The sequence below is a fragment of the Echiichthys vipera genome (genome assembly GCF_963691815.1).
Source record: "Echiichthys vipera genome assembly, chromosome: 19".
Taxonomy (NCBI): domain Eukaryota; kingdom Metazoa; phylum Chordata; class Actinopteri; order Perciformes; family Trachinidae; genus Echiichthys; species Echiichthys vipera.
In genome coordinates, this window is record NC_139844.1 from 5,086,980 (window position 1) to 5,231,158 (window position 144,179).

Sequence of the window (144,179 nt, forward strand, 5' to 3'; positions counted from 1 at the left end):
TGGAAGATGTTTGGGACGACCAGAACTTCCTAGAGTTGGATGTTGAACTGAGCAATCAGGGAGAAGAGACTTAGTGAGAGAGGTAAAGAAGAACCCAAAGATCACTGTGGATGAGCTCCAGAGATGCAGTGGGAATGGAAGAAAAGTTCTACAAAGTTAACCATCATTTCAGCCCTCCACAATCAGGGCTTTATGACATGGCCATAAGTGGCCCGACGGAAGCCTCTGCTCAGTGCACAATACATAAAAACACATGAAGGACTCCAGACTGTGAGAAACAAGATTCTCTGGCCCCTTTGTTTGGGGCAGGTGGTGTTTAGTTTTGTTGGCATCCAATCGGTGCTATCTGTATTTTCTTGGTTTATTCGGGGCATTAGATATTTTGTTTTGGTTTAATCATAATTTGCCCAGTGTCCACTTTTATCCTAGTTTTGTCCCACTATGTGATTATTCTTTTGTTGTTTTCTTTGCAGAGGCCGGTGGTGGTGGTGGTGGTGGTGCTGGTGACCGGGGTGGTGATGTCCTTTCCTTCCCTGTGTGCTGTGCTTCCCTTGGTTTTTTTCGTTATTCACAAAATGTGTGTGTGAGTGTTATTGTCACTTCCCCAGGTGACTTATGTTTTGTTTGGACCCCTTCCCTCACTAGTTTCCCCACACCAGCGAGCCTCAGGCTGAATAATTTTTTACTTGTAGGCACTGCCTTGTTTTTAACATGTAATAATAAAATTGTATTTGATTGTGAACCACGTCTCATGCCTAATGAGTGACCTTACTTGCGTGTCCTGAGATCAATTGACGGAGTTAAATCTTTGGGTGGAAGTCCCATGGTGGCGTTGTCGCAGTCCTACCCTTTGAACAAAGGCAATTTGGTATTACTGTGTCTTGTGTCCTCCCTCCGCTCGCCACAGTAAGAAAAGACATTAATTCTCTTACAGCTTTGTATTTATATCCTGTCGTAATTAACAGTGGTGGAATAAATACTTCTATTTCAAAATCTTAATCATGTAAAAGTAGCATCAAAATAAATTGAAAGTGTCAAAAGTACGCAAATTAATATATACAGTATGATATTGTATTATAATTATTGATGCATTAATGTAATGCATAATGTGTAACTTTATTTTCTGCTGGGTAGGTAAATGTTTTTTGTAAATATTTTACATTGGCTGTATTTTAAACCAGGTAAGCCCAAACGGGTAGTGTGGGTGAACTGGGAGCATCTGATGGAGGCCTCTGTTCTAGAGACCTTCGACTCACACCTCTGGCGGCGCTTTTCTGGCATCCCTTCGGAGGTTGGGAGCTTTGAACCCGAGTGGGCAATGTTCAAAGCTTCTGTTCCTGAAGCTGTGGCAGTGAGCTGTGGCCTCAAGGTCTTTGTTGCCTCAAGGGGCGGTAACCCTCAAACACAGTGGTTGATCGAACAGGGAAGCTGAGCAACTGAAAGAGTCATTCCAGGATATGTTATCCCAGAAGACTCTGGGTACCGACCAGCCCCGACGGACTGCAGCCTCTACCGTGTCAGAGGCAAAGCAGCAGGTGTGGGAGAATTTCAGAGAAGTCCAGGAGAAGGACTTTTGGGTGGCATCAAGGCGCTTCTGGAAAACCATTTGGCATCTCAGGAGGGGGAAACAGGCAACCGTCCAAGCTGTTTACGGTAAGGACAGGATGCCGGTGACCTCAGTTGATGAGGTAATCGGGCGGTGGAAGGAGCACTTTGAGGCAGAGCTGGAGGCTGATGGGGGAACAACGTTAATATCTCTGGGGAAGTCAGGGGCGGGGCTGTCTTAGTTGACACTTCTCTTCAACATTGCTTGAAAGTCTGGGACAGTGCCAAGGTAGTGGCAGAAGGGGGGGGGGTTCCCCTGTTCCGTCCTGGACGTGGAACAACGGACCAGCTCTTCACTCTCGCAAGGATCCTGGAGGGGGCCTTGGAATATGTCCATCCAGTCTACATGTGCTATGTGGATATGTAGAAGGCATATGACTCGGTGCCCTGGGAGGTGCTGCAGGAGTGTTGGGTTAGGGGGGTCACTTCTGAGGGCAATTCGATCTCTGTACACTGGTAGGGGTTGGCCTCCGCCGGGGTTTTGCTTTGTCACAAATCCTGTTTATTTTTTGGACAGGATATCGAGGGGTAGTCATGGTTGGGAGGGGTTTCAGTCCGGTACGCTGAGGATCTCATCTGCGCTTTTTGCAGATGACGTGGTCCGGATGGCATCTTTGGTCAGGGACCTTAAGCACTCACTGGATCGGCTCACACCCGAGTGTGAAACGGCTGGGATGAGGATCAGCACCTCTAAATCTCAGACCATGGCTCTCAGAAGGAAACCGGTGGCTTGCCCACTCCAGGTAGGGAATGAGTCCTTACCTCACGTGAATGAGTTCAAGTACCTCTGGATCTTGTCTGCTAGTGAGGGGAAAATGGAGCGTGAGATTGGCCAGAGAATCGGAGCTGCGGGTGGTATTGCAGTCGCTCTACCACACTGTTGTGATGAAAAGAGAGCTGAGCCGGAAGGCAAAGCGGCCGAAATGGGTTTTCTCAGGAGGGTGGCTTGAGTCTCCCTTAGAGATAGGGGGAGAAGTTCAGCCATCCGCGAGGAACTCAGAGTAGAGCCTTTGCGTTGAAGGAGCCAGTTACGGTGATTAGGGCATCTAGTAAGGATAGTCTCTGGGCGCCTCTCTAGGGAGGTGTTCCAGGCACATCCAGCTGGGAGTCAGCCTCAGGGAAGACCGAAGTTTGGGGTCCCTTGCTAGAGGTGCTTCCCCCACGACCTGACCCCGGATAAGCGGTTGACGATGAGTGAGTGAGGATTTACCAAAGTTTCTGTATCTTTTTCAACACCTCCCAATTTGTCTTAATAAATTATTTTTTACTAATCTAGACCAAAAAACGTAATCCTTTGATTTGGCAGAATGAGTCCGTATCAAAAAACTTCAACTCCCTAAACCTGAAGGGGGACTAGCACTCCCTAATTTCCACCACTACTTCTGGGATTGCAACATTAATAAACTTTTATATTGGCTCCGCCAATAAAGTCTCCGCCAAACGTCTCTGCCCACCCCGGGCTCATACTGAGATGATTCTACGATTTGCTCACAGCTCCCCATAACTGCCTATAAGGTCTCACCTAATCTGGTTATCCTCAATACCATTAAAATCTGGATCCAGTTCTGGAAGCAGTGCACCTTCCAAAGTGCGTCCGATCCTTGCCCAGTTTTAAATAATTATTTTCAAAACGCTTAATGACCTGTTCTGGACGTGCCCGAAGCTTGCTGAATTTTGGTCCGATATATTTCAAACCCTCAAACAGGCTCTTAACCCAAATTTGGAAGCAAATCCCCTGACTGCTCTTTTTGGGCTCCCTTCATCTAAAAATCTGCCCATCACTACACAACGTGTCGTGGCCTTTACCACCCTGCTCACCAGACGTACCATTGTCCTTAAATGGGAACATGTTTCTTGCTTTGGGGATAACGATGACCTGGACAAATGACAACATGTTTCTCCACCGACTCACAATAGTTGAATATGTGAAATTTTACAATGTCTAGGTTAGAGAAGTTAAGTTTTTCACAGAGGAGATCATTGACAGCATTCCACAAAACTTGGGACTCACTGCTGACTCTTATTATTAATAGTCTAATCAAGTATACCTGATGATGCTGAGGACACTTCTTAGTACTTCGAAGGAGAACCCCCCCCCCCCTTTTTTTTTAATTAGCATTTTTTTTTCTTTTCTCCTTTTTTTTTACCTGAATTACCTTATTTATTTTTGCTTTTGCTATAGTTTTTACTCTATTGGTTTCATTGTACCCTATTCATCTACTTATGTTTTATGTTATGCAATTATTTAGTTGGTTTCTGTGACCACATCCAACATGGGTTATAGGGATGGTGGGATTCATGTTTTTTTTTTGTTTTTGTTCCTGTTTCGTCACTTTAAGGCAGATGCTTTAAAACACTTCACAATTGTTGTATTTTTTCTTGTCTGATATCTGTAAAATTCAATTAAAAAAATGTGGAGAAAAAAAGCTAACAAAAGGTGACGCTTAAGTTTAGATGACAAAAAAAGACAAACAAATCAGCAATTTCAGACCAAACTCAGACCATTCTATAGAACTGTCAATAATAATTAACTCAAAATTAGCAGAGAAGATCATGGAAAATAGCCAGGTTAAAGATTAGTCATGAATTGCGTGTCCTTAAAGATCAGTTTAATACGTTATTTGATTGTTTGTCACCCGATAATTTAATAGTAATTTGCAGGAACAATAACTTGTATCTGGAGTAAATAAAAAAAGTCCAGAGAACCTATGCTCAGATAATGTCTGATCCACTTTGACCTGCCTAGTCCTGTTGTAGGTCAGAAATGATCAACAGCCGCTGATGATAAGCTCTAATAAGGATGTTTGCCGTATGCGTTCATAAAATAAAGTGCACTCAATTCAAAAGTGCGTCATCAGATCTTTATGAACCTCTGAGGATTCATGCGATTAATGTTTGACTTCAGTTCCAAAGTTCAGAGCTGCTCTGTGATCACATTTCCTTAAAGAAGTCTTCACGTTGAGGATGAACACACAGTTGACACTGTGTGAATCTACAGACCTTTGGAGACATCATGAGTTACATGTGCATTCTTTTTCTTACTGGTTTCCTGGTTGAAGCTGCTGATTGATTTCACCGTCAGGCTTTGACTTCATGCAGACAGGTAAGCTGACCAAGTGTCCTTTTAAGACTGATCTCATAACAGTAGAGCTGGATGTAGCAGTGATTAGTTCATTTGAACATTAATGCAGGGTTGTGGTAGACTGCATTAATATTAAATGAATGCAGTCCATTACAAAACATTTATAATGTTATCCACTGTTTAAACTGGTGTTGCACTGCCAGACCACATCCCAGCGCTGCAGTACGGTCTGCCTGTGTGAGTTAACACTGTTTGTGTTTCTTTAAACCAATCATTTTGTGTGACATTAAGCCCCAGATGCATGCAGGGGCCCTCAGGCTTTCTACCGACTCTGTATATCCAGTAGATCAGACTATGTTAGGGTCCAACCTGGTCACTCTTCATGGACACACCACTGACTTAAAGGGGAGTTTCAGTTTTGTTTAATTTGGTCTAGTGTTGAGTGTGAACGCTGCAGCCTGGTCTCTGTGAAACTGGCTGCAATGCTTTAGCTCATAAGATGGTTAGTTAGCATCATCTAGTGGACAGAATTTAGAACTACACCATCTGATCAGTGACTGGGGAGTCGATGATTTGGTGTTACAGAGAAGAAGTGTAACACTGTCTGAAGATACAGTGAAATACAGGTGAGTAACATAAACATTATTTAGTAAATCACCTCAGGCAGGTAAGGGACAGGAATCAGGTAATAAAGCCCTTCTGATTGGCTTACATCTACCACTTGTTGGACTGGTTCTGACATGGATGGGGTTTTTTTAAACTGGTGTGACAGCTTCCTCACATCAGATGCACACAGACACCAGGACTGACATGTAGAAACGAGCAGCTTCTTCTCTCCCAGTGTTTCCTCGACACATGAACGTGGAAAGTGTCTGTAAGTGGACCTGATGTGAGTTCAGCAGGTGAGAATCTGACCAGAGGAATCTGTAAATGTTGGATCATCAGGATCACTTTGATCACATTGTGCTGTTTCACTGTTTTACTGGACACTACAGGTGTTTCTTGGTGCTGATGTGTTTGATGTTTCTGAGCAAAATAACAGTGATCTGAAAATGTTTGCAGTATAATCTAATGAGAATTTCTCTGGGAGTTAAATAACCGTGACTTTAAACATTTACATGTGATGTTGTCTGTGATTCCCAAGTAGAATCAAAAGCAGTTTGATTGTAATCTGAGTTCATGTCAGTTAAAAATGTGTCTGAACTGGTCTGTCAGCTTGGGTCATCTTGGCTGAGGTGCTTCTGTTTTTTAACTTTTAATACTCTGAATCTAAGTGATCAGTGATCAAAAACAACCATCTTCCAACACTGAGCTGGTTTCAGTGATGACATTTTAGCACAGTGAATGCATTCTGATCTACAGGATTACACAAGAGTTCAATGTTTTAAATTATAACTGACTTCAGGGAGTTTAGGATACTAAATATAGGGAAGTTACTCCGAAAAGGTTGAATTCTGAAAGTAAATAGAGGAACTAGAGCAATTTTTTTATTGTAAAAAGTACATTTTGCATGCTAACAACACAGATCAGATGCACTGACATGTACACCAGGACTGACATGTAGAAACGAGCAGCTTCTTCTCTCCCAGTGTTTCCTCGACACATGAACGTGGAAAGTGTCTGTAAGTGGACCTGATGTGAGTTCAGCAGGTGAGAATCTGACCAGAGGAATCTGTAAATGTTGGATCATCAGGATCACTTTGATGACATTGTGCTGTTTCACTGTTTTACTGGACACTACAGGTGTTTCTTGGTGCTGAAATGTCTATTTGAAATATTGTCTGATCTGAATTTGTCTCTGAGTTAAAGAGCAGTGATTTGTTTCATGTTTCACAAAAATAATCAACATTAGTTTGATTGTAATCAAGTATGCAGGTTTCATTTCAATGGTCCTGACCAGGCTGTCCTCACTAATCCACTTACTGATTACTGTAAGAATTACATATGGAGCAAAGAAGGACAGCACGTGACGTAGTATAAGAGACAAGAGTTGAACAAAAAAGTTCAACTTCCTGGTCTGAAAACTTCCTCACTGTGTGACCCATAGAGCAGGAGGACAGGAGACTTCCGGCTACTTCCTGTTTAGCGCTTTGCTAACTTAAATGTGGATTGAATGATATAAGCTCTTTTAGATTTTTGAAATGTTATCTGACCAAATGGCTCAAATCTGATACAAACACGAGTCATTTCCCTCAAAATGTCTCCACTGATTTACAGACGTGGCTTTCTCCATGTGAGTCATTGAAGTATAGTCTGTGGTGTTCTTTCTTCTTAAGAAAAGTCAAACTACTTTTTAATGTAGAAAACATTTATTATAAAAATTGGCTTGTTAAAAAAACCTTTTTTCTGCCCTTTTTTCCTTTTTCTTAAAAAAAATTTGAATTTGCTGGATGCAATCAGGACCCACTTTATGACACTCTGGGGTGGTTTTATGGCCAACATAATGCTACAATTGCTAAAAAAAAAAAAAAAAAAAGAAGTTGCATCTTGTTTATTTTTTGTTTTTTTGACTTTCAGTAACAGTAACACTTTGACAGTAACTGTGAGTGGAGGAGAAAACCTGTAGCATCTACATCAAAAATACCTAATGCCATTGAATATGAAAGCAACCCAGAATTATGAGTCAGGATGGACAAGAAATGCTAAGAAAAATGCATTTTCTAAAGGAATCACCAGCTTTCTTCAACCTGTGACTTTTACTTATTCTGGAATTGATAGAATTTGGTTTGGGGGTGAGCAGCTTGTTTTACTGCCTTAGGGTCTTGCATGCAAGACGGGGGTTGCTTAGACATTCCACAGTGACATTTTGTTTTATGAGAGAGAAAACAGTATAGTCTTCAACAGCTAGCACTTTTCCCTCTAACTTAAAGTAGATTTGCTCTTAGCAATAACAAGAATTTAACTTTCTGTATCTCTAAAATCAAATTCACTACAACCTAATAATGTGTTAGGTTCTTATCGAGTACTTCTTCTTCAGTTTTAAATAAGATTAAAAAAAAGTGTATGTGCGCGTATGAGTTGAACTTTAACATCTTTGCATTCTAAGTAAGTCTAAGTATCAGTTTATTTCATAGTATAAATTGTGTATCATCATTCATTTCTAATTTGTGTCTATTGTGCTTCTCAAATGCTCTGACCATCCTCTGCTTTCTTTTTATGCCCTGGTTCACTGGAATTATGTTAGCCTCAGGCAGAATATGTTGCCAGAACCACCAAGAAATGAAATGTTGTTTTTACTTAACCAAGTTATGTCAACCGGTCCCACCAAACTGTGTTGTTTAAACAGGAAGAGCAGATCACCATTAATGTGAACAACACATATTAAGTAAATATAACTTAATATTCTTACTTTAAAGCTACATGACATTTTTATATTGCATAAACACAACAATATTAGGTTGGATTTACTGAAACCACATTAAATTAACTTAATATAATTGAGTTCAATTAACTCAACACAAATGAAAATTATTAATGTGGTAGGACTGCGTTAATGCAACACCCTAGTTGTACTGGCTAAATAAATACAATTTAAGATGCTTAATTTCACTTGAGCCTTTATTATGCTCAAACATTTGGTACAGTGGGACTATCTAACATTTGTGTATACTGTACCTATACATTTATGTGTATAGGTACAGTATACACATTCACAAAAACTGTAAATAGAATTGTGTAATGAAAATAAAGAGTTTATATAATCATCTTTACTCTTATCCCCACACCCCCGTCCACATTTCTTGAACATTAGGTTAACTACAAACTGATCATGTTTACTGAAAATGTCAAAAGCTGTGCTGTGTGATATAGGCAGCTCTGCTGAGGTCAAAATTAAATGTAACTCCTCAAGCAAGCCATCAGTTCCTGGACATGGCACATGTGGAAAAGACTATTTGTAATCTCAGGTGTAAGATTTACTGCAGCCCATCTCATGTTTACCTTCATGAACTCAATCACTTTGGTAAAAATGTACCAAAAAGCGAGAATGTCAAATAACACAATTACAGATTTTAAAAAAAACAATATCTTGAAAGTTGACAGATGAGTCCAACATCAGTCCACAGTCCCAAAGCGCTTCCTTTTTCTCTTGAGTCAGAATCAACAGAGATCCAATCCAAGTCCAGTTCTTATCTGCAGTCTTGATGGCAATTTTACTCATGAGGTTTGTTTTTGAGGACTTGCACCTTGGTGGAGAGCTTGTTCCCATCCAATCCCATCAGCACTTTCTGAAGAAACTCAAAAGTATACCGCTGGTCCTTGGGATAGCTCAAGTTTAAACAGTAGATCAAGCCAAACAGGGCTGCGCAGCCATTTGCCACATCTCTCAGGTCTTGCAGCACCGTACATCCTTCAACAAGGATGCCAACATCCTCGGGTGGATCTGTTCCCTCTGCTCCATCTCGTTGCACAGCGTAGATGCCCAAAACCACTTTCTCCATTTCTCTCTCTGCACCTACATCAACATCCTCAAAATGGCAGAAACAAACCATGTTGATCAAACATATGCATTATTAATGTTTATTTCTGTTTCTTCAAAGAATACGACTGGTAATTGTGTTTGTTAAACAATTAATCTACCATATCCTATTAGGAAGTACTCGTTTGGGCCACAGAGCTCTGTTGCAAAAACAGCTTAAAAAATGAATAATTAAGGAATATATACGAGTTTCATGGTTGTTTTTTACAAGAGTGATTCTTATTATTAGCCTGCAGTGTCTTTTCCAAAGAGAAAATAGCCCTAGACCTCAAAGCTATGAAGAGTGTCAAAACTCACCATGTACTTCTTGACAAGGTTGTCAGGTCTCGTGGGAGACCAAAAACAGAACTTAAAACAACCCTATTTAAAATAACTAATGGTTTTAGATTTGTAACTTCTAATATTAAAGTGACATAAACAGAGGATATTGAATAATGAAATACAATTAGAACTTGTGTTAATGATGCTCATGAGGTAATTCTTTTATAATACTATACTTGATTATGATATGGCTCTAAAGCATAGCTGAACTTGATTGAAAGTGAAAGACCTAATAAGAGGTAAAGAGGTTGAACAATAACACAAAACAGCTTTTTATGTTAAGAGTTCAACTCAGTCAGGATTTAAGTGAAAAACACACACCTGGTACATGGCGACCATGATCAGGTTCATTCTGCATCCAGCTGCCCCTCCCTTCTTTTTGAAAACCTTCATCAGTTGGCTGATGGAGTAATGATCCAGTTGAGCCATAGAGGTTGACAGCAAGGGGATGGGGGTAATGCGACTGAACTCTGAATTTACCTGAAACAGATAGAGTCAGAATCTAAGATGAAGCTTAAAATGATCTCCCGTCACTTTCAACTGGTCACATATTATGGAAATGAAATCATAGGTCTGCTACTGGCTCTAACTTCTGAGGTGGTGGTGAGATGGTTTTCATGTATGCTCATATACTGTGCATTGTAACATTGACATACTTGAGTCCATTTTTTTTTACCAAAATGAAGAGCTTATTGTTTAATAAAAGTAAAGCCATTAAAATAACTTGAACATTACCTGATTCTCAGAAAACAGGGCTGGCCATCTGTTTTTAAACTCCGCTATGAAGAGCATATCTTCAATTACTTCTCGTCTCCTATGGGCAAAGGTTTTCTCCATTTTACTGTTGATTAGCTGATGGTTGTTCTTCTTCTTCACCTCTAATGTAAGTGCTTTCCTTTCCTTTTCAAGGCTTTCTTTGGTCTCGCCTGCTGGGTAATCAGGACAGAAGTTCACCTCTGCTTTCTTTGGCTTCTTCACCTGGTTTGGACTTTGACCCACTGCACCACGCTTTTCTTTGGCGGCATTTATGCTCAACTCTGTGCAGATAATGTTCCTCAGTCTTGTGCGGTAGTTTGCCATTTTATACTTTAAGCTTATTTTCCATCCATAGAAGCCAGTTACTGATCCCTGCTCCTTTAAACAAGGATACTTTGTTATCAGGGCCTGGGCGACATCATCAAACAAAATACTTATTATTCTTAGATAAATATCATCAGCCTTTGCATAATGAATTTCAACATTGCAACGCTTTATTTAGGAGTAACTGAGTTTAGATAACTGACAAACCATGTTACCATATTTAATTTAAAGGAATTACCAGTAACATGTGCAAATCTTTTTAAAGTAACCATTCGTAAGGTCAGCCAGAGGATACTGGTCACAGAGCTCCTTCAGCTGAACCATTGCAAGCTGTGCTGTTGGATGCAACTCAAAAGCTTGATAGTGGTCTCTGTACCATGAGGTCAGTTTTTTAATGATGAGACTCAAATCATTTCTTATAATGCACAGCTGAATTATTTCTGAAAATTCAGGCAGACCACCACATGATCCATGCACAACTATCATACCTTTTTTGCACTTTATGCCATTTACCGTGACACTTTGAGCAAGGTTTACAGTAGTGATTTCAGGGTATTTCAGGGCTATTGTGTTCACAACATCATTAAGGACATCAATGGGGACCTTTGAGATTTGAACAACATCCAAGGAGAAGTTTTCATTGTCAGGACAAAGCTTATGATGGGCAATCATTAACTGATGTTTTGTGCCAATGACAAAGTTACATTCCTAAAATTATTTATATGCCTAAAAAAAGCTATGTTTGGCTTCGAAGCGCATGGTCCATAATGACACAAGGGGACCAAAGCATTTTATCATTTCTGGATTTGTGTTCTAGAAAATGATGTTTGGGCAGCAGCCTTTGATCAGGAAACAGTTCCTGATAACATTTTCGGTGATCTGATATTTTGCACTCCAAGTATGCAATTGATTCTAGACTATGAACAGGTGCAACGACCAATTCTGCAATGTCCTTTAATTCCAAAATTACCTGCCAAGCAGGTTCCTCATCCGGAACAAGTTCTCCTACAATTAAAGGGAGTAACCTAAGAAGACACCAATTTGGGGGCGTTGCTACCTACTGTGTGTTTCTTCTTTAAAGTTTTTGGTAACAAATGAGGCCGGTTAGTTTTATCTCCCTCTTTGTAAGGAAAAGAATGGATAAGATTATTGAGGTGTTCAAGAGTGATCAGCTTTTTAGATACAAGCACCTAAATGCACCATGCCAACTCGACAGGAACTATGCCCTCAAATAGGTCGTGGACAATATCTGGGGGATAACCTGTTGTCCCATTGAAGTGAGAAAGGCTGTAAGTTAAAATGCAAGACTTCCTTACCCCAAAGCAGCTTATCCCCTTTTCTTGAGCTGTTTGGATGTGAAGCGGGTGAACTTCCTTGGTTCTGCACTCAAAAACTCCTGTTTTTACTTCCTGCATCTGGATGTCAGAAAGCTGAGCTGTACAAAATCGACAAAAATATTTTGCTGAAAAACTCTCTACAAATCCAGCTAGCCAATGAGCTCCTAGATTATCAGCAACAACACACTGTATTGTGCCCTTGATAAAAACTCCAAGATGTGGAATATATAGGCCTTGCTGTTCCAGAATCACTATATCATGCAACAGAGGTTCAAATATCTTTTCATAGCCAAAGGTATTAACATAATCACTTTTGCATAACAGTGCCAAGGAGATTGAGGAGAGGGTTGAACTGCAACCAGAAGGTAAATCACCTAAAATCCAGTACACTGCACAAAGTTTGTGTTTCTTGCGTGACGTTCCCAATGGATTGCAAACCTCAAAGTCGTCAATATAAATACATAGAGAAATCATTAAACCCTCACCAAAAAAAGGATTTTTTTATGATTGTCGCCATTCTGAAAGGACAAATACTGGTTTATATTTGAAATTAAAGTTGTATGATTATCAACAAGCTTAACAACTATATCTTTACGATCAAGTAACTGCTGTAGAGACTTTAGTAAGGGAACGTACTGAAATGTTTTGTTGGACTTTGCCTTCAGTACATACTCGACGGGTTCCCCAACCTTAAATTTTTCCTTGTAGTATTGTTTGCGTTTGAAGGAAGTTGCCAGTGGACCGCCCTTAGCAATAGCTTTTACCAAAGGATTATTAGTAGAAATGGCAACACTGAGTTCATTAATTATGTGCTGGTCAACCTGGAGGTTATGTTTATTGAAAATGTCAAAAGCTGTGCTGTGTGATATTTGGGCAGCCCTGCTGAGGTCAAAATGAAATGTAACTCCTCAAGCAAGCCATCAAATGCTGAACATGGCACATGTGAAAAAAAACCTCTAATTTCAAAAGAACAGTTGCTAATTTTTGAATGATCGTTTCTTGCAAGTTCTCATTTGTTGGTTCAGTTTCAATGAAATTATGACTATCTAAGTCTGAAGCAGTTTCTCCAAGATCCCCTGAATGGTCTTCAAATGCATAGTCAGAACCATTTACAATACCACCTTTCACTACTTCAAGTTTAAAGTCTTTAACCGTGCAGTGTGGATGCCTCCTATTCTTATGTGACTTGTAAGTAGCATATATATTAGTCTGAAACGTACAATTCTGAAACACACAAGTTAATGTTTCATAACGCTTCAGATGATTGTTGATGTGAGAAAAATACTCTCTACTAGATGGTATTTCACTTCCAGGGCACAAAAGGCATGTAAAAACTCCTAGTTCTGCACTTCTAGTACCTGACACATCAACATGACATCGACTCAAATTACTTTTAAGAGCATTCCATGTTTTGAATGAGGATGGACATTCATAGTATGTGCATGGATATGAGTGTCACTGACCGTAATGATAATGCTTCAATTTGTAGTGTTTTAGTAACTGGTATCTCGTAGATACAGTCTCAGAGCACTGTTTGCACCTCCACATTCAAAGCCTACAAATAAGAGAGACAGTGATTAGTAATTTCTTCACTGTTATAATTAGTACTTCTTATGAAGCAGATATGGAACATAGTAAATAGCAGTTACACATTGTTATATTGAGCCTCTCTAAGACAACTACACCGGACCTTTCTATATTTTTACCAAAAGCAATTAACTGATTCAAATTACTGGTATGATTTTTTTTTTGCAACATTTGAGCCTCAGGTGAAACACACAAACCACAACAAACAAAAACATATTTCACCGAAAACGGGATTATTATTATTTATTTATTAAGATTTTAAAATGTGATATGAAATTTCACATATGAATTTTTAAAAGGTGCACTGTTCAATATTTAGGGATTCCGTGTAAACTGGCACAAAAGAAAATAATCTGGCTATTTAAGTATTCACGAAATAACAGCTATGTTATTTCTTGAATACTATTTTTTATCCCCAATATTGCAACCCCCTGGTAGAGAAGCGGGTCGAGGCACCTTAGGAGGTTTATTATTTAGGGTACAAAGTAATGATAACAGGTACAGACCTCTAACCTCTCACAGCGCGATAAACTCGTCTGGTACGTCTCGGAAAATACACGGCGGGTGTGTGTGTGTATGCGTTTGTGTTTCAGGCTGGCAATGACCGTTTTCCAAACTCTTTCAAAATGTATGACCGAGGAAGACGGCCTCCAACTGGGCACATTGCGCACGAATATCCCCAATATTGCAACATTACAAAGTATTGATAACAGGTACACCACTAATATGCGTTTGCCCCACGACTGTTGCTGTGCGCGATAAACTCGTCTGGTACGTCTCGGGAAATACACGGTGTGTGTATGTGTGAGTGTGTGTGTGATTTAAGCTAGCAATGACCGTTTTCCAAACTCTTTCAAAATGTATGACCGGGGTCAATAAAAACTGAAAACACTCAAGGTCGGTTGACACAACGTACATTTTCACACTGTATTACCAAGGAAAAGTTTGTACTTACCAATTTTTTCAAAGAAGACGACCTCCAACTGAGCACATGCGAATGCCGTCGGTTGCTTTACTCAGCGGTTACCTTGCTCCGCGGTTACCACCTTGCTCCGCGGCTACCACCTTGCTCCGCGGTAACCTTGCATGTCTGAGAATGCGTCGTAGAGTTTTTTTGCGTGCGTGTCTGATTTAAGTGAGCTGGTTATGTTCGTTTGAATCTTCTGTGTTTTGTAGCCTTGAAATCTCTTACTATTAAGTTGGCCTGTGAATGTTCTCATTCGTCCAGGTCATCGTTATCCTCAAAGCAATTTCAGTCAAAAACAACTGGACTGGTTGTTTGTCTAGGAAGACGTTTCACCTCTCATCCAAGGGGCTTCATCAGTTCATGTACGCATCTGACCAGGCTGGGACTGGTCCAACTAACTGGTGTGGAGATCCAGGTATTTAACCTCTCACAAGGCCGATGATGTCACTGACACCCTTTGTGCTCCAAGTGCCCACGCCCGTCGTTAGAGTGACAGTCGTTGGTGGGCAGTTGGTTTCGACTTCGTTAGTGCTCTATTGAGTCTGAACGACAGTCGTTGGGGTCACCCGGGCCATGTGTGAACAGTTGTCCTTTGAGGTTAGATTGTTGAATCTCCTGGGAAGGGATGAAAGGGCGGCATTGTAAATTGGAGATAAGTGGTGTCTCAGACCCCCTCCTCTGTTTAGCGATGGTTTCTCCACTTTTACATAGATGGCTTCTTTTACTCCTCTTTCAAACCACTATTAAGTTATTCCAATGAGACATTGTTAATTTTTCTCTAAAAACTCAATAGTCATAGTAATTTTAACACAACAAAGTTACACAATATGAGAACATCACTATTTCATTTCTTAGAGTGTAGGACAAACAAGTGATATTTGTCCATATCAATGTCAACTGTAGCACCTTAGTTGGAGTCTCCTTCCCTTCACCTCTTGCTTCTGCTGATGTTCTGGTGAGACTGTTATCTTTGTCCATGGTTCTGTGCTTCTGCTGATCACTTTGCTGACAAACTGCCTTATCCAACTGCTAGGTTGGATCACACATGGAGAATTAGCTTGTGCATTTCTAACCGACACCTTTTGTCGTCTAAACTTAACTGTCGCCTTTTGCCGTCTAAACTTTACTGTCTCCTTTAACTTAACTCCTTGAACTTAACATCACCGTCACCAAAATTCATCGGAGGAACAAAACCAAAACTATGGCAGAAAATGACTGGGAATTAAGTACATCATCATTTCAGTAGCTGTCTTCAAATTGCCTCACAGCTTTCTGTCTTTCCAACTATAATCTGGTATTCTTTATATTAAAGTTTTGGGAACATTTATTCAGTAGGACAGACAGGAAATGGGGTCAGAGGGAGAGGGGAGACATGCAAGTCAGAGTCAAACCCGCGGCTGCTGCCCCAAGGACCTTCAGCCTCTTTACATGGGGCAACGGCCCTAACCACTGTACCACTGACCACCCTTTACATTGACTATTTTTAAACATTTATCCAAACCTTTAAGCTAAACATTTAAACAGTTTATCCAATCCTTGCTTTTTATTCTTACGATTTGTCTATTCAATTTTCTACATGCTATCTGTCTGTAATCGCTGGCTAAGTAGTTTTCGCACACTCTTACATAATGGCAAGATGAAGTGGTCAGGTGTTACGGTTAACTTAATGTTCAAATGTGGATATATTTTTTAATCAAATCATAATTTCTTCTCTACAGTCTTTCCATGTTCCTATGGGGTTCACCTTCCGATCACTGAACTATGGCCCAGTACATTGATAACTCCAGCCTGGAGGGCTGGAATGTGATTGGCTCCGGGGGTTTCGGATTGATCTACAAAGCCCGGCACCGTCAGTTGGCCTGCAATGTGGCCGTTAAACTGCTTCACTATGACGGCGGGTAAGTGGCTCCAAGGAGCTTCCTGTTTACAGTTAAACTTGTAAATGACTCATAATGTAAACAATCTCACACAGGACCAATGACTTTATACTGCGTGAGATCAACATGATGCGTCAAGGAAACAGCCCACATGTCGTTTATGTCCACGGATTGTTCAGGGGTCGACCGCCCTCCTCAGGCTCACAGAGCACACAGCTAGGTGTGGTCATGGAGCTCATGGACAAAGGATCATTGTTCTCCGTTCAGGTAACTTTGGTGATTTTGGTATAAAATATCTTGTGTGTCCTGATGAAAAACACCACTGAAACAACCGCTCATAACTTAACATAACTTATAGAAGCAATACCTCTCTGTACTCCTGAGTTAAAAAGTATCAGAAAAATTGTGTAATCAACCAAATGGAAGTTTGGATTATTTCATTCAGAAAGGATTTTTAAAAGTCAGTGATACATTTGATGTTTAGAATAGTTTCCGCTGAAGGAGAGAAGAAGAGCATCAATATAACAGCTAATTCTAGTCGTTTGAATGGTAGTGTACATAAAGAAAAAAGCTCACTGCGCCGCAATCTTACAGAAAACCTTAGGTGGGCCTCCACCCTGGCCGCTGGTCTTCAGACTGGCTCACCATGTGGCTCTGGGTCTAAACTTCCTCCACAATCTGCAGCGTCCCGTGCTCCACCTGGACCTGAAGCCTGACAACGTGCTGCTGGACAACGGTCTTAATGCCAAGGTGAGTCCCCGGCTTCCAGGGAAGGTCAGGCTTAATGCTTTCTTTATACTGTTGGAAGAGTTTGTGCTTTCTGGAGACTAAATGGAGTCTGAAAGGTATGTCAAAGAGTCACACATGGATCTGCCCTAAATGCTGTAACTTGATAACCAGCAGAAAAGATATTTGAAAAAGAGGTATTGAAAGGGTTTTTACTATTTAACAAGAGCCAAACTCCAGGCCTTAACGCTGTAAGTAACAGTAACAGTAAGCATGTGGCCAACTGATCTTTGTTCATAAATTGCTTAATTCACATTCGGGCTGGGTGTAGCCTCTGATTCCAGGAGTCATTTAATTTCTTCGGAGGGCCAACTATCGTATTATCTCTATTCATATCCGTACAGTCGCAGGTGAGATGTCTTCACAGTTTGTAAATCTGAAATGCAGCCAGATGTCAGCCTCAAGGCTCAGCGGCTTCGGCTCCCACCATTTTGTGATTCAACGGAGGTTCACTCGTCTGTGCCGTGGCGAGACCACAGGGTTAAAGCTTCAGGTAGCTACGAGAGAAGGCCGACCTTAAAAGAGCTGTGGATCTGTGGATTTTATGAATCATATCAGATCATAGAAGATATTTGAAAGCAAGCCCTAAATCACATCTGAGTGTATTCTCTCAGCAGTGATATCAAAAAGGACATTTTCTCTCTCATTTCCAACTCAAAGGAACAATTTTTCACATAATATCCAATTAAAAGTTATGATCTCACTTTTTCTGGAATATCACTCATTTGAAAATATGTCTAATAGAAGTTATTTTTCCTCCTTTATTTCCTTTGGAGATCATTCTGTCAGTCGACTAATCGATGACTTCTTCGATCTTACGTTTCAGCTGTTTAAACTGTTAGAACCGAGTTATTTTACAAGCTGAAAGTCAGTGAAGCGGTCAGATAAATGTAGAGCAGCAGAAAGAAGCATGAAAAGAAAATAACTTCTGCATCTTTCCTCTCGTCGCTCATTTTCTCTGCAGCTTACAGATTTCGGCCTCTCCAGGATTTCCCACAGCGTCTCACTGATTACCAAGGAAAGAGGTGAACTAGAAGGGGGGACGATCAGCTACATGCCACCTGAGGCATTTGACTTATCGTACGAACCCAGAAGAGCTTTTGATATCTACAGGTACAACATAACGATCATCCAGCAAACTGCCTCTCCTCCAGACTCAAATCTCCTCCTCTTGTCATTAAATGTCCCAATTGTCACACGAGCGTCAGTTTAGAGATGAAACCAAAGTGGAGCGTTGTGATAAAGGGATTGTTGCAATATGAATATGTAACTCTGTGTGTTTCAGTTATGGTATCCTCCTGTGGTCCCTCGTCACAGGGAAACAACCGTATCCTAGTAAGAGTCTCTCACTGTCAACGTTTCTTTCTTTATCTTGTTTTTCTATCATGACACATGGTGCAAGAATGTTTCCTGAGAATAAATATCAACTTTGATAAACTCTCTTGGCTCTGAGCTGTAGAGGAACTAAAGTCACATGGACAAAATGTTTTATTTAGATCGCCTTATATAATTATTCTGATATCATGTTTGTTTCAGCCTGTCAATGGCAAAAAATACAAAATGATTGCACAATTACACAAAAGGACTAGATATCGACATAAAACGACCACAAAGACACAAATTCACTGCAAATTGACGTAAAACGACGACAGGGATGTGACTGATGGACCTCCATTTTAATCCGTCCTCCACTGTAGATGCAGCTCACCACCTAGTGGAGCTTCTTATCCCGCAGGGACAGCGTCCAACGCTGAAGGACATTGAGGCCCAGGCTGCGAGGGTTGAAGGGTTGACAGGACTGATGGAGCTTATGGTGAAATGCTGGGACAATGAACCTGAACAAAGGCCCAGCACCCTCGGTGAGACATGTCCTTCATTTACCTGTGAAACTCTAACACTATGTGATGCCTGGCTCTAACATCACACCCTTCCTCTACGTTGGTACAACAGAGTGCACAACTGAGGCCGAATCACTGTGTGAGCTGCACAGACCTGCAGTTCCTGACGCTGTCTCCGAAGTGCTGGAGAAACTGGTGAGGAACATATATCTTCATGAACTCTTGAGTCTTTGGAGACTTTGGACCATTGAATGTAACTTTCTTTATCTATCTTTGTCCTTGCTTTTTCAGCTTATTAAAGAAGAAGAAAGAGCTTCAGGTCTGTTTGTAGAGTTCTTGGACTGGGTTCACTGGCCAATCACAGTCAGTTAGTGTTCTTACATCATCGGCTCTGCTGTAGCCAACTCCATCACTGCTGTTGCAGCTGGATTTCAAAGTTATTGACTTATTTCCATAACTGAGAAAATAAATATACTACATTTTTACTTAAACTTTTACTATATTATCAATAATGTAAATAGGTCTATAGTTATGAAGGTTAAGGATGGCCAGCCATTTCAGCCATCCAGGCCACTTTTTATGACTTTTCTTTAACACACTTATTCACTTTCTTAGATCGACAGAATTGACTTTCCTGTTTTTACGCCACTCTGAGAAAACAACTAGCCTGGCTCTGTCCAAAAAGCAACCAAATTCACCTGCCAACAACTCTAAATCTCATTTATTAAAATGAAAAAAATTGAAGGGGTTCGAATGACCTTGTTTTAGGAAGGTGTTATACAAATACACTTGCCTTACCTAATCAAGATATTCTTCTGCAAATACATTTAAGTCAAAAGCAACTGGACTTGGTTGTTTGTCTAGAAAGAGGTTTCACCTCTCATCCAAGAGGATTCATCAGTTCATGTACGCATCTGACCAGGCTGGGACTGGACCAAATGTCTGGTGTGAATATCCAGGTATTTAACCTCAAGTGAGGTGGTGCACAAGGCTGATGATGTCAGTCATCAAGTGCCAATCACCGTCATTGGAGTGACAGTCGTTGGTGGGAAGAAGTTTTGGACTTCGTTAGTGCTCTATTGAGTCTTAACGACAGTCGCTGGAGTCACAGGAGGACATTTGTGAACAGTTGTTCTTTGAGGTTAGATTGTTGAATCTCCTGGGAAGGGATGAAAGGGCAGCATTGTAAATTGGAGATAAGCGGTGTCTCAGACATCCTCCTCTGTTTAGCGATGGTTTCACTACTTTTGCATAGATGGCTTCTTTTACTCCTCTTTCAAACCATCTGTCCTCTCTGTCCAGGATGTGGACATTGTTGTCATCAAAGGAGTGGGCTTTCTCCTTGAGGTGTAAGTGGACAGCAGAGTCCAGGCCTGAGGAGTTAGCTCTCCTGTGTTGGGCCATGCGTTTATGCAGTGGCTGTTTTGTTTCTCCAATGAAGAGATCTTTGCATTCCTCCTTGCGTTGATAGAATAGAATAGAATAGAAAAGAATTGAAATACTTTATTGATCCCAAGCTGGGAAATCGCAGTGTAACAGCAGCATTACACACAGACACATCGAAGCAGTGATATAAAAATACAATATAAAAGATACCTAAAAAATAAAAATGTATAAATAAGCGGACTAATTGTAGTGCAAATGTAAACATATTGTAATCTAAGGTGCAGTGGACAGATTATGAAAAAAAACATAACATGCTTCCGATTGTATTGTCCTGAACAGTTGGACTGTTGTTGTACAGTGTGATGCATGTGGCAGGAAAGATTTCCTGTACCTGTCCCTTTGACAGCAGAGCTGGAGCAGTCTGTGTGAGAAGGTGCTCCGCTGTCTAACCACTGTTGGTAGAGAGGGTGCTGATCATTGTCTATGATGGATAACAGTGTGTTCAGCGTTCTCCTCTCCACCACGGACACAAAAGGCTCCAGCCTGAGACCAATCAAAGAGCCAGCCTTCTTGATAATTTTATCAAGTCTGTTGGTGTCACTGGCTCTGATGCTGCTGCCCCAACACACAGCAGCAAATAAAATGGCACTGGCAACAACCGGCTGGTAGAGGATCTCCAACATCTTGCTGCACACGTTGAAGGATCTCAGCTTCCTCAGGAAGTAGAGTCTGCTCATACACTTCTTGTACACAGCCTTGGTGTTACATTTCCAGTCCAGTCTGATGTCGATCACCACTTCCAAGTATTTGGTTTGAGATATGTTTTCGGTTGTGTAAGGAGTTGTCCTGTGTGAGCCGCTCTCTGACTGTCGCAGGTAAACAGGTAAACAAGGAAGTCATGTCGGAGGACACCATGGTTTCATTTGGATCCGTTTTTAAGTCTTGGACTTTGTTCACAAAGTCTATGGAGTTCTGGATGTGATGTTGGGTGTTGCCAACCAGTGGTGTCAGGATATTGGCAACATGCTTTGCAATGTTGTAAGTGACTGAGTTTATGCTGCTGACAATGGGCCCGAGAGGGGCCCCTTCATTATGGATTTTTTGGGAGTCCATATAAGCAGGGGGTCGAGTCCTGGGGATAGAGCCTGTGATATTGTGATTTGTCAACAAACCCTTCTTTTTGTAGTTGTTGTAGACACTCTATAACCTTCTTTTTATAACTGCTGGTAGGGTCTTGAAGAAGAAGAAGAATTCCTTTATTCGTCCCGCAATGGGGAAATTCAATTTTCACTCTATTTTTTCATGTTACACACACAGGCCTGAAATACACACACATGCACAGACAGGACCTATAAACACGCAACTAATGGAGAGATGTCAGAGCGAGGGGGCTGCCAGTGACCGGCACCCCAAGCAGTTGGGGGTTCGGTGCCTTGCTCAACAGCACCTCGGCAGTGCCCAGGAGATGAATTGGCACCTCTCTAGCCACCAGTCCACACTCCATTCATGGTCCACACAGGGACTTGAACCAGCAACCCTCCAGTTCCCAGCCAAGTCACCTATGGACTGAGCTACTGCCGCCCCTGCTTCAGAGTTTCATAAGTGTTAGAGTCACTGAGTAGTACAGAGATCTTTGCCTGGTAGTAAGCTGTGCATCTACCCTTGTCTGCTGGAAGGATTGTGACATTGTGGTCTTTGTTCAGTGCTGTTACTGCTTTTCTCTCCTCAATGGTTAGGTTGGATGGGGGGACCTTAGCTTGGGACAACTCTGCTGACACTTTTAACTTAGCTATTAAACAACCCTGTCAGGCTGAAAAGCTAAGGTTAAACCATCCTCACCATCGAGGAGAGAAAAGCAGTAATGGCACTGAGAGTCCCAGCCTGGTCAGATGCGTATATGAACTGATGAAGCCTCTTGGATGAGAGGTGAAATGTCTTCCTAGACAAATAATCAAGTCCACTTGCTTTTGACTTAAATATCTTTGTGGATAACGATGACCTGGATAAATGAGATTATTCACAGGCTTAAGATAGAACATTATTCATCCAGAAGGAAATTCCTGCACTAGACTGTTCCAACATTACAGCAACAATAGCACAAAATAAGCACAAAATAATTAACTTAGCCATTAACCATCTATGATTCACATTCACTGTAACAACTCCTCATTGATTTTGATTTTATCTTTTGTTCATTCAGAGAATCTTGCTGAGTGCCAGCGAAAACTCAAGTCCAACTTACGAAAGAAAATCACAAACAAAGATTTTCTAAGTGAGATCTTTTTCACAGAGGGAGGGACAGCAGAGGGGAAAAATATTACAAATACAAAAAATCTAAAACTTCTAAGTGAGATCTTTACTGAGATCTTCATCACAACGGAAGAGACTGGAGATGTCAACACTGAACATGAGGTCAGACAGATTGAAACAGCATCCTGGAAACCAGACCAACCAGAAACAACAATCAGATGTGAGGACATCTTTAAAGCCTCACCTGGAAGAGATGAACCCGTCAGAACAGTGATGACTAAGGGAGTGGCTGGCATTGGGAAAACAGTGTTAACACAAAAGTTCACTCTGGACTGGGCTGAAGACAAAGCCAACCAGGATATACACTTCACATTTCGATTCACTTTCAGAGAGCTGAATGTGCTGAAAGAGAAAAAGTTCAGCTTGGTGGAACTTGTTCATCACTTCTTTACTGAAACCAAAGAAGCAGGAATCTGCAGGTTTGAAGAGTTCCAGGTTGTGTTCATCTTCGACGGTCTGGATGAGTGTCGACTTCCTCTGGATTTCCACAACACTGAGGTCCTGACGAATGTTACAGAGTCCACCTCAGTGGATGTGCTGCTGACAAACCTCATCAGGGGGAAACTGCTTCCCTCTGCTCGAATCTGGATAACCACACAACCTGCAGCAGCCAATCAGATCCCTCCGGAGTGTGTTGACATTGTGACAGATGTCAGAGGATTCACTGACCCACAGAAGGACGAGTACTTCAGGAAGAGATTCAAAGATCAGGAGCAGGCCGGCAGGATCATCTCCCACATCAAGACTTCACGAAGCCTCCACATCATGTGCCACATCCCAGTCTTCTGCTGGATCACTGCTACAGCTCTGGAGGAAGTGTTGAAAGTCAGAGAGGGGGGAGAGCTGCCCAAGACCCTGACTGAAACGTACATCCACTTCCTGGTGGTTCAGTTCAAGCTGGAGAACATCAAGTATCATGGTGGAGCTGAGACGGATCCAACCTGGAGTCCAGACAGCAGGAAAATGATTGAGTCTCTTGGAAAATTGGCTTTTGAGCAGCTGCAGAAAGGAAACCTGATCTTCTATGAATCAGACCTGACAGAGTGTGGCATCGATATCAAAAAAGCATCAATGTACTCAGGAGTGTTTACAGAGTTCTTTAGAGAAGAGAGAGGACTGTACCAGGACAAGGTGTTCTGCTTCGTCCATCTGAGTGTTCAGGAGTTTCTGGCTGCTCTTCATGTCCATCTGACTTTTACTAACTCTGGAGTGAATCTGCTGTCAGGAGGAAAATTAACCTCTAGGTTGTCTAAAGTCTTTAGAGAAAAACCAAAACATCTGTACCAGAGTGCTGTGGACAAGGCCTTACAGAGTCCAAATGGACACCTGGACTTATTCCTTCGCTTTCTCCTGGGTCTTTCACTGGAGACCAATCAGAGTCTTCTAAAGGGTCTGCAGACACAGGCAGGAAGTAGCTCACAGACCAACCAGGAAACAGTGAAGTACATAAAGCAGAAGATCAGTGGCACTCTGTCTGCAGAGAAATGCATCAATCTGTTACACTGTCTGAATGAATTGGATGACCATTCTCTCAAAGAGGAGCTCCTACAGTCCCTCGGTTTAGGACTCTCCAAAGATGAACTCTACTCCACAGATCTGGATCTTTCAGAGGAGGCTCTTCTGAAGCTGCTGCCAGTGGTCAAAGCCTACAACAAATCTCTGTAGGTACAGCTCCATAATATCATAGATATAGTTTGATGATAAAGGGCTTATAATTAATTCTGATTTAGAACTAACAACAGTAATGATAATATACTGTATATGAATAATAATAGTAGTAGCAGTACGAGAAAGCACAACAACTTTGGGGAAGAAGTGAATTAGTAACATGTATTAATGGGACGTGAATGATACAGATAGATAGGAAAGAAGCTCAGAGTATCACAGGAAGTCTGCAGACAGACTTGGCTAATAGCAGCATAACTAAGGGCTAGTAAGCCCTAACTAAAAGCTTCATTAAAGAAAGTTTCAAGTCTAAAATAACACCCAGATTCCTTACTGTGGTGCCGGAGGACAGCCCAACATCATCCAGAATAACAATATCATTAGATATTGAGTTTTGGAGGCCTTCAGGACCAAGTACAATAACTTCAGTTTTAACATCAGAAAATTGCAGATCATCCAGGTTTTTTTTCCTTTATGCACATCTGAAGTTTAGCTGAGTGATCGTTTTCTTCTTGGGTATTATCGGCATAACAATGGAAGTTAATGGAGTGCTTCCTTATGATATTTCCTAAGGGAAGCATATATAAGGAGAATAGAGTCGGTCCGAGGACAGAACCCTGTGGGACTCTGTGACTGACTTTAGTGTGCATGGAGGATTTGTCGTTAACATGTACAAACTGAGAATGATCTGATAAATATGACTTAAACCAGCTTAATGCGGTTCCTTAAATGCCAATTCGATTTTCCAGTCTCTGTAGCAGGATGTTATGGTCAATAGGGTCGAAGGCAGCGCTAAGATCTAGTAAAACAAGTACAGAGACAAGTCCTTTGTCTGAAGCTATAAGAAGGTCATTAGTAATTTTTACCAGTGCTGTTTCAGTTCTATGATTCCTTCTAAATCCTGACTGGAAATCATCAAATAACCCATTATTATGTGTCATACATAGCTGCGACGCCTCCTCCTCAGCCACTGGCTCGAGGCAGGAGTGTTTTAATTTAGGCTAACATAATCCTCATGTCAGTCAGACAGAATAGATCAATATGATTATCATTTACTAATACCGCTTTAGATGAGAGAGATTGTATGTTTAAAAGTCCACATTTCCACAAACCTCAGCTGTCATTAAGCATAAGCAGTCACATATTAAGAACAGATCAAAACGGATTCTTAAAACGAATAAAAAAAATTAAAATTGTGGTTGGAGCAATTGATTGTACTCATGTGCGTCTGAAGACATCATCCATGAATGATTACGCATTCATCAATCGCAAAAACTGCCACTTGATAAATGTACAGGTGATTTGTGATGCCAAGCTATCGCTTTTAAACGTGGTGGACACACACACACACACACATGATTCTTTTATATTTCAAAACCGCTCGGCTCCAGCCCCCCGCGACCCCGACATTGAATTATTGAATGAATGTGTTGACGTGCGGCTGCAGGAAGGCACACTGCAGAGCCAAAGTCATCTCCTCGGTAAATGGCTACCCTCGATAAATTGCATTAAATCAAACAAGGTATCAGATGATTAACATCTTGGTATGGTTCTTCTAGGTGACAAAGGTATCCTCTTACGGAATACCTAATAACCCGCCGGTAGCGCCGGTGTTGTGCGGTAGAGTAGTAAATAAACTACTCCTATAGGTGGAAACAACAGCCTTCTGATCCAGAATATCAGCTATAATGCGAGGGGGTGCATTTCACGGCAGGGTTGCTGAATACGGCACACCTGTCCAACAGTGCGCACAGGCGCACACGGGTCTCAGTGGAGCGCTGCCTCGGTTTGACTTCCTCCGTTATTCTTATACAGCGTTTTTATGGGCCCCTTTTATTCCACTCTTAAGACTGCCAAAAAGCACATCTTTATTTTGCTCCATCTCGGATGTCAGGATGCCGATCTCTACGTCGATAAAGTTTCTTTTCTTACCAGGGTTTCTCCTCTCCATGTTTGACCTCAGTGGGCGAGGCCTCCGAACCAGGAATATTCAAGGGTGTAACATGTTAATGACGATAGAATTCAGCCGCCGCATTTATCAAGGCCCGCTCTTTCGTACGCTGAGATTGGTCCGAAATGAATGTTTCATAAATCACACGTGTCCTGTCATACGACCAATTCTGCGCTGAGATCTGCTCCTGTTTTCACGCAAGTTTGATAAATGAGGCCCACTGTCTTTTTTGCCCAGTATTCTAATATCCATGTCTGTGGCAACATTTGCGGGCTAGATGTAAATACGCCACCATGCTAGTGACGCTGCTGACAGCGGTTGGTCGATCGTCCCAGATTGTCACCAACGGTGACGTTCATGCTGCTTTTACATATTATCAGAAATCGGAAATTCCAACTTCTAAGAGCAGGAGTATAATAGGAACGTGTGTGTGAAAAAAATAAGTCAACGCACAGTGACCATGAATGTGACATATATATACATATATATAAACTACTCCTATAGGTGGAAACAACAGCCTTCTGATCCAGAACATCACCTATAATGTGAGGGGGTGCATTTCATGGCAGGGGGTGCCGGCGCTACCGGCGAGTTATTAAGTATTCTGTAAGAGGATACCTTTGTCACCTAGAAGAACCATACCAAGATGTTAATCATCTGATACCTTGTTGATTTAATGCAATTTATCGAGGGTAGCCACTAACCGAGGAGATGACTTTGGCTTTGCAGTGCGCCTTCCTGCAGCCGTGCGCCAAACAAACAAACAAACAAACAAACAAATTAATTCAATGTCGGGGTCGCGGGGGGCTGGAGCCGAGCTGTTTTGAAATATAAAAGAATCGTGTGTGTGTTTCAGCCAGATTTTGCTGTGCTGCACCGCAAATACACAGGCTCAAATGTGCGTACATGACCTCAGACCAGACGTCAGATTTGATCGTACCTCCCGCTCACGTCCAAATTCATAAATGCCGACGTTTGCCAGGAAATGGTCGTACGCACGTTTTTCTGCTGTACGTTCCTTTGATAAATGAGGCTAAATGTATCTCAAATCTTATGGAGCAAAACTTTAACTTTTGATTTAATTAATTTAAATGATTGTGGGGCAGACTGCACTTGTATAGAATATGGAGTTGGAAAATGCTTCAGAGGGAGCGCAGAGAGGTGGGTAAGACTGTGACTCTGCTTCTTAATCCTAACACTGGGTTGTTGTCATGGTTTAAGAGAGCTAACCACTAACAAGGTTCTTAGATATGAGAGTGTCACCATCCAAAGTCGGATGAATACCACCTCTCCTAATTAGACAAGGTTTTCCCCAGAAAGACTTCCAATTGTCTACGAAGCCCAGATAGGAAGTGAGAAGTAAGCTCATTTTCTCATTGACTTCTATACAATCAGACTTCATTTAGTAGCCAGTGGAGTCTCCCACTGCTGGACATTAGAGAGAATTTCATCATTGAAGACATGTTTATTATTAGATCAAACTTGTCTTTACTGGTTTGTCATTGATTTGCATTAACCTAGAATCAGTTTTACTGAACATTTATTAACATTTGAGTGTAATTTGTGTGATTTCAGATCAGGGAGACCTCCTCTCAGGATCCCGTCTGTGGGCAAACGAGGTACTCACACACTCGCACAGAGTTCTGTACCTGTGAGGACCTCTGTGTGATTCAAAATAAAAACTGTGCTTTAAAATGATCTGTCTTTTTGTACAGCAAAGAAAAAGTGACAGAAACAAATATTCCAACGCAGAGGCAGAGCTGTAAAGTTTTTGTGAGTTTCTGAAGATCGTGTTGTCATATGTTGTTGTTGTTGTTGTTGATTCTCTCTGTAGGGTCTCAGTCCAAATCTCCACAAAGTGCGACTCCTCCAACACCCAAACCCAGAAGCACTTTTTCGGTAAGTCCTCAAACACAACAGGTGAATTTAAAGGGATAGTTCAGCTAAAAGCTCCTTCTTGATTTTTATTGAAAGTCAGTGCGGTGAAGCTCAGTGAAGCACATTTACTTTACTTTATATTCATCCATGCATCATCTGCAACCACTTGTCCCAGTCAGGGTCTCAGGGGACTGGAGCGGATCCCAGCACACATTGGGCACCGGGTGGGGTTCACTCTGGGTAGGAGAGCAAAACTATCGACACTGTATTAAAAATGTTTTATTTCTAATAAAATTAATGTGTCATTAAAAATGCATTCATGTAAGCAATGGCCTACATTCTGAAAATCAGTTGAGCCTCTGAGACAGATTTCAAAAAGCCCTTTTACCCGTTCTCATACATGGTGCGCATTCCAATGCTAAGGTCAAAAGTAGTAAAAGCATAAGTGGGCTAGTAGTAGTAGTAATAGTTGTAGTAAAAAAGGCTGTAGTAGTTCATGGTAGACCAGAGGTGTCCAATCCTGCTCCTGGAGAGCTACTGTCCTGCACATTTTAGGTTTCTCTCTGCTCCAACACACCTGAGTATAATGCTCTGCTTCAAGCTTCAGCTGCTTGATAAGGAGCAGAGCATTTAAAGGTTTTAACCTATTTTAACCTATTTTAGTTTAACCTATTTTACCTAGTCTAATGTTCTGCTCGTAATCAAGCAGCTGAAGCTTGATAACAAGCGGAGGTTTAGATTCAGGTCTCTTACATTAGGGGGAAACCTAAAATATGCAGGAGCAGGATTGGACACCCCCTGTAATAAATCAACAGTTAAGAATGATGCAGGATGTGGCAGCATTTGTGGCACTTTGGCATCATCAACAATACTCTCTTGGCTCAAAATCCAAAAGTTGTATCGTAAAACTTATTTTACTGTGAGGCTTTAATGAAGATGCTGACTTTAATGTTTACATCAGCCTGATACAATATAAAGGGCCAATCAGAAATCTGTTGGAAATGTCAAATTAGATTCGTCCTGTCTTCCGTTTTCCCAGCAACTGTGAAGTCATTGGGTCACTGTCTCCATCAATCAAAGTCACCTGTCGCAGCCCTAGACTCTATGGTGACAGGTAGACAGCAACTTACGTAGACAGCCACTACGGTGGCCCTGAAGTGCAAATCACAACAGCAAATAGAAAAAGACAACACCAAATCATAAAACGCAACGGAAAATGGAAAATAAGAAAACAAATAGGAAAACACTTCAAAAAATTATAAAACACAACAAAATTAACTCCAACCCTCTTGATTGGACTGTCCGTCTTTTAACAAGAAGGAGAGGTGAAAAACCCGGAAAAGCGTATGAGTATTTTAAAAGATACTTTTGCTATTATTAAGAATTATTTTGATGCAGGGCATCCCTGCGACATGTGGGAAGTACTTCAGCAAAAACACTAGCTACCTGTCAAACTACTACAAAACTACTACATTTATGGATCTGTAACGAACCGCAGGAGAGTGAGCACAGACAGAGAGAGAGACGCTGACTGAGAGAGAAATAGTCTGTTGTTATTTACTTTCAGTTTTCTCTTTTTCTAGACCAAGTGAATCTAAAGGAAACACTGATGCTTAGTGTGCACAAACTGAATTGCACTGAGTGGACAGGATGATACGGGCACTGTGGATTTTTGAAAAACAAACAACAAGCTCTTGGTGCACGTAGAGTTGTTTTTTTTCCATAACCAGATGAGTTATGTTGTTCTATCGGATCATAGTGTCGGCTTCAGTGAATATGATCAAACAATTGTTGCCGACTACACGTTTTAAGTTTGCAAATGAAAAAGTTTTCTCAGTTTTACTGTTGTTTCCGAGCTGTGTCTCAAAATCAAAATCAGCCAATTGAGACGTGTCTATCAGTGTAGGGACCACCCACAACATTCAGCGCAACAGAAAACTTTTTGAACGTTTTGAAAACAAAACTTCCAGAATCGAAAAATTTGGGATTTTACAATAAAACGTTTGGATTCATAAGCAGACAGTTTATTTGCAATAAAAAAAAGATTTGATTGCAGTGTCGATAGTGTTGCTCTCAGACCCGGATTTATAATAAAGAAACCAGCTCCCTACTGTAGCAATAGAAGGCGTAAAAATGTGACTGATAGATTTGTGTTTTGTCAATGCAGTTTGGTTGCATTTATTGTCCTTTAAATGGATGCTTTGCCTTTTAAAATCAGCTTTTTGTCGTCATCCACCCAAATTGTCTGGGTGATACGAAACAATGCGTTTCACATCATCCTATCCAACATAAATGAAACCTTGTGTGTGTGTGTGTGTGTGTGTGTGTGTGTGTGTGTGTGTGTGTGTGTGTGTGTGTGTGTGTGTGTGTGTAGAAGCAGAAGCCTCAGAGGGTGAAGGCTATCTACAACTGTTCAGCTGATAATCCAGACGAGCTGACTTTCACTGGGGGGGAGGTGATTGTGGTGGAGGGGGAGGAGGACAGCGAGTGGTGGGTGAGTGACAGCTACACCTGCACCGCCCCTAAACAGGAAATACATCATCACCTCTAAACTACATGTCGTTTTACTTCTAATTTAACCCTTGAGTCATTTGTTTCAGTTCGGTCACATTGAAGGAGAGCCGACCAGGCGAGGAGTGTTTCCCGTCACCTTCGTTCACTTCATCACAGAGTGACAGCGTCCTGAATTCACGGCTTCCACCTGCTCAGCTGGAGTGGAAACATTCAAGACAGACACTCAGAGACATCGCCGGTCCTCTGGAGCAGCTGGACCGGACTGCAACACCAAATCAACTGTTTCTTTGTTCCAGTTTTATTCACATGTTGTAGATTCAAAACCCGCAGGACTCACCTGTGACTCCAACTTTGTAGACTCCTCCTGCTTTTGTCCGTTCATTGTTCAAAGTTTATTCTAAACTTTATTTTAAATTCTAGTGGAGATGACAAGACATACTGAATGTGCCAGGGGGATTTTGTTTTAAGTCGCTCTTCGCTGCGAGCTGCTGAAGGACATTTGCCTTTCTACTATGGCACCGATAGCCGCAGTGTTGCCAAGCCGTCACTCAGATCAAGACTGGCCAAATGACTTGTATTTCTTTTTGGATTTGCAATTAAATACTTTCAAATTAACCCATTTTGGGGGGCGGCACGGTGGTAAGGTGGTTAGCGCTGTCGCCTCACAGCAAGAGGATTCCTTGTTCGAAGCCCTTCTTTGTGGAGTTTGCATGTTCTCCCTGTATCTGCGTGGGTTCTCTCTGGGTTCTCCAGCTTCCTCCCACAGTCCAAAGACCTGCAGGTGTTCGGTTCATTGATGACTCTAAATTGTTCCTAAGTGTGAATGTGAGTGTGAATGGTTTTCTGTCTCTGTTTGTCTCTATGTGCCCTGTGATAGACTGGTCCTGGCCATGGTGTACTCACGCCCGATGTCAGCTGGGATCGGCTCCAGCCCCCCGCGACTTCGACAGGGATAAGAGGTTGAAGATGGATTGATGGATGAACATATTTTTAATCAAAAATGTATCTTATTGACAATAAAATATTTTTTATTCCAGTGAGAAAATATTTTTTTGAATTGTTTAATAAATAAATAAAAGCAACCCTTTACCGAACCGCTCCACTATGATTCAGCAGACTTCGGGCTGCAACAACTTGATGCATCAATACATTATGTATTATAATATATATCATCATAATAAACATCCTCTACTCTGTGTGGCTGTAGTGTACTTTTGGTTTACCCCCTTTGATCCAATGAAAGGAAATCTGAATGGTTCCAACACAATGAGTTTTTATATATATTTATGTTATATTACATAAATATACAATGTAATATACAATTAAACGTATTTGTGATATTTTTGTAGTTAATAATTTTTATTGGTGGTGTGTATAATACATATACATATATATATGTGTGTATAATGTATATATATGTGTGTGTATAATATATATGTGTGTGTGTGTGTATAATATATATACAAATGTGTATAATATATATATATATATTATACACACATATATATATAAATATATATATATATATATATATATATATATATATATATATATCATACACACCACCCGGCAACACTCACAAATGCACCAAATGTGGATAAGCCCCCTAGAAAAGTTTGTTTGAGTGACCATCTAAAACAAACACAACATGTTTTGGATCTGCACACAAGCAGTATGGATGACTTAAACTGCCCAAATCAATTTATTTATCATACATAAATAAATAAAATACTTTAATAAATAATGGTCATGCCAATGAATGTACCCAAAATATCATTACAAATACATGTAGGCATAATGAATTGATAAATAAACTGGCATACAGTGATATTTCTGTTTTAATTTGCTTCTTTGTTTTTACCTTTTAATTATAAGTATTAAGTATTGTTGTATTAGTATTAAGTATTAATTCCACAATTTAATTTCCCCTTTTATTCATTAATTTACTTATTAACTTTTAATCAATTTTAAAATATGATTATCTTTTATTTGTATTGTTTTATTCATTTATACATTTTAAATTAATATCTGTATACTTTTCTTAATACATTTCTTTATGCATTTCAAAGTGTGTTATCGGGTCATCCTTTCACCATTTGGTTATTCAGTCCAGCTCCTTCATTTGCACAATGAAGAGGAAATATATGGATTAAATACATACATTTAAAAATAAATACAAAATATATTAATAAAAAGGGGTTAATACAACAATAAATAAATACATACATAAGCTACTGAATCGGCTATAAAGAAAAACAACCTTACTGGAACTGAGGCTGAACAGCTAAGGTTGAAAGTGTCAGCAGCGTTGTCCCAAGCTAAGGCCCCCCCATCCAACCTCACCATTGAGAGGAAGCAGCAACAGCACTGAACAAAGACCACAGCATCACTATCCTTCCAGCCAGTGACGTGCAGTGAGGGTTGGGGTTGGGGAGGCACTGACTCACAAGTCAGATTTACAAACATACAGTAGGATGCCAACAGGATAGGATGAGAGAATAGGATGCTGAAAACCATTTTAAAACACCAGTGCAACTGTATATTGCAGTATATCTGACCTTTACTGTAAATGACTATATATTGCAGTATATCTGACCTTTACTGTAAATGACTGTATATTGCAGTATATCTGACCTTTACTGTAAATGACTGTATATTGCAGCATATCTTACCTTTACTGTAAATGACTGTATATTGCAGTATATCTGACCTTTACTGTAAATGACTGTATATTGCAGTATATCTGACCTTTACTGTAAATGACTGTATATTGCAGCATATCTTACCTTTACTGTAAATGACTGTATATTGCAGTATATCTTACCTTTACTGTAAATGACTGTATATTGCAGCATATCTTACCTTTACTGTAAATGACTGTATATTGCAGTATATCTGACCTTTACTGTAAATGACTATATATTGCAGTATATCTTACCTTTACTGTAAATGACTGTATATTGCAGCATATCTTACCTTTACTGTAAATGACTGTATATTGCAGTATATCTGACCTTTACTGTAAATGACTGTATATTGCAGTATATCTGACCTTTACTGTAAATGACTGTATATTGCAGCATATCTTACCTTTACTTTAAATGACTGTATATTGCAGTATATCTTACCTTTACTGACTGAAAGTCCAGCTTTGAAAAATGTCTTAGTTTAGAAATCAAATCCTCCATTTTCAGGGCGAGAAATGACAGCTTGTCGCTAAGCTCTACAGCGTCGCACAGCACACTTCTGTGTTTACTTTTTGCACACAGGTCAGAGTTCACCGTTATCTGGCTGCAGGCTATCAAGCTGCTCACTATCGCCGCCTGCCTTGAGGCAGAGGTAGTGCCTGCCTCAAGCCAGGCATTTCCCCTGTGGATTTATGTCACATCAATAAGATGTAAATATTACACACATACGTAAAATACATTACTGAACACCATGGAAAAGAAGACGTATACTTTTATTACATAAAAGTGTCCTCAACCATCATATTGGAAACATACACAGAAATGGGAACAAGCACGCGCAGAGGGCACACGCTCAGTCCAGTTTGTGAGTGATTGCGCAATCTGGAGGGAGGCTCGGCTGTCCGTGCCTCACCTCTCGGCTCCGAAGAGACTCCGTTTATTTAAATAGGAAATACAGAATTTTCTGCCATTTTTACTATAAAAACGGTCAAAATACATTAAGAACCACACCAAAATCATAGTCCAGAGGACAAATATTAATACTTGTGTTATTTTATTATTTCGTTTCTTTTTCCTCTCATGATGACAGGGGAGGCACAGCCTCACCTGCCTCCCCTGACCGCACGTCACTGCTTCCAGCAGACAAGGGTAGATGCACAGTTGTTCTCAATACAACCGATTATCAGGCAAAGATCTCTGCACTACTCAGTGACTCTAACACTTATGAAACTTTGAAACAAGACCCTCCAGTGGTTGCAAAAAGAAGGTTATAGAGTGTCGACAGCAACTACAAAAAGAAAGGAGTCATTGGCAAATCACAATATCACAGGCTCTATCCCCAGGACTCAACCCCCTGCTTATATGGACTCCAAAAAAGCCATAATGAAGGGGCCCCTCTCAGGCCCATTGTCAGCAGCATAAACTCGGTCACTTATAACATTGCCAAGCATGTTGCCAATATCCTGACACCACTGGTGGGCAACACCCAACATCACATCCAAAACTCCATAGACTTTGTGAAGTCCAAGACTTAAAAATGGATTCAGATGAAACCATGGTGTCCTCCGACATGACTTCCTTGTTCACCTGTATTCCAACCATGGAGGCCTTGGCCACGGTAAGAGAGCGGCTCACACAGGACAATTCCTTACAAAACCGAACAAATCTCAAACCAGACCACATTTGCCAACTTCTAGAGTTGTGCCTGAACACAACAGATTTCCAGTTTAATGGCACTTTATTGCAGACAGAAACACGGCTGTGCCATGGGTTCACCAGTATCCCCTATTGTGGCAAATCTATACATAGAGGAGGTAGAAGACAAGGCTTTGAACTCCTTCAAAGGAGTAACCTCGAGCCATTGGTTCAGATATGTGGACAACACATGGGTACAAATCAAATCCAAAGAGGTGAAAACTTTTACCGAACATATAAACTCAGTCGACAGAGAAGAAGTCAGGGACAATAGTTTGCCTTTCTTAGACTGTGACGTCCATATGGAGAATGACAGGAGCCTCCACATTGGGGTATACAGAAAACCCACTCACACAGATCAATATCTACTGTTTGACTCTCACCACCCTTTGGAACACAAGCTTGGAGTTATCAGAACACTGCAGCATAGAGCTGATAACGTACCCACCAGCTCACAGGCCCAAGGGGAAAAACGCAAGCACCTGTGAGGCGCCCTCACAACCTGTGGCTACCCAAGCTGGACCTTTGTTAAAACGGCAGCTGCCTCCAGAAAGAAAACAAAAGTGGTTGAGAGAGAAAAAGAAAACAAGAGAAACAACATAGTCATTACGTATGTGGCTGGGGTATCAGAGAAACTCAGGAGGATCTTCAACAAACACTGCATCCCTGTGTATTTCAAACCCGGTAACACACTCAGACAGAGACTAGTACATCCCAAGGACAGAACACCACACACCCACAAAAGCAATCTGGTTGCTGCATAAACGCATGGCCCAACACAGGAGAGCTAACTCCTCAGGCCTGGACTCTGCTGTCCACTTCCATCTCAAGGAGAAAGCCCACTCCTTTGATGACAACAATGTCCAAATCCTGGACAGAGAGGACAGATGGTTTGAAAGAGGAGTAAAAGAAACCATCTATGCAAAAGCAGAGGAACCATCGCTAAACAGATGCACTACATGAAGAGAATACTTGAGTACTTTTACTAATACTTTAACTACATGAAGCTGAACATACTCGATTGCTTATACTGATACTTTAACTACATGAAGCTGAGAATACTTAAGTTCTTTACTTATACTTTTGTCAAGACCTGGTTCTGTCAGTACCCTCCTCTCTTCCTTTTTGTGTGAGTTTGTCTCCCTCTGTCCGTCTATCCCTGCTTGTGTATGTGTGTTCATGTTTGTCTAGGTCCGGTAGGCGTTCCCCCCAAGCTGCAGCCTGTTACGCTGATCACCTGTGCCACTACAAATACCTTGAGCTGACAGGCATGCAGCGCCGGACCGTTGTAGACCCTTTGCTGGTAAAACTATTCCCCCCGGATTGGCATCCCCTTTCTGGTTGTGGTTGTCATGCTCCCCGTCCTAAGTTTACTTATCGTGTTTGTTTTCTGTTTTCTCCGTAGTTTCCAGTGTTCCCGTTTCCCGTCTGTCTCCCTGATCTTCCGTCATCTCCTCGTTCCTGTTTTTCCTGTGATCGTCTTGTTATTTATATTACCTGTTTTCTCTGTAGTGTTTGCGTCTGTCTGTTAGTATTATTAAACGTTTTTGTTTGTACTTTTACTTCGTGTCTGTGTCTGCATTGGGTCCACCATTTTTGTGTTATCCCTGAACAGTTCATGACAACTTTACCTTGCTATTTGAACGCAATCCATCATCTCAGGTATGAATTTAAAAAAATGGTAAATACTAAAACCACCACCAGGTCAGAGGATAGCGCAGAAGCTCAGTCAATGTTGGACGCTATGAACGAAAGCCTGGTGGTGATGAGAGAGGAGCTGAAGGAAAGCATGACCAAAATCATGACTGAAATCGTGACCGAAAACCTGGAGGTGTTGAAAGGCAAGCTGAAACGCCAGCTGAATGATATAAAGAAGAATATGCAACCTCTCCAAAAGATGATAGCTGAAATCAAACAGCTTCAGAAAGAGAATGCAAAAAAAGACCAGTTCCTAAAGGAGCTGGGGAACAGAGTGGAGGAGCTGGACCAGCAAGGAAGACTCAACAAGGTGATTGTGACTGGCCTCAAGATTAAGCATCGGACCTACGCAAGGGCGGCCGTGGCTGTGGCCAACCGGTCGAGGGAGCATGATGAATCGGATATCAAATCTGTGGAGGAGCAGGTGTCTGGGTTCCTGGCTGACAAAGACATCGATGTGGATTTCAACAATGTGGAAGTATGTAAGTCACCTCTTACCCTTGAGGAAAGAGTCTGGAACACAAACTGCCTTGCTGAGATTCACCAACAGAAAATACAAGACTGACTGTTGAAGTGGGGCAGGAAGCTTAAAGTCCCGGACGTCTACATCAACGAGAATCTCACCAAAAGTAATGCTGACATCGCCAGAAAAGCTCGTCAACTAAAGAAAGGGAGCAAGCTTCAACACACCTGGACAGCCAACTGCAGAATCCACGTCAAAACAAATGGATCCTTACCAGAAGAAGTTAAAAGAATGCAAATCTGGAGTGAGGACGAGCTGGAGAATTCAGCAAATAAGGTATGGCTCAAGAACACTACAGCACAGCAAAAGTTGTGGGAAATAACCAGGGGTTTCCTTCTTTCTTTGTAAGTGTATCTTAGTCTATGGTGTGAATCCTTGGTTTCTGTATGTTGATTAACACAACAGTCAAGCTGTAAATGCGTGCTGGGGGATTGCAGAGAGAAGTCCCATGGGGGGTGCAAATGGTGACATTTGGTGGATGTAAAACATTGATAACATCTACTGGGGTCATAAACATTGGGTAGTGTGTTTTGTTGCTTTGTTACTTTGATGTCCTTGTGTTTGTAAGGTGTTGTGATGTGGCTGTATATATGCTGAAGCTACTTGGAGAGAGGCAGAGAACATTTCGGACCCGGTTGGGGAGCGTCTCTCCTGTATGCATACAGCTTAGTAAAGACATGATTTGAGAAACACTGAGGACTCCAGAGAATTTCTTTCACAAAGTCAAGGGTTCCTTCAGGGATCTTTTTCACAAGAACGTCATGCCGCTATTGGTTATCTTACTAAGATGGTCATTTTACCAAAGTTTCTGTATCTTTTTCAACATCTCCCGATTTATTTTAATAAATCCATTTTTTGCTAATCTGGACCAACAACTTAATGCATTTATTTGGCAGAATAAACCAGCCCGTATCAAAAAACATATTCTTCAACTCCCTAAACCGGAAGGTGGACTAGCACTCCCTAATTTCCGCCACTACTTCTGGGCTTGCACCATTAATAAACTTCTGTATTGGTTCTGCGGTGGATTTAGTTCAGGAAGCAGTTTGGCTTGCAAAGGGCTTCGGTCCTTGCCCCAGTTTTATCCATGAGTTTCTCCCTTCCTGAAGTTTTTGCGTCCTTTGCATCTATGTCGGACAAATACAGCCTGCCTCATAGACACTTTTTTTGGTACCTTCAAATGACACATTTTATCCAAAAGCAATTCCCACATTTTCCAAACCGCCCCTCCCTGAAGCTGAGATGGACCAATTCCTGTCTCTCAACGTACAACACAAATGACTGATATCTGTCATTTAGAATAAGATTGCTCTTCTGAGCCCAGACCCCACTGTATCACTGGTCTACTCATCCTCGATTTGTGCAATGCAGGGCCTGTTACAGTGGAAGGTGCTCCATACAGCCCATTTCACCAACGCTAAACTGGCTAAGATATACCCTTGTAACAGTGATGCTTGTAACCGCTGTAAGCAGTCCCCAGCCGACCACACACACATGTTCTGGACGCGCCCGAAGCTTGCTGAATTTTGGTCCGATATATTTCAAACCCCCAAACAGGCTCTTAACACAAATTTGGAACCAAATCCCCTGACTGCTCTTTTTCCATCTAAAAATCTGCCCATCACTACACAACGTGTCGTGGCCTTTACCACCCTGCTCACCAGACGTACCATTGTCCTTAAATGGGAACATGTTTCTCCACTGACTCATAACAGTTGGAAACAGGAAATTTTACAATGTCTAAGGTTAGAGTTAAGTTACGTTTTCACAGAGGGGCGTCTCTGACAGCATTCCACCAAACCTGGCACCCACTGCTGACTCTTATTAGTAACAGTCTTACTGTTACTCCTGATGATGCTGAGGACACTTCATAGTGCTGGAAGGAGAGACACCTTCCCTTCTTTTCTATTTATTTATTTACTTTTGATGTTTTTCTCTTTGTTGAGTTACGTTATTTATTTTTTCTATTAGTTTTAGTTTTTCTTTTACACTACCTATCTACTTATGTTACATGTTATTTGGTTGCTTGGTTGGTTATTGTAACCGTGTCTGACGTGGGTTGTTGGGAGGGATTGTGGGATTCATTCGGTTTCTCTGTTTTAGTCTGTGTTTTTTCACCTTAAAGCAGACACACTGTACAATATACTTTTTTTCTGTGGAAGGGCACAGTGCGAGGCAAATGTCAACTTGTGTGTTAGCAAGATGTTTTTTGTCTTTTTTACTTTTCTTTATAACGTGCAACAACAATGTCATAGGAAAAATAGCATGATGTAGATAATGTATTCTGTGGGTAACAGGGGTGGGACTAGACGAGCTTTTGCTTCTCCCCCTTTCCCATTCTGACATGTGAATTGTATGCTTTAAACCAAGATACTGTGTGATGATGATTGATCTAACTGACATGCCTGAAATAAACAAATAAATAAAGGAAGTACATGAAGCTGAGAATACTCGAGTACTTTTGCTGATACTTTAACTGCATGAAGCTGAGAATACTCGAGTACTTTTGCTGATACTTTAACTGCATGAAGCTGAGAATACTCGAGTACTTTTGCTGATACTTTAACTACATGAAGCTGAGAATACTCAAGTACTTTTGCTGATACTTTAACTACATGAAGCTGAGCATACTCGAGTACTTTTGCTGATACTTTAACTGCATGAAGCTGAGAATACTCGAGTACTTTTGCTGATACTTTAACTGCATGAAGCTGAGAATACTCGAGTACTTTTGCTGATACTTTAACTACATGAAGCTGAGAATACTCAAGTACTTTTGCTGATACTTTAACTACATGAAGCTGAGCATACTCGAGTACTTTTGCTGATACTTTAACTGCATGAAGCTGAGAATACTCGAGTACTTTTGCTGATACTTTAACTGCATGAAGCTGAGAATACTCGAGTACGTTTGCTGTTACTTTAACTACATGAAGCTGAGAATACTCGAGTACGTTTGCTGATACTTTAACTACATGAAACTGCGAATACTTGAGTACTTCTACTGACACTTTAAGGTGTTTTATTTTGAAAGAGAGGAACTTCCTGCTCTTTTCTCTTCTGATTTCTCGTCTGTGGAAACCGCAGCAGAGTGGGACGTCTCTTCGTGTCTCCGCCCTGCTCGGGGCAGCTTCCTCAGGTGTTGCAGCGGCAGCAGGACGGAAGAAAAACCCCAGGCCTCTCTCTCTCTCTTTCTCTCGCTCCCTTTCTCTCTTTCTTTCTTCTGAGATTCAAAACATGGGAATAAAACCTCCAAACTTTAAAAAAATCTGATTGAACACTATGGGGAGGAGCCAGGAGAGGATCTTTGGTGGCTGTTTCTGTTGAGGTCGGTCCAGGTGCGGCTGCTGTTCTACCTGAAGCTCTGCGGGACCGTCTGGAGCTCAACATGCCGGAGCTGATCACAGTCACCGGCTTCATCTCAGAGACCAATGAGGACTACAAGGCTCCGACCACCTCCAGCTTCACCACCCGGATGTCCCACTGCAGGAACACTGTGGCAGCTCTGGAGGAGGTGAAACACACACACACACACACACACACACACACACACACACACACACACACACACACACACACACACACACACACACACACACACCACGTAAATATTTATAAACTAATATTAATTTATCTGGTTTGTTGTGTTTAATAGAGTGGTTTCCTCCTCTGACTGGCAAAAACAATTAAGTAATTTAATTGTGTGTGTGTGTGTGTGTGTGTGTGTGTGTGTGTGTGTGTGTGTGTGTGTGTGTGTGTGTGTGTGTGTGTGTGTGTGTGTGTGTGTGTGTGTGTGTGTGTGTGTGTGTGTGTGTGTGTGTGTGTGTGTGTGTGTGTGTGTGTGTGTGTGTGTGTGTGGTATGAAAACGTTTGTTTCAAGCTGCACATTTGGTCTTTGAAGACCGAAAAGAAGTTTTAAATTGTGTTCCTCTATCTATAAAGTAATGAGTAACTTTTCTAAATTTAATGGTTAGGATACAACTGACATTCACACTGATATTAGAGGCCCCGTGCCCTTCATTTTATCTAATCATTCAAACCACATTCATGCAACATTTGTAGTTTAAATGGAGGTGGAGTGTGATATTTTCGGGTATGAATGGAGGTAAAGTTTGTTTGTTTAGTATGAATGGACGTAAAGTTTGTTTTTTTAGTATGAATGGACGTAAAGTTTGTTTGTTTAGTATGAATGGACGTAAAGTTTGTTTTTTTAGTATGAATGGACGTAAAGTTTGTTTGTTTAGTATGAATGGACGTAAAGTTTGTTTGTTTAGTATGAATGGACGTAAAGTTTGTTTTTTTAGTATGAATGGACGTAAAGTTTGTTTGTTTAGTATGAATGGACGTAAAGTTTGTTTTTTTAGTATGAATGGACGTAAAGTTTGTTTGTTTTGTATGAATGGACGTAAAGTTTGTTTGTTTAGTATGAATGGACGTAAAGTTTGTTTGTTTTGTATGAATGGACGTAAAGTTTGTTTGTTTAGTATGAATGGACGTAAAGTTTGGTTTTTTAGTATGAATGGACGTAAACTTATTTTTTTTAGTGTAAATGAAGGTAAAGTCTGATTTATTTCAGTATGAATGGAAGTAAAGATTGTTTTGTAGCAAAAATGAAGACAAGTGTGTTTTTAGTATGGAGGCAAAAAATGTTTTTTCAGTATTCAGTATGAATAGAGGTAAAGAGTCTTTCTTTAGTCTAAATGAAGGTAAAGAGGTTTTTTTTAGTATAAATAAAGTTAAGTCTGATGTCTTTCAGTATAAAAGAGGTAAAGAGTCTTTCTTTTAGTATAAATGAAGGTAAAGAGGCTGATATCTCTCCATATGAATGGAGGTAAAGTTAGTCCATCTGCACATTTCCAGGCAGTAAAAGTCCGTTTTTTTCAGTGTAAAGAGGAACAGAGAGAAACACTTCCTCTGCTGCTCAACATGTTGTAAGATATTCAAGCTGCTTTCACGTTTTGCAACACAGCGCTGATCGTTTGTTGAGCGAGCTGTTATGAGGAACGGTTAGTGAGAGGTCAAAGGTCGCTGGTTAAAGTCACTATAACTCTCTGGAGTATTGTTACTTGTTATCTGGCTGCAGGTTTCAGCTGTTGTTTTAAGCTGCTTCGACTTCATAAGTTAGTATTAAGTATTTAAGAAGATGTTTAGTTGAGGCAACACACAAGCGAAGACGGGCCTGCTTTCAGTTTTCTGTTTTTTACACACTCAGCTCACGTGAGCAAACGGCGTCTTGATGCTCAAATAGAGCACAAAACTAAGCGCTCCGCTCTCGTAAAAGGTCGAAGGTCAACACTACTCTGATGTCATACGTAATATGAAGTATAACAACTACAACAACAACATCAGAGATGCAAGTAACATTAGAGCGAGCGCGGGAACAGGGAAACAAAGACACAGAACAGTTCTGGCTCTGAGGTCATCAGGGCATCTATAGCACGTTTGACTGATCAGGACCTCAGACCTGACACTGTTAGTCATCTAATTTTTGTCATTTTGGATACATTTTTTTGTCATTTTGCATGTTTTTTTTGTCATTTTGCGTCTATTTCTTGCCATTCTGTGTCCATTTTTTGTGTCCATATTTTTTAAATACGTCGGTTGGTTTGTTTACAGGAGGAGAAATGTCATAAACACAAAGACATGTTTAGTGAAATGAGACATTAGTCTTCCATTCTCTTCCCATGCCATAATGTAAACGAACAAACCGACTTGAAGAAACAAATGTATTTATTTACATTCTTTATGGAAAATGAGAGAGATGCATGTCCTTTTCTAAATGCATGAAAAGTTTCTTGTCACCTGGAGCTGCGGATGGGAAACAGGAACACTGGACTCACATGATGCTAACGTCTCCCTGCTCACTTCTCTCCTGTACACGTCGTCAGCAGTTTAATCAGTGTTGTCTGCAGCAGCTGAGTCACCGCTCAGTGACTAAGTGTGTGAAACATGCAGAAAGTCCAGAAGCTCAGTGTTCTCCTCATTGCGGCAGACAGCAAAGACAATGAGTCTGATGTTTTTATCGTGTGCAGCTCAGTTTAAAATCTCAAGACACACCTGTGTACAGTCACTTTTATAAAGTCTGAATATGAAGATTTATTGACATTAAAGAGAAACTCAGAGCAGCTTCGACTCATCTCACACTTCAGACAGACGTGCTGGGACACGAGCGAAGCACAGAGGGGCGTTGAAGCTGAACAGAGGAAACAAAGAGAAAGAACGAGTGGAAAGAAAATAAAAGAGAAGGAAGCGAAGCAGAGGGGATTCAGCAGGTAGAGGAAGCATGAGAGACGCTCCAACAGGCCTCGGAGGGAGAGACTGGTCTTGTTGGGACTCGATCAGACGAGATGAGGCTCATCGCCCCGAGTCTGCCGGGTGGGGACATCCCAGCATGCAACAGGAGTTGGAAGACACAACGTGTTGTCCAGATCTGTGATTTCTACACGTGTGTGTGTGCGTGTGTGCGTGTGTGTGTGCGTGCGTGCGTGCGTGCGTGCAAGAGAAGGTGTTCCTGCAGCAAAAAAGGCTGCAGAACCAGAAAAATAGTGGACGAATCTTCAGTGGTAAGGTGGTTTCAAATGTCCAGAAGGGGGAGACTCCACTTAAAGCTGCATTCTCTCCAATGTCCAGCAGGCGGAGACTCCACTTAAAGCTGCGTTCTCTCTAATGTCCAGCAGGGGGAGACTCCACTTAAAGCTGCATTCTCTCTAATGTCCAGCAGGGGGAGACTCCACTTAAAGCTGCATTCTCTCTAATGTCAAGCAGGGGGAGACTCCACTTAAAGCTGCATCCTCTCTAATGTCCAGCAGGGGGAGAGTCCACTTAAAGCTGCATCCTCTCTAATGTCCAGCAGGGGGAGACTCCACTTAAAGCTGCATCCTCTCTAATGTCAAGCAGGGGGAGACTCCACTTAAAGCTGCATCCTCTCTAATGTCCAGCAGGGGGAGAGTCCACTTAAAGCTGCATCCTCTCTAATGTCCAGCAGGAGGAGACTCCACTTAAAGCTGCATCCTCTCTAATGTCCAGCAGGGGGAGACTCCACTGGCTCCATAAAGAAGTGTGAATAGAAGTCAATGAGAAAATGAGCCTAAACTTCTCACTTGATTTATTCCCTCAGTAAACATTTTACCATTATTTCGATAATTTCCATCTTTGATTAATTTGTGCATCATTTTCTCCATTAATGGATCAGTTTGCTCAAAGAAAAAGACGACTAAGATTAATTTCATAGTTGACAACTAATTGATTTAGCGCTGCAGCTCTAGGGTCATCCCTGCAGCTGTTCAGTTTAAATTCTCAGGCCTAGTCCACACATACACAGGTATTTTATGGCTCCTGGTTAAAAAACAAAATCCCGTCCACACCACAGGTGTGATAAAAAAAAATATCTCCGTCCACATGAAAACGCAAAATCCATTAACTGGTCACGTCTAGAGTGCTCCACATGTCTCCATGGATACAACTGACTGTTTACCGTCGCACAGTGTGACGTCAAACAATGGTTTTCCTTTCCACACATGACTGCTGTGACCGTTTTTTTCAAAAAAGTTCAGTCTGGACTCCTGTTATAAAAAACTCCAGTTTCAGAAGCAACAACTGCAGTTACGAGTGGACGAAAGGCCAAAACGTGCAGAGAAACACACGCTTTCAAAAGTACCCACATTCGCATTGGACGGGCCCTTAGATTGTCTTTGAAGGCATCACCACGAAGAAAATAGTTACTGAGTAAAGTTCAAAAGTCCTGCAAACATGCAGTTTATTGCACATTACGACACACAGAGCTTCAGCAGAGTATGGGCATTTTTAAATAATACTGCATTAAAAACTAAACTCTTTTGTTGTTTGTGCTAAAAAAGTCCAGCTGTGGCATCTGGTCTCTGTGGTCCTGACTCTGTTTGTTCGCGTCAGGTACTGGACGTGGACAGATCAATTCTGTACAAGATCAAGAAGTCGGTGAAAGCCATCAACACGTCTGGTCTGGGTGAGTGACACAGTTTCACCTCAATGAGAAGCGTTCTTATGGTGTTATATTTGTGCCACATTAGTGAAGGAGATGACAAAAGACAAAGTTGAGCATGCACAGAAGGGAGAGATTGAGAGCGTGCATGCAGCGGTCCGCAGTGCAGTGGTCCGCAGTGCAGCGAGCAAGAGTTTGGAGAGAGTGAAACTGAGTGAGAGGGCTTATTATTGCACGTTAAAATGAATAGGAGCAAAAATGCAAATGCATTTATTGAGCTCAGAATATTTTTTTGCTTACTCAACTGAGAATATGCGCTCGCAAAATGTATTTTTCTGTGCTCGAAATCTCACTTTGCTCCTTCAGAAATGTGGCACAAATATAGCGCAAGACTTTTTATTATAAAGGACAGACAGGAAATGTGGTGAGAGAGAGAGGGGGAGACATGCAGCAAAGGGCCGCTGCCTCGAGGACCTCCAGCCTCTTTACATGGGGCGGCTGCTCTAACCACTGTTCCACCGGCCGCCCCGTATAAACACTGTTTGATTCAAAAGCAAAACCTTTTGATTGTAAACGATATAAAGAAAATAATACAGAAATTAATTCAAAATGAATAAATGTACACACATATGTAATAATAATAAATAATATTAGATTAGATAAATAAATATTTTAAGTTAAATAAATAGAGATGATCTCTGTTTACGTCACATTTGAACGATTAATTAGTGTCTACATTTATTCTAAATATTTTTTTGTACATTTAATTGATTTATTGAGTTTATTATTTTTATTTGGTCAGGTTCAGACCTCCATACACTTCCAGGTTAATGACATTTTAAATGGAAAGAAGTGCCATTTAGCGATACTTTATGCAGCAGATTGATTTTATGTCACAAAATAAACATTATAATTATTCATCTCAGAATAACAATAGAAGAATAAAAAACGGAAAAAAGGCACAATAATTCTAAAAAGCTTCAGCTGGAGGTGCGTTCAGTTCCTCAGTGAGAGTCTGGTGCTTTCTGTTCAGACGGGTGGAGTCTGACCTCCGCACATTCCCGTCATACCGCCGTCCTGTCCCAGCATGCCGAGGGAGCAACGGCCGCCTCCATGACGGTCTACTGACTCAAAATAATACTTTCATGTTTCAGTGATCTGTAAAAAAGGAGAAAATGTTTTGATTTCCTCAAAAAAACAGGTCTGAATATTAACCCAGCATCACCAAAATCATTCATGTTCATGTTTGCTTAACTGTATATTAATACATAAAGAAGGTATGGAGGTTTGAAACTGCCAAATAAAAAATAAATGTATACATAATTATTATTTTTATTATTATTTTATTCATTTTGCATTATCAATTATGCAAATGAGGGGTATTTTAACCAATTCCTTCTTCAGTTCATTTGCATAATGAATACCTAGTGCATATACATGCAAAACACATTCATTAAGTAGAAGCTAATCAATTAATTTTGAAAAATCAACATGAATACATGTATATATAAAGCTGAATTAATACAAAGGTAAATAAGTATTTATATACAATTCTATTATTTTTCCATTCAATGTCTTCATTTATTATTTGAGTCTTTTATTTATTTATGTATTTATTTTTGATCTTGGCATTTTCAGTCCTGCGTAATAATTATGATAATAATGCAATAGCATCTTAAGTCGATATTAAAATAATAATAAGAAGAAATAAAAATGTTTTATAAACACAATTAAAAACAACCCAGGTCACAAAAAAATGGACAAAAACAAAATGCAGTTCAAGGAAAATAAAGGCCCGACAGCATTAAAGGATCGTCGTTAATGTTCTGTCTTTGTTTGATCTGTTCTGTGTTTCAGCTCATGTGGACAATGAGGAGCAGTACATCCAGTCCATGGAGAAGTTTGGAGACAACTGCGTCAGCAGGGAGGACGTCCAAGTCGGCTCGGCGTTCCTGAAGTTTGCCGTTTTCACCAAAGAGCTGACGGCGCTCTTCAAAAACCTGGTGAGTTTACGCCGCACTGAGCTTTTCCCGTCCGACCGTGAGAGTGACTCTAATGCGACTTCCCTTTTGTGCAGTTGCAGAACATGAACAACATCATCACCTTCCCTCTGGACAGTCTGCTGAAGGGGGACCTGAAGGGCGTCAAAGGGGTTTGTGTACAGTTTGACTGTCTCTGAAAGCCTCTAAAGGTCCAGACTCACCAACGCCACAGAAACAGTGCCGCAAAGTGTCAAATACACCGCAATGACTCCAGCGGACGGCCAATCGGTCATTTAAAAAGAGAAACCGGAAGAGCAATGGGACGGATTCAAGGCGCTAGTTAGCACGTTAGCAACCCAACCTGATGTTAAAGAACTAATGAACACAAACAATCAGGAAGTGGTTCTGCTCAGTGGCTAAAACAGAATGTGACAGAAGTTTCATCTTCATCATTGTTGTGATGTCAAAGACTGCGGTTAGTTGGCGTTGATTTTTGCCATTTCGACATTGTAACCAACACTCAGTTGACTAAAACCCGCCGTCTGCCAAACGTCAAACTGCTAACTTTGAGGGAGGTCGTCCTCATACCGACGATTGCCTGACATCCTACTGACTTAAAACACTCCAGATGTGTTGTTTTCTGTCTTTTGACTTGAGTTTGTTTACTTTCCTTACTGTGACAACCACACAGTCTCAGTTACAACCACGTTTTACTAATCTGTAAAACTTACAGCTTACACTTTGAGCCTGTGTGTAGCAGCGTGACCAACAGGGAAGTCAGGATTCTTCTACGGAGACAAATCCAGGAAATTCTGAGAAATCTCTAATATTGACCGACACCCTAGCTTTCAGAGCTGAGCACAGCAGAGCCAGACGGTGCACAGGGCTCACGTCTAAATGCAGGTTTAGACACGAGAGAGTGCAAGAGAAAACACAACAAACCTAATGTAGCTGACAAATACAAATATGACCCTGAAAAGTGGCACAATAGCTCATCTTTAAGTTGTTTTGAGTAAAATCAGACAAGACAAAGAAAAGCAGCAAATCATCTCAGCTGAGAAATGTTGAGACGATCATTTGATGATCAAAATCTTTGCAGATTCATTTGATATTTGATCATTTAACCTGCCTTAACGTTAAAAAAAACAAAGTTCTGAATATCTTGAACAGAAGTCGATATTTTTACCCTTTTCTCATCAACTCCATGAGTTGAGTTTTAGATTTAGTGATTTTCATAATAAGATGAAAATATTATAAGAGAAGGACTTGGTGTTAAAGCGTTAAAAGACCTCACACACGTTATCGTCTTGACATGTTTCCCGAGCGACTCACGGATCAAAGTCTCTCTCTGTTTGTTTGCTGTTGTGAGTGAACGCTGTGTTGTGATTGGTCGCTCCAATAATGTGACGTCACTTCCTCTTTCAGGATCTGAAGAAGCCATTCGACAAATCCTGGAAGGATTATGAGACCAAACTGTAAGAAAACACCTGGAGCTGAATGTAGAAGTCCCTGCTGATTTCAATATACAGAACAATAAAACACCATCATGTCATTCTGAGTAAAGTTAGTGTCAAAGTGTCACAGAGGAAACTGCCTTTGCTCACGCTTCAGTTGGCCATGTATGGAAGACCAAAAATGACCAAAACAAATGCATAAATCGCTAAAGTGTGGCAGTTGATATTTCTGTTTGAATTAGCGTCTTTATTTATTTACCTTTGGATTGATTCCCCTTTATTTAGTTTTATGTATTTTTTATTTTACTTTTTTAAAAATGTATTTATTCGTTTAAATTTTTTATTTTACTTCCCTTCTTAATTTTCCCATTAATTCATTTTTATTAATTTTTAATTTTATTTGTTTATTTTTACATTTATTTTAAATATATTTAGTCATTTTTAAGTAATTTCTGTTTTATTTCCGTAATCATGAAAAGAAATGTATGAAGAAAATAATTCAGAAACAAATTAAGTAAATGATAAATACATTTAAAATAAAAACTAATCAAATCTATTTTTAATGTTATAAAAATAAATAAATATAAGGACCAATTAAATAGGAAAGTAAATAAATAGGGGACTTGATACTAGATAATCATAACAGAAATATCAATTTATGTAATTGTATCATTTTATCGATATTAATTTGTGGCGCCCTCATTTGGGTACATTTAATGGCATACCTATTTATTTAATAATTTATGTAATTATTTCTTTGTTATGTCCTCCATATCAGCATGCTGAATAGTGATAGAAAACATTTATACATTTGAATTTAATACAATCCTCATTTGAATTAAAGTGAGTTTCAGTTTTCACAGATTCAAATATAATAATATAATTAGATATAATGTTACTCAGCAAGCATTTAGTCTCAGCCCCCATGAGTTCAGTAGTGAAATCGTTTCAATGTGAGAACCAAAGCAGTGGAGGAAGGCATTATAACAGAGTTGCAGATCCGATTCTGGTTCTGCGGTATGTTGTTCCGCGGAGCTCTAAACACGACTTTTAACCTCTCCAGAGCAAAGATCGAGAAGGAGAAGAGGGAGCACGCCAAGCAGCACGGGATGATTCGCACCGAGTTCAGCGGGGGAGAGATCGCCGAGGAGATGGAGAAGGAGAGACGACTCTTCCAGCTGCAGATGTGCGAGGTGAGGCCTCCGATTCCAACTCCACGTTCAGAAAGTTCAGAACAAAAGCAGTCAGAGATCGCCCTTCTCCTCTCCGCAGTATCTCCTTAAAGTGAACGAGATCAAGGTGAAGAAAGGCGTCGACTTCCTGCAGAACCTCATCAAGTTTTTCCACGCTCAGTGCAAGTACGTCACGCCGCGGAGAAACAGCCGTTTAGCGTTGAACAGATATCCGTTTAAGACGGTCAGAGAGTGTCTCGGTGGTTTGGTGCATGATGATTGGTTGTTCAGTGAACCTTTGCATAATTCAAATAAAAACAGAATAAAATAGAAATGAATTAAAGATTAATTCATTCATTTAAAAAGAAATTAATAAAAGGGTTAATAAAGAAAAGCTGGTCTTTTTAAAGGTACGTTTAATGGCATATTCATTCATTCATTTATTCCTTTATTTTTGATTTTGGCACTTTCAATCCTCCGTAGTTCTGTGCATATGTTTTTGTAAATTGTAAATTAGAGGTTTAGGTGCAAAACTCAGTTTGTTGCCTGATCAGTTTCTTTCAGGACGGACTGAAAGCTGTCGAGAGTCTGAAACCCTCCGTAGAGAAACTGGCGACAGACCTGACGGCTGTGAGTACCAACACAACATCCTACTGCAGTAAAACTACAGACACACAACCAAGAATTCAAGTATGTGTGGGGCAGTAAACCGCTTTCCTCTTATATTTGTGGATGGATCTTCCTGCTGTAGGTGTTTAAGGTTGAGCTCATTTTAACTCTTTACATCCTGTTGGGCATTCTGCATCGTCACAAAGATTATTAGTGTGTATTATTTATGTATTAGTGTGACTATTAGTGTGAAAATACTACAACTTTTCCTCTGAAAAGAACTTTTAATCTGAAAATACTACAACTTTTATTCTCTAAATGCAACTTTTTTGTTTTAAAATACTGACTTTCGTTCTTTAAAATTTGTCTCAAAATACGATCTGTCTCTTCTTCTGTGGTGTTCAGATTAAGCAGACTCAGGATGGCGAGAGGAAACAGCTGATTCAGCTCCGAGACGTCCTGAAGGCGTCTCTGCAGTCTGAGCACAAAGAGGCGAGAAACCAGTTTCACTCTGAACTACTTTATATTCTGCTGGTGCGGTTTGATCAGAAGAACTTTAAACTACAAATATGGAGGTCAAAGTTGTGTTTCCTGGTTGTCTGCAGGATGCTCAGGCCAAACAGAACTCAGGTTACAGCCTCCATCAGCTGCAGGGCAACAAGGCTCACGGCACAGAGCGCTGTGGAGTCCTCTACAAGAGAAGTGAGGGGTGAGTGAACTCAGTGTCCCAGAATGCAACAGGAAAACAACCTCCTGTAGAGCTTTTGCACCAACATGTTACAGATGTGTACAGACATGAAACAGACTTTTAGTCTAAAAATACTACTGTGTTTGTCCTCAGACTGAGGAAGGTGTGGCAGAAGAGGAAGTGCTCGGTGAAGAACGGTTTTTTGACCATCAGCCACGGCACGGTAAGACGCCACATCCTCCCCTCCTATTGGTCCTCCTGCATGAGAAGCTCCACCCTCCTGCCTGCATGTCCATCAGCCAATTAAATCAATCTTCTGGGGTCTTATTTTTTTTATCAATATTGGGGATCCATTTTATTTTTTTTTATTTAGCTTCTTCTTATTATTTTTTTGTTCCTTTTCTTTTATTTTGAAGTTTTTTCATGAAGAGTCAAACGGCCAATCAAGACAGAGCAAGCGACAGAGGAGGAAGAGAAGCAGGAGAAGGAAGAGCATAAGGAAAAGGATGGCAGAGAGAAGGGTGTGAGCAGGGAGGATGGGGGGGGGCTACTGATGATTGATGATTATTATTTCTCTCAACGTCTCATCTCTGCTTCAGCGCTTCACAAACATGAAGTTCTGATCATTAATAATCCAACATAAACAATCTACTTAGAGGCAGACTTTTCCTGATCCCGTTCTTGGTCTCCAGAGGATGGACCCCTCTGTTTGTCTTTGCTAACAAAATAGGGTTACCATATAGACAGGACCTCTGCATTAGTATGCTCACATTAGCTCATTAGCGGTAAACACAAAGCTGAGGCTCACCTCAACAATAGAGTTCTGCCAAATCATAACAAAGGTTATCTCAGGACACTTTACAGAGTAGGTAAAGACCACACTCTATGACTTATTTATGATTTACAGAGACCCAACAATTCCCCCGTAGAGTACGGTGGCAACGAAAACCTTCCCTATTACTTCCAGTTCCCTCAAAGATACAAAGTCTGTGGGTAACTCGTGCCAAAGAGATTTAAATGTTTTGTTCTACGACATAAAATATGTCAGTAAAACCCCACTGGTGAAAGTTTGTTGCATTAATTAATCTTGCTCAACAAAACGTGGAAAAATCGTAAATGTTTGTTCGCCAAAAAAGTGCTTTTTTATTTTTTGCAATAATCCAAAATCCAATGGAATAATCCTGTTGGCCGTTTTTTGGAGGTTCTACAACGATGCTACGGCTACAAACATCCATCATACCTGCAGCACTTGAAAAGTCTGAGGGTCACTGAAGTTATTTCAGTTCAGCCTGAAAGATGAACCACATTATGTCAAATCCATCCCATAGTTGTTGTTACAAAACTGACCTTATGGCGGTGCTAGAGGAAACGTTCACTAAAGTCTGTAGCATTCAGCATCTGGTCACTATGGATACCTGAGCCAAGTTTTGAGCCAGTCCACCCAAAGCATGTGAATATTTGTTTCTTTTGTCTTATTTCTCATGTCTTCGGGGTTGAACACACTCTCAGGCTAACAGACCTCCGGCCAAACTCAACCTACTCACCTGTCAGGTGAAGAGGAACCTAGACGAGAAGAAGAGCTTCGACCTTATCTCACGTAAGCCACAGACGACTGCTTTCACATGTTCACTTTGTTTACGTCCTCCTGTCTGACTCCTCTGTTTCCTTCAGACGACAGGACGTATCACTTCCAAGCTGAGGATGAAGCCGAGTGTCAGGTGTAAGTAGTAAACAGCTCCTGACCTTTGACCTCTGTGTGACCTCTGTGTGACCTCTGTCCTTAGTCTGACCTGATGTGTTTATGTTTGTGCAGCTGGGTGTCGGTGCTGCAGAACAGCAAAGAGGAGGCGTTGAACCAAGCGTTTAAAGGCGACCAGGACGAAGGAGAGAACAACATCGTCCAGGAGCTGACGAGAGCCATCGTAGGAGAGGTGAAGAGGATGAGAGGCAACGACGGCTGCTGCGACTGTGGAGCTGCTAGTGAGTACTGACGCTCCCGCTAATACTTATACTACGATTACTACTATTACTAATGCTGCTGCTGCTTATTAAAAGAAGAGTTTAAGTGAGGAGCTTGTTAAGAGAAGAGCTTATTAAGTGAAGAGCTCGTTAAGAGAAGAGCTCGTTAAGAGAAGAGCTTATTAAGTGAAGAGCTCGTTAAGAGAAGAGCTCGTTAAGAGAAGAGCTTATTAAGTGAAGAGCTCGTTAAGAGTAGAGCTCGTTAAGTGAAGAGCTTGTTAAGATAATATCTCGTTAAGAGAAGAGCTTATTAAGTGAAGAGCTCGTTAAGATAATATCTCGTTAAGAGAAGAGCTTGTTAAGAGAAGAGCTCGTTAAGAGAATATCTCGTTAAGAGAAGAGCTTGTGAAGAGAAGAGCTTGTTAAGAGTAGAGCTTGTTAAGAGAAGAGCTCGTTAAGAGAAGAGCTTGTTAAGTGAAGAGCTTGTTAAAAGGAGAGCTTGTTAAGAGAAGAGCTCGTTAAGAGAAGAGCTTGTCAAGAGAATAGCTCGTTAAGTGACTAGCTCGTTAAAAGAAAAGCTTGTTTAAAGAAAAGCTTGTTAAAGGAAGAACTCGTTAAGAGAAGAGCTCTTTAAGGGAAGAGCTCGTTAAGAGAAGAGCTCGTTAAGAGACGAGCTTGTTAAAGAAGAGCTTGTTAAAGGAAGAACTTGTTAAGAGAAGAGCTTGTTAAGAGAAGAGCTTCTTAAAAGAATAGTTATTTTAGATAAGAGCTTGTTAAGAGAATAGCTTGTTAAGAGAAGAGCTTGTTAAGAGAAGATCTCGTTAAGAGAAGAGCTCATTAAGAGAAGAGCTTGTTAAGAGAAGAGCTCGTTAAGAGAAGAGCTCGTTAAGAGAAGAGCTCGTTAAGAGAAGAGCTCGTTAAGAGAAGAACTCATTAAGAGAAGAGCTTGTTAAAAGAAGAGCCCGTTAAGAGAAGAGCTTGTTACGATAAGAGCTTGTTAGGATAAGAGCTCGTTAAGAGAATAGCTTGTTAGGAGAAGAGCTCGTTAAGAGAAGAGCTCATTAAAAGAAGAGCTCGTTAGGAGAAGAGCTTGTCAAGATAATAGCTCGTTAAGTGACTAGCTCGTTAAAAGAAAAGCTTGTTTAAAGAAGAGCTTGTTTAAGGAAGAGCTCTTTAAGAGAAGAGCTCTTTAAGAGAAGAGCTCGTTAAGAGAAGAGCTCTTTAAGAGAAGAGCTCTTTAAGATAAGAGCTCGTTAAGAGAAGCGCTCTTTAAGAGAAGAGCTCGTTAAGACACAAGCTTGTTAAAGAAGAGCTTGTTAAAGGAAGAACTCGTTAAGAGAAGATCTTCTTAAGAGAAGAGCTTCTTAAAAGAATAGTTATTTTAGATAAGAGCTTGTTAAGAGAATAGCTTGTTAAGAGAAGAGCTCGTTAAAAGAAGAGCTTGTTAAGAGAAGAGCTTGTTAAGAGAAGAGCTCGTTAAGAGAAGAGCTTGTTAAGAGAAGAGCTCGTTAAGAGAAGAGCTCGTTAAAAGAACTCATTAAGAGAAGAGCTTGTTAAGAGAAGAGCTTGTTAAGAGAAGAGCTCGTTAAGAGAATAGCTTGTTAAGAGAAGAGCTTGTTAAGAGAAGAGCTTGTTAAGAGAAGAGCTTGTTAAGATACGAGCTCGTTAAGAGAAGAGCTTGTTAAGAGAATAGCTTGTTAAGAGAAGAGCTCTTTAAGAGAAGATCTCGTTAAGAGAAGAGCTCGTTAAGAGAAGAGCTTGTTAAGAGAAGAGCTTGTTAAGAGAAGATCTCGTTAAGAGAAGAGCTTGTTAAGAGAAGAGCTTGTTAAGAGAAGAGCTCTTTAAGAGAAGAGCTTGTTAAGAGAAGAGCTTGCCACTGTGTAACACTACAACAGTTTTTTGTTTTTTGTTGTTTAGTGAGTGAAAAGCCCCACTGGTTCACTGTCTGTGAAAAGTCACAGAACGTAACGTGTTAGTCAGTAAAACCTCAATCATCTGGTCCCGTCAGGTCCCACCTGGCTGTCTACCAACCTTGGGGTGCTGATCTGTATTGAGTGCTCGGGGATCCACAGGGAGATGGGGGTCCACTACTCCAGGATCCAGAGTCTGGACCTGGATGTCCTGGGAACCTCCGAGCTACTGGTGAGTCCACAGCTTGGGTCTACTATCTTTAAGTCCAGTTCTAAGGTGGGGCCTGGGTAATAAGGTGCATTCATTTTCCCTGGCGCAGCAGCTCCAGCTGGGCCAAGGCTGTATAAGCAGCCTAGCTCTGCTGCCATTGAGAGGACACTGGTCAAGTCCCTGGAAAAGACGATTGAATGATTCATGCATACAGATTGGGACAAACTAGACTTTAAACTATAATTATTCATATAATCCTTGGTGGATCCTTAATGTCAATACTTACAGGATCATGTTTAATACCACCACATTTCTGTAACTTTAGCAATCTTGATCATAGAATGACGAGAGTCGTTCCAAACAACACAAATTTCTTTAGAGATAAATAAAATACAGATACAGTTATACTTCCTATAATAGTTCTCTTTAAGAACATATTAAAGGGTGACTCTCTGTCTCCTTCACTCAGATAATCCTGTGAGCTGGACTCAGAGCCATAAAACTGTCACAAGTTTCTGTGAGGAGAATGCGGAGGTCAAGGTGCAATAAACTTGTCTCTTGAGAAAGTCTTGTGTCCATCAGTCAACAGATAAATTTCACTTTTTGACAGTGTCTGTTTGTCTAACATGAATTAGTCTTACATGGTTCCTCATTAAATGACCTTGACGTCATTTTGTTCACTCCTCAAGTTCCAGGTTCGTCTAAAAGGCCAAAAGGTCCTGAGAGGGGAGAAGCGGTGGGGTGAGCTGGGCAAAGGAGAGTTAAAGCACAGACAGGCCAGGGAGAGTTATGAGAAGACATGTCTAATAAGGCATCGGGGATTTCTGACCACACTGGCATCCAGGGACGTCATCACAAACTGTGTCCCCATTCTTTTGATGACAACAGGCTGTATAAGGGCAATGTTTCCTACATCAAAGTATTATGTCTATGTTCAATCAAACATTTTTTTCTCCTACTCAGACCAAAAGACTTGAAGGAGTTTTCTCGTTATATCATAATATCAGGTTTGGTTGCCTTAAATCGCACACGTCTACATTCAGAAGATTATCTGGAACAGGCAGGAAGTGTGCAGATGTCATTGTGTTAGTTCAGGACGGAGCAGCAGTGACGAACCAACATGTTTCATGTGTTTCAGTTGGCGAAGAACGTGGGAAATGCCAGCTTTAACGAGATCATGGAGGCCGATCTGTCGGCGCAGGACGTAACCAAACCAGATCCCACCAGTGACATGTGAGTGCCGACCGCGAAGCAGTGCTCTGAAAACAACAGGAGGAAATCTAACGTGTAAAAACAGAATCAATCGTGACAAAGTAACTGTCTCTGGTCTCTGGTTGGTTCTCCAGGCAGATGAGGAAGGACTACATCATAGCAAAGTACACAGAGAAGCGCTTCGTCCGGCGGCTTTGTGCCGACGCTGCGTCCAGACTGCAGGTTCTGTACGAAGCGGTCAGGAACAAAGACATCCTGTCTCTGATCCAGGTCTTCGCTGAAGGGGTGAACCTGCAGGAGGTCATCCCACAGCCCAACGAACACGTACGACTTCACTGATCCCTGTCTGTCACACACCAACAACAACTGATGCAGAATTCATGATTGCATATGTTTGGTTTTCTCACACCTTTAGTTTTAAATCGTGTCAGAACCCAGTGAAGTTAAGGTATAAAGAGATTTACCGTCACTTTGTTCCTATCAGGAACCTGGAGAGACGGTGCTCCACCTGGCGGTCCGTATGGTTGACAGAAACTCCCTCGACATCGTAGATTTCCTCGCCCAAAACAGGTAACATCATCATCATCGTTATTATTGTCATTATCACTCCATCTGTCGAATGTTTCGTAATTATTTGGCGTATTATATGTCAGAAATGAGGCCGTGGTGACTAGGACTGTCGCAGTAAACAATAAATCAATGATCATGATAACTTTTCATGAGCTCCATAACTTAGCCAGCTGCAATATTTCCATTCTTCCATTTTCCTGGTGTTCCTCTATCGAAGAGACTGGAGGACAAGAGTTTTCACTCCAGTGCATCTGTCTCCACTGAACCCTCTCTCTCCCTCGTGTGTCGTGTCAGTCACTCGTCAGCCGCACATGTTACCCAGAGTGCAGCAGGAGAGCCCTGCGAGGAGCAAGTTAGAGGACAGTTAGTTGAGATTTGGAGGTATTAAAACAAAGATGGAGTGAACACCACAGCTGCCGTGTGGGAGCCCTTCAGGTTCAAACAGAGTGGCCGCAGTGAACTACTTCACCTGAGCGAGCCGCTGTGACACATTTGTTTGAAAACAGTAGCAACTGGGGCGGCCGGTGGCTGAGCGGTTAGAGCAGTCACCCCATGTAAAGAGGCTGAAAGTCACAGAAGCAGCTTGGTTGTTTTGTTTATTTATTTTGGATATTTAAAATGGTTTCCAGTTCTAGTGTTAAATGTTCTTTAGAAATAAACATTTATTAATCTTTGAAACGGTGTACTTACATTATCATGCCATTATCATTTTCAGTTGAAAATGGTCTTAAAATGGCAACATTTTCGCTTCTCACAATCATTTCTGGGACAATTTATCGCCCAGCAGAATTTGTTATTGTGATAGGCCTAATGATGACATGTTGTTCTTCAAACCATGTCCCTATTGTGGAGCAGTTTATACTAATAAGGTATGGTGTGTGTGTTTGTGTGTTTGTGTGCGTGTGCGTGTGTGTGCGCGTGCGTGCGTGCGTGTCTCAGTGGTAACCTGGACACGCAGACAGCCAGAGGAAGCACAGCGCTGCATTACTGCTGTCTGACAGACAACAGCGAGTGTCTCAAACTGCTGCTGAGAGGAAAAGCTTCCACGTCCATCAGTAAGAACACAAACACTCACAGAAGACACCGAGAGCCTGAGCTGTTGTTCTGAACAAAACAGCACAACAACGTTACAGTGTCACAATGTTACAGCATCTTAACGTTACAGCATCACAACGTTACAGCATGACAATGTTAAAGCAACACAACGTTACAGTGTCACAATGTTACAGCATCTTAACGTTACAGCATCACAACGTTACAGCATGACAATGTTACAGCAACACAACGTTACAGTGTCACAATGTTACAGTGTCACAACGTTACAGCATCTCAAGGTTGCAGCATCACAACGTTACAGCGTCACAATGTTACAGCTTCACAATGTTATAGCAACACAAGGCTACAGTGTCACAATGTTACAGTGTCACAATGTTACAGCATGACAATGTTACAGCATGACAATGTTACAGCAACACAATGTTACAGTGTCACAATGTTACAGCATCTCAATGTTACAGCTGACAATGTTACAGCATGACAATGTTACAACAACAGAACGTTACAGTGTCACAATGTTACAGTGTCACAATGTTAGAGCATCTCAACGTTACAGCGACACAAAAGGCTACAGCATCAAAATGCTACAGCATGACAATGTTACAGCATCACAATGTTACAGCATCACAATGTTACGGCATCACAATGTTACAGCGTCACAATGTTACAGCATCAAAATGTTACAGCATCACAATGTTACAGCGTCACAATGTTACAGCATCAAAATGCTACAGCATCACAATGTTACAGCGTCACAATGTTACAGCATCAAAATGTTACGGCATCACAATGTTACAGTGTCACAATGTTACAGCATCACAATGTTACGGCATCACAATGTTACAGCGTCACAGTGTTACAGCATCAAAATGCTACAGCATCACAATGTTACAGCGACACAATGTTACAGCATCACAATGTTACAGCGTCACAATGTTACAGCGTCACAATATTACTCTCAAAATGTAACAGCGTCTCAATGTTACAGCCTCAAAATGCTACAGCATCACAATGTTACAGCGTCACAATGTTACAGCATCTCAATGTTACAGCGACACAATGTTACAGTATCTCAACGTTACAGCCTCACATTGTTACAGCGTCACATTGTTACAGCGTCACAATGTTACAGCGACACAATGTAACAGCGACACAATGTTACAGTATCTCAACGTTACAGGGACACAATGTGACAGCGTCACAATGTTACAGCATCTCAATGTTACACCGTCACAACATTACAGCGTCAGTGTTACAGAGTCAGTGTTACAGCGTCACAACGTTACAGTCACAACGTTACAGTCACAACGTTACAGCATCACAATGCTGCAGCATCTCAACGTTACAGCATCACAATGTTACAGCATCTCAACATTACAGCGTCAGTGTTACAGCGTCACAACGTTACAGCATCACAATGTTACCGCATCTCAACATTACAGCGTCAGTGTTACAGCGTCACAACGTTACAGCATCACAATGTTACAGCATCTCAACATTACAGCATCAGTGTTACAGCTTCACAACGTTACAGTCACAACGTTACAGTCACAACGTTACAGCATCACAATGTTACAGCATCTCAACATTACAGCGTCAGTGTTACAGTGTCACAACGTTACAGTCACAACGTTACAGCATCACAATGTTACAGCATCTCAACATTACAGCGTCAGTGTTACAGTGTCACAACGTTACAGTCACAACGTTACAGCATCACAATGTTACAGCATCTCAACATTACAGCGTCAGTGTTACAGTGTCACAACGTTACAGTCACAACGTTACAGCATCACAATGTTACAGCATCTCAACATTACAGCGTCAGTGTTACAGCGTCACAACGTTACAGTCACAACGTTACAGCATCACAAAGTTTCAACGTCTCAACATTACAGCATCACACCGTTACAGTGTAACCATGCTACAGTTTTACTGCATCACTACAGACTTTTATTTGAGTTTCTAAAAGTCTCAGTTTTCAGTGAAATGCTTCATTTTCTCATGAATTTGTCTCCACAGCAAACGAAGCAGGGGAGACGCCGCTGGGCCTCGCCAAACGTCTCAAACACTCTCGCTGTGAAGAACAGGTAAAATGCTCTAAATAATGTTTTATATGAGATAAGATCTTAGTTTTATAAAGTTTCAAATTAAATTATTCAAATAAATTTTAAAAATTACATTTCAGCTAAGCTCATTTTTTCAATTGTTTTTTAAAGCATTGCAATTTTCTCTTTTTAATTCTTGTTTTTCTCCCTTTCAACATTTCTTTTTTCAGTACGAGCAACGCGTTTTCAAATCACATTACATTCCTTAATCTTGTGATTACTGTTTGTTCCAGCTGACGCAGGCCCAGACGGGAAAGTTCAACGTCCACGTTCATGTCGAGTACGAGTGGCGTCTCCAGAATGATGACATGGATGAAAGCGAGGACGAGATGGAGGACAAGGTCCGCTGGTTTTATCTGACAAAAACGTCTTGTGACAAATGTTTAACAACTTATAGACATGTTTATGATGTGTAACAGCTTTCTGTGCATCTTTCTGCAGCCGATCCCGAACCGCCGTGATGATCGTCCAGTCAGCTGCTTCGTGCCGGGCAGCGGCCTCATGCAGCCCAACCTTGCTTCATTGGCCCGGGACGCCGCAACTCTGGTGCGGGACAAACAGAGACCTCAAGTCGCCAGCATGATGATCAACAACGAGACTTACGGCACCATGCTGGACCTCAATCTGCCGCCGCAGGGTCCAACGCCCCCGCTCCCACCCAGAGGACCCAACAGAGGTCAGAGGCTGACGGTTTAAATCCAGTCTGAGCTTCAGACCCCTATAGGACAACATGAATGCTCTATTGATGTGTTTTTGGAGAACAGGAAGAGTCGTAGTAATTTTTTCTCATCCCGGAGTTATATTTACATCAGCCTTTATTGTAAAAATGAAAAAAACAATGGTTACATAAAACCTTTAGAAACCTCAGATTTAATATTATCCGAATGAGAACTTATAGGGTCTTACATTTTTCTCTACAGGTTTTAATAATTACAGGGGAAAAAGTTTAAAGAAGCACATTCGATCAAAGACCAAAGCTGGTGAACGTGGTAAACATTATTCTTGTTAAAGGGACACTGTGCAGCGTTTTCAGTCATTTATTTCCTCAAATCAACGTCTTCATTCATAAATACGTCCTCAATTGTACAATTACCTCTGCCAACAATTTGACTCATCCTCCTGAGTGAATCATTTCTTATCTGTATTTACAGAGGACGGTAAGCTCTGTAGGGGCTTCCACGTCCTTCGGTCTATAAAAACTATGAACGGCCGAGAGGGACATTAAGCACTGCGTGGTTCCGGTAAGGTTTAAGCTCAGAGAGACGCACTTGTCACTGCCCCCGCAAATTTGAAAGCCTGCACTGCACTTTTGTTGTTGGTGCTATAAGATCATACTTCTGCCATGCCACAGGGGAAGGAACCCTCGTCACCAAAAAAGAGAATTAAAAAGGCAAAGTGACTGTACTTGAAGGCCACCGTACCTTTTACCATGTGCTTGGAAATGGAAGGGTGAGGGGAGGGGTATTCAGTAACTCACCACTAGAGGACGCTAAATCCTACACACTGCTCCTGTTGTGTTTAATTACAGCTCATGGATGTTTTCTAAGAACTGGATACTCACTGCTTTATTTGGTTTACTTGGAATAAAAAAAGATTTCCTCTCCCTGCAGGTTCAGTACACAGTAAATCTGCTGGCATGGAAACGGTAGGAAGACAGCGGTCGTCCTCCGACCCCCCGAACCCTCAAACCCCCGAGAGGAACTCCTCCATGTACGGTGAGTGCTGGTCACTTCCTGTCAGTTTGTTTGTAAGAAAATAAAAGCTCCGGTCAGGTCCCCAGTGTCGAGAACTGGTAAACATTCATCATTTGTAAGTGCTGAGAAAAGTGTTATACATGTTATATTTCTCATGAATGCAGCGTACATTTAAAGTGATACAGATGTTTCCAGGTGTCGAACATGAATGTATCTATATAAACCTTTAAAATTAGAAGTTGTATTAAAGGAGCTGCAGAATCACACTTCAGCTCCTGATTGGTCGAACAGTTTCCTCCACCACCCAATAAACTCTCAGTTCAGTAACGTTATCTGATGTTTTCTGGACCGAGTTAATTTATATTCTGATCTTGTGATGTTTATTTTGTGTAATTTTGTTTTTCTTTCTGGTTGAATGAATCTGAATCTCTCTTGTCACCCAGTGCTCCCGGTAGCTCCTCCTCCAGTAAACAAGAGGTCCAGTATGTTGGAGACCAAGACCCTGTCAGCCAGGAACACCCCTCTCCCTCCTCTGCCTCCCCCACCAGCAGCAGGATTCCCTCCAGTCCCTCCGGCTCCCAACATCCCGCCACCACCCCACTTCAAAGCTCCGCCCCTCCCTCCACCTGTCCCCCTTCACCAGACCGGTAGACCACCAGGACCACCGGGACCAGCAGGGCCACCAGGACCCAAATCCCCCAAATCACCCACCGGGTATGTACTGGACTTTACTTCAGTTAAAACCACAGGCTGTAAAAACTAATGAAAGTAACCATGGTGATGTCACTTTCTGGTTTGTGAAAAGTTGTTATAAAGTTTCTTGGATGCTAGTTAATATCAGCTACACGTGTGTGAATGGACCTACTGAGACCATAACGTCAGGGGCCACAAAATGGTCACAAATAGACAAATAATGACTATAGGGATGCAAAATGACCACAAAAAGATGCAAAATGCCTAAAAATAGATGCAAAACCACCACAAAAAGATGCAAAACCACCACTAAAAGATGCAAAATGACTAAAAATAGATGGAAAACCACCACATAAACATGCAAAATGACTAAAAATAGATGCAAAACAACCACAAAAAGATGCAAATTGTCTAAAAATAGATGTAAAATGACCACAAACAGATGTAAAATGACTAAAAGAGATACACAACGACCACAAAAAGAGGAAAAATGACTAAAAGAGATACACAACGACCACAAAAAGAGGAAAAATGACTAGAATTAGATGCAAAACTGCGGCTGTAGAGGTACTTAAAGGGAGAATTTCATCATTAAAGACATGTTTGTTTTTTTTATAGTCTGTGGTTAAAACTTGTCACTGATTTGCATTAACCTAGAATCAGTTTTACTGAACGTTTATTAACATTTGAGTGTAATTTGTGTGATTTCAGATCAGTGAAGCTTCCTCCGCAGAGACCTCCTCTCAGGATCCCGTCTGTGGGCAAACAAGGTACTCACACACTCGCACAGAGTTCTGTACCTGTGAGGACCTCTGTGTGATTCAAAATAAAAACTGATGAAAATTTAAAATGATCTTTCTTTTTGTACAGCAAAGAAAAAGTGACAAAAACAAATATTCCAACGCAGAGGCAGAGCCGTAAAGTTTTTGTGAGTTTCTGAAGATCGTGTTGTCATATGTTGTTGTTGTTGATTCTCTCTGTAGGGTCTCAGTCCAAATCTCCACAAAGTGCGACTCCTCCAACACCAAAACCCAGAAGCACTTTTTCGGTAAGTCCTCAAACACAACAGGTGAATTTAAAGGGATAGTTCACAGATGGTTCAAAACCAGCCAATCGAGACGTCTCTGTCGTCTTTCAGTGTAGGTCCTGCCCACAACATTCAGATTTTTTCAAAAGCAAAAATTTGGGATTTTAAAATATATATTTTTTCTATTTAGACAAACACATCTGCTTCAAAAGCAAAATGTTTTGATTCACATTAATACATTTTAATCACAAATGTATTTTATTTGCAATAAAACATTTTTGATTGCAGTGTTTGCATAGTGTTGCTGCCAAACCCATTCTGTTGGATTTATAATGAATAAACTAAAGTAACCCTATACTGTAGCAATAGACAAATCTGTCATTACTGCGGTGGCGTCTCCCTCCGGTATGCGTTTGGATGGGAGCTGTCATTAGAAGTGTATCTTTTCTTCTTTTACTTTTTATGCAGCATTACTTTTGACAGCGATGTCTAGGAAGAACCTGTGCAATTCCACTTCCATTCCCACCTACTGCTGAGGCTTTCAACCTCCCTGCTGCAGAGTCTAAGTGATGCTTCATTGCAGGCGTTCGCTCTCATGTCGAGGGAGTTAGGACGCAGGATGTCCACCCTTGTCTGGACTCGCCGCCAGATTTGGCTTGCTCAGTTGCCCCTGACGGAAGCATGTAGGAAGGTTCTCTGTGCTGTGCCGGTTTAACCAGGGGAGCTTTTTGGTCCAGCCTTGGGTCAGCCGTTTTTTTCCCATCAGCAGCTCAGTTACTGGGTTGCCTGTACTTCAGACCCTTGGGTGGTTTCCACCTTGACCCACGGGTATGAATTGACCCGGGGGTACAAAATGACTGTCGTCAGCAATCTGGCGAAGGCCTTAGCTCTGAGAGTGGCCTGGACCCATCCTGACGGGCCTTGTACCTGGGGATGGTTCTGGACTCGGCCGCTTTGAGGGCCTGTCACCTCAGCGGGTAGATGATATCCTACTCTGCCTTCCCCTCTTCAGGGTTGGCAGAATGGTGCTGTTCATTGAGTTTCTCTGGCTCTCGGGCAAACTGACAGCCTCCTCGTCTGTGGTGCCTTTGGGCTTGCTGTCTCTGCGCCCTCTGCAGATGTGACTGAACAGCCTTCACTTGGACCCCAAGGCTTGCTGTCTCTACGCCCTCTGCAGATGTGGCTGAACAGCCTTCACTTGGACCCCAAGGCTTGCTGTCTCTCAACCCTGCAGATGTGGCTGAACAGCCTTCACTTGGACCCCAAGGCTTGCTGTCTCTACACCCTCGGCGGAAGGTCAGGATGTCTCGGCGGTGCCTCCTCTCTCTGTCTGTATGGAAGTGGCGGCTTCATCCAGAGGTGGTGGAGAAGATATGGGGCCTTTTTGGCAGGGTGGAAGTGGACCTCTTCGCGGGTGGTCTTGGACAGAGGTGACCAGCCCCCTCAGCCAAGACGCTTTGGCTCACAATTGACCGCAAAGACCTATGTATGCCTTCCGCCACTGCCCCTGATTCTTCCTACGTTCCAGCGGGTGCTTTTGCAGGGCCACAGGCTCCTCTTGGTGGCCCCCTTTTGGCTGGGGAGACTCTGGTTTCCACTGCTGAGCAGGCTCTGCTGCAGCTCTCCATGGCGCCTCTCCTGCAGTAAGGATCTCCTTTCGCAGCTGGGGGGCAGATTTGGCCTCCGGATCCCTGTCGCCTCCAGCTCGGCAGTGCATACCCTTACATCTACTCGGATTCATGCGCGAGATGGAGATATCCAGTGCTTTTCGCAGTGGTGGCGGTCACTCAGGAGTCATAGAACTATAGTTTTAGTATTAGTAACTTTCTTTTCACATCATCCTAACCGACATGAATGAAACGTGTGTGTGTGTGTGTGTTTGCGTGCGTGTGTGCGTGCCTGTGCATGTGCCTGTGTGCCTGTTCGTGTGCTTGTGTGTGTGTAGAAGCAGAAGCCTCAGAGGGTGAAGGCTATCTACAACTGTTCAGCTGATAATCCAGACGAGCTGACGTTCACTGAGGGGGAGGTGATTGTGGTGGAGGTGGAGGAGGACAGCGAGTGGTGGGTGAGTGACAGCTACACCTGCACCGCCCCTAAACAGGAAATACATCATCACCTCTAAACTACATGTCGTTTTACTTCTAATTTAACCCTTGAGTCATTTGTTTCAGTTCGGTCACATTGAAGGAGAGCCGACCAGGCGAGGAGTGTTTCCCATCACCTTCGTTCACTTCATCACAGAGTGACAGCGTCCTGAATTCACGGCTTCCACCTGCTCAGCTGGAGTGGAAACATTCAAGACGGACACTCAGAGACATCGCCGGTCCTCTGGAGCAGCTGGACCGGACTGCAACACCAAATCAACTGTTTCTTTGTTCCAGTTTTATTCACATGTTGTAGATTCAAAACCCGCAGGACTCACCTGTGACTCCAACTTTGTAGACTCCTCCTGCTTTTGTCCGTTCATTGTTCAAAGTTTATTCTAAACTTTATTTTAAATTCTAGTGGAGATGACAAAAGATACTGAATGTGTCAGGGTGATTTTGTTTTAAGTCGCTCTTCCGCTGTGAGCATCGTTTGCATTTCCGCTATGGCACTGATAGCCGCAGTGTTGCCAAGCTGTCACTCAGATCAAGACTGGCCAATAGAGACGGGCCTTACATTTTTCAGTGTAGCTCCCGCCCACGAGATTCAGCTCATTAGGAAACAAAACTTTTAAATTTCTTAACAAAACAAAACTTTTCACTTTCTTTACAAAACCTTTGGATTTGCAATCAAATACTTCCAAATGAATACGTGTTTAATACCAAATTTATCTTATGGAAAATAAAACATTTTTTTATTGCAGTGGTGAAAGTTTTGTCCTCAAATCTATTTTTTAATTGTATAATAAATAAATAAAATCAACCCTGTACCGAACTGCTCCACTATGATCCAGCACTTCAGGTCTGTAACAACATGATGCATCATTATATTATACATTATAATATCATCTACTCTGTGTGGCTGCGGTGTGTTTGGGTTTTCCTCTTTTGATCCAATGAAAGGAATGCTTCAAAGACAATGATATTTTATATATATATATATATATATATATATATATATATATATATATATATATATATATATATATATTTCAGACAACCGTGTTCCTCTGTGGAGAAAAGCGGCTCCAGAAAGAAAAGGTTTGTTTGTGTAGGTCCTGACCTCAACACCAACATATGGAGCTGTCTGTATACTTTAGGCCATTTACTGTATGTGGTATTCCTGTTGGTATCATACGCTGCAGCCCAAATCTACTCTGATCTGTTACTTCATGTTTGTCTGTCGCTGGTAGAAATGATTCTTATTTTAACATGTTGGCTGAAGGGAAACTGTATATGAGGGTTAAATATGAAAGTCCACTTTGGTTTTATTGTTTATTTGTCATTAAAACATCTGAAATCACTCCTTTAGCTCACGCTGTGTGTCATGTGCTCTTTTAATGAACCGTCTGATTTTATAGACAAAGATGTACACATTTTTCATTTCTTTCTTCCCTTTTTATTTTTCGTTTCTTTACATTTTTCACCATATTCTTGTCTGCTGCTTTTTAAACCATCCAGCCTTCTTTTGGATTCTTTTCAAGGTGAGGTCTTTAAAAGAGAAGAATTAATCAGACAAAAGTACAAAAGTAATACAAAAGGATTTTCTGTTACACTTTAATAATGGGACACCTAAAGAGGTTGTTTTTTTTTAATTTTTCTGCATTTCACTTGTTTATTAATATAGGCTTGCATCAAAATCAATCATTGCAAGCAAAATGGCAAAAGGTATACACCTATAAAAAATACACAAATACTCTGTATGTAATACTATCAAAAGACACTCAGTAAGAAGTGATTTAAAATATGAAATAGAAAATGAAACTGTACACACGTTTATGCTTATATGTTTTAAATGATTGATATTGCTTTAAGTTATTAGTATTATTATGTCCCTGGTCTCATCGGACACAGATTTGGGAACAACAAAATAAACTTCTAAAGGCGGAACCGAGTTACAGACGGCTGTGCTACACGGAACGTTTTCAGTAAGGGCCGGAAGTGACGCCGTAAGCAGACTTGTGTGTCCGCGCGTAGCTGCGAAAGAAGTGGAAGAATTATTATGAATTGATGTGATTTTGAGAAGATTAATCTGCTGAATTCAAATAAACATGGCGGCGAAACGTAAATCAGACGCGACCGTGCCTGCGGAGGAGAGTGACCAACTGCTGATCCGACCACTGTGAGTTTAAACCGACTATATCTGATCCGACCACTGTGAGTTTAAACCGACTATATCTGATCCGACCACTGTGAGTTTAAACCGACTATATCTGATCCGACCACTGTGAGTTTAAACCGACTATATCTGATCCGACCACTGTGAGTTTAAACCGACTATATCTGATCCGACCACTGTGAGTTTAAACCGACTATATCTGATCCGACCACTGTGAGTTTAAACCGACTATATCTGATCCGACCACTGTGAGTTTAAACCGACTATATCTGATCCGACCACTGTGAGTTTAAACTGACTATATCTGATCCGACCACTGTGAGTTTAAACCGACTATATCTGATCCGACCACTGTGAGTTTAAACTGACTATATCTGATCCGACCACTGTGAGTTTAAACCGACTATATCCGACCACTGTGAGTTTAAACCGACTATATCCGACCACTGTGAGTTTAAACCGACTATATCTGATCTGATCACTGTGAGTTTAAACAGACTATATCTGATCTGATCACTGTGAGTTTAAACAGACTATATCTGATCTGACAACTGTGAGTTTAAACCGACTATATCTGATCTGATCACTGTGAGTTTAAACAGACTATATCTGATCTGATCACTGTGAGTTTAAACTGACTATATCTGCGACTGTGAGTTTAAACCGACTATATCTGATCCGACCACTGTGAGTTTAAACAGACTATATCTGATCTGATCACTGTGAGTTTAAACCGACTATATCTGATCTGATCACTGTGAGTTTAAACAGACTATATCTGATCTGATCACTGTGAGTTTAAACAGACTATATCTGATCTGATCACTGTGAGTTTAAACAGACTATATCTGATCTGATCACTGTGAGTTTAAACTGACTATATCTGATCCGACCACTGTGAGTTTAAACCGACTATATCTGATCTGATCACTGTGAGTTTAAACAGACTATATCTGATCTGATCACTGTGAGTTTAAACCGACTATATCTGATCTGATCACTGTGAGTTTAAACAGACTATATCTGATCTGATCACTGTGAGTTTAAACCGACTATATCTGCGACTGTGAGTTTAAACCGACTATATCTGATCTGATCACTGTGAGTTTAAACAGACTATATCTGATCTGATCACTGTGAGTTTAAACAGACTATATCTGATCTGATCACTGTTATTGGCTGCTGCATTTTAAAAATATTAATTCAGACTAAATATATTTCTTTATGGAAAAGCAATACTTTGATTCTGTAGCACGCAAAACGTCCCGTGGGTGCATTATGTCTTTTTTAAATATTTAGCTTTTAATAAAGATTTTACACATTCAACCTTTAAGTTTTTTAAGACTCCTTGGAGGCAGCTGTTTATTCAGATCCAATGTGACAAAAGGTGCTTTCCTCTGTGTGTGCTGTTGAGGACTCAACATGACTTCAGTCTCAATAAATACACACATGATGCAGGAATAAAAGAATGTATGTATAAATAAACAAGACTACATAAAGAAATGCATAAATAAATAAATACAGGACTAAATAAATACAGGGATGAATAAATACAGGAATAAATAAATACATTCTGAAGTACATAAATAAATGTATAAATAAATAAATACAGGAATGAAAAAATACATTCTGAAGTAAATAAATAAATGTATGAATAAATAAATAGAGGAATGAAAAAATACATTCTGAAGTACATAACTATTTGTATAAATAAATACAGGAATGAATAAATACAGGGATGAATAAATACATTCTGAAATACATGAGTTCATGTATAAATAAATACAGTAATGAATAAATAAATGCTGAAATAAATGAATACATGAATAAATAAATACATGTATAATAAATAAATACAGGACTAAATAAACAAATACAGGACTAAATAAATAAATACAGGACTAAATAAACAAATACAGGACTAAATAAACAAATACAGGACTAAAGAAACAAATACAGGACTAAATAAACAAATACAGGACTAAATAAACAAATACAGGACTAAATAAACAAATACAGGACTAAATAAACAAATACAGGATTAAATAAACAAATACAGGACTAAATAAACAAATACAGGACTAAATAAACAAATACAGGACTAAATAAACAAATACAGGACTAAATAAACAAATACAGGACTAAATAAACAAATACAGGACTAAATAAACAAATACAGGACTAAATAAACAAATACAGGACTAAATAAACAAATACAGGACTAAATAAACAAATACAGGACTAAATAAATAAATACAGGACTAAATAAACAAATACAGGACTAAATAAACAAATACAGGACTAAATAAACAAATACAGGACTAAATAAACAAATACAGGACTAAATAAATAAATACAGGACTAAATAAACAAATACAGGACTAAATAAACAAATACAGGACTAAATAAACAAATACAGGACTAAATAAATAAATACAGGACTAAAGAAACAAATACAGGACTAAATAAACAAATACAGGACTAAATAAACAAATACAGGACTAAATAAACAAATACAGGACTAAAGAAACAAATACAGGACTAAATAAATAAATACTGAAATAAATAAATAAATGCATGAATAAATGGGACTTCTTATCTCTCTAACACACAGGAGTACATGAATAAATAAATGTAGGTGAACATAAATGTAGAAATGAATGTAAAACATTGATTGATTGATTTTTTATTTATAGATTTATTCATTCGTTTATTGACTTATTTCAGCATATTTATGGAGACTTCAGTCCTCTTTGATCCTCAGTAGTCTCCTGCTCTCAGACCAAACTCCGTTCATAAATAGTCTCTTTTTGATCCTCAGAGACCAAATGTAGCAAACAGCATTTATTTAAGGCTTTTTTTATATATATAATTAACTGCTTATATCTTCCTTCAATTTTCATTTGATGATTATTTGAAATCTTCTCAGTGAATTCTGTAAAATCAAAATTGATCATTTAATTGGTAGTAAATTGATCCAACTCATATTTTGCATGTTCTTGTTAGTTATTAAAACGGAGTTAGAAAAGCACCCTGGCAGCACATCTGTCACTTAATGTGACGTTACTTTACCGTAAGGCGATAATCTAAAACACCAGGGCGTTAGTGAGACAGGAAAGTGATGAGGTTTCTGTGTTCGTATCCAGAGGAGCAGGACAGGAAGTGGGGCGATCATGCATCATCCTGGAGTTCAAGGGACGAAAGATTATGGTATGTTTCCTCACATCACTGTAAACTCTACCATCTGTCTGAGTCCCGCTGTAAAGACGTGTGTGTTGTGTTTTAGCTGGACTGTGGGATCCACCCTGGTCTGGAGGGAATGGACGCTCTGCCCTACATCGACCTGATCGACCCGGCTGAGATCGACCTGCTGCTCATCAGCCAGTGAGTTCAGTAATCATTCATCAACGCGGCAACCAGGGAACAAGTCTGGCAATATGGCGAGGGGAGATGAGACTAAATTCTGCTAAATGTAACGGACACGTTGTCCTCTCCTCCCTCTCAGCTTCCACCTGGATCACTGTGGAGCTCTTCCATGGTTCCTGCAGAAGACCAGTTTCAAAGGACGCACCTTCATGACTCACGCCACCAAGGCCATCTACCGCTGGCTGCTGTCCGACTATGTCAAAGTCAGGTAGGTCAACTTCAGGGGCCTCATTTATGAAACTGTGTGTAGGATTCATGTCAAAGGTGGCGTACAGACAAAACATTTATAAATGTTTTTTATAAAAGAGCGCACGCACGTCCTACGCCCTGTTCCTTCATGAATCCCAATCAACTCTAAATGTGGAGCAGCTCCTGCAGCTCCTTGTCACGCCCATAGATACCAATAAATAGTCAATGAAACGCCCCAAATGAATATTCATTCATACGACATCATGACAAAGAGAGAGGAAAACAAAAAGACATAACCACTGTGAAGTTGTTGGAGAGGTGGAAAAAAGGAGAAACTTGTTGTTTGGAGGGGGAAAAGTGGAGACATGGTGCAGACAAAGTTAATGCAGCGTCAGCAGGTCGGACCGTGGAGGAAATGAAATGCCCAGGGGGCATCCTTACTAGATGATCCTGAACCACCTCAACTGGCTCCTTTCAACGCAAAGGAGCAGCGGCTCTACTCCGAGTTCCTCACGGATGCTGAACTTCTCCCCCTTTCTCTAAGGGAGACTCCAGACCCCCTCCTGAGAACACACATTTCGGCCACTTGTACCCGCGACCTGGTTCTTTGGGTCCTGACCCAACTTTCATGACCACAGGTGAGGGTAGGAACCAGGACTGACCGGTAGATCCAGAGCTTTGTCTTCCTCAGCTCTCTTTTCGTCACAACGGTGCAGTAGAGCGACTGCAGCACCGCCCCCGCTGCTCCGATTCTCCGGCCAAACTCACGCTCCATCGTCCCCTCACTCGGGAACATGATCCCGAGGTACTTGAACTCCTTCACTTGGGGTAAGGACTCATTCCCTAGCTGGAGTAAGCAATCCACCGGTTTCCTGCTGAGAGCCCCATGCAGGACTCCATTCAGGGTCTCCAAGAAGGCCGAATACCGAACTGCTGTTTGATGCATCTGCACAAACAACAGTCAGAGTTCCCCACCACCACCCGCAGGCGTAAGGAGGCCACCCTCTCGTCCACCAGGGTGAACTCCAACACCGCGGCGCTTCACAACCTGGGAAACTCCAGAGAAGAATAGGGCCCAACCCCTGTCCTTGCACAAGCTCCGGCTCCTTCCCCGACAGAGAGGTGACATTCCACGTCCTCAGAGCCAGCCTCTGCTGCCCGTGTCTGGTTCGTCGAGGCCCCTCACCTTCACTGCCACCCGTGCAGCAGCGCACCTGAACCCAGCAGTTCCTGGTGGGCCCACAGGATGGAGAGGAGGGAGGTGCCACGTCACTTTTTCGGGCTGTGCCCGGCCGGGCTCCGTGGCAAACCCGGCCACCAGGCACTCGCCGTCTGGGCCTGGCTCAGGACAGGGGCCCCCGGGCTGGGTCTCTCTTCCTCTTCGTCGTTTGTCCATTGAGTCTTTGTGAACCATTCTTAGTGCGGCCCCTCGCCGGAGACCACTCTGCCATGGGAGACCAGGAGCACTAGGCTCCAGACAGCACAGCCCTCAGGTTCACAGGGACACACAAACCTCTCCACCTCAATAAGGTGATGGTTCCTGGAGAGGTAATCTAATTTTAAAAAACAAAAATAAAACGAACTAAAGCAATTCAAATAAAGACTGTATTAAGCGGTGTGATATATATAACCGCATGTAAACTGCGCTCCTAACTGCAGACAGAGGCATCAATAACAGCTTCAGTGTGCTGTTCGCCGCATTATTTATGAAAATAAACTCCATAACATGCAGGTATTGTTTAATAATCACAGAACATATTCATGAGTTAAGAGGGTTTTCATCTTATTGTTGTTTTTTTCCTCTGCAGAGAGAAACCATCCAACAGCTGTTTGTGTTTTCATTTTCAGAACGACTTTTGTGAATTCTTCATATGATTAATGAGGGAATATTTGGATTTGTTTTACACAAAGGTCTCAGTTTCACTGTTTCTCGTGTTTCATCCTTCTGCCATCGGTGTCGCCGTTTCTCCCGTGTCTTTGCGTACGCCTGGGTCAGTGTGGTGCTCGGAGGAACGCACACTCATGTCAAGGCTGTTTATTAATCCCAAAGTTTGCTTAGAAGTGCGCCCTCTTCTGTGCGTACGCCACCTTTAGAAATGAGGCCCTCCAGTAGCACTACGTCAAAGTCAGTTAGGACTCGGTCATAGTCGGGTGAGAGTACGTGGGGCGGCTGGGGCTCAGAGGTAGAGCGGGTCTTCCTCGGCCGTACAGACCCGGCTTTTGCTGTGGGATCTCGGATGTAAAGGAGTATTTCAGTGTGGTGACGGCGTCCTGCGGTGTATGTTGCAGTAATATCTCAGCAGACGACATGCTGTACACGGAGACGGACCTGGAGGAGAGCATGGAGAAGATCGAGACCATCAACTTCCATGAGGTGAAGGAGGTCGCCGGCATCAAGTTCTGGTGTTACCACGCCGGCCACGTCCTTGGAGCCGCCATGTTCATGATCGAGATCGCCGGAGTCAAGGTCCGTTGGAACCGACACACTCACCGGATCATAGTTGTTGTTTATAGTCTCATCTCTGTGTGTGTGTGTGTGTGTGTGTGTGTGTGTGTGTGTGTGTGTGTGTGTGTGTGTGTGTGTGTGTGTGTGTGTGTGTGTGTGTGTGTGTGTGTGTGTGTGTGTGTGTGTGTGTGTGTGTGTGTGTGTGTGTGTGTGTGTGTGTGTGTGTGTGTGTGTGTGTGTGTGTGTGTGTGTGTGTGTGTGTGTGTGTGTGTGTGTGTGTGTGTGTGTGTGTGTGTGTGTGTGTGTGTGTGTGTGTGTGTGTGTGTGTGTGTGTGTGTGTGCGTGCGTGTGCGTGTGTGTGCGTGCGTGCGTTGTGTGCCTGCGTGTGTGTGTGTGCAGCTGTTGTACACAGGAGATTTCTCTCGTCAGGAGGACAGACACCTGATGGCAGCAGAGATCCCGAGCGTCAAACCAGACATCCTGATCACTGTGAGCGAGGCTGCACACATTTGTTTGAGTTCAGCTTTATCTAAAGACTATATTTCAATTTTATTATTATTATTATTATTATGATTATTATTAAAATTCTGTGTCTGTCCATCAGGAGTCCACCTACGGGACTCACATTCACGAGAAGCGCGAGGAGCGGGAGGCCCGGTTCTGTAACACGGTCCACGACATCGTGAACCGGGAGGGCCGCTGCCTGATCCCCGTGTTCGCTCTGGGGCGAGCCCAGGAGCTGCTGCTCATCCTGGGTGAGACCTCGGACACTTAGTTTTTAGGCAGAAATAAAATGATATAGAGAGTGAGTATAATACAGACATTTAAATGAATCAATAAAAGAAAATGAATGGCTACATTTATCATTAGTAATTTTAATAATAATATGTATTAATAATTATTACTAAGTATTATTGTTGGCACATTTAATGGCTTATCAGTTTTTTATTTTAAACAAAATAATACAGAAATAAAGACAAAAAATAAATGCGCCATCATTTCTAAATGAATAATACTACATCATTTATTATGCCCCCCCCCCCCCCGTGGGCGCGTTATTTTAAAAAGAATATAGCTTTTAATGAAGATTCTACATATTCAACCTTTAAAGATTAATAGTTTCTTAAAGGAGAAAGGCAATATTAATTATTAAAAATAATAATGAAGAAGCAAATTAAAACATTTCATTTTATCAATGAATGCCTTCATTTATTAATATAATTGCTGGTACAATTAATGGCTTTTTAATTTATTTATCTATATTTATATTATTAAAGTTCTCAGGAAGAAAAGCTCCTAAATGGACCTTGTTTTATTTTTAAGTAAAAGAATAAACTTTAAATCTCACATAAGATTATCTTCATGCGCGTGTGTGTGTGCGCGCGTGTGTGTGTGTGTGTGTGCACAGACGAGTACTGGCAGAACCACCCGGAGCTCCACGACATCCCCATCTACTACGCCTCTTCTCTGGCCAGGAAGTGCATGGCCGTGTACCAGACCTACATCAACGCCATGAACGACAAGATCCGCAAGGCCATCAACATCAACAACCCGTTCGTCTTCAAGCACATCAGCAACCTGAAGGTCGGCGTGGGGGCGACTCGCACGGTGTGTCGCAGGTTCGATCCCGGAGCGGGGTTATAACGAGCACTTTGTCTGGTTGTTCCAGAGCATGGACCACTTCGACGACATCGGCCCCAGTGTGGTCATGGCGTCCCCCGGCATGATGCAGAGCGGCCTGTCCAGAGAGCTGTTTGAGAGCTGGTGCACGGACAAGAGGAACGGCGTCATCATCGCTGGGTACTGCGTGGAGGGGACGCTCGCCAAGGTGGGTCCATGTAGAGGCGTCGGCTGAAATCAACCCAGCGCAGGTTTTTGTGTTCCTCGTGTTAATATTTACGATATTATATTAATTTAACTGACGCTTAGAATTAGTGAAGATACGACCCACAACGTGAGGATTTATCAAACCGGCAAAACTGCTCCAAACGCTCCATTTGATAATTTTTTTATTATTATTTTGTGTTTCATTGATTCAGGGACCAGAGTGATCAGTATCACAAAGATTATTTATAATAAATAATCTGATATTTATATTTGTTAACTTTTATCCTGTCGTTTAATTTAATGTTCATTAAATAAAGTTTTTAGGCAAAAAGCAAATGATACAATTCAATTCAATTCAATTCAATTTTATTTATAGTGTCAAATCATAACAAAAGTTATCTCAGGACACTTTACAGAGTAGGTAAAGACCACACTCAATGACTTATTTATGATTTACATAGACCCAACAATTCCTCTGTAGAGTACAGTGGCAACGAAAACCTTCCCTATAACAGGCAGGAACGTCAGACAGACCCAGCTCTGTGGAGGAACGGACATCTGTCTGCACCGGTTGGGGAGGAAGAAAAGGAGAGAGAAAGAGAGAAAAGACACACAGATGGACAGGGAGAGACAGACAGACACACTTCCAGAGATGCAAGCAAAGCCTAACAGTAACTATAATATTTATAGTAATGTGAATATGACGTATATGTTAAGGCAGTTAATACAACAGAATAGTAGAAACAAGCACAGCTAAGGTGACAGAATATGAAAATGATAATAATTATGGTGGCAAACATGATCAATGATGAGTAGTGGCAATAGCAGCTACAATACAGCTACAAATTTTATAGTTTATTAAACTAGTGATAGTATATATGAGTAACAGTGACAATAGCAGCAGGAAGCGTCATGTAGGACCACGGCAGCAAGCACCACCACGATCAGCAGAGACCTGCGAGACGACAAAGCACAAACAGCTCCGGGGAAGAAGCTGAATCAGTAACATGCATTGATGGGACATGAATGATTCAGACAGAGAGGAGAGAAGCTCAGAGTATCAGGAAAAGTATTATCCCCCGGCAGACTAGGCCTATAGCAGCATAATTAAGCAGAATAAAGTCTCATCGTAAGCCCTAGCTGTAAGCTTTATCAAAAAGGAAAGTTTTAAGTTTACTCTTAAATAAGGGGACAGTGTCTGCCTCCCGAATAACATTTGGGAGTTGGTTCCACAGGAGAGGAGCTTGGTAGCTGAAGGCTCTGCCTCCCATTCTACTTTTGGAGACTCTAGGAACGACGAGTAGCCCTGCATTCTCAGAGCGCAGAGATCTAGATGGGTGATACAGGGGGAATATAATACAGAAATATATATACAGACATTTAAATGAATCAATCTGTTATAGAAATGATGAGTCAAATAAATGATATTACAAATTAAATGAATTAATAAACCATAGAATATAAATGGCTACATTTATTATACATTATTACTACATATTATTGTTAGCACTTTTAAAGTAGAAATAAATACATTACAAATGTGTAATAAAAAAATAAGGAAAATAAAACATCATTGTATGTCACATTTTATAAATTAATTTCTGCATACATTTATTTTTATATTATTTTTGCTATATTATTTACTCAATGATGTATTTAGTGACGTATAATGGAAAAGAAATAAACAGAAATGCAAAAATGAATATAGTTAAAGCTGAATATTTTCTTCAATGAAAAAGGCATTACTATGACAAATAATAATGCAGAAGCAAATTCAAACCTTTTTTCAAATTTGATCAATTAATGCCTACATTTAAAAATAGAATTTCTGGTACAATTAATGGCCCATAATAATTATTATTATGTGTTTTATTGATTCATGGACCAGAGTGATCAGTAACACAAAGAGAGAGCTGTCAGAGATTGTTTATAATAAGTAAATAATATTTAAATTTGTTTAAATGTTCTTTCAGCACATTCCTTGGTCGCAGTTAAAAAAACGCATTTAAAGGAACTTTATCAAGAACGTGCAGTTAATGATTGGTGGTTTGAAGTAACTCAGTAAATCAGCTCAGTCTTATATATAGTATTATTTTTTTCATATTTCAGGTTTAAAATCATTTGGGTTGCACTTGTGTCGTAAATGGGACTCTTAAATGAATAAAGGCGTTTGTTTCAGCACATCATGACGGAGCCTGATGAGATTGCCACCATGTCGGGTCAGAAACTCCCTCTGAAGATGTCCGTGGACTACATCTCCTTCTCCGCTCACACGGACTACCAGCAGACCAGCGAGTTTATCAGAGCGCTCAAACCGCCTCACGTGGTAACCGCGGCAACACACACCTTTCATTACGATAATAAAGTCTGTCGTTAAAACGATCAATATTACGTCTTTCCAATCAGTTTCCTCTTTTAAACCTCATCTTTTTGTTGTTTTTTATCGTCTTTGTTGTCTTTTTGTTGTCTTTTTGTCATCTTTTTGTTGTTTTTTATCGTCTTTGTTGTCTTTTTGTTGTCTTTTTGTCATCTTTTTGTTGTTTTTTATCGTCTTTGTTGTCTTTTTGTTGTCTTTTTGTCATCTTTTTGTTGTTTTTTATCGTCTTTGTTGTCTTTTTGTTGTCTTTTTGTCATCTTTTTGTTGTTTTTTATCGTCTTTGTTGTCTTTTTGTTTTCTTTTTGTCATCTTTTTGTTGTTTTTTATCGTCTTTGTTGTCGTTTTGTTTTCTTTTTGTCATCTCTTTGTTGTTTTTTATCGTCTTCTTTTTTGGCGTCTTTTTTTATCGTCTTCTATCGTCTTTTTATTGTTTAATCTTTGGATCTTTCTTAGAAAGCGCCTTCAGCTAATATCAATTTCCTTTGTCCATTAACGATGCCCCTTCTTTCTATACAGAGATGTGTAAACATGGTTATGCTGTACCCCACTGGATTTCACTATTATTATTATTGTTATTTGTTTTGTTTATATTTTGATTTGCGCTGTGGAAGCACTTTGTAAGCTGCCGTTTTTAAAGGTGCTATACAAATAAAGTTATTCTTTTCTGTCTAAAAACCTGAGGTACAGTATTTAGGTCACCTGGACGCCGCTCCACGTTCGGATCCACGTCGTGTTCCTTTTGCCTTCAAGTTCTCAATAAAATGAGACAATTTATGATCTGCCATATCTGAGATAATGTCTCCACGTCCCCAGATTCTGGTCCACGGTGAGCAGAACGAGATGGCCCGTCTGAAGGCGGCTCTGATCCGCGAGTACGAAGACAACGACGAGGTGGACATCGAAGTCCACAACCCCAGAAACACGGAAGCAGTCACGCTCAACTTCAGAGGAGAGAAACTGGCGAAGGTTCGTCCGGAAGTCGTTGAAGCTCTCAGGTCAGATGAGTTCATCAGGTTAACGTTAACTCCCAGCATGCTCTGCTGCAGGTGATGGGCTCGCTGACTGACAGGAAGTGTGTTCAGGGTCAGAGGGTCTCCGGGATCCTCGTCAAAAGAAACTTTAACTATCACATCATGACGCCCTCCGACCTCTCCAGTCAGTAACTGTGTGTGTGTGTGTGTGTGTGTGTGTGTGTGTGTGTGTGTGTGTGTGTGTGTGTGTGTGTGTGTGTGTGTGTGTGTGTGTGTGTGTGTGTGTGTGTGTGTGTGTGTGTGTGTGTGTGTGTGTGTGTGTGTGTGTGTGTGTGTGTGTGTGTGTGTGTGTGTGTGTGTGTGTGTGTGTGTGTGTGTGTGTGTGTGTGTGTGTGTGTGTGTGTGTGTGTGTGTGTGTGTGTGTGTGTGTGTGTGTGTGGTCACTTCTGAACAGTAGAAATGTTCTGAAAATGGTGACTTTGTTTGTTATTGTGTTTGTTCAGACTACACAGATCTGTGTATGAGCACAGTGACACAGACTCAGGCGATCCCGTACACCGGCCCCATCTCCCTGCTGGTCAGCCAACTACGCAGCCTCGCAGGTGGGTCATTGTCGTTGTTATTATTAATATGATTACTTTTATTAATATGATTACTATTGTTATTATTAATGTGAATATGCATTTTTTAAAATTAATATTATAGGTATTATATTAGTAATATGATTATTATTAATGTGATTTTTTTTTACTTATTAGTATTTAAATTTGTATTATTATGACATATTATATATATGTATATATGTGCACATATATATATATATATATATACACATATATATATATGTATATATATATATATATATATGTGCATATATATATATATATATACATATATATGTGCATATATTTATATATATATATACATATATGTATGTATGTGCATATACATATATATGCATGCATATATGTATTTGCATATATATATATATATTTATTTATTTTTTCAATTAAAAACAGGTTAAAATTTCTTACGGATTTTTAGAGTATTATTATTATTATTATTGTCATCATTATAGAGAGAGCTGCCTAATGATTTCCCATTAAAAGTGCAATTTTTTATTCCATACTAAAGGACATTTTAGTGATAATACTTTATTTTGTGGGGATTGTTTGTGAATGCAGGACTTTGGTGTTTATTGTTATGTGAATAAAAAGTTTGTAAATTAGTTTCGTGTCGTCTGCATAGAAAGGCTCAGAATGTGAAACTGCGTTAACTCGGATATTAAATGTTGATCAGTGTTTACAGTCTTCTTCTGTGTGGTTGTCAGGAGACGTGGAGCAGGTGGAGGGGGCGGAGAAGATCACTGTCAGGATCTTTAAGAGCATCACGCTGGTTCACGATGCCGGGATGGTGCTGCTGGAGGTGAGACGCGCAGACGCTTTCAGTATGAACTGAACTTGTTTTCAAGCCGTCAACACAGAAAACAGTTTTTTAACATCTTTCATTCTTCGTCCTCAGTGGGTCGCCAACCCGCTCAACGACATGTACGCCGACGCCGTCACTACGGTGGTCCTGGAGGTCCAGTCCAACCCGAGTGCCCAGAAATGTCAGTAAACGCAGGGCTCTGACGGGGCTGGGAATCCTGAAAACACTTTTCGCGGCTTGAAAAGTGTTTTGTCACTTTTCTGTAGAAAGCTGACACGAAACATAATTTTGGTTGTTTTTAGCGCAGAAACATCTAACTAAATGTGATTAAGAAGTGCAGTAATAAGAGTCTGTGCTGTGTACAAATATGTCTTATACCACAGTAACGCTGTGAACAAACCACGCGAGGCTTTTGAACACTAAACTCTGATGTTTGTTCAGTTCCTGAAGGGAAGAAAGAAGAGTTCGACATGGAGCTGTTTGTGGAGAGACTGGAGCTCATGCTGCAGTAAGTTTCTTTCTTTGTTTTGCTCTGCCTCTTTTTTATTCGAATATTTCTAAACACAGATTAACCTTTCTGTCGTCTCGGCTCTCTGCAAACACACCAGAATCCATTCACAAAAACAGCGCTTTTACCCCACAGAACACAGGAGCTGCTGCTGTAACGTGTGACGTGTGCATTTCTTCACTTTCGTTAGTTCTTAACCCTTTAAAGGGCGACTCCATCTGCACAAAAGATGAGAAACATTCAGGGCTCCTAAGGCTGCTGGAAATCCTTGAAAACACTTGAATTTTAGTGTGGTGTTTCCAACGTTTGAGAAGTGCTTTGATTCTGAATAAAGTGCTGTGAATGTTGTTATATGGTGATGTCATATCTGATATAACAGAGAAAAGCAGATCTGCATATTTGAGAGTGAAAATATAATTTTGTGACATTTTTTCATGAAAAATCCCTTTTGCTGATGAACAGATGATCAGAACAGTTGGTGATTATATTTCTGTGGAGGTGGTTTCCTTTCACTTTCATTCTCCAAACATCATGTTTGGTTGTTTATAGGACAATAACATCCCATTGAATGTGATGAACAAGTGACATAATAAGTTTACTGAATACTCGATACAAATATGGAGTTTACCACAGCTGGAAGGTGCTGGAAAAGAGCTTGAGTTTGACTGAAAAGGTGCAGGAACCCTGAATGTGTCGTTGGTCAGCGGTGACGTTACAGGAGCTTCTTGTGTTCTGGGAAGTTAAATCAGTGTTTTCATTGATGAAGTCCGGTGTGTTTGAAGAGAGCGATGCTTAAAGCTGTAAAAAGAAAGGAAAAAAGTAATTTAAGATTCCAAAGCCGTAAAAACGAGTATGACACATATTGAAAACCAGTAAAAGTGAGAATAAACTATAAAGACCTGCACTGTTTGTCTGTCGCAGCGACATGTTTGGGGACAGCTGCGTGAACTTCCGAGACGGTAAAGACTTGAGCGTGACGGTGGACGGAGTCACGGCCACCATCGACCCAGAAACCCGAGTGAGTACGGTGGCCTCTCAGGGACAGAAACACGAGACGTTTAAAGGATGTTGTTAGTAGCTTATGGAGTCATCTGAGTCTCATAAATCTGTAAAATAATGAGAAAAAGAATAAACAAATGTGCAACTGTTAAGAATGAATAAGTTAATAAAGAGAAAAGGGAAGGGAAATAAAATCATAAAAAACTAAATTAGAAGGGTGGAAATTAAGTGAATAAAATAAGTAAATATAAAAGGGTAATAAATAAAGTACAGTAATTTTAAAGTTTGGAAATATAAGGACAAAAAATGTGCTTTTATGTTATGTATTTATACATTCGCTTTACGTGTAAAGAAAGAATAAGAGAATGAACAAATGAAAAATTCTTTTTACTTTTTGTCATTTGTCTTTATATTTCCACATTTATTTCCTTATATTTCTTGATTGATTGATTTTTTGTGGCACTCGTGTGACTCCATAGAGCTGAAGGTACTAACTGAGATGATGCTTTTACCCGTGCTGACCTTTGACCTCTGTCTGCAGTCGGTGGCGTGCGCGGAGGACGAGACTCTGAGGGAGATGGTTGAGGTCGCCGTGCACCGGCTCCACGACGCCCTAAGCCCCGCCTTCTGAGTGTGATGATGTTTGATATTTTAACAAAGACAAACTCTTTGAAACCTGATTCCAAAGGAATCAACGACCCTCAGCTGTTTTTGTACTTTTCTGTAAAACCAACCTGAAAATAAAAATAAAAGGGACCTCGTCGTCGTTTTTTTAATCCTTTTGTTCACTGAGATTTAAAGAAGCACTTCCGTTTTCTTATTTTTCCTCAACTGGGACAGAATATTTCATCATCAGTTATCCGCCAATTATGTAATTGATCCCATTTTTCAGCTTGAATATAAATGTTTTAATACATATATACCTTTGAAGAAATAAATGGGTAAAATCAAGGGCGTAACTTTGAGCGAACATTTGGGGGGGGGGGGGGTGTTTCCGCAGTTCTGCAGGTGTGTGTGTATATATATATTTATCTGCATGTATGTATATATATATATATGTATATAAATAAATATATATATTTATATGTATACAAATAAAATGATCAGCATGTCTGAGACACCCTGTAAAAAGCTGGGACAGGACGAGCCAACTTGAGGAATAATTATATACCGGTATACATTACTAAGTCATTTATGTTTAATTTACTTTAATTCTTCATGAGAAACTTGTTGAATTTTATTTATCATCAGAAATAACAAGGGGGGTGTTTTGGGAAGGAAATAAATGATATTTTATATATATATATATGTATATATAGACTATGGCCTATTCTTGTATTTCCCGCTCACCTGATCCTTGTGTAAGAGCCCTGTGAGGTACATTCAGCTATTTTACAACCTTACATTAAGCTTTCATCAGAGCCACCTGTGCTTTCAGAACATTCATCCTGTGGTGGTGTCGCAGGAATCATATGACCAGATATAGAGAGGAAAACATATTTACTTATATATTTTTTCACATATGTTTATGGAAAAAGACAGAAAACGATTATGAATTTCTTTCTTAATGCCATACAGCGGTTCTTTAAGGGATCAGGGGGAAATAATCAAGGCTTTAACTACCGTAATTTCCAGACTATAAAGCGCACCTGACTATAAGCCTCACCAGCTAAATTTAGGGGAAAATACAGATTGCTCCATATATTAGCCGCACCCGACTATAAACCGCAGGCGTTTTGATGTGTAATTACCGTAGTATATAGGGGTTCCTGCTACCACGGAGGGGATTGTCGGGACAGAGATGACTGTTTGGGAACGCAAAGCGTCCCATTTATTAACAATAAATCTTTTAATCATTCAATCAAACTTTCACATCTTTGACATGGCGAACAGCATTCGTGCAGAGTACAAATAATACAACGGTGCAAAGTAATACAAAGTGCTCGCCTGTAACACGGCAGTAAAAGTGCAGTCCCGCGGCCGTTTACGTTATCAAAATAACCAACCATTCATTGACGTCAAGGGTACGTGCAGCAGCTCTATTTCCTTCTTTGACAGCCAGATCGATTGCCTTTAACTTAAAAGCAGCATCATATGCACTTCTCCGTTTGTTTTCCATGTTGAGGGTGTTTGCATGAACACAAACTGTCGCTGAAGCTCTCCTACTCTTTGTTTTGCTCTCGTTACCTGGCGCCAGATGTCTGCCTCGGTCTCGCGAATCCTCGGTAGTGCGCGCCCCTGGTTACCGTAAGCCGTAGAAAAGCCGCACCGTTGTATAAGCCTCAGAGACCAGAACGAGGGAAAAAAGTAGCGGCTTATAGTCCGGAAATTAAGGTATGATTAAATATTAATAAGAGAGGCAGAGAGGCAGTGCACAGCCCATACATTATGAGCTACAGACATGTTTTTCTCATGTTTCCTGCTCTAAACACGGGTTTGGTTCTCCTTCGTCCCAGGCACGTTTACTGCTCTCAGCTTGGGTTAAAGGCATAAATGACTGTTCAATCAATTATCAATTATTTAGGATTTACAGCTGAAAGCAGCGACAGTAGTGATCATACACGGTCACGGAACCATCATCTTCATGCAAATACACCATCTTTGGCTGTAAAGTGATCACACACAACTGAATAGAGAATCTGGCTAACTGGGAAAGCACAGCAGGAAGTACTAACTTTGGGTCATTATTTGACTAGTGGGTGGTGGCACTGGATCCCTGACAGTAGAGTACCTCCTGTTGGGAAGCTATTTTTATTGCGCACGCACACACACACTCACATCTCAGAGCGGGAGGGGGCACATACAAACGTTTGTACTGCTAAAGTGAGAAAATTTACCATATTGTGTTTATAACAACAACATTCCTCATCAATAATTCTGATATCATATTGGGTGGGTTGTGATGGCTGGTTCGGATTATTGGGTGGGTTGCAACCCATTAAAATGAATACAAATACATTTCAAATAATTAATGAAAATACAAATGAAGGCAAAAAATAAATAAATAGGAATGAATTCAAAGGGACATTAAGTAAAATAAAACATCAATGTAAGCCTTCATATCGTTTTTTATAAATTTAATTACATATTAATTTATTGAGTATTTTTTGTTTTTCGACCAAATCACAATAAAATCAAACCATAATATCATAAAAACATTAAATCTGAAAATAAAAAATATATCATAGGCCGTTCGTAAGAATTGTTCAATATATTTATTTCTCACATGTAAACACTGACATGAAAAACAAACAACACCTTAAATGTATTAATAATACACTTAATAAAGTAGTGATTATCAGAATATAGCACAACATCGTCTGCATATTAAAAATACTGACTGCAGTGCATCTTAATACCACAGAAGAAGAAAAGGCACAAATACCCTAAGAGTCATCAGAGCGCCATAAAAAAAATATATCTGTAAAAGAACAAGAACAATAAATGTGGAAATATAAAGACAAACAAAAGTTTAAATTATTATTTTTTTCTGTGTTATATTGCATAGAATGCCATTTATTTATTTTGATCCCTTTATTTATTATTCTTTTATATTTCATTGTCTTTATATTTCCATATTTGTTTATTTTATTTTTGCTCTTAATGTTTATTTGAGTAATATTAACTCATGTATTAAACTGCACATTCATTTTACAGATTTATTATTCTGCTATGGCACTGCTGTGACTCCATACGCAGAGTTCTGAATGATTGTCATTCAAAAAATACTAATATTTAACAACAGTATGGCTTAACAATATAAAAATACTAAAATAAATACACAGGTGTTATGAAAATAAACAGCCTGAGTGAAATAGCTGAAAAAACCTTTGAAGTTTGGTTTAAAGTGTCAGATTTAACCATCTGACTGTTTTAGATTGAGATTTTCACTGGTGCACTGTTGTTGTTTTCTCTCAGAAATATTTAGAGTTAAAATGTGTCGCTGGTTCTCAGTGCAGCGATTATTTCAACAATCCCTTCATTATTTATACTTTTAATATGAAACTGCAAAAAGTCTCATAATCTAAGTTTTAGTTTAGAAAAAAGCAGCGGAAGTAACATTTTTAGTATTTTGGCTTTTTGAAAAGTTGCTGTTGAATTTCAGCCTTTTAAATAAAATAAAATACCTGAAGGTTCAATATTCTGGTGACGCTGCAGTTTTGTTTTTACAGCCGTCTCCTGGTCCGGACGGGAAACGGTTTCCCAGAGCGAGTGATTCAATTCCTCTAGGAGGGAAATATATTTTCAACGCCGTCACTTTACACACACGTCTCTGTCAGTTTTGTTTGATAATATTTAAAATATAAAAGGCTACAAAAGAACATTTACATCAAAGAGTTTGAGCTCTTTACCTTGAGGAACCGTGTACTCACGCCCATCCCCAATTTGGTACAGAGTGTTACACAGGTAGACCTGTGTCCTCTCCTCAGGTGTGTCCTCTCAGCACTGCGTCTCCTTGGTGTCTATCTGATGTTGTCTCTGCAGTCGGAACATTAACGCCTTCTCACTGCGACTCGTCACATTTTTCTCCGTCAGGTCCTCGAAGGAACGCTGAGTCGACCCTGCTGGACGCCCAAACGCCTCCTCCAGCGCCTCCTCGTCAAGGTGCGAGTCCAAGCTGGGGTCCTCCTGTATAGTGGCCATGCGGGGGCTGTCCAGAGGGGCGGAGTCCGGACAAGGGGCGGAGCTAGGGACCGGGGGCGTGCTGGTCTGTTGGGGGCTGGACGGCTGGAATCGCAGCCCAGCGGAGGAGGTGCTGGTCGGGAAGGTCGGCGGTTTAAAGATCCGAACGGACGCAGACTCCAGGCTGCTCAGGAGCTCGGCATTCTGGGAAAATCCACAGTCAGTAAGTTCCACATTTCAAGGTAAAACATATTTATTATATTATTTAATCTTTTATCACATTACTATATTTTTATATTAATAATAAAACTCACACTAGGGAAAAACATAGACTTGGTCGTCTGTTCGTATTGTTTATCCAGCTTCTTGTCCTGAAAGACAAAATAAACATATTAGGAACTATGATGGGCGTGGGGCGTTCAGGAACTTAAATGAGCGTGGGGCATTCAGGAACTGAAGTGAGCGTGGGGCATTCAGGAACTGAAGTGAGCGTGGGGCGTTCAGGGACTGAAGTGAGCGTGGGGCGTTCAGGAACTATAATGAGCATGGACCATTCAAGAACTTAAATGAGCGTGGGGCGTTCAGGAACTAAAATGAGCGTGGGGTGTTCAAGAACTTAAATGAGCATGGGGCGTTCAGGAACTTAAATGAGCGTGGGCCGTTCAGGAACTGAAGTGAGCGTGGGCCGTTCAGGAACTAAAGTGAGCGTGGAGCGTTCAGGAATTTAAATTAGCGTGGGTTGTTCAGGAACTATGATGAGCGTGGGGCATTCAGAAACAATGATGAGCGTGGGGCGTTCAGGAGCTTAAATGAGTGTGGGGCATTCAGGAACTGAAATGAGAGTGGGGCGTTTATGAACTATGATGAGCGTGGGGCGTTCAGGAACTATGATGAGCGTGGGGCATTTGGGAACTATGATGAGCGTGGGGCGTTCAGGAACTGAAATGAGAGTGGGGCGTTTATGAACTATGATGAACGTGGGGCGTTCAGGAACTTAAATGAGTGAGGGGCATTTGGGAACTATGATGAGCATGAGACGTTCAGGAACTGAAATTAGCGTGGTGTGTTCAGGAACCATGATGAGCGTGGGGCGTCGGGAACTGAAATTAGCGTTGGGTGTTCAGGAACCATGATGAGCATGGGGCGTTCAGGAACTGAAATTAGAGCGGGGTGTTTATAAACTATGATGAGCTTGGGGCGTTCAGGAACTAAAATGAGTATGAAAGGAATCTTACACTTCAACAAAAAGACACAAAGTAGAACACGGCTCTAAATTGTGTGTTATATAATTCAAAGAGTATTCTGGTAAAGATTATCCTTATTTTTGGGACAGTAATAAACAGACCCACCACACAGTGGACCAGGATGCTGAAAGGAACCCAGAACAGCAGAGAGAACGCCACCACTGAACCCACGATGTTATCAGCCAAGAACTTCCCAAACGTGTTGATGTCCAGCTTATCGATGAAATCCCACAGACGCTCCACCACGTCCTGAACCTGCTTCATGCACTTCCCCTGCAGAGACACGTCCACACACACACGATACTTCAAGATCCCAACTGGACCAGATTAAACTGGGCCTGATTAAAGCGGAGCAGATGGACTCACCGCTCCGTCACAGAAGCCCACTGTGCAGGGTTTGCCTTTACGCAGGAACAGGAAGTTGCCTGTGATGTCCTGGAAGGGAGCGCAGATGCCGCTGCTGCTGCGACAGCAGACTTTACACGACGAGTTTGTTTCTACAGAGAAGAGACGGAAACAAACACGTTACAAGTCATGATCCACCCGGGGAACAGGAAACAGTTGTGGAGCTAAGAATAATTAACAAGTCAAAATAGTCAGCTATATTTATATATAAAATAAATACAAGTTAATGTATATTCACTGAGTAATGCAATGAGTTCGGGGCATAAAGGAATAAAAGTGGGGGCGTTCAGGAACTGAAATAATTAAAAAATCCTCCAGATACATCCAATAAAATAGAAAAACATACATTTTACTGCACTATATACAGACTTTACTTACTATTTTTAATATTTTGAATTTACTTACTAAAACATTTTTTTGAATTTGATGTATTCTTTTGTATTGATTTTTAAATCAGTTCATGTATTTATTTATTTTTTAAATATTTGTGATGTATTATTAATAATTGTAAAGTATTATGTGTGCTTGTACTTGAGGAATGTCACAGTGTGGCGTTAGCAGTAGCAGAGCGTTACCGTTGCAGGCGCAGGGCTGCAGCTTTAAGACGGCCTGACAGAAGGGAACGCACTCGCCGTTCAGACACTCTCCGCTGTCCAGACACACGGTTTTATCTGCGGCGTTCTCTGGAGGAGGACACTCGCTGCTGTTTCCTGTAAACACAAAGTGAATTGAATTGAATTGTCTTTATTGTCATTGTACCAGTACAACGAACTTTAAAGTACAATCCCTTAAAGTGCAGAAATAATTTAACATTAAAAGTATAAAAAAAGAATAGACTAGAACTTTAAAAGACACATTTAAGATGACACACACACACACACACACACACACACACACACACACACACACACACACACACACACACACACACACACACACACACACACACACACACACACACACACACACACACACACACACACACACACACACACACACACACACACACACACACACACACACACACACACACACACACACACACACACACACACACAGCTTTTGGATAAATACTGTTCTTAAGTCTATTAGTCCGAGCATTTAGAGACCTGACAAAGTCTCCCGTCACAGCTGCGTCTCTACAACGCCTGCTCATGTGACCTCTGACCTGCGAGCCCACCTGTGCAGTACGAGTGTCCTTTGCAGGTGGCGTCGATGGGCTCCTGACAGACTTCACCTTCAGACTCGAACCTGCAGTTTTTACAGCACGCACTGTTCCTGTCGCTGCACACAGAGAAGACGGAGACACTGAACCAGCAGAAGCTTCAGTGACTGACTTTTATCGAGAAAGTTCCAGGACTCTCTGGCTGATTATTATATTATTATTATTGTTGTTGTTGTTGTTGTTATCGGACGTGTCTCTGACCTGCACTGAGCTCCATCTGTCAGCCTGCACTCGGCGGTGCAGCAGCGGTCCGAGTTGATGTGCAGCAGTCCCGGGTCGCACTCCTCGCCCTGCTCCACCCGAGAGTTTCCGCACACGTTAATGTTCCTCTGCTTGAAGCAGGACGGCGCCTTCGTCCTCAGACGCTTCACTATGGAGCGTTTGCTGCAGTTGGAGAACATCTGGCACAAACACAAGTTTATAAAGAGTTTGTTTCAAGCAGTCGTGGACCTGTGGAAAACCTGGACGAGAGAGAAGAGAAGAGCCACCACCTTGTTGTTGACGTGGTCTCCGCTCACGGCGATGGGGTACATGACGTACTTCCCTCCCTGGTCCTCCCGAGGGGCGCAGTCCGGGATGTTGTCGGGGTCATGTTCCGCTCCGAAGTTATGGCCGAGCTCGTGAGTCGTCACCAGGTCGGCTTCCTGCGGACACGACAACATGTGACAACTTCCGGAGCAACAACCTCGCTAACATCTGAGACTGGGTTAAAAAAGACATCTTCTGATTCAAGTGGATCTTCATCTGAATGATCTGATACCCTTAAGATACAATTGAATGTAACTAAAGAGCTTTTAATGTGGAGAAAAGAGCTTATAACATGAATAAAAAGGGCTTGTAATGGGAAAAAGGAGCTTTTAATATGGAGAAAAGAGCTTAGAACATGGATAAAAAGAGCTTTTAAGGAGAAAAGAGCTTACATCATGAATGAAAAAAGCTTTTAATGTGGAGAAAAGAGCTTATAACATGAATAAAAAGAGCTTTTAATGCAAAATAGAGCTGTTAATGTGAATAAAAAGAGCTTTTAATGTGGCAAAAGAGCTTTCAATGTGAAAGGAAATTGCTGTGTGAGATAAAAAAGAGCTTTTAATGTAAAAAAAAGTGCTTACACATGAATAAAAATAGATTTTAAAATAAATAAAGCACTTTTAATGTTAAAATGGAGCTTTTAATGTGGAGAAGAGAGCCTATATCATGAATAAAAAGAGCTATTAACATGAGTAAAGCACTTTTAATGTTAAAATGGAGCTTTTAATGTGGAGAAGAGAGCTTATATCATGAATAAAAAGAGCTATTAACACGAATAAAGCACTTTTAATGTGAAAAAGGAGCTTTTAATGTGGAGAAAGAGCCTTTAGTATGAATAAAAAGAGCATGCTATTAATGCAAAATAGAGCTGTTAATGTGAATAAAAAGAGCTTTTAATGTGGCAAAAGAGCTTTCAATGTGAAAGGAAATTGCTGTGTGAGATAAAAAAAGAGCTTTTAATGTAAAAAAAGTGCTTACACATGAATAAAAATAGATTTTAAAATAAATAAAGCACTTTTAATGTTAAAATGGAGCTTTTAATGTGGAGAAGAGAGCCTATATCATGAATAAAAAGAGCTATTAACATGAGTAAAGCACTTTTAATGTTAAAATGGAGCTTTTAATGTGGAGAAGAGAGCTTATATCATGAATAAAAAGAGCTATTAACACGAATAAAGCACTTTTAATGTGAAAAAGGAGCTTTTAATGTGGAGAAAGAGCCTTTAGTATGAATAAAAAGAGCTTTTAATGTGGGGATAAAAAGCTTTTAATGTGGAGAAGAGAGCTTATATCATGAATAAAAAGAGCTATTAACACGAATAAAGCACTTTTAATGTGAAAAAGGAGCTTTTAATGTGGAGAAAGAGCCTTTAGTATGAATAAAAAGAGCTTTTAATGTGGGGATAAAAAGCTTTTAATGTGGAGAAAAGAGCTTATAACATGAATAAAAAGAGCTTTTAATGTGAAAAAGTGCTGTTAATGTGAATAAAAAGAGCTTTTAATGTGGAGAAAAGACCTTATAACATGAATAAAAAGAGCTCTTAAATGTGGAGAAAAGAGCTTATAACATGAATAAAAAGAGCTTTTAATGTGAAAAAAGCACTTTTAATGTTAAAATGGAGCTTTTAATGTGAAAGAAGAGCTTGAATGTGAATATAGAGCTTTTAATGTGAAAAGAGTGTATTGGGAATTAAGGGCTCTTAAAGTGAAAGGAAATTTCAAAAAATACATTTTAAGGTAAATAAAGATCTTTTTGTGTGGAGAACGAGCTTTTAATGTGAAATTGTCATGGTTCCAGTCGGGATGCATCCTGGATGGATTTCAGAGAACACAAACCAACCCACCTTAGTGAGGATGGTCTTCCCGTAGTTCTTGGTGCTGGTCAGGCCCGTGTTGAGGTAGATCGCTTTCTGCTCGTTTGTAGATGAAGGACAGGCTTCAGGACAAAGAACACCAGTTGAAATCATTAACGTCATGATTGTTATTGTTATCTGTATGTATTTCATTGCTGGTGTTTCTGGCAGCTTCACCTTTGGAGCAGAGTCCTCCGGGTATGTCTGGTTTGGACGGAGCGACGTAGGCGAGCCCCAGGGTGCCTTCGTCAAAGTCCTGGTAGGTGAAGAGGTGAGCGAGGCAGACGTTGGAGGCTTTCTCTGCCATGTCCACACTGAACTGCTGCAGAGGCACAAAACCAAACGGGGATTCATCCACCGCTGAAAATAGTCCCCGACACATTTGTATTTACATTGGGGCGAGTTTGTCTTGTGTCTTCATGTACAGGCTCCATTAAAAGTTAACTCGGCAAGGGTCCCATAAGAGAACTGACCAGTTTAGGCCACACTTATTAATATATGACATTAGTGGTATACTGTAGAAATATTATATAACATATATATTATTATAATATAATATATTAGTAACGGTAAAATATCACATAAATATCTATATAACTAAGGCGCCACTGGGCATCAAGATGCTAATTTTGGTTAGCGCCTTAATGGTGATTCCCATTATGTGTTAGCATTGAGCTAACAGACTTTTAAATTTCTTTTTTAAAATTGTAAATCAGTAAACATTTCAATGATACAAATGAACATCTAACAGACTAAACACTAATGCCCGTGGTTGTTTCGATTATGCTAGCAACAGGAGTTATTTTTTTGCCGTTGTGATGCTATTTACTGTGAAAGCGTACTGTGGGGGGTTCCCATTATGTATTAGCATTGAGCTAACATTCGTATCCACTCTTGGCTTCATAAAGGCATGGACAGAGTACTGAACACAAAGAGATACTAAATGACTGAAAGTGGACAAAAACATCGAAAAACATGCACATAAACATGATCTTTCTCCACATTAAAATGCACGCCTCTCCTTCACATTAAAAGCTCTTTTTCACATTAAAAGCTCTTTTTCACATTAGAATCTCTTTATACCATTAAAAGCTTTTTATTCGCATTTAAGTCCCTTTCCGACATTAAAACCTCTCTTTCACATTAAAAGCTCTTTTTTCCCATTAAAATCTCTCTTTAACATTAAAAGCTCTCTTTCACATTAAAAGCTCTTTTTTCCCATTAAAATCTCTCTTTAACATTAAAAGCTCTCTTTCACATTAAAAGCTCTTTTTTCACATTAAAATCTCTCTTTCACATTAAAAGCTCTTTTTCCCATTAAAATCTCTTTCACATTAAAAGATCTTTTTTTTTACATTAAAACCTGTCTTTCACATTAAAAGCTCTCTGTTCAAATCAAACCCCCTCTTTTTCACATTAAAACTCCTATTTTTTTTTACATTAAAATCTCTTTTTTACATTAAAATCTCTTTTTTACATTAAAATCTAACTAAACCAACATATCAACTACAAATGACCCAAAATGACTAAAAAACAGACAATGAAAACAAGCACGAAGAGACAAAAAGTCTCAGTTTCTGGACTCTGCGGTTTGTGAAACACATAGTTCTGGTTCTTTACCCTCTTGGTAGAACGTCCCTTTGGTTGTCTTTTTCATTTTGGACTTTCTTCAGCTTGCTGATTATTTAGTCATAACGAAATGAACAGTGTTGCTTTTACCTCCAGCAGCTTCTTGACGTCCCAGACGCCTCTTCCCTCCACCGGACTTCCTCTCATGTTGAAGTGACTCTTCCCCTCCGCCACAGCAGTGGGACTTTTCTCAATGATGATCTGTAGGAAACGCACTTGTTTTCAGTGTCACTCGCCGTCTGATTGTTGTTTTTAAAAAGGGAGGTTCCAGAGTTCTGACCTGCTGAATCTGAACTCCGTAGCCCGCAAACTCCTCGTCCCACGACGTATTTCTGTAGATGTCGTCCACTCGGTCGATCAGTTCGATCTGAAAGCAGAGCAACAGTCGTTAAAGAGGTGACGGAGGTTAAGCCAAAGCCCCGTGCGTGTGTCGGTTACTGACCAGGTAGTTGAGCGTGGTGCTCTCCTCCTCGCGACCCATGTGTTTGAAGAAGCGATAGTCGGCGACCAGCAGCAGAGGACAGGTGTTCCTCCTGTGGTCGTGCAGCTGACGCTTCCCTCTGGACACTGACTCTGAGCAGGAGATTAAACACGTTTATTCTGTTCAATCAAATTCAATCAAATATCAACGTTACATTTGTCTTCGCTGCAATAACAGTTCTTCATTCATCAATTATCATATTTGTCTTCAATATAAACTCAACACCTGCTTCAGGGTTTCACAGTAAAAGCCTTTCATTGTAGCAGAGAACAGTAAAATGCTTTTGTTGTGAAGCAACTACAGAACTTATTAAAAGCTCTTTCTCCACATTAAAAGATCCTTTTTCACATTAAAAGCTCTTTCTCCGCATTAAAAGATCCTTTTTCACATTAAAAGCTCTTTCTCCACATTAGAAGATCCTTTTTCACATTAAAAGCTCTTTCTCCACATTAAAAGATCCTTTTTCACATTAAAAGCTCTTTCTCCACATTAAAAGATCCTTTTTCACATTAAAAGCTCTTTCGCCACATTAAAATATCCTTTTTCACATTAAAAGCTCTTTCTCCACATTAGAAGATCCCTTTTCACATTAAAAGCTCTTTCTCCACATTAAACGATCCTTTTTCACATTAAAAGCTCTTTCTCCACATTAAAAGATCCCTTTTCACATTAAAAGCTCTTTCTCCACATTGAAAGATCCTTTTTCACATTAAAAGCTCTTTCTCCACATTAGAAGATCCTTTTTCACATTAAAAGCTCTTTCTCCGCATTAAAAGATCCTTTTTCACATTAAAAGCTCTTTCTCCACATTAAAAGATCCTTTTTCACATTAAAAGCTCTTTCTCCACATTAAAAGATCCTTTTTCACATTAAAAGCTCTTTCTCCACATTAGAAGATCCTTTTTCACATTAAAAGCTCTTTCTCCACATTAGAAGATCCCTTTTCACATTAAAAGCTCTTTCTCCACATTAAAAGATCCCTTTTCACATTAAAAGCTCTTTCTCCACATTAGAAGATCCCTTTTCACATTAAAAGCTCTTTCTCCACATTAAAAGATCCCTTTTCACATTAAAAGCTCTTTCTCCACATTGAAAGATCCTTTTTCACATTAAAAGCTCTTTCTCCACATTAAAAGATCCTTTTTCACATTAAAAGCTCTTTCTCCACATTAAAAGATCCTTTTTCACATTAAAAGCTCTTTCTCCACATTAAAAGATCTTTTCGCCACATTAAGATCCTTTTTCACATTAAAAGCTTTTTATTCGCATTTTAAGTCCCCTTACCACATTAAAAGCTCTTTTCACATTAAAAACCTTCTTTCACATTAAAATCTCTTTTTCAAATTAAAAGCTTTTTATTCACATTCTATGTCTCTTTTTCATATTAAGAGCTCTTTTTCACAGTAAAATCTTGCTTTCACATTAAAAGCTCTTTTCACATTAAAAACCTTCTTTCACATTCAAATCTCTCTTTCACATTAAAAGCTCTTTTTCACATTCAAATCTCTCTTTCACATCAAAAGATCTTTTTCATATTAAAATCTCTCTTTCACATTAAAATCTCTTTTTCAAATTAAAAGCTATTTATTCACATTCTACGTCTCTTTTTCACATTAAAAGCTCTTTTTCAAAGTAAAATCTTGCTTCCACATTAAAATCTCTTTTGCCACATTAAAATCTCTTTTGCCACATTAAAATCTCTTTTTCACATTAAAAGCTCTCTGTCACATTAAAAGCATTCCATAGGTGAATGAGAGGCTGTTCTGATTGGTGTTAGCATCCCACCCTTTCTAAAGTGTTAACACCCACTGACCTCCTTCCTCTCTATCGTCCATCGTGGCCGCTTCAACGCCGTTGGGCAGGAGGTGGGCGGGGTCAGAGGTCACGTAGCCACAGACTGATGGTTGCTGCAGGCGGCTGAGGTTCCTGATGTCGTCTGAGCGGTAGATCAGCAGACGGCCGTCAGGGGGCGCCGACGTGAACCTCCACAGAGGCTGGACACAGAAGCAGAACAGCGGGTGAGTCACGTTACTGACTCCAACGTGACGTCGACAAGCATCTTGTTTTAATATTCAAAGAGCTTCTGTTTACTATCATGTGTAATAAATATTCACATTTAAGAAGCTAGAAACAACAAAGGTTTTCTGTCTGGAAAATTAGCATTTAGCTCAAAACACAGCATTTAAAGCTTTTTTTAAAAAAACATTTAAAGCTCTTCATTTCATGAAGATTGTGTTTTTTCTAATAACTAATAAAAACAAAACTTGGTTCAGTGATGGAGCCAGTGTTTGTGTCTCACCTCGACGTTGTACTCGGCCTCGTCAGTCAGGATGTGAGCGGAGAACTCGTGGTCGTCGATGTGAGCCTGAACGCGAGAGTTTTCCTCCCCTGCAAAAGGAAACAAACAAGAATAAAGTATTTTACTTTAAGATAAAGGAGACGACGAACCCCTGAGAGGCCCCGACTCTACAGGAACAACACACACACGTCCACTCTCACACATTATTGCTCTCTTTGCAGTAATTAAGCCTCTATTTTCAGACAGTTTATGTTCCTTTATTGTCATTTTGGGCCATCTATAGTCATTTTCTGTACTTTTTTAATCATTTTGTGTCTATTTTCAGTCATTTTGTGTTGTTTGTAGTCATATTGTGTCTGTTTTTAGTCATTTTGAACCTCCATGTGGTCATTTTGCAGTTGTTTTGCATCTAGTTTTCAGACATTTTACATACTCCTGTGGTCGTTTTGTGTCTATATTTAGTTATTCAGCCTCTCTTTGTGGTTGTTTTGGGTCATCTGTACTTGTTCTATGTACTTTATGACAATTGTGTCTCGATTTCCAGTCATTTTGTGTCGTTTTGATGTCTTTTTGTAGTCGTATTATGTCTATTTATAGTAGTGTGTGGTCATTTTGTAGTTTTTGTGCATCTATTTTCTGTCTCTTTATTGTCATTTTGTAGTAGTCGTTATCTGTACTTTTTTGGATCATTCTGTGTCTCTTTGTGGTCATTTTTCTATTTTGTCGTTTTGCCCCTTCGTTTCATTTTCATCAGCAACATTTTGTGAGTCGGGGCCCCTGGGAGTGTGCCAGGTAGACCCCGTTCAGTAAAGGTTTACCGATGACATGTCCGGTGAAGTAGTTGTGTCTGTTGACCGACACGCTGCGCTCCTGTCCGTCCTCGTCTACGACCACGGCTCTGAAGTCGTCGGTGAACAGCTGGTCGTTGGTCCTCAGGTAGAGTCTGAACCGCCTGCATGCACGCACGCACACGCACACAAACACACACACACTGTTGTCTTCTGGAGTCTCTGAATCATTAAAGCATGTGAGTTGTGACCTCTGACCTCTGCAGGGCGTCGAAACTGAGCAGCTTCTCCACGTGCGTTTGAGTTTGGACGTCGCGGCGGCGGACCGAGTGCGTCTGCAGGCTTGAGAAGGGCAGCACGGCGAAGTCATCCAGCATCGCCCGGAGAGACGCTGCAGAAGGAACACGGAGGAACAAACTCAGGACTTTAGTGGTTAAAATGTCATTATTTTGATTTAGGGAATCATGCCAATGGGAGTTTAATTCATAATTATGACTTACAGGCTTATTGTATTACTTTAAATCTTAAATATTACACATGCTTATAATGTAAGTATGGAAGTTAACTAAGATATTAAACCAGAATTGGTACTTATTATCTTAGTTAGGAAATCTAAATATTGACTCTGCCCTAAGTTTAACTTTAAAACTCTAATATTTACCACAATATCTCATATGTTTGACTTTAAACTTAAATATTTAACACAATATCTCATATGTTTGACTTTAAAACTCAAATATTTAACACAATATCTCATATGTTTGACTTTAAAACTCAAATATTTAACACAATATCTCATATGTTTGACTTTAAAACTCAAATATTTAACACAATATCTCATATGTTTGACTTTAAAACTCAAATATTTAACACAATATCTCATATGTTTGCCTTTAAACTTAAATATTTAACACAATATCTCATATGTTTGACTTTAAATCTCAAATATTTAACACAATATCTCATATGTTTGACTTTAAAACTCTAATATTTAACACAATATCTCATATGTTTGACTTTAAAACTCAAATATTTAACACAATATCTCATATGTTTGCCTTTAAACTTAAATATTTAACACAATATCTCATATGTTTGACTTTAAAACTCAAATATTTAACACAATATCTCATATGTTTGACTTTAAAACTCTAATATTTAACACAATATCTCATATGTTTGACTTTAAAACTCTAATATTTAACACAATATCTCATATGTTTGACTTTAAACTTAAATATTTAACACAATATCTCATATGTTTGACTTTAAAACTCAAATATTTAACACAATATCTCATATGTTTGACTTTAAACTCTAATATTTAACACAATATCTCATATGTTTGCCTTTAAACTTAAATATTTAACACAATATCTCATATGTTTGACTTTAAAACTCAACTATTTAACACAATATCTCATATGTTTGACTTTAAACTTAAATATTTAACACAATATCTCATATGTTTGACTTTAAAACTCAAATATTTAACACAATATCTCATATGTTTGACTTTAAAACTCTAATATTTAACACAATATCTCATATGTTTGACTTTAAAACTCTAATATTTAACACAATATCTCATAAGTTTGACTTTAAACTCTAATATTTAACACAATATCTCATATGTTTGACTTTAAAACTCTAATATTTAACACAATATCTCATATGTTTGACTTTAAACTTAAATATTTAACACAATATCTCATATGTTTGCCTTTAAACTTAAATATTTAACACAATATCTCATATGTTTGACTTTAAAACTCTAATATTTAACACAATATCTCATATGTTTGACTTTAAAACTCTAATATTTAACACAATATCTCATATGTTTGCCTTTAAACTTAAATATTTAACACAATATCTCATATGTTTGACTTTAAAACTCAAATATTTAACACAATATCTCATATGTTTGCCTTTAAACTTAAATATTTAACACAATATCTCATATGTTTGACTTTAAAACTCTAATATTTAACACAATATCTCATAAGTTTGACTTTAAAACTCTAATATTTAACACAATATCTCATAAGTTTGACTTAAAGATTCTTATAATTTTGAATGAGCTCATATATATATGAGTTAGGAAATGTAATTATTGTCTGCCTAGCCTAATTGTGACGTTAAACCCAAACATCTGATGCATATTCTCTGACCAATAACAGAGTTAATATTTAATTGTTCAACTTTTCCTTAAATGTCTGTATAGTTGTGGCGGCTTTGACCTTCCACACTGTCTTCATTAAGCCTGGCTGTGCAGTGTGGTCAGGCACATACAACCTGACACTTTGTAAATAAAGCACGTTTGAAGCACTCACGGTAACGTTGCTCTTCCGTATCTGCAGACGGAGAAACGGCTGGTCCCGTTAAAACGGTAAAAACGGTTAAAAACAGGACTTCTCGTCCCATGTCTGACGTGATTGACGGATGTTTAATACTCTTCTTTCAGTTGCAAAGTCTCGACGCAAAGACTTTAACGACAGTTTAGATGAAAACGCTGACATGGAAACACATTCCTGGGGAGAGTTGAGTGAATTCGGTCCAGATGAAGTCTTTGTTGATTAAAACACGCAGAAAAATCGTCTTTAGTCCGAAAAACCAGGAAGAGAAACAAGAGTGAAGCTAGCTAGCGCCGGCGGAAGTGCGCCCTGCACTCTTCACAATAAAATAATAAACAACGGCAAATACTTTTTTTAGGTGTAAAATAAATACATAAACTCGTAAACATAAATAACAAATAACTAAGTGACAGCAACGAACAATTAATCAGAACCACCACGCACACAAAAAATAAAGAAAAAAAAAACAGAAATGAAATAATATTAAATGTAATAAAATAGAAATGTTAAAGCATGGTGTCAAGAAATGAAAATAAATAGGATACTTTATTCAAATCTTTCAAGACAACCATTTAAAAAAATCCTATTGTGTTTATTCAGTTCACAGTTCAGAAGCACTTCAAAATCTTTAAATACTGATTTGAAACAATACATATTCCACATTGTGGTTATTAATATTATCTGTAGTATTATGGAGTCAAATGAATGCTATAAAAACTCAATCTGTCAAAGAATAATAAAAAAAATGCAGAATATACGTATGTGTAAAATAATACATAAATATATATATATATATAATTAAAATGAATACAGAAATAATTGCAGAATTTTTTTTTTTTTAAATCTTATAAATCTTCTTATGATTTGTGTTTATTTGTATTTGCACATTTTTCCTTTTTTATTCATTCATTTATTTTGTTATCTTACAGATTCTTTTTCATGGCTCCAAACAGAGGCAGTAGTAGTATTGAGGACTATCTCCTCCAGATTTCGCTGACAATGCTTTATTTTGAAAATGCGTGGTTGTATTCTGCTCTTATTGTGGTGAGTTTGACGCCCCGGTGAGTCAAACACGCTGGAATCCCTCAAAAAAGAAAAACCCTGAACTGAACTATGAAAACTATCATCTGTATTTGACAGTTCTGTGTGTTTAATGAACTGATTCAAAGTAAAACGCGATAAAAGTGAAACACGTTCAGGTTATGTAATGAGACATCTGGCTGTTCTATTTATAACAGCTGATCTCATCACAATCCGCTTTTACTACAACACACACGCACACACACACACGCACACACACACACAAACACAAACACACACACGCACACACACATACACACACACACAGACACACAGTCATATAAACATTGTTAATTATATATAACATTGTTATTAAATAACAATAAAATGATAATAGTATAATAATAACAGCAACACTTTTATATTTTAGTTATAATAAATAGGTGTATTTCCATGTTTTACTTATTGTGTTAAACTGACATGACACACACATAAATAATTAATAATCGACTATAATAAGACAAAGTCTCAGCATAAAGACAATGATGTGCCCAATAATAATGATAACCATAAACTTTATTTATTTAGAGCACATTTTATACATGAAATGTAGCTTTTGGTGTGTCTTCCTTGACAAAACAAAAAAAAAAAGATATTTTACACCATTTAGATGATTAATATACATTTAAAAAGAGTGGTGATGTGAGATAATAAAATAGAAATATATATTTTCTGTATAATATTATCATCTGGCCCTTCAAGTGCACATTACAAATTAAAGTAGGTAATATTGAGAAAAATATCCAAACTTATAGTCAATGTTTTTCCATAAAGATAGTGTCGGAATCTCTAAGATGGTTTTCTTTATATATTATATTTCATATATTTTATAGAATCTAAGTGCAGTTTTTATGTGCATGGACACTATTTTCACTTTTTTTATAATGAGGGTCCCGTTAAAAAAATCTACTTTCAAATTATAATAATAATTTAAAAAATAAATAAATAATAATAATAATAATAATAATAATAATAATAATAATAATAATAATAATAATAATAAAAACTGTCAGCTGAAGTTCGTGTTCCGGCCTGTGAGCGGAAGCAGAGTGACATTAGCGTCCAGTCGACCGGAAGTTGTAGAAGAAGTGAAACCCCAAACAAACCTTCCCATGTGGCTCTGTGACGGACTACAGGTTTAGATTTAAACTACAAACTAAAGCTGTAGTTTTTGTGAAAATGGACGAAGAACAAACGGTAATTCAATGAAAGGAGTCCATTTGTCCCACTTTGATTTAAGACCTTAGCTAACGCTAGCGACCTTGCTGTAAGCTAGTCGCCTCACACCGGACTATTTAACAATGTGTCAGGTTTATGTGACTTTGCACATAAGCGGAAAACATTTAACACAATCCTGGACATTTTCACTGATAAACATGAGACGGTTTATGAAACGGGGCCTGTAACATCAAGTAAAAACGTATTTTGATAAAAGACCATTGTGAATTGTAACCTAACTTGGTTAAGTAAAGAGAACTTTATTTAAATAGTGTAAAATGTTGCACCGTTTACAGTTGTAACGCCGAATTTACTTTAAAGTCGGTAACAGCTTTTTAAGATACTTTGATTCAATCTTAATTTTCTGAATGAAGTCTGGCGAAGTGTGTTATTAGCATTCAAAAATCACAATGATTTACATGATGATTTATTGAAGTTACTGTTAAGATGAATGACAGCTACATTTTAACACGATTTTAGACATTATCACAATTTACAATCGGCAGCTGTTACAACAAGCAAACACGTATTTGAATAAAAGACCATTGCGAATTGTACTTTACTGTTGTGAATAAAAAACTCTGTTTAAATGTGATATAATGTCCCAATGCCAACAGTTTGTGCCTTAGTCACAATTTACATCGATCATTTTATGAATGAAGTCTGGATGAGATTGGTTATTAGTTTTCAAAAGATATAAGATATACGGTTACTTTGTTTGTGTTAACACAGTGATAATAGTTATAATAGTAGTGCGTGTGTGTGTTCGGGTGTTCTCAGGCCGGGTACAGGGAGCCCTGTGCTTTGTGTTCAGCAGTGGATTGGGGCGTTTCAGACGAGGGTCGTTTCTACTGCAGATCTTGCCACAACGTCATCGAGGTAAACAACAACAACAACACCAGCAGCTGATCTGAAGCATGTGTTTCTCTACCAGTTTTCACGGTTTGTTTCCATCTGTGTGAGTTTGAACATGTTATTGTCCTCAGAGAACCTCAGAGGTGGTGGACCCCAGCTTCACTCTCGGCACCACCAGGATCTCCACCATCGGCAAAGGAAGGAGAACCAAGAAGTTCGGTCAGTGATTCCGTGCCTCCGACAGCCTGAATGCCTGTAAACATCAAACAAACAGGGTTCGAATGGTGAAAACATGAAACTAAACATGCAGAGCAGCAAATGATTCCTTTCTTTATTGATTCATTTGCAGATTGTTTTCCATTAATCATTTATTCTGTCAAATGTTTAGAGCTCAATGTCTTCAAACGTCTTGTTTTGTTCAGCCAGCAGCCAAAACCCCCAAAATTCAGTTTAAGTAGATTTTAAACTGAGACAAATGGAATAGAATAGAATTGTCTTTATTGTCAACGAAATTTACTGTACAATCCCTGAAAGTGCAGAAATAATTTAACATTAAAAGCATCAAAGCGAATAGGCTAGACCTTTAAAAGACACATTTAAAACGACAAGCTTACAAACACACACACACACACACACACACACACACCGTAGCAGCTTAAGGAGACAAAACAATAAAACATTAGATTGCAGAGACCCTGAGCATCATGTACCATGATGAAAAAGACTAAAATCTGAGTTTTTGCTTTTAACCACTGAAACAATTAATTAATTATTGACTTCTCAGCCTTAAAACAAAAGTGAAGCCGAAGCTGCAGATTTTGTCATCAAAGCATCTGTTTTGTTGTTTTTCTGGAGGATTTTTGAAACTAATATTTGAAGTGGGTTTTTTTTCCAAACATTCTAAGATTTTCTCCCTTTTGCTGTTTAATATCGTTGGGTTTCTGACGTTTTACAGTATACTCTATTAAAATAATGACCAGTCGCAGCTCTGATAACGTCAGTCAGCATTAGTGTGAAAAACACAAACACGATTCATTGAAGTGAGGAGATTAAAAGAATGTGAATTTGTTGGATTAATGCTGCTGAATCAAAGTTTTGTTGGTTTGTTTGTTTCCAGAGCGCGGGCGTCAGTGGGTCGTCTGTGAGGGTTTCCAGTTCATCCTGAGAAACCAGGCGGATGCTCTGCTCAGACTGGGAGTCAGCCCACACTTTAAGGTCTACCTCTACGGGAGAAGCTCTGTATTTCTATGAACGCAGACGTCGGATTGGTCGCTGCAGTTCATTGGAGAAATACATACATACATACATACAACACATGCATGGAGGTCTATGGGGATGGATTCATTTTAACATGGAGGTCTATGGGGATTGACTAATTTTAACATGTGTCTATGGGGATTGATGGGGATTGAGTCATTTTAACATTGAAGTCTATGAGGATTGATGGGGTTTGACTCATTTTAACATGGAGGTCTATGGGGATTGATGGGGATTGAGTCATTTTAACATGGAGGTCTATGGGGATTTATTCATTTTAACATGGAGGTCTATGGAGATTGACTCATTTTAACATGGGGGTCTATGGGGATTGACCCATTTTAACATGGGGGTCTATGGGGATTGACTAATTTTAACATGTGTCTATGGGGATTGATGGGGATTGACTCATTTTAACATGGGGGTCTATGGGGATTGACAGGGATTTATTCATTTTAACATGGAGGTCAATGGGGATTGACAGGGATTGACTCATTTTAACATGGAGGTCTATGCGGATTGATGGTGATTGACTCATTTTAACATGGAGGTCTATGGGCATTGACTCATTTTAACATGGAGGTCTGTGGGGATTGACTCATTTTAACATGTGTCTATGGGGATTGACTCATTTTAACATGTGTCTATGGGGATTGACTCATTCTAACATGTGTCTATGGGGATTGACTCATTTTAACATGGAGGTCTATGGGTTTGACTCATTTTAACATGGAGGTCTATGGGGATTGATGGGGATTGACTAATTTTAACATGGAGGTCTATGGGGATTGATAAGGATTGACTCATTTTAACATGGAGGTCTATGGGGATTGACTCATTTTAATGGGGGACTGTCTGTCCTGGTGTAAATGTTTCAGGATGACGTGTTGTGTCAGTTGTGGAGAATCTACCTGCAGAAGAGTCGACAGGCGTACACCAACAACCCAGTGAGGAACGCAAAGTTTACAGTGGTGAGTTCATTCAGTCACTCTCTTAATTATTGCTTTATTATTTTTTGTTGTTTACTTATTTTCATTTCTTTTAATATTTAGACTTTTTAGAATCTTGGTTTTAAACTCTTACGATTCTGCCTCTTTTAGGAGGGTTGAGGGTGGGGGACAGCAGGTCAACAGAAGTGGTGTCCATCACACGAAAGCTGGAAACTTAACTCTTAAATCTGCAATAAACATTATTCAAGCCCAACTCTAAGTGTCGATAAGCGTCTCATAAGGCCGTCTTTACTTACGCTTAGAACAAGATCATCCATATAAAGCATTATCAACAATAAATAAAATACCTTCCCCCTCCCCAGAGAAGTCTGGACACGGACTCGGACAGTGCAGCCGAGTTGTCCATCATGTCTGCCAGCGAGACGGACGGAGACAAGAACACGTCCGTCTCCAACGCAGGTAACTAATGTGAAAAACTGTCATGGATTTCTCCAGGTGAAACAGATTTCACCATGAAACTTCCCCAGTTGACTACTGACATTAAGAATATAATTTTTTTCTTAACTAGAGATGCACCGATCCAGTTTTTTCAGATCCAGTCAGATACCGATACCTGGGCTGAGCGTATCAGCTGATCCTGCTGTTGAATGAATGAAGCGTACACCTGTCCATGTGAGTGAAGGCATCAGGCTTCACATAAACATTTAGCCTGGTTAAAAAAAGGGAACAAATTAACACGGATATAAATGTACTTAATATTATTTATTTACAAATAACAAAGTGTACATTCGCAGCAAAAATAAATAAATAACACTTCCATGTAAAGTTCAAACAGATATTTTTAAAATGTAATTTAAAACCCTTTGGTGTTTAGAATTGAAGTGACTAGATCGCTGTAACTACATTGCTGTGTATGGTATTAATAAACAGGAAGTGACTGGATCAGAATGCTGGATCGGCCTCATTCATCCGATATCCGATCCAGCAATTAGTCAATATCACAGCGGACCGGTGCATCTCTAGTCTAAACATGCAAATGAGTCGTTATGTTTTTAAATGTGAATTCATTTTCATACAACTCCTGAACACCGACCGATTAAAAAAACCCAGGTGAAACGCTTGTTGACGTCCACAGGGAGCTCCAGTGATTGGTCGCAGTATTCAGGATCGTTAGACGCCGCCAGCTACCTGTCGCCTCGCATGAGACGGAGTCGACATACTCTGATGACCATGAAGACGACTTTGGCTCTGATCCACCTTGCTCTCATCTGGATCCACGAGCCACTGACACTCAGTGACCTGCTCAGGTAACCAAACACACACACACACACACACACACACACACACCTGGATGTTCTTAAATGAATGTCTGTTTCCAGGTTAGTGAATGAAGGTCACGTCCCGTACGTGAACGCTTACGAGGAACTTCCGGAGGAGATGAAGCTTGAAGGCAAAGACGCTCTGATCTTCAGAGTGAAGGTCAGAAACCAATCAGCTCCTGGTAATAAATACTGTCACTTTAAATGCGCTACATCCAATAATAATCTGTTAAAGTTGTGTGCACTTGTTTTCCATCACAGAGCATCCCATCCCACCGGACACTGCATAAGGAGGCTCAGACTCTGGCTCTGTTCCTGCAGCTTCCTGCTTTTCCTCCAATCAGCCGTCAGAGTCTGCTGCACCCAGCTCTGCTCAGCCTGCGCTACCTGATGGACGCTAATCTGCCTGGTAACAGCAGTACTAATGCCAACCGTCCATTTACACTAGGAGCGATGTAGGCGAATACATCACCTGGAACACCAGTATCGCCCCGCTTGATCACATTTGTCACGTTTTTTGATCATCGCTCTAATCGCAGGTAGCAGCCGAGCTAACTGAAGCTAACCCCCGGCTCAGCCTACTCTGCTGTTGTGCTGAATGGAAAGTTATGCTAGTGCTTACAGAGATCTGAATGCTTCTAAAAGAACAGAAATGAGCTCTCAGATGAAGAGTGTGGCTCTTAAAAGAGCCGTTGTGTTGTTCACTCTGCACTGACGGCTCTTGTCTTCTCTTGGATTTCTGGCAGACTAGATGCCTAAAGGCACGTTGCTGCCATCCACAGGTCATAGTTATATCCATTATATTATATCGACAGGAACTGTCTGGTTTCCCCCAAGGACTGCACTGCTCCCCTGGATGTATCACGGAGAACTCCGATGACTCTTACCGCAATCTCAACGCTGATTGGCTGTCGCGGCACAAATTTTCCCTTGTTACTTTGTACCATTGCTTCCACTGCCTAAATCTAACAGTGAAGCACATTTTCAGTTGAGTTCCTTAGTATTGTCCGAGATACTTTGTGTTTGTCATGGTTCTGTGGCTGTGTCAGCCAGAGCTGCTGTTGCCTCTGGACCTGTCCTTATTGTCATTCAGTATCAGCCATGGTTCAATTATTTTGGGGCACTGTTCGTTCAGCACCACAACTGTGCTAATGTATTAATCTTGTCGTTTGTTTCCCCATCCCTTAGTATTTATTTGACAAATTTGACTGTTGGTTAAAAAAAAAGAAAACCTCTCTTGGGACCGTTACCTTGTCGAGACCGTGACCCTTTGAGACAGCTCATGGTAATTTTCATGCTCGTATCACCAAATAAACCATTATATCACTTAACTGCTCCACTAAGGGGTCGGCCATCTTGAAAAATTGCAGCCATCTTGAAATTTCAAATGTCACGGACAATTTTCTTGTCAAGTGACCCGTGTAGACTATTCAGGCCAATGTTCATGCTTGTATCACAAATTGAAGATTGTAGCACTTGTCTGCTCCACTCCTCAGATGAGCTCCACCCATGGGTCTGCAGACTGATGGAGCGCGCCGGTATGGCAGATGAAACACTCCACACGTTCGACCGCTCCTCTCGTCCGGTCCTGCCGCTGTACGATGTCCAGACAGCCGCCCTCATCATCGTCACCATGAAGGTCCTCTTCGGCTTGGACGACCTGACTGAATGGTACACGAGGTCCTTTATCAGAGCGACTCAAATCAGCAGATTCCATCAAAACAAGTGAAAACATTCTAGTTAAAAGTCTGTAAACTCGTCTGATTGGACGGCTTTCAGGGATGTTTTAGAGCCAAACAGGAACAAGATCGACTCGGATGCCTTTCCTTTTTCTTAAATAAGGTTTAATTTAAACCAGTTGGATAAAGTTTTTTACTTACATTTAAAAGAAAAGTCACTTTGTTTTGTGTCTTTTAGGGATTTATCCAATGAAGCAGCCGACAATGACGACACGGGTGAGTTCTTCACCTTCACACTTTATTTACATATTTACTCATTAATTAACTCATTAATCTTTCCTGAAAATGAACGTTTGAGAAGTTGGTGCAGGATTCTATATGCTTTTACAAAACAAGTTGGCAGAAAGTCAGGAGCAAAGCTTGTGAAACACTTTTATTTCACCAGTTAGTTCAAATTAATTTCAAAATGATCAAACCAATAAGGAGGAGGGGCCGGAGTAGAGACTGACAGTTTTCCCTTGACTTTCACTATTGATCCCGTGATCGGGAGGGAACGGGAAAAAAATGTAAACGGGAGTGGGGACACTTTTGTTTGTTTTTTTACATACGGTCATAATATAATTGAAGGCTGTTCATCTGGTCCTTCTTCCTGGTTTTTGTCCTGGAGCTATCGTTGTTTTTGTATGCAGCCAATCACTGACCAGCGTAATGACTAGGGATGGGCGCTTTAAGTGATTTCAATATTCAAATACGAACGCGTACTCGAGTACTCTTAGTAAAAAAACGAAAAAAAAACGGCAGCTCTGTTTTTTTTAGCGGCACGGCCACAGCAGCGTCCTGATACTGTCACACTCAGAAAATGATATATTTATATTCCTAATATTTCAAACTAGTGTAAATCTTTAAAGCAAAGTCATTTGGTGCCTCTAACGTCCAGATATACATTTAAGACAGGTTTGTGTTAATGTGAAGCACCTCTCTCTTCTCCTCCTCCTCTGTTGATCGATTATTATTACTCTCATCTTCCTGCTGAACACTTGAACGGGCTCTGTGTTCCAGTTATGCATCGGTTCAGTTTTGTGCTTTTAAAGTGATTTAAAGAGCGCTCTGGGGAGTGGGCGGAGAGGAGCCACACAGTCTCTGTGCGCGCCGGTGCGCAGAGATGAGAGAGAGGACGCTGTCTGCCTCTACGGCCACGGATTAACCTCCTGCAGCGGATTACTTTTATCGAGCCCCGAGTACAAGCCAACATCAAAGCAAACGACGACAACAAGGGTGGAGAAAACGTATCATGACAGCAGCAACACTGAGGGCTGATCTGGAACACGTGGGAAAAGGCAACAGCAGCTCCTCACCTCTGTGGAGAAAACAGATTCAATCAATGGAACGGAGTTTGTCCACGTATCACGTATGGGGACCTCACTATTATAGCCTACACAGCGCGAATAGTGAACCGTTAGTCCAATAGTGACATGAACACCGAGTACTCGGACACTCGAGTAATCGTGCCCATCCTTAGTAATGACACATACTGACAACGCACTTTGCAATGGGCCGATGCATTGTTCTTTTAAAAAAAGTTGCCCTTACATGAAGAAAAAATTGAATTGCTGGCGACAGGAGTTCATGGTGCATTCAGGTGCATTTAAACCGCATTTGTAAAGTTCCCTTCTGCCATCTAGAAGGGACTTTCTGTAGCAGCTGTGTGTGCAGGTAGGTAATACATGGTTCCCTAATTGCTGTGGTATCAGAGAGATCCTGTTTTATACTTCAGTGTGGTCACTATGTGCTGCAGCAGCCTGCTGTCGTTTTAATGTTAACAGGAGCAGCGCCCGCTGATTCATGCTGCTCACCAACGAATATCTGAATATTCACTGTTGATGAGTAAAGTTGCTTTCCCCGGTCTCTGACGCAGTCGACTTTCTGCTGTGTGACAGGAAACACGTTCAGCCTGAGGAGGTGGTTCAGACTGGTGCAGGCCGCTCTGACCGTAGCTCAGCAGAGGAGAGACTGCCACATCGCCAGGTCACTTTCATTCAAATGTGCCCTCATTTACCTTCAGCTGAGGAGTTTGTATTAAAGGGATGTTAACAGATGTTTGTCTGAGTTCAACATTCAATCACTTTGAAAAAAACGAATCATCTTCACTTATGTGTCAGTAAGTATTTTTTTCTCCGTCTCATCCACAGGAAACAGTGGATGCCCAAGAAACCGATTTTCCCGAACATCAGGAAGAAATGTGTGGTGACGAAAAGGAAAAGTAAGAATGATTTAGTAAGAATCTGTGTTACTAAAAGAATAGAGCAGATGAAGTGTTACAGAGACTTTCTTAAAGGAGTTCATGTTAATCAAATTAGTTTTATTTTTCTGTGTCTTACCTCCATGTATGCAGTTCCCATAATGATTGAGGTGATGCAATTAGCCTGTATGTGTTAACATTTATCCATTTAAAGTACAGATAAGTCTCAGTGGATAAGTTTTAGACTGAAGAAAGGTAAAAAAAAACATGAAGGAGCGTCTCTTCTTCTGTGATATCAAAGTGTGTGTGTGTGTGTGTGTGTGTGTGTGTGTGTGTGTGTGTGTGTGTGTGTGTGTGTCCGTCCGTCCGTCCGTCCGTCTCCCCGTGCGTGTGCAGGGATAGCAGAGCAGGTGCAGGTGTGTTTCCAGAGGCTGTCCTCTCGCCCGGCGGGCGCGGAGCGCGTGGACCCGTCCAGCTTCAGGTTCTGCTGGGGGGACGAGGATGGAGCGGACGGTCCCAGTCTGCACCAGAAGAAGCTGGACGGAGTTTTGACCCTGACACAGGACATCCTGAGTCCCTCTAACTCCACATACTGGCACCCGGCCCTCAGAACATGCAATCCTTTGTATGACTCGTTAAAGCGCTTCTGACCTTTGACCCCGGTGCTTCAGGCGCTGCAGGTGTTTAACCGGGTTTAATCTTCTTCTCTACAGGAAGTGCAAGAGTCATTACTCGGAGGTGGAGGCGACGCTGCCGCGCACGTTCGTCTGGCTGCTGCAGCTCTTCTGCTTCCTGCTGGACGTGAGGCCGCCGTACCTGTACGACGAGGTGCGGAGGGTGGAGAAACGAGTCGTTGGCGTTGGTGAAACACACGGGAGGAGGAAGACCAGGACTGAGAAATCTGAGACCAGGATCAGGACCAGAGCTCAGAGAGGACGAGAAACTGAAACAACAAGATGAAAAACTCTCAAGTAACTTCAGCTGTTGGTTCAGGAATAATAGTTTAAAGTGTAATTCAGGCATAAAATCATCCCAGGGTCCTTTCGACACTTACATACATCAAATAAGCCATCGAGACATTTTTTCATGCAACAACTATTATCAGAGAAATTCAGAAGAGTCGTTAACAGCCAGAATTACACTGCTCAAAATAACAGCAAACCTCTGCAGCAGCATGAAAAGAGTCCCTACACAGAAAACAAAGCACCAACAATGTAGTTAGAGAACCCAGAGTTTATTAAAAGAGTGTTTTAAGGGCACACTCACACTGTCCATCCGTACCGTGCCCCGTGCTTTAGGGTGCTTGTCCCCCCGCGGCCCAGGCCCGTTTGTCCTCACACTACCTGGGCCTTGGCGAATGCTTCTTGCTGCCTATACGTCATCACGCCGTAACACGTCACACGCATTGAGGACGTCATCGCGATGCGTCGCTTTGTTTACAAATCTTTCCATAGACCTCAGAGTTTTTGTGCGTTGTGGTCGTGCTCGTACATGTGCAAACGGTCTGTGGCCCGGCAAGCGTGCCGTGAGGATGGACAGTGTGTGAGTCCCTACACAGAAAACAAAGCACCAATGGGCTCCTTCCTTTTGGATTGACTTTGGTAATCCACTTGAATGGACTTTACTATGATAATAGTACAAACTCTATTAAACTCTCTATAAACTCTGGGCCCACTAACTACGTTGTTGGTGCTTTGTTTTCTGTCAGGACTCTTCTCATGCTCCTGCAGAGGTTTGCTGTTATTTTGAACAGTATTAGTGGTTAAAAAAGACCTTTTGATGCCTTGACTGTGCTGCCCCAAGCTACTCACTGTTAGCACGTCCAGCTGTTAGAGCCAAACAAAAAAAATCAGATTTGAGCAATAAATCGTAATTGTTCATCAAGACCTGCGGTGTGGACGTGGCAAAAGTGTCGGCTTCAGTGAATAGGATCGCACAAATGTAGCCGTCTGGGACTTTAATGAAGCTAAAATCAGGTTATTGTCCAGCGGTTTCCTCTGTGATCTGAGCAAACATCCAGAACAGATTCTGTTTGTTTGTTTTTAACAAAAAAGTTTCATCAGAAATATTTGTAATAATTTTTTTCTATTTGTTTAGTCGTTTGAATCATTTTTCCAGCTGAAATGAAAAAATATTCTCTTACTCTTTTTCTCTGTTTCATATCGAAGCTGACAAATAAAAAAGAAACCTGTTTTAATGCAGATGAGGGTTTTTTTTTCAGTCTGAATCAGAGACAAAGAAACAACCAGCAGGGGGCGACGGCTACATTCATCCTGAAATATGCAGAGACTCGACAGCAGCTACAAATGCAGTGATGGGTTTATTTATTTATTTATGTCCCTTTGTCTCAAGCTACTGCGAACGGACGGTTATAATAATAATAATATTTAATCCACAAGAACTCCTCAGAAGGAACTGAAGCTTAAATCATAAAATTAAAAACATGACATCAAACCAACATAAATCATTTTATTTATCATTTGCAACTTTTTAAAATAGGTTTTTTTAGTCACTTAATTTTGTATCATTTAATGATTTTTTAAAAATGTATTTCTGATCATTTTAAAAGATTTTTATTCGTTTATTGATTTTTGTATTTCATTTTTTATATATTATTTGTTTTTATTATTTTGAATGTATATTTTAATAATTTCATTTTTGTATTTTACATGTATTGTCAATTTATTTTCAATCATTTAAATTCTTTCCTCTTTATATTTTAGGTTCGTTTTGAATCATTTCATTTTTTATTTTAATTTGAGTTATTTAACATATTTATATTCTGTTTTTGAATAATTCCACTATAATGTAATATTTTTAATTTACTGTTTGTCATTTTGATGTTTTACTTGAGAAGAATTTTGAATATCAGATGTTTACATTATTATTAGGCATGCTTGTTTTTTCAGCATAAAAATGTATTTATGAATCGTCCACATGTTAAAACAGCCCCACACATCCAGGAGCAGAATGATCTGAGCATACAGGTTCATATTTAGCATTAGAATCATTACAAATGCATTCAATGGTTATGGTATTAGTACTGTAGTGCTGTTAAGGATCATACATGAATATATAGAATGTTCAGAAACCTGAGAGTGAATATGTCTGAGAGAATTATCTTCACAATGAAATGTTTAGTAACTTTAAAGTCACTCCAGGTGAAAATGTAAACGAGGTTCCCAGGAGTCATCTGAGGACGCGGTATAAATAGAAGTGTCTGGACGCTGGAATCAACCAGCCGCCCGTGAACGCAGCAGTGATGAGGTGACGGGAGGTAACGCTGCTCGCTGTAGTATCACCATGGCAACATGCCCAACGCTCTGAGGTTACCTAGCAACAGCCGCAGCGTGTCCTCATCTGATGTGAAGAGACTTTAATCTCTATTTTTTATTATTATTTTATTTCTCTTCGGCTGAGATGAAACCGGTTCACCTGAAACGACCCGGGACGGGAAACCAGGCCGCTGCAGCAGAGACACGTTTAGATTTAGATTACAGAAACAGTGCATTCAAACACACGGGGGAGGAGAGACAGACAGGTGAAGAGAGACATTTAGATTTAGATTACAGAAACACTGTACACTCAAACACACGGGGGAGGAGAGACAGGTGAGACAGACAGACAGACGAGTGAAGAGAGAAAGGTGAGACAGACAGATGAGTGAAGACAGACAGGTGAGGATGAAGACGAGTGAAGAGAGACAGGTCAGACAGACAGACGGGTGAAGAGAGACAGGTGAGACAGACAGATGAGTGAAGATGGTAAATGGACTTGTACTTATAAAGCGCCTTTCTAGTCTTCTGACTACTCAAGGCGCTTTTACAGTGTTTGTCACATTCACCCATTCACACAGAGATTCACACTGATGGCAGTGGACATCTACATACCATCTAATCTAACCATTCACAACACATTTACACACCCATGCACAGCACGGGGAGCAATTCTGGGTTCAGTGTCTTGCCCAAGGACACTTCGACATGTGGACGGGGGGAGGTGGGGGATCGAACCGCTGATCTCTTGACAGGTGAGCAGACAGACAGACGAGTGAAGAGAGACAGGTGAGGAGACAGACAAGTAAAGAGAGACACAGACGAGTGAAGAGAGACAGGTGAGCAGACAGACAGACGGGTGAAGAGAGACAGGTGAGACAGACGAGTGAAGAGAGACAGGTCAGACAGACGAGTGAAGAGAGACAGGTGAAGCAGACGGGTGAAGAGAGACAGGTGAGACAGACGGGTGAAGAGAGACAGGTCAGACAGACGAGTGAAGAGAGACAGGTCAGACAGACAGACGGGTGAAGAGAGACAGGTGAGACAGACGAGTGAAGAGAGACAGGTGAGAGACAGGTGAGCAGACATACAGATGGGTGAAGAGAGACAGGTGAGACAGACGGGTGAAGTGAGACAGGTGAGTGGAAATAGAGACAGGTGAGACGTGTGTGTGTGTGTGTGTGTGTGTGTGTGTGTGTGTGTGTGTGTGTGTGTGTGTGTGTGTGTGTGTGTGTGTGTGTGTGTGTGTGTGTGTGTGTGTGTGTGTGTGTGTGTGTGTGTGTGTGTGTGTGTGTGTGTGTGTGTGTGTGTGTGTGTGTGTGTGATGGACAGGAAGTGTTTGAGGTTTGACTGCTGATGTTAAGTGTGTACTGTTGCTATGGTTTCCAAGTTAAACTCAGGGACTACCTTTGGGGACCTAATTGTGTTTGGACTGGGACAGAAGATAAACCCTGGCATTTGGGCCCAGACAGACAAATGTAATAATTATGATAATAAGTATCATTGGTAATTGGACTTGTATGTATATAGCAGCTTTCTAGCCTCCTGACTACTCGAGGTGCTCTCACACTACTGTCACATTCACCACATTCACACTGATGGCAAACACATGAAAATGTGGCTTATCAGCACTTACAGCTGCCAACACTGAAAGATAAGCCTGTTGTGTTGTTTTGATGTTATGATAAATGTTATGGTGTGATGTTGTATTTTTTCTTAATTGTATAGTAAGCGTTTGCATGTGTGTTTTGTATTATATTGTACATTTTTTCTCTTTTCTTTCCTCTTTTTGAAATTGTTTTATTGCCTTTTCACATCATGGTCAGGGGACTGCAGATGAAAACCAGCCTTCTGGTTAATTCTGGCTTTTTTAACAATGTGGAATCATGTGTTTTATGAAATTGCACTGTCCCCTTTTAAATAAACTAATAATAATATCTATCTAATCTAACCATTCACATTACTATTCAGGGTTCAGTGTCTTGCCCAAGGACACTTTGACATGCAGAGCCAGGAATCAAACCACCAATCTTTCAAATGGAGGACAACCCGCTCTATCGGTTTGCTTTGATTAGTACCATTGGGACAGAAAGTGTGTGAACAGAGTTCCAGGACATCAGACACAGTCCCTCCAGCTGCAGCACCGGAGACTTCAGTTTCTACACTGGAGCCGGCTTTATACGTTTACTGAAGGCTCGCTGCACCACCCTGCTCGTCCTGGATGGCGGGCGAAGTCTGACCTACATTCCAGTGACCCCACCCACCCTAGACCCCCCTTCACACACACACACACACACACACACACACACACACACACACACACACGTATGTACAGTACGGATTCAGTGTGGGTGTGTCTCTGGTCGATGAGGTCGTTGCTATTTGCTTTGGAGGGAAGTCACATCTGCTGCTCAGTTTTTCAACCGAACAGAAACTAAATTTAGGAATTCAGCTTCAGAACTTAACTCAGGGAACTAATCTCATGGAACTAAACTCAGGGAACGTAACTCAGGGAACTAAAGTCAAGAAACTAAACTCAGGGAACTTAACTCAGGAAACTGAACTCAGGGAACTAAGATCAAGAAACTAAGCTCAGGGAACTGAACTCAGGAAACTAAACTCAGGAAACCAAACTCAGGGAACTAAAATCAAGAAACTGAACTCAGGGAACTAAAATCAAGAAACTAAACTCAGGGAACGTAACTAAGGAAACTGAACTCAGGGAACTAAAATCAAGAAACGTAACTCAGGGAATGTAACTCAGGAAACTAAACTTAGAGAACTAAAGTAAAGAAACTAAACTCAGGGAATTTAACTCAGGGAACTGAACTCAGGGAACTAAAATCAATAAACTAAACTCAGGGAACTAAACTTAGGAAACGTAACTTAGGAAACTAAACGCAGGGAACTAAAGTCAAGAAACTAAACTCAGGGAATTTAACTCAGGAAACTGAACTCAGGGAACTAAACTCAGGGAACTGAACTCAGGAAACTAAACTCAGGCAACTAAACTCAGGGAACTAAAATCAAGAAACTAAACTCAGAAAACTCCCAAATAGGCTATTTATCATGGTTTATTGGGAGAAACCGAGCATATGTATGTAAAATCAGACATTCTGCACCCCCAGAGCCAGAATGGTATAATCCATTGTTTCGTAACCACATGTTGCGACGATTCCACTGTGAGATTGGCAGTCGATTCAGGCTACTCCGAGCGAATCTTCGAATAGTCGATGATTCTGGGTCACTGGGCCCCTACTAAACACACAAAACTCAAGATCCTAAACTCAGGACACTAAACTCAAGGAATTCAACTCAGGGAACTAAATTAAGGGAAATAAACTCAGAAAACTTAAATTAGGGAACTAAACTTGGGAAACTAAACTCAGGGAGCTAAACCTGGGGACACAATTTTGGAACTAAATTCAGGAAACTCAAGAAACTAAACTCATGAAACTATACTTTGGGAACTAAAGTCAGGAAACTGAACTCAGGGAACTGAACTCAGGAAACGTTACCCAGGAAACCTAACTCAGGGAACTAAACTCAGGAAACTATACTCAGGGAACTAAACTCAAGAAACTAAACTCAGGAAACATTACGCAGGTAACTAAACTGAGGGAACTGAACTCAGGAAACTTTAGTCAGGGAACTAAACTCAACTCAGGGAACTGAACTCAGGGAGCTCAACTAAGAAAACTAAACTCAGGGAACTTTACTTAGGAAACTAAACTCAGGGAACTGAGCTCGGGGAACCAAACTGGGGAAAATATACTCAGGGAACTAAACTCAGGGAACTGAACTCAAGAAACTTTACTCATGGAGCTGAACTCAGGAAACGTAACTCAAGAAACTAAACTCAGAACTAAACTCAGGGAACTTAACTCAAGAAACTAAACTCAGAACTAAACTCAGGGAACTTAACTCAAGAAACTAAACTCAGAAAACCATACTCAGGGAACTGAACTCAAGAAACTAAACTCAGAAATATATACTCAGGGAACTAAACTCAAGAAACTAAACTCAGGGAACTAAAATCAAGAAACTAAGCTCAGGGAACTGAGCTCAGGGAACTTAACTGGGGAAAATATACTCAGGGAACTTAACTCAGGGAACTGAACTCAAGAAACTAAACTCAGAACTAAACTCAGGGAACTTAACTCAAGAAACTAAACTCAGAAAACCATACTCAGGGAACTGAACTCAGGAAACTTAACTCAGAACTAGACTCAGGGAACTTAACTCAAGAAACTAAACTCAGAAAAATATACTCAGGGAACTAAACTCAGGAAACTTAACTCAGAACTAAACTCAGGGAACTTAACTCAAGAAACTAAACTCAGAACTAAACTCAGGGAACTTAACTCAAGAAACTAAACTCAGAAAACTATACTCAGGGAACTAAACTCAAGAAACTAAACTCAGAAAACTATACTCAGGGAACTAAACTCAAGAAAGTAAACTCAGGAAATTGAACTCAAAGGAACTCAGGGAACAGGCTATTTCAATTAGAAAAGGAATGTTATTATTTTGAAATAGACACGCTTTGAAAATAAAATGGAGAATTGGTCCAGTTCTCGTGTCATCAGAGTGCTGTTTGACAGGTAAAACTTGGTCTAAGGGTAAAGGCTGGAGTTTGTTTGAAGTGAAAGTTAGATTTAGGAATATGTGTCTAATTGTGTCAGTGAGTGTCCTCAGAAGTAAAGAACTCCAAACAGGTGTGTTGCTTCTGCTGGTCACCTTTCAGAATAAGAGTTTCAGTCAAAGTACCACACAAAAAACATGCCTGAGAGGCAGAAATAAATCCTCTGCTCTGGTTTCTGTTTGTGTGACTGCACATTACTGCGGGGTCAAAGGTCGTTCCTCCTTCAAGACTTCCAAGAATCAGACCTCTAGGAATTACAACCCACTGCTCCCTCTGCTCACACCCAGACTCTGCTGCGGTTTCATGTTTTTGAGATTATTAGTTAAAGAACCATGCTGCTGTTTTTCTGTTTCAATGTAACAACTTATAGTCAATGTCATGGTTAGTTTAGCTTCACACTTTAGTCAACTGCTAACCCACCCTGAAGCAGCAGTGTATTGTTGCTATGGTTGCATGCTGGTTAATATACATGTAAATAATTTAGAAAGACAAAATTTACCAGAACCGCACCGTTGATGTTTACCACCGATGAGAACGGGAGAAGGTGATAGTTAAGTTAAGAAGACAAAAGGTGACGGTTAAGTTTAGATGACAAAAGGTGACAGTTAAGTTTAGAAGACAAAAGGTAGCGATTTAGTTTAGACAACAAATGTGACGGTTAGGTTTAGACAACAAAAGGTGACGGTTAAGTTTAGACAACAAAGGCGACGGTTAAGTTTAGACAACAAATGTGACAGTTAAGTTTAGACGACTAAAGGTAACGGTTCAGTTTAGGCGACAAAAGGTGACGGTTAAGTTAAGACGACAAAAGGCGGCGGTTAAGTTTAGATGACAAAAGGTGAGGGTTAAGTTTAGATGACAAAAGGTGACGGGTTAAGTTTAGATGACAAAAGGCGACGGTTAAGTTTGGAAGACAAAAGGTGACGGGTTAAGTTTAGAAGACAAAAGGTGACGGGTTAAGTTTAGATGACAAAAGGCGACGGTTAAGTTTAGACAACAAATGTGACGGTTAAGTTTAGACGACAAAAGGTGACGGTTAAGTTTAGACAACAAAAGGCGACGGTTAAGTTTAGACAACAAATGTGACGTTTAAGTTTAGACGACAAAAGGTAACGGTTAAGTTTAGACGACAAAAGGTGACGGTTAAGTTTAGACGACAAAAGGCGACGGTTAAGTTTAGACGACAAAAGGCGACGGTTAGGTTTAGACGACTAAAGGCGACGGTTAAGTTTAGACGACAAAAGGCGACGGTTAAGTTTAGACGACAAAAGGCGACGGTTAAGTTTAGATGACAAAAGGCGACGGTTAAGTTTAGACGACAAAAGACGACGGTTAAGTTTAGACGACTAAAGGTGACTGTTAAGTTTAGACGAGTAAAGGAGACGGTTAAGTTTGGACGAGGTTAGGCGCTCTGATACCATGTCACCTGATTTCCTTCTTTGCTCCGGTCTTCTCTACAGTAATAAACATGTGGACTACACATGAATTACGTTGGATTATCCTACTTTTGGTTTGTTTATAAGAAACTGAAGAAAGAAGAAAAAGGTTGTCTTTTGTGTTAGCTGAGCGTGTTCTTCTCTTCGCATGCTGCTCAGACTCCGACATGTTAAACACGGCTAAAGTAATAAAGAGACAAAGGCAGATACAGGAGAGCCTCAACATGCATCGTTATTGTCTTCTTCCTGGACCAATTCCCTCTCTGCTCTCTGAGTCTACGTCCAGCTCCATCCTCACCCCCTCCCCGCCGGGCCCATGAACCCGGGGACTCCTATGCGTCGAGGTTGTAAACAGCCTCTCCAATAAAGAATTCCAGGGCGGGGCCAGAAGGCAGCCGGAGCACCCCCACCCACCCCCGCCTCTCTTCCTCCCCCCATTCCCTCACACACTCGTGCACACGCCGAACCAGCACCGGCTTCTTTGTTGTGGCTCCTCTTAACCCTTTGAGCTGCACCGCCATCATGACAACGTGGGGGGGTGGGGGTGGGGGGTGGAGGTGATAGAGGGGATACGTCATCCACGTCTGCAGACAAAGAGCTTGTTTCACCCCCAGACTCTTGTTTGTGATGATGCTTCTCGATCCGTCAGTGTTTTGACGGACAGCAGAGAAGTCCTCACATCATCCCCCGCTCGCCTCCAAACCCCGCGTTGCGACGGCGTGCAGCTTCACACAAACAACACCAGCAGCTTCATTACTCGAGTTGAATTAGCTCAACATGCTGCTGCCGGTGAAACAGCGTGCAGAGAGAAAACTGGGACAAAAGCAGGAGTCTGGCAGCAGGCAGGGGTGACGTGAGTTCATTTTCATTTCCAAGTTCAGCGAGGTTGGGAAATAAAAAAAAAGAAAAAGGAAAAACACACACAGGCCGCCCATACCATAAAAAAAATAATAAAAAAACAGTTTCCAGGCAGAAAACACTCCCAGACTTGTGCAGGAGGAGAAAGATGAAGCTCGGCTCAGACAGAGAGGAACATGATGGGAGGCGGTGCACTGCATCGTGGGGGGAACCAAACCTCACCTGGACTTTACATCAGTTTGGACACTTTTCTTCCTTTCCTGTAAAATAAAGACAAACCTGAAAACACAGGACTTTCACCCGAAGGACCCGTGTTCATGTCAACTAATACAAACCACAATCTGTCCACTTAAACGTCACCTTAAGTCTTCTGAACTTAACCATCACCTTTAGTCTTCTGAACTTAACCGTCACCTTTAGTCTTCTGAACTTAACCGTCACCTTAAGTCTTCTGAACTTAACCGTCACCTTTAGTCTTCTGAACTTAACCATCACCTTTAGTCTTCTGAACTTAACCGTCACCTTTAGTCTTCTGAACTTAAACATCATCTTTAGTCTTCTGTACTTAACCGTCACCTTTAGTCTTCTGAACTTAACCATCACCTTTAGTCTTCTGTGCTTAACCGTCACCGTTAGTCTTCTGAACTTAACCGTCACCTTTAGTCTTCTGAACTTAACCATCACCTTTAGTCTTCTGTACTTAACCGTCACCGTTAGTCTTCTGAACTTAACCATCACCTTTAGTCTTCTGAACTTAACCATCACCTTTAGTCTTCTGTACTTAACCGTCACCTTTAGTCTTCTGAACTTAACCATCACCTTTAGTCTTCTGTACTTAACCGTCACCTTTAGTCTTCTGAACTTAACCGTCACCTTTAGTCTTCTGAACTTAACCATCACCTTTAGTCTTCTGAACTTAACCGTCACCTTTAGTCTTCTTAAACTAAACCGTCACCTTTAGTCTTCTGAACTTAACCGCCACCTTTAGTCTTCTGAACTTAACCGTCACCTTTAGTCTTCTTAAACTAAACTGTCACGTTTAGTCTTCTGAACTTAACCGTCACCTTTAGTTTACAAAACTTAACCGTCACCTTTAGTTTACGAAACTTAACCATCACCTTTAGTCTTCTGAACTTAACCATCACCTTTAGTCTTCTAAACTTAACCGTCACCTTTAGTCTTCTGAACTTAACCGTCACCTTTAGTTTACGAAACTTAACCGTCACATTTAGCTGCCTAAACTTAACCATCACCTTTAGTCATCTAAACTTAACCATCCCCTTTAGTCGACTAAACTTAACCGTCACCTGAAGTTATCTAAACTTAACCGTCACCTTTAGTTGTCTAAACTTAATCGTCGCCTTTAGTTGTCTTAACTTAACCGTCACCTTTAGTTGACTAAACTTAACTGTCACCTTTAGTTGCCTTAACTTAACCATCACCTTTAGTTGTCTTAACTTAACGTTCACCTTTAGTTGTCTTAACTTAACCATCACCTTTTGTCATCTAAACTTAACCGTCACCTTTTGTTGACTAAAGGTAACGGTCACCTTCTGTTGTCTAAACTTAACCGTCGCCTTTAGTTGACTAAACTTAACTGTCACCTTTAGTTGCCTTAACTTAACCATCACCTTTAGTTGTCTTAACTTAACGTTCACCTTTAGTTGTCTTAACTTAACCATCACCTTTTGTCATCTTAACTTAACCGTCACCTTTTGTTGACTAAAGGTAACGGTCACCTTCTGTTGTCTAAACTTAACCGTCGCCTTTAGTCCTCTAAACTTAATCGTCACAGTCTATCGTCTAAACTTAACCGTCACCTTCCGTCGTCTAAACTTAACGGTCACCTCCTGTCGCGTAAACTTAATGGTCACCCTCTGCTGTGTAAACACCCATCTAAAGCCCCTGTGCCCTGCAGTGGATGTCCATGTTGTCTCTGAAGCCATAAACACACACACACACACAAACACACACACACACACACATTATTGTATTAATCTTCTTTTTTCCCTCTTTAAGTTGACAACTCATTTTTTGCATGATTCATATCTGACATTTTGTGTATAAATATTTATGTATCGACATCCCATATTTTTAAATATGATATGGCCTCTAATTAATATATATATATAAATATATTTATATATATATATATATATATATATATATATATAAATTGTGTCATTTAAACCATAAAATTATGAAGATAAGTGTTTTTTATTATATATTTACAAAAATATATTTATATTTCCATAGTTTTATCATCATTTTGAGTTAATTACTTATATTTTTTCTTTAAAAATAAGTCTTTTACTATATATACATATATATATGTATATATATAGATATATGATATATATCTATATATATATATAGCAGTGTAATTTAAGCCATAAAATTATGAAGATAATTGTGTTTGTTAATATATTTAAAACAAATAATTGCATCATCAGTTTAGTTAGTAATATGTATATGTGTATTTATATTAATTTAATTAAAGGAATATCATGTCATGTGTGCTAATATTTATATAATATTTTATTTATTTTATATTTCCTAAGTTCTATCATAATTTTCAGTAAATAATTTGTATTAATATTAATTTCATTTAATGTTTTAATAACATAGTATATCTTGTAATATGTACATATACAAATAGTGTCATTACAACCATTTAATCATGAAAATATATATTTTTATTAATACATACTAAATAAATGATTTCATATTTATTGAGTTATATCATGATTTTGTCTAAATTGTATTTATAATTATTTCATTCTAAACCTTGTACCTGCAGTCATTCACTAACATGCCTCTCGCGCGCGTCCCCGCGGGTGCCCCCCCTCGCTCGCGCCTCCCAACCTTTCCCCCAGTTCTCGCGCGCTGCCGGGTTCACCGGGTTTACTCTGACACCGCTGACTCCCCGGCCACGCCCCCCGACAGCCACGCACCCCGCGTCGCGCCAATCGCGTCGCCAGCACGTCCCGATCACGCACCGCCTCGCCTCTGATTGGCCGCGGCCCGCTACACCTTTGCCTGCGATTGGCCGGTTGTTACCAGCCGCCAGAGCGCTGTGAGTTTTGTTTCTGTGTTTCTTTCTGTTTTTTTCTGAGTGTGCTCTCAGCTGAAGCTGCAGGAGCTGAACGTGATCACTGATGCTCTCACCCTCTCACTCTGTCCTCACTCTGCTGCTGGTGTGCACTCCTCCTCTTCTTCTTCTTCTTCTTCTTCCTCTTCTTCATGCTCCGCTCCTGTCAGGTGAGTCCTCCTCTTCCTCGGGTCCCACCTTAAACTTTATCTCTATTATTGTTATTGTTATTATAAAAAGTGCAGCTGTTAATATGCTGCAGATCCATAACAACAGTCTCAGTATGCTCCTGTCTCTGCAGCGTCTCTTGCTGTGCACGTTGTGTTCAGGTTTATTTAGTTTGCTGGTTTATCTGAGGTCAGACTGAACCCAGTGACACCGGGTACGGAAGCCCTTTTGTGACAAAATGCAAAAACAAACACATCCTGTAAGTCTGAATAACGAGTCAGTGTCACGCTTATTTTTGAGATAATAACTCGTTATTTTAAGGCAATAAGTCTTTATTTTGAAATAATATCAAGTTACTTTAAGACAATAAGTCTTTATTTTTAAATAATATCAAGTTATTTTAAGACAATAAGTCTTTATTTTTAAATAATATCAAGTTATTTTAAGACAATAAGTCTTTATTTTTAAATAATATCAAGTTATTTTAAGACAATAAGTCTTTATTTTTAAATAATATCAAGTTATTTTAAGACAATAAGTCTTTATTTTTAAATAATATCAAGTTATTTTTAAGAGAATAAGTCTTGATTATGAGATAATAACTCTTTATTTTTAAGACAATAAGTCTTGATTATGAGATAATAACTCTTTATTTTTAAGACAATAAGTCTTTATTTTGAAATAATAAGTCATTGCTTGTGAGATATCTTATTATTCTAAGATAATAAAGAGAAATGAAGTAATTGTTTTAAGATACTAAGTAGATCTTTCTTAGATACCTCATTATTTCTGAGAAAGTTTCTCATCATGAGGACTTACAGGATCTTTTTTCCTCTTATTGGCAGAAGCTTCTATATTTGATATCATACTGATAGTATAATAGTAGTCATATAAAGTTTAAAGTTGTTCACACACTGATGTCTTTGTAATTGGCTGAGTGATGAGGGAGTTTAGATTTTATTCTATATATATATTAAAGCTCAAAAGATTAATCGATTAGTTGTCAATTATTCAATTAATCCCCAATTATTTGATCATCTGTTAATCAGTTTGAGTCATTTTTTGATTAAAAAAGTCCAAACTGTCAGTTTGTTATATGGGAATATATAATAAGAGCAAAATATATGTAACTTTAAAAATGTATAATTATATAGAGAAATACATTTAGAATTGTAAAGATATTACATTTATTATTTATTATAATAATAATAATAATAAGCATTTTTATTCATATTCACATTTATTTATGTATTTATTCTTATTCTTTTCTAATTACTTATTATTTTTCATTATTGTTTTCCACTTTTATTTTCTTATTCTTTGACAGATATATTTTGTTTTATGTCACTCCTTTGGCTCCATGATATATATATATCATACATGACATATATCAAGTCATATTAAACTGCAGCTAATGATTTCACTCACTCTGGAAAAAGTAAGTTATAAGTATAGATTATAAGTGTGTTAAATGTCAAGCACATTAAACTACAGATTAAAGTTCATTATCTAATATATATATATATATATATATATATATATATATATATCTATAGATACATCTATAGATATAGATATATATATATATCTATAGATACATCTATAGATATATATCATATCTATATCTATAGATATATATATGATATATATCTATAGATGTATATCAGAAAGAAATGTGTGTGAAGCTGTAAAAGGACTGCATTGATATTCTGATGTACTAAATGTCAGAATGTGTTAAGTTTATGTAAATAAACTTAACACATTTAAGTAAATGAAAATAGGTATAGTTGATAAAAGCTCTGTTGATCGACTGATCAAGTAATCAAACTGAGGTTCGTTTGCACAGCTGCACCTGAAGGCAGCAGCAGCAGCAGCAGCACAACAAAGGAAACAACAACACCAAGGCAAACGAATCAAACTAAAATCAGAGAAAGACTGAAGATGGCTCGATCAATCCTCTCTGGGTTGATGCACGTGTGTGCGTTTTTAAAGATCGACCATTTTCAATATTATAAAGTGATAACAGTGAACAGATGTAATTGCTTAATGTTGCTGCTGTGGTGCGTTTATGTGATCTTAAAGCGTGGGAAATTACAGTGCCGGAGCAAGATGCTGTGTTCTGCAACAGATTTGACTTTGTTTTTCTCCAACTACACTTCCTGTTCAGAGCTTCCTCTCTCTCTCTCTCTCTCTCTCTCTCTCTCTCTCTCTCTCTCTCTCTCTCTCTCTCTCTCTCTCTCTCTCTCTCTCTCTCTCTCTCTCTCTCTCTCTCTCTCTCTCTCTCTCTCTCTCTCTCTCTCTCTCTCTCTCTCTCTCTTCGGGGTGAGCCAGTGCATGGTAATGAGGGAGGAGGCGGGGTGCGGGGCTTGTGTCGTGGTGGGGGTGGTGGGGTGTAATATCTGGCACGCCACCTCCCGTCATCTATTCTGGGTGCAGGTGCAGGGGAGGTTCGGGGAGGTTCCCAGGCAGCTCGTTCAGGTCCGGTGCTGAGCGAGACGCTGCAGAACCCCCCCCTATCTCTCTCTCTATATATATATATATCTATGTCTCTCGCCCCTCGCTCGCCCTCCCTCCACCCTTCCTGTACGTGCAGCTGAGCAGTCGCCAGATGCCAGGCACCTTTTTTCTTTTTTTTGCAGGAGCCCCTTTGTCCCCGTAATCACCTCCCACCTACATTTTATTTATTTATTTTTTTACGTCACACTTAAGTTTTATTTTTATGATCATTTAATCTTTTTAGTGTTGTCTTATTGTGGCGGTACGCCTCAGGAGGAAGTAGGAAAACAGTGACATCACTGGTCATTGATGGGCGCTTTGTGTGCTTTTGTTCCCAAGAGAAGAAGAAAGAAAAATAGTTTTCTGGTTGAAGTCGACATTTTGCATCCCGGAACAGATGTTCTGGACATAAAATGAACAAAAGTAAAACATAGAAAGTGGGACATTTTCATAAGAGAAGGACGAAGGATCACCTGGGGACTCATTTGTAATCCCATCTCAAGTGTAATTATCGATCTTTGCTTGTGTTACTCACAGTCATTGCCATTGTTAGCTCTTCATATTTGATGGCTAAAGTTATTAAGTTGTTACAGTAAATAACGAGTCAGTCACCATTTTGCATCCCTACTGCTGTTAGTTTGTTAGTTTAACTTATACGTGAAGTTTCCTTTTTATGTTGTTAGCTGTTCATACTTGATGGCTAAAGTTATTGAGTCATTACAGTAAATAACAAGTCAGTTAACATTTTGCATCCCTACTGCTGTTGTGAGTTTGCCGGGTCTCGGCTGAACACATTTGGGATCACAGTTCATGTAATTATGCATCCCTGCTGTGCTTATATGCACAGTCACTGTAACTAGAAGACATCACTTCATGTTGTTAGCTGCTCATGTTAACTTGCTAGCTGCAGTTATGAAGTTGTTATGGTAATAACGAGTCAGTCACCATTTTGCGTGCCTACTGCTGTTAGTATAACTTATACGTGAAGTCTCCTTTTCATCTTGTTGGCTGTTCATATTGACTGTGCTGATAAAGTTGTCACAGTAAATGTCAGCAGGACAACTTAGTCAACATTTTGCATCCCTACTGCTATTTTTAGTTTAAGTCATATTGATTTTAAAAATAGTTTGCAGTGCATCAACGCATTTTATTTTGAGAGGGAGCAGTCCTTACCTGGGAGCCATTGGGACTCATTCATAGGACCCATTTGGGATCCCAACTTGTGTTTTAAAGCTGCGGTGAGAGAGATAAAAGCCCTCAGGTCAGTTTGTTGGCCAGTTTAGGGCAACATATAATCCTGTGTGAGAGTGTGGAGTCAGTGGTGACCTCATGCTGTAACAGATTCATGACCTCGCCCCATTAATCGAATAAAACCTGAAACCGGACGCGTTTATAAATGAGATTATGGCGCCAACGCGGTTCAAACCCTCTTTAGTTTCCCACAGGAAGATTTAAGTGTTTGGACCAACTGAAAGTTTGTCTGTTCACTTATTTATCTAAACTTTCCCAACATTAAAATGGTTTTTATGCATGGTTATTGGGGGTGGGGATCTTTGGGGGTCTCACGATTCCATTCAGATTTTTAAACGACTCCCGACTCAAAATCAATTTTTGAATTAGTACAGGCTTCAGGATCTACTCCAGTCCTCATTATGGCAGGAAAACACCAGATTATACTTTATTTATGAAGAAGGTATCAACTGATTGCTATAATGTACACAGAAAGGTAAATCTATGACCAAATGTAATTTATTCATGCTTAACTTCCACAATTCACATCTCAGTGACTTCAAAATAAAAGTGCTATTAACAGTGATAAAATTATACACTTAAGCTAGTAGCTGCCTTATTTCTCAGAATTTCAAAATAAAAATGTACAAAAGTAATACTGCAAAACTGGCATTTTGTCTGTTTGTTGTTTTTTATACAATATAATATTTTTAGTGTAGTATGTGTATTATATCCTGAAATTCCACAGTGAAAAGTATTAATCTTATCTCCATATGTATTCAGTATTTGGGCCTGGTTGTGTGACACTTTATTCTAAAAAACTAAAAACCGGACGTGGACATAACAAAAAAATAATAATTTGAAGCAATTTAAAGTCTCGATTTCACGTGGTGCTCTCGTGTAAAGTTAATACTTCATCTCCTCTCTGCAGGTAACGTTACATAGGTGTACTTTTATTTTGAAAGACACCATTGGTCTTGCGTTGAACGAACGCTGAACTCTTCTTTCCACATGGTCGCCACCTGCTGGTGGAGAGCTCTAACTGCACCCTAACTACGGAATTCATTTATACAGATGATTAGAATATTATGTCTCAATTCCACGTGACTCTCAAACTCACAAGGAGCATGCACCCATATGCAAACCCAGTTTCACATGTACAAATGGATCCCTAAATGTGCAAAAAAGAACAGACATTTTTGTGACATATATGAAAACATCTATTATTTTTATGTGAAATTAAACACATAATACACACAATTGAGACACATTTACAGCCTGAGTTTCACATATTTGCAAACCACTATTTATTTTTGTGGATAAAACTTTACAAAACAAAAATACACACATACAAATGATTGCACCTCACATTTGTGGGGTTTATTCTACAGCTCCATGGTGGTAAAAGTCACACAAAATGATGCAAATAGATCAAAAAAGAAAGCACAAATGTTACGTTGCTCACAAACCCACAGGAGGCGACCCGGATCCACAAATATGCAAACCCGGTTTCATATGAAGAAACGGATCCGTAAATGCATGAATACGAGTACATTTTAAATATTTGCAAATAAACAAATCCATATGTGGGGATGGTCAAATACGTGTGAATCGTGCTCTGTGGATTTACAACATTGCCGTGGTTTTACAGGTCATTTTGCTTCCATACGAAGTGTGCACAGTGAGGCGGAAAAATACTTTTTAAAAATCCATTTTTTTTTAAAGTTATGAATCGATTATGAATCTTAATACAATTCAGTTTCATTTACAGTGCCAATTCACAACAAAAGTTATTTCAGGACACTTACCAAATGGCGTATGTGTACACCGCACTCTATGACTTATAACTAATTCTCTTAGGAGATAGGAATCGCGATTTTTACATAAACTGAGTTTTGTTGCCCACCCCTACTGGATATAGAAACGCAGATGTCTGTTCACTGAGCGATGCATCGTCGTATTTAAGTGAGAAAAGTAAAATGAAATAACGGCACCATCTTTGGACCTCCTGCTCTTCCCCAGGTTGACCACGTGGACAGCCGGACGGTGACGACCATGGAGCTGAAGCCGTGCATCGAGTACCACGACCTGGAGGCCGCCGAGGCGCTCGTCAGCATGAGCTTCTGGGGTCAAAGGTCGCACAAGCCCCGCCCATTGACCCCCACCTCCGACTCCTGTGACTCCATCCATCTCCACCCGGAGGGGGGGGACACTCCCAAAGACCTGATCGCTTTGTCCTCACTGGTGAGAAACACTGTTACACCTACAATCCGCTTAAAGACTGGCACACTCCCACTCCTCCTGGAAATCCTTGAAAGTTTGTGGATTTTCCCTTGGAAGTTCTTGAAAAAAGACATGGGTCATTGAAAGTTCCTGAATTATAGATTTTAGAAAGAAAACCGAAAAAAATTGCAAAAACTATGCCGCGTTGGGTCCTTACTCATTCTTTAATGAACTGGGCCTAGAAAGTCCTTGAATGTGCATCCAGGATATTATTAAAAACGTTAAAGGATATATTTTTATTAATATCCTTTAATGTTTTATTAATATCCTGTAATGTTGTTATTAATATCCTTTAATGTTTTTATTTTGTGCATGAACAGAAATTGAAAAAATGTCAATGTTGAGGGCGGGTCCTTGAATTTGACGTTTAAGAAGGTAATCATTAGGTAATGATTTAAATTAAAATACTTTTCTTTCTCTTAATCTCTTATTTAAAATAAACTTAAAAACATCAAATATAAAACAAATAAAAAACTATCATCTAAAATTAAATTACTGTGATTGATTGAAAATAAGGATTTAATAAGAATTAAGCCATTTAAAAAAGATAATGTGTAAATTATTGATTAAAGAATCATTTTAAACTGAGAATAAGTGTGTGTGTGTGTTAAACATTAGTAACATTTAATATTAATCTCCTGTTTTCCTCCGTCAGTGTATGACTCCACCTCACAGTCCAAGCTTCGCCGAGGCCTCCACCACCACCGCTGCCCCCTCCACCCTGAGCCCCGCCTCCAGGCTGCTCTTACCCCGCCCTGTCCTCAGCGCCGGCCCCGCCCTCAGCGATTCCTACAGCTGCCTCCCTCCCCCCCACTCCTCCGTTACCTCAGAGACCTCAGCACTCCCACCTCAGACGGACTCTTCCTGCGTGGCTCCGCCCGGCAGAGCGATGGTCACCAGCGTCATCCGTCACACCGCCGACAGCCTCAGCATTCCTCCGCCTGCTGCCGCCCAGCCGACAGAAACCTCCGCGCCGCCTCAGACGGGGACTCCGAAGAGTCTTCCAGAGGAGAAGGATGGAAACAGCCCATCCTCTCCCCCCTCCTCAGTGTCTCCTCTTCACTCGCTGTCTTCCTCATCGTCTTCCTCGCCGGTCCTCTGCCAGGTTTTCCCGGTCAGCAGCCGGACTGGGATGATCTCCGCCTTCGTCCAGGCGCCGGTTCAGGTGCAGACTCAGGGGGGGCCCAAGCACATCCTGCCCCAGTCGACTTCCAGCTTCGCCCAGCCTCTGCTGGTGGGCTCCGCCGTGCCGCAGGGGGCCGTGATGTTCGTGGTCCCCCAGGCGTCCGTCTCCCAGGCGCCTCAGGGCCAGCAGACTGTCATGACCCTGGGCAACACCAAGCTCCTCCCCCTGGCCCCGGCCCCCGTTTACATGCCGACGGGAGCGAGTTGCGGTGCGTCGCAGGCCGACTTCTCCCGCAGGCGAAACTACGTCTGTAACTTCCCCGGCTGCAAGAAGACGTACTTTAAGAGCTCCCACCTGAAGGCTCACCTGCGCACGCACACAGGTGAGACGCTTCCTGTCCACACCACTGTCCACGGAAATGATGTCATTTACATTTTTTGTTTTTTTACGGATAAACGTTCTCATGGGTTGAGAAGTTGTTCCTACTTTCTGGGTTAAATTCATAATTTAGGAAGATTATAAAATGTCCTGTTCAGTTTCCTTGGTCACAATTCTTAAGGGGCAAATCTCTGTGATCTGAAGGGTTTTAAAGTTAAATTAGTCTGTGATCCTAGCGCGTTGATGTTTATAATGTGACATAACATGTAATGTTTAAAGTGACTGCAGAGATACAGAACGATCAATGATTAAAAAAGTACACAGTGACTTCAAGGAGACACAAAATGACTTAAAATAAACTCCCTGAGACTCTGGAGTTCTACAGAGTCGTGTTATTCATTTACGCGGTGCCCTCAGGTGGTCATTTCTTGCGCTAACAGTCTCGCGTCTTCTTCCTCTGCAGGTGAGAAGCCATTCAGCTGTCATTGGGACGGCTGCGACAAAAAGTTTGCCCGATCCGATGAACTTTCCCGCCACCGCCGGACGCACACAGGCGAGAAGAAGTTCGTCTGCAATGTGTGCGACCGGCGGTTCATGCGCAGCGACCACTTGACCAAACACGCCCGGCGACACATGACCACCAAGAGGACGTCATCGTGGCCCGCCGAGACCCGAGACCTCAACAGAGTCGCCCTGCCAAAGGGCCAGAACAGAGGCCCCGCACTTCCTGTCGGTGTGCTGGTCTCCACTGCCAACTAACAGACTCCGCCTCACAGGGCCAACTCAGGGGGCGGGGGGCGACCGCCAACCAGACGCTGACACGTCAAACTGTGACTGGTTGTTTCAATCAGCTCCACGTCAGGAGGATCTTTTCTACGAATCAAACTCTGCTGCCCAACAACAGCGGAGGCGTCGCTGGGCTCCGGCTGCGTTTACACAGGGACAGAACAAAGATGGCCGCCTTTATCGCTCTTAAACAGGTTACTGTGGCATGAAGACGCCGCTCGTTAACGGTTTCCTCTGTATCAACTTTTTTTCTGGCGATGTAGAAACTACAGTCGGACACATTAGCGACCGTGTGAGGCTGAAACCTTAGCTTCTCCCTCAAAGTTCGTCCTGCAGTGATGGTTGTTGTGTTGTTGTTGTATGGTGGCCTTTTAAGGTCATCTCAGACAACACTGGCGGCCTCAGCTGGCCTTTGAGCTGAACGCTAACTTTAGCATGTTAGCGTGCTAATGTTTACATGTCATAAAATCATGACCTCATGCTGATGTTTGTCATTTTAACAAGCTCATGGCTGTGACACTTAGCTTGTTAGCAAGTATGCTATTGTTAGTATGTAGCTTGAAAGTAATTTATTAGTTTTAGAGTTTATAGCCTTCACACATCCTGGGCGTTTATTTCCGTGTGATTATTTTGAATATCAATATATTTTTTCAAACCTTTCGTCCCAAGTTCTTTCACAGAGAGTTCCGATATTTCACGCCGATAGAAAAACTGTTTTTTTTTTATTTTTCTGAGATTTAAAGAAATTAGAATTATAATAACCATACGACTAACTCGTCTGACAAGAAGAAACTTTAACGCCAACGTAAACAGTCTGTTGTAATAGCACCATCGTGTGAACACATAACTTCTGTTATGATTTTGGCACTATAAATAAAATTGAATTGAATTGAATTTAGCTGACGCTTTATCCAAAACGACTTCCAGTAGGACAAATAAACAGAAATTGTGAATGAAGGTAATCATTTCCAACATTAGGTTATTGAACAAACTGAAACTGAATTAGGGAAACCAGGGTAAAATTCCACAACGTTGGCAAAGCGATATTTTAAAAAAAAGTCTTAATTTTGACATGGAGAGCCTGAAACGGCGCTGAAAAGTTCTGTTTTTTTTACAGAAGTGTCAGCATGCCACAGTAATTCAAAAATGATTAAGATCAAGGTATCTGTATGAATAGTATAATCCAAATATGGCGGTGTAGACGGAGCCGGAGCAGCCAGCAGAGGACGGAGTTCCCGCCCTGCTCAGGACATTTTATTCCCACCAACCACAAACTCACCGGAGGAAGAGGAGGAGGAGGAGGACGAAAGGCGACAGGCTGCTATTCATCCACGGACAGAAACCAACAAAAACCTGACATTGCACTGGATTTTTTAAAATCTCGCTTGTTTTTGTACTCTCTCTCTCTCCGTGTATAATCATGTTTACTTCATGCGTAAATGTCATGTTTAGCAAAATGTATGCACTCTTTTTTATTTTTGCCAAAGCCTCTGTACTGTGCTTTTATTATTAGCCGACTTCTGTTTTATTCGTCTGTGACTGTAAATATTGTAAATATATTGATATCTATATGAATGTTATGTGTATTCCAATCTGCATTTATTGACAGTACGAGTTATTGATATTTTTTAAATTGTCAGTGGACAGTATTCCTCACTGTGATACTACCTACTATCTTTGCTTTACACATTTTAATATTATTTAATAAAGATTTGTTGAGGGAAAAGTGCTGTTTTTTTTGGATAGCCTGATTTGGCCCATAGTGTAGCCAGTAAGAAAATACCTCGTTATTAAATGTTATTCTTAATAATAACCGCTTATATCGGAATAATCCCATTTCTGAACATTTGCCTGTAAGCAATGGTGAGGAAAATGGCTTTTATAATAACAATTTACCACAAAAATACATGTTTGCGTGTTTTTCTTTCCCACTGCACTACATTTCATCACGTGACATGTTTGTTTTATTCTTACAGTGTGTTTTGAGGATGATACAGAGTCTTAGGAGTGCCATAAAAAAAGAATAAATCTGTAACGTAAATGTGGACATATAAAAAAAGGAATACTTTAACAAATGGGTTAGAGCTAATGTGGAAATATTTCTGCATATTTAGTTTATATATATATTTATATTTATTTTATATTAAATTGCCCATTATACTTATTCATTTGTATCACTTTATATTTCCTTATTTTCTCTTTTGCTTTTCTTTACTTATTTATTTGTTTATTCATTTCTCTTCCACATTTATTATTCTTTTACAGATGTATTCTTTGTTATGGAGTCTGGCTACCTTAGCCTAGCATAAAGACTGGAAACAGGTGTAAAGGTGTGATTGCACTTCTGTTTCCACCACTGAATATATTCATATGTTCCAGTCTACTTTAACAAGTTATGGAGGACCATTCCTGCCAGTGAGATGGAACAAATATCAGGGAGTGACTATAATCAGAAATGTTCCAAATACTGATTTAGTATTATTTTGAGAAACTAAGTCAATATTTTTCTTAGATATTAAAGGTTGAATATGTGGAATGAGCAGAACACCGCCATCGTCTCAAGATCGTCATCTCAACAACAAAAAATAACTCCAGCGGTCAGGTTGCCAGGTTGGTCAGACCCGGCCCAGTAGCTACAGGAGACTGGAGTCTGTTTGAGTCTGTTCGAACCCGTCCCATCCAGCACATCACAACATAAAAACAAGGATTAGAGAGAGAGTTTGACTGACAGTTAGCGTTAGCCGTTAGCATTAGCCGTTACAGCTAAGTTAACATAAGTTATAGCTTTTAATGAGAATTCTGCATATTCAACCTTTAAGTCATTGAGGAATTGTGTTATGTTTCAAACATTCATTATTTTCAAATATTAACTAATTATTTTGAGATACTAAGTCATTACCTGCAGATAGTTTTTCATTATTTTTGATACCCGCACAATTTTAAGATATGAACTCGTTATTTTCAGATATGAACTCATTATTTTCAGATATGAACTCGTTATTTTCAGATATGAACTCGTTATTTTAAGATATGAACTCGTTATTTTAAGATATTAACTCGTTATTTTCAGATATGAACTCGTTATTTTCAGATATGAACTCATTATTTTCAGATATGAACTCCTTATTTTTGAGATGTGAACTCGTTATTTTAAGATATGAACTCGTTATTTTAAGATATGAACTCATTATTTTCAGATATGAACTCGTTTTTTCAGATATGAACTCATTATTTTCAGATATGAAGTCATTATTTTCAGATATGAACTCGTTATTTTCAGATATGAACTCGTTATTTTCAGATATGAACTCATTATTTTCAGATATGAACTCGTTATTTTAAGATATGAACTCGTTATTTTAAGATATGAACTCATTATTTTCAGATATGAACTCCTTATTTTTGAGATGTGAACTCGTTATTTTAAGATATGAACTCGTTATTTTAAGATATGAACTCATTATTTTCAGATATGAACTCGTTTTTTCAGATATGAACTCATTATTTTCAGATATGAACTCATTATTTTCAGATATGAAGTCGTTATTTTCAGATATGAACTTGTTATTTTAAGATATGAACTCATTATTTTCAGATATGAACTCATTATTTTCAGCTATGAACTCATTATTTTCAGATGTGAACTCATTATTTTCAGATATGAACTCGTTATTTTCAGATATGAACTCATTATTTTCAGATATGAACTCATTATTTTCAGATATGAAGTCGTTATTTTCAGATATGAACTCGTTATTTTCAGATATGAACTCATTATTTTCAGATATGAAGTCGTTATTTTCAGATATGAAGTCGTTATTTTCAGATATGAACTCGTTATTTTCAAATATGAACTCATTATTTTCAGATATGAACTCGTTATTTTCAGATATTAACTCATTATTTTCAGATATGAAGTCGTTATTTTCAGATATGAACTCGTTATTTTAAGATATGAACTCATTATTTTCAGATATGAACTCCTTATTTTCAGATATGAAGTCATTATTTTCAGATATGAACTCGTTATTTTCAGATATGAACTCCTTATTTTCAGATATGAACTCATTATTTTCAGATATTAACTCATTATTTTCAGATATGAACTCCTTATTTTTGAGATATGAACTCGTTATTTTAAGATATTAACTCATTATTTTTCAGATATGAACTCATTATTTTTGAGATATGAACTCGTTATTTTCAGATATGAACTCATTATTTTCAGATATGAACTCGTTATTTTCAGATATTAACTCATTATTTTCAGATATGAAGTCGTTATTTTCAGATATGAACTCGTTATTTTAAGATATGAACTCATTATTTTCAGATATTAACTCATTATTTTCAGATGTGAACTCATTATTTTCAGATGTGAACTCATTATTTTCAGATATGATCTCGTTATTTTAAGATATTAACTCATTATTTTCAGATATGAACTCCTTATTGTTGAGACATGAACTCGTTATTTTAAGATATTAACTCATTATTTTCAGATATGAACTCATTATTTTTGAGATATGAACTCGTTATTTTCAGATATTAACTCATTATTTTCAGATATGAACTCGTTATTTTCAGATATGAACTCATTATTTTTGAGATATGAACTCATTATTTTCAGATAAGAACTAAGTATTTTCAGATATGAACTCATCATTTTCAGATATGAACTCATTATTTTCAGATATGAACTCCTTATTTTCAGATAAGAACTCATTATTTTAAGATATTAACTCATTATTTTCAGATATGAACTCATTATTTTCAGATATGAACTCCTTATTTTCAGATATGAACTCCTTATTTTCAGATATGAACTCATTATTTTCAGATATGAACTCATTATTTTCAGATAAGCTCTCATTATTTTAAGATATTAACTCATTATTTTCAGATATGAACTCCTTATTTTTGAGATATGAACTCGTTATTTTAAGATATTAACTCATTATTTTCAGATATGAACTCATTATTTTTGAGATATGAACTCGTTATTTTCAGATATTAACTCATTATTTTCAGATATGAACTTGTTATTTTCAGATATTAACTCATTATTTTCAGATATGAACTCGTTTATTTTCAGATATGAACTCATTATTTTTGAGATATGAACTCGTTATTTTAAGGTAAGAACTCATTATTTTCAGATATGAACTCATTATTTTCAGATAAGAACTCATTATTTTCAGATAAGAACTCATTATTTTCAGATATGAACTCGTTATTTTCAGATATGAACTCCTTATTTTCAGATATGAACTTGTTATTTTAAGATATTAACTCACTATTTTCAGATATGAACTCATTATTTTTGAGATATGAACTCGTTATTTTCAGATATGAACTCATTATTTTCAGATATGAACTCGTTATTTTCAGATATTAACTCATTATTTTCAGATATGAACTCATTATTTTCAGATATGAACTCGTTATTTTCAGATATGAACTCGTTATTTTCAGATATGAACTCGTTATTTTCAGATATGAACTCATTATTTTCAGATGTGAACTCATTATTTTCAGATATGAACTCCTTATTTTCAGATAAGAACTCATTATTTTCAGATATGAACTCCTTATTTTTGAGATATGAACTCGTTATTTTCAGATATTAACTCATTATTTTCAGATATGAACTCGTTATTTTCAGATATGAACTCATTATTTTGAGATATGAACTCATTATTTTCAGATAAGAACTAAGTATTTTCAGATATGAACTCATTATTTTCAGATATGAACTCATTATTTTCAGATATGAACTCCTTATTTTTGAGATATGAACTCGTTATTTTAAGATATTAACTCATTATTTTCAGATATGAACTCATTATTTTTGAGATATGAACTCGTTATTTTCAGATATTAACTCATTATTTTCAGATATGAACTTGTTATTTTCAGATATTAACTCATTATTTTCAGATATGAACTCGTTATTTTCAGATATGAACTCATTATTTTTGAGATATGAACTCGTTACTTTAAGGTAAGAACTCATTATTTTCAGATATGAACTCATTATTTTCAGATATGAACTCGTTATTTTCAGATATGAACTCATTATTTTCAGATATGAACTCGTTATTTTCAGATATGAACTCATTATTTTCAGATATGAACTCATTATTTTCAGATATGAACTCCTTATTTTCAGATAAGAACTCATTATTTTCAGATATGAACTCGTTATTTTCAGATATGAACTCCTTATTTTCAGATATGAACTCGTTATTTTCAAATAAGAACTCATTATTTTCAGATATGAACTCGTTATTTTCAAATAAGAACTCATTATTTTCAGATATGAACTCCTTATTTTCAGATATGAACTCGTTATTTTCAAATAAGAACTCATTATTTTCAGATATGAACTCATTATTTTCAGATAAGAACCCATTATTTTCAGATAAGAACTCGTTATTTTCAGATATGAACTCGTTATTTTCAGATAAGAACTCATTATTTTCAGATAAGAACTCATTATTTTCAGATATGAACTCGTTATTTTCAGATAAGAACTCATTATTTTCAGATAAGAACTGGTTATTTTCAGATATGAACTCGTTATTTTCAAATAAGAACTCATTATACAGATGCTGCTCTTGTTATTCTCATTACCTTTTGTAACACTCATTATCTTGAGATACTCGTCGCACTGGTCTGGCAGTAATAAACTCCCATAAGAACACAAACAACAGAATCATAAACGGCTACAAAGTAGATTTTGACCTAAAAAAAGTCAGTTCCATTTTGAAAAACAACACGAGTTTCCTCGCTCACGGCCCGTTCATTGGATGTAGGCTGTTACTAGGGTTACCGTATCCATACATGGGCGGGAAAGCACGGAGCGCGAGGTTAATTCAGTTCTTTATATAAACGGAAACATTTGTCCCGTATCTGAAGTTTCTGCTCGACGACAGCGGCTCTGTTACGTGTTGAGTTACGCAACTCTCCCACACTACCCGGTAACAGCGAGCGTCCAATCAGGGAGCAGCGCTCAGGGGGTGTGACCAATGGGAGAGAGACAGAGACAGCTAAGGTACCCGCCCACTTGCCTTACTGACCGACATTCAGCAGAAGCCAAAGAAAATGACTAAAAAAATTAATAAAAAACACAAGTCTGGTGGAGGAGGAGGAGGAACAAGAGCAAACAGGTGCTACTGCAGCACAATAAAAAAAATGATATAGATATATATATATATATATATATATACATAGATACACAGTATACGCAATATTTCAACAATAAATATATAATATATAAGATAATAGAAAAAATAGAAAAACACAACAAAAATAAAAAAAATTGTATTCACATATTTGAAAATGGGAGAGAAGTATATTTTATTTAATCCCACCCTTCTGTATAAATAGTACTATTTAATTATTTATAGTATACGTATATAATAATTATAATATATTAATCACCACATATATTTTCAAGATGTCAAATAATTTCAGCATATTTATTTATAATTGATCATATATGAATCACCATGTATCTTTACTTTACATCATTTATATTTATAAAAATCTTAAAAAAATAAAATAAGATGGAGATAATTAAATCCTAATAAATAAAAGGAATGACTCAGTCATTTTTTGTTTTATACAAAGAACCTGAAGTTTGTGAGTGTCAAATTAAAGGGATGATATATTATAATATAAAATAATGAAATAAGATAAAAGAATAGGATGTAGGGTAGATGTGCTTATATCTTGTTATAAAGTAAAGGTAAGCGGTGATTAATATATAATAGATTATATATATATACATTTTATTTTTTTTGCTTAAATTAAATTAAATAAAATTAAATTCTGCTTTTTGAAGAAATATGTGTATGTGTTTTTCTGGTTTTTTTTTCGTATTTGTTTTCTGTTTTATTTTTATTGTCTGCGTGGTGGTGCCAGCATGACGCTTCCTGCTACTATTATATTCTATCACCTTAGCTGTGCTTGTTTCTACTATTCTGCTGTATTAACTGCCATAACATATAAGTCATATTCACATTACTATAGATATTATTATAGTAACTGGAAGTGTCTCTGTCTATGTGTCCGTCTTTGTCTTTCTCTGTCCATCTGTCTGTCTTTGTGTCTGTCTCTGTCTCTCTCCGTCCATCTGTGTGTCTTTTCTCTCTTTCTCTCTTCTTTTCTTCCTCTCTCCGGTGCAGACAGATGTCCGTCCTCCACAGAGCTGGGTCTGTTCCACGTTCCTGTCTGTTAAAGGGAAGGTTTTGGTTGCCACCGTACTCTACGGGGGAATTGTTGGGTCTATGTAAATCATAAATAAGTCATGGAGTGTGGTCTTTACCTACTCTGTAAAGTGTCCTGAGATAACTTCTGTTATGATTTGGCACTATAAATAAAATTGAATTGAATTGAATTGCCTGTAATGGTACACTCATTTTCACTTTATTATTATTATTATTATTATTATTAATTTTATTTTTTTATTGTCTGCCTGCAATGGTACACTCATTGTTGCTTTATTATTATTATTATTATTATTCATTGTATTGTATTGTTTTGTTTTGTGTTTTAATGTTATTTCCGTGTCTCTGCAGTACTCATTCTTGTCGCGAGAGGGCGACTCTCCCCGTTGACCTACATTTACAGCTGTGTCGTTGTCTTCTGAAGCAGCCAATCAGCGTGAGCCGCTCTCCAATGCGGAAACAGCGGCTCAGTCCCCTTCTTCTGTTTCGGGGGTTAGTGATTATTGATTATTATCTTCAGAGGCGGAGACGTGATCGAATCGAAGGTACAAAACGTTCAGATAACCATAAACACAAGAATTCATCTTTTTAATGGGTGTATTGTGACGTACTGGAGGCCGTTATGAGGTGTAAACATTACCTTTCGGCGCTAAATTGCCAAACATATTGACAAAGCCTATTGTTTACAGACACAACGAAAGAATGGCGGCAACGGGGAATTAAACAGAAACACATTTATTTTGACACCATAAAGTAAAGTAAAAGCATAATGTCAGACACTGAATAAGACCTTTAAGAACTTTGCAGTTATTATCGGTTTACTGTGAAGTTTCAGGAAGTATGTAAATAAAACCAAATGATTATTTATGTACCACTTATATAAATTGACAGCTTATCTCATTCACTGTCTATAAATATATAAATCAGTCGATATAGTTCATTAAATACATGAATAAAGTAATCCTTCTAAAAAACCCTTTCAAACAAAAAGAACTGATTTATTAGACATTTACTACATTTTATATATACATACATTCATTTCAGGATTCATTTGGTAAACAATTGATGTATTTATTTATTTAAATTGACTTAAATGGTATATATTTATTACGACAAATTGGTATCACATTTAAATACTGAAACTAAAAGAGGTACAGAGACGTTGATACAATTATCGGTTTGATAAATACATAAACAGGGTGATGTATATATATATATGTGTGTGTGTGTTTGTTTGTATTACATGACAGTTTAAGTAAGTTGAGTCGTTAAAAGAACTTCTACCAAAGACAATCTTTGATCTTGTATATAGTCCACTACTGTAAATATTAATTTCCTTAAATTTAAATTTGAGTTTTTTCAAATATATGTAGTCTGTATATTATTTGTTGTTTGTATATCTGGAGTTTTTTAACAAAAATAAATCCCGCTGGGATTATTAAAGTATTCCTGTTTCTGATTAAATGTAACCAACATGAGTCAGTTTTTGTTTTTCTTTGTTGCGACTTCACTTTGAACTTTAAGCCACTGTTTGAAATCGCACTTTAACGGTTTTAATGTTAAACAAAAGTGTGTTTTTGTCCAAGTTGTAAAGTTGCGTAAACGCTCATTTTAATAGTTGTGTAACTTCAGTTTCGTAACCCTGCACAAACAAAGACGTTTGAATCTCCCGCAGTTGTACGCGGCACGTGAGCTCTTCTCTCCACCTGATTGGCTCCTGTGGCAGCGTCACATTTAAAGTTCCGGCACGAGCTGCGTTTCTATTGGCCGGCTGCGTTCTAGCGCCAAGATTTCAATAAAAAGGGCTCGCGGGCCTCTGGAGCCGCTTCAGTCTGTGCTCTTCGTCTGTGTTTCCGCTGCTGTACTTTAGGTTTCTTCGGCTTCTTCTTTTTTACACCAGCTTTTAGCTTTTTAACTTCCTTTTATTCTTTTATCTTTCCGTCGACTGAACCCAAGGACACCAACATGCTTTCTGCTCGCGCTCCTCTGTCCGTGAAGAACGAAAACTCCGTCAGCAGTGAGATGAGCAACATGTCGCTGGACAAAGAGAACACGGTGAGAACAAGAGAACTACAAAAACTACACCGAGGACTACAAAAGCACTCTCTCTGCTTCTTCTTCTCTTGTAAAGCCCTTTTGTTCACGGAGCGTTTCTTCTTCTTCTCTTGCAGCCGCCGAGCCTGAACACGACCCGCATCTTGGCGTCTAAAACGGCGCGTAAAATCTTCAGTGACGACGCGGTGAGTTGATCCAAATGTGCTTAAAGCTTCATGTTTAACTAGAAAACAGCTGAACATGATCCGGCTTCATGTTCAAGTCTCTTCTCTTTAGTTCGGTTGTTTCAGGAGCTCATGTGGCGCCTAAAGTGTCGCTGATGGCGCCAACACGGAGGATCAGCTGTTACTGTCAATGTTCATGCATCTTTTTTTAATAGATTTAATATTATACAGGGTCCTTCCAGCTAAAGCACTGACAACACTTTCATGTTTAAGGTTTAAAAGGGATTAACACTGCTTTAAATGTAGGTTGATATGAGATGTCAGGCCTCACATTTTAATAATAATCCGAATATTGTAGTTTATTAATATTTAATGCTCCACAGCTGTGAGGGGCTGAAATGGTCTTTGAAAGTGCTTTATTTCGGAAAGATTAATATCGTTCAAACATTGATCTAATTCTGTAATGTTCTTAACATTAAACTCACTTTAGACTGTTAAAATTATTATAAAGTCAAACTGAGAAGTTTGGTTAAGATGAACATGTTAAGATTAATTTCTTCATGTATGTATTTTTACATTAGTTTATTAAATGGACCCAAAGACAGAGTTAACTTCTTTAAACTTCAGTGGTTTGTTGAATAATTAAACTATGTGTTTTTGTTGCATATTTGAGGTTGACAGTCGTGTTTTGTCTCTCAGCCCAAAGTCGTGAAGAAGAGCAGCAGCGAGGAAGAGGAGGAGCCTTTGCTGAAGGAAAACCCTCGTCGCTTCGTCATCTTCCCCATCCAGTACCACGACATCTGGCAGATGTACAAGAAGGCCGAGGCGTCTTTCTGGACCGCAGAGGAGGTACCAGTCCGTCTGTGGTTCTGTCTGTATGTGGTTCGGGTCGTCTGTCTGTCTGTGGTTCGGGTTGTCAGTCCGTCTGTGGCGTGATGTAATGACTTCCTGTCTGTTCGGTTGTTGATGATGTCACTTCCTGTCTGTTCAGGTGGATCTGTCGAAGGACCTGCAGCACTGGGAGTCTCTGAAGGATGAGGAGAGGTACTTCATCTCTCACGTGTTGGCGTTCTTCGCTGCCAGCGACGGCATTGTCAACGAGAACCTGGTGAGCTCCGCCTACAAGTTAACTGGTTGTGGTTTCCATGGCAACAAGTCGTATGTCAGCTGGCATATATTTAAAAGTGACATCATGTCTTCTGTGACCACCAGGTGGAGCGCTTCACACAGGAAGTGCAGGTGACGGAGGCAAGGTGTTTCTATGGTTTCCAGATCGCCATGGAGAACATCCACTCGGAGATGTACAGCCTCCTCATCAACACCTACATCAAGAAGCCCACAGAGAGGTGAGCTCGTGCTGGTCTGTACTGGACTCTGTTGGTCTGTACTGCGCTCTGCTGGTGTGTAACGGTGTGTTCAATGACCCTCAGAGAATACCTGTTCAACGCCATCGAGACGCTGCCGTGTGTGAAGAAGAAGGCCGACTGGGCCATCAACTGGATCGGCAACAAGAATGCCAACTACGGTAAAGCCGCTCGGCCAGACTCCACATGGTGTTGATGCTGGTCCTGGTGTTGACCTGGTATCAGGTATTGATCAGAACTCTTGTGGTTCCTGCAGGAGAGCGTGTGGTGGCCTTCGCCGCCGTGGAGGGAATCTTCTTCTCTGGTTCCTTCGCCTCCATCTTCTGGCTGAAGAAGCGAGGCCTGATGCCCGGCCTGACCTTCTCCAACGAGCTCATCAGCAGAGACGAGGTGAGTAATGAGTCTGGATCTGCAGGTACTGGTCTCATTGGTCTGTCACCGGTCTCACTGGTCCGTTACTGGTTTCAGGGTCTGCACTGTGACTTCGCCTGTCTGATGTTCAAACACCTGGTGAACAAACCGTCAGAAGAAACCGTCACCAACATCATCAAGAACGCCGTG

General features: G+C 39.9%; 7 protein-coding genes across 8 annotated transcripts in view; 6 read left to right on the forward strand and 1 right to left on the reverse strand.

The window, feature by feature from the left end:
- Nucleotides 1–6,238: 6,238 nt before the first annotated feature.
- Nucleotides 6,239–31,697, forward strand: LOC310962133 (uncharacterized protein). The gene is made up of 14 exons (XM_083934515.1): nt 6,239–6,337; nt 16,175–16,354; nt 16,429–16,600; nt 16,928–17,083; nt 18,084–18,232; nt 18,405–18,454; nt 18,817–18,978; nt 19,070–19,152; nt 19,249–19,276; nt 22,544–24,314; nt 27,845–27,888; nt 28,104–28,168; nt 30,522–30,641; nt 30,748–31,697. The coding sequence occupies exons 2-14, from the start codon at nt 16,218–16,220 to the stop codon at nt 30,820–30,822; spliced, it is 3,012 nt and encodes a 1,003-aa protein (XP_083790641.1). The 5' UTR covers nt 6,239–6,337; nt 16,175–16,217; the 3' UTR covers nt 30,823–31,697.
- An 8,696-nt stretch (nt 31,698–40,393) lies between these two features.
- On the forward strand, nt 40,394–66,647 carry asap2b (ArfGAP with SH3 domain, ankyrin repeat and PH domain 2b). The gene is made up of 28 exons (XM_083934168.1): nt 40,394–40,778; nt 45,173–45,245; nt 47,079–47,224; nt 47,299–47,373; nt 48,629–48,678; nt 49,721–49,850; nt 49,930–50,015; nt 50,384–50,459; nt 50,844–50,930; nt 51,044–51,147; nt 51,280–51,349; nt 52,636–52,723; nt 52,798–52,846; nt 52,940–53,106; nt 55,094–55,227; nt 56,345–56,439; nt 56,553–56,742; nt 56,903–56,988; nt 57,928–58,043; nt 60,067–60,134; nt 60,386–60,493; nt 60,594–60,828; nt 61,763–61,867; nt 62,290–62,560; nt 63,251–63,309; nt 63,523–63,587; nt 65,512–65,631; nt 65,738–66,647. The coding sequence occupies exons 1-28, from the start codon at nt 40,653–40,655 to the stop codon at nt 65,810–65,812; spliced, it is 3,054 nt and encodes a 1,017-aa protein (XP_083790294.1). The 5' UTR covers nt 40,394–40,652; the 3' UTR covers nt 65,813–66,647.
- A 1,008-nt stretch (nt 66,648–67,655) lies between these two features.
- On the forward strand, nt 67,656–82,776 carry cpsf3 (cleavage and polyadenylation specific factor 3). Its single transcript, XM_083934325.1, has 18 exons — nt 67,656–67,832; nt 70,976–71,039; nt 71,116–71,213; nt 71,335–71,463; nt 73,734–73,911; nt 74,290–74,379; nt 74,495–74,645; nt 75,299–75,474; nt 75,560–75,718; nt 77,897–78,043; nt 78,908–79,060; nt 79,141–79,249; nt 79,569–79,667; nt 80,396–80,490; nt 80,587–80,674; nt 80,935–81,001; nt 81,923–82,019; nt 82,542–82,776. The coding sequence occupies exons 1-18, from the start codon at nt 67,762–67,764 to the stop codon at nt 82,629–82,631; spliced, it is 2,061 nt and encodes a 686-aa protein (XP_083790451.1). The 5' UTR covers nt 67,656–67,761; the 3' UTR covers nt 82,632–82,776.
- A 2,482-nt stretch (nt 82,777–85,258) lies between these two features.
- adam17b (ADAM metallopeptidase domain 17b) lies at nt 85,259–99,668 on the reverse strand. The gene is made up of 18 exons (XM_083933673.1): nt 99,412–99,668; nt 97,334–97,466; nt 97,106–97,239; nt 96,288–96,376; nt 95,802–95,982; nt 93,950–94,080; nt 93,788–93,874; nt 93,598–93,708; nt 92,056–92,200; nt 91,870–91,961; nt 89,989–90,141; nt 89,699–89,898; nt 89,453–89,556; nt 88,848–88,982; nt 88,234–88,364; nt 87,973–88,140; nt 86,938–86,994; nt 85,259–86,827 (listed from the first exon to the last, which is right to left on the reverse strand). Exons 1-18 carry the CDS (start codon nt 99,500–99,502, stop codon nt 86,441–86,443), a joined length of 2,529 nt encoding a protein of 842 aa, XP_083789799.1. The 5' UTR covers nt 99,503–99,668; the 3' UTR covers nt 85,259–86,440.
- A 1,926-nt stretch (nt 99,669–101,594) lies between these two features.
- On the forward strand, nt 101,595–112,179 carry taf1b (TATA box binding protein (Tbp)-associated factor, RNA polymerase I, B). The gene is made up of 15 exons (XM_083933773.1): nt 101,595–101,709; nt 102,511–102,609; nt 102,717–102,804; nt 103,703–103,800; nt 104,721–104,813; nt 105,155–105,251; nt 105,928–106,099; nt 106,172–106,271; nt 106,373–106,520; nt 107,608–107,782; nt 108,029–108,066; nt 109,728–109,815; nt 109,980–110,050; nt 110,426–110,654; nt 110,743–112,179. The coding sequence occupies exons 1-15, from the start codon at nt 101,692–101,694 to the stop codon at nt 110,987–110,989; spliced, it is 1,761 nt and encodes a 586-aa protein (XP_083789899.1). The 5' UTR covers nt 101,595–101,691; the 3' UTR covers nt 110,990–112,179.
- Nucleotides 112,180–123,364: 11,185 nt separating this feature from the next.
- Nucleotides 123,365–133,624, forward strand: klf11a (Kruppel like factor 11a). The gene is made up of 4 exons (XM_083933774.1): nt 123,365–123,504; nt 129,251–129,472; nt 130,167–131,019; nt 131,479–133,624. Exons 1-4 carry the CDS (start codon nt 123,487–123,489, stop codon nt 131,772–131,774), a joined length of 1,389 nt encoding a protein of 462 aa, XP_083789900.1. The 5' UTR covers nt 123,365–123,486; the 3' UTR covers nt 131,775–133,624.
- Nucleotides 133,625–140,518: 6,894 nt separating this feature from the next.
- rrm2 (ribonucleotide reductase M2 polypeptide) overlaps nt 140,519–144,179 on the forward strand; it is a 4,609-nt gene continuing 948 nt past the window's right edge. The window contains exons 1-9 of one of the 2 annotated variants that reach the window (XM_083933776.1): nt 140,519–140,580; nt 141,992–142,090; nt 142,207–142,275; nt 142,954–143,103; nt 143,246–143,362; nt 143,467–143,600; nt 143,685–143,779; nt 143,875–144,008; nt 144,087–144,179. The exon at nt 144,087–144,179 is cut by the window's right edge and continues 12 nt beyond it. In XM_083933776.1, the coding sequence (XP_083789902.1) occupies nt 142,001–142,090; nt 142,207–142,275; nt 142,954–143,103; nt 143,246–143,362; nt 143,467–143,600; nt 143,685–143,779; nt 143,875–144,008; nt 144,087–144,179 (882 nt within the window). In that variant the 5' untranslated portion in view covers nt 140,519–140,580; nt 141,992–142,000. Of the gene's footprint in view, nt 140,581–141,906; nt 142,091–142,206; nt 142,276–142,953; nt 143,104–143,245; nt 143,363–143,466; nt 143,601–143,684; nt 143,780–143,874; nt 144,009–144,086 lie in introns of those variants that run through there. The other variant, XM_083933775.1, reaches the window with a different exon arrangement.

Coding starts and splice junctions, on each gene's coding strand:
- asap2b (XM_083934168.1), top strand. CDS start 40,653: ATGCCGGAGCTGATCACAGTCACCGGCTTCATCTCAGAGACCAATGAG. Junction 50,016..50,383: donor TTTTTCCACGCTCAGTGCAA/GTACGTCACGCC, acceptor TTGCCTGATCAG/TTTCTTTCAGGACGGACTGA. Junction 52,847..52,939: donor GATGAAGCCGAGTGTCAGGT/GTAAGTAGTAAA, acceptor ATGTTTGTGCAG/CTGGGTGTCGGTGCTGCAGA.
- LOC310962133 (XM_083934515.1), top strand. CDS start 16,218: ATGGCCCAGTACATTGATAACTCCAGCCTGGAGGGCTGGAATGTGATT. Junction 16,601..16,927: donor GATCATTGTTCTCCGTTCAG/GTAACTTTGGTG, acceptor GCAATCTTACAG/AAAACCTTAGGTGGGCCTCC. Junction 28,169..30,521: donor AACCCAGAAGCACTTTTTCG/GTAAGTCCTCAA, acceptor GTGTGTGTGTAG/AAGCAGAAGCCTCAGAGGGT.
- taf1b (XM_083933773.1), top strand. Junction 104,814..105,154: donor GGAACGCAAAGTTTACAGTG/GTGAGTTCATTC, acceptor CCCCCTCCCCAG/AGAAGTCTGGACACGGACTC. Junction 107,783..108,028: donor TTGGACGACCTGACTGAATG/GTACACGAGGTC, acceptor TGTGTCTTTTAG/GGATTTATCCAATGAAGCAG.
- cpsf3 (XM_083934325.1), top strand. CDS start 67,762: ATGGCGGCGAAACGTAAATCAGACGCGACCGTGCCTGCGGAGGAGAGT. Junction 71,214..71,334: donor GACCTGCTGCTCATCAGCCA/GTGAGTTCAGTA, acceptor CCTCCCTCTCAG/CTTCCACCTGGATCACTGTG. Junction 74,380..74,494: donor AACCAGACATCCTGATCACT/GTGAGCGAGGCT, acceptor TCTGTCCATCAG/GAGTCCACCTACGGGACTCA.
- klf11a (XM_083933774.1), top strand. Junction 129,473..130,166: donor TGATCGCTTTGTCCTCACTG/GTGAGAAACACT, acceptor TTCCTCCGTCAG/TGTATGACTCCACCTCACAG. Junction 131,020..131,478: donor TCACCTGCGCACGCACACAG/GTGAGACGCTTC, acceptor CTTCCTCTGCAG/GTGAGAAGCCATTCAGCTGT.
- adam17b (XM_083933673.1), bottom strand. CDS start 99,502: ATGGGACGAGAAGTCCTGTTTTTAACCGTTTTTACCGTTTTAACGGGA. Junction 92,201..93,597: donor ACGTCAAGAAGCTGCTGGAG/GTAAAAGCAACA, acceptor GTGCCTCTGCAG/CAGTTCAGTGTGGACATGGC. Junction 88,365..88,847: donor GCAGCCCTGCGCCTGCAACG/GTAACGCTCTGC, acceptor TCTTCTCTGTAG/AAACAAACTCGTCGTGTAAA.